Here is a 143788-nt window from a genome sequence, read left to right on the forward strand (position 1 = left end):
TATCCGGGTGCTGACTCAGTAGAGCATGCGACTGTTGATCTCAGGGTTGTGAGTTCAAGCCCCACATTGGGCCTAGAGCTTACTTAAGGAAAAACAAAGTGAAATATGTGGGTATCTGGGAGAGAGCAGTACAGGCAGAAAGAAACAACTGATGCAAAGGTCCTGAGGCAGGAGAATCCTTGGCAGGTTAGAGGATTACCAAAAAGGCAAGGATGGCTGGAGCAGAGTGGGGTGGGGAAGGATGATAAGGGATGAGGACCAAGAAGTAAGAGTGGGAGGACAGAGATCACATAGGGCCTGGTAGGCCATTGTAAGGACTCTAGCTTTTACTGAGTGGGATGGGGCGCCATTATTGAAGTGGGAAACTGCTTTGAGATGAGTCACATGAACATAGGACCTAAGTGGGTTTCTGGACAACTGAAAAGTTTAGCTAGTGTCAATCAAGCCTGTGTTTCCTACAGCTGTAAATTCTCTGGAGCGCTGTCCTGTAAATTCATGTCATGCCATAAAGACACTGCCATTAATGAAAGAGTGCAATTAATGAACATGTTTTTACATCATTTATTAAGTAATTAACACAAAAAGCTATGTTCTAAAAGTTTCTTATGGGGGATTTTTTTTTTTTCCTGTGGGATGAACTATGGCCCAAGAGACTTTAAGAATGATTCTGATAAATAACATGATATGATGTTTGGGATTTTGGTTCAGTATAATGGGAGCAGGGCAGATGAAATAAGAATTGTCAGGAATTGATCATCGCTGAAGCTGGGTGATGAGTACATAGGGGTTCACTATACTAGTCTTTTACTTTGCATACGTTTGAAATGTTTTATAATAAAAAGTCAAAAGACATCCAAGTTTGATGAAGTTTGGGCTGATGATGTTGCTTCCTTTTCCTGCCAAATATCCCTGGAGCTAACACACAACTGAGTAGTAAAACCAACCCCACACAGGAGCCCATAAATGTGAGTGACTCCAGGCAATGAGGTCTAGGCTGCTCAGCTGAAATTCTGAACCTAGGATTTTCTTTTTTCATTTTTAAAAATTTTTATTTCTTTTGCAGAGATACAGAGAGAAAACATGATTGGGGAGGAGCAGAGAGAAAGGGAAAGAGAAAATCCCAAGCAGAGTCTGCAATATCAGCACAGAACCGGATGTGGGGCTCGAACTCACGAACTGTGAGACCATGACCTGTGCCGAAATCAAAAGTCAGATGCTTAATTGACTGAGCCACGCAGGCGCCCCTGAACCTTGGATTTTTGAAACCTCAATGGCTAGCAACAAAAAAAGCAAATGAAAACACCATCAGCTGAAACCTGGTTTCTGTTTCTCAAGGGGTGGGATCGTCGATACTTCTCTAGAAAAAACAGTTCCTTTGTTGTGAGAAACCATCTAAATGAGTTTATTTATGCAAGTGTAAAGCAAAAACCCATTTTATTTTTTAATGTTTTTAAAATATTATTTATCTTGCCCCTGAGGTTTTTTTTTTTAAGTTTTTTTATTTTGAGAGAGAGAGAGAGAGAGAGAGAGAGAGAACATTAGTGCGTGTGTGAGTGGGGGAGGGGCAGAGGGAGAGGGAGAGAGAGAGAATCCCAAGCAGGCTCCGTGCTGTCAGTGCAGAGCCCGACTCAGGGCTTGAAGTGGGGCTTGATTTACCCAAATTATGAAATTTGAAGTGGGGTTCATGGGCAAATGGCTAAGAAAGAATTCTTGAGACGTTTTTGGTGCAAAGACGTGATTTTATTCAAGCACAGGGACAGGACCCGTGGGCAGAAAGAGCTGTACGTGCAAGTGGGAGGGGTGGCTGATGATGTAGTTTAATTTGTGGAGGGACGGGGGTAGAGGTAACGCAGGTTACTAAGGAATTTTTGTATGCTGAAGCCAGGGTCTTACAGGACCTTGAATATTTGGCTTTTGTCAAGATACCATTATTTTCAGTTTTTAGTGAAGTATAAACATTAAGGCATTAAGGCAGCCGTGAACTTCTCAAAGAATGTCACACGCTGCGCGTCTCAGGTATCAGTGGGCTGCAAGCTGTTAGGAGATTTACCTAAAATACATTTTTCTTGCCTTTGTTCTCCTCATCATTTCCCCCCCCCTGAACAATTTTGACCCTTAAATCTTTAAGGTTGCTGGGGGTGGAAGGCCTTATCTTCTGTAACTTCTTCCTGCTGAATAGGGGCGTAGAGATGTTCCTACCTATGGGTCAACATTGGTCAGTTAAGGATGTGGGAGTTAAGAAAGGGAGAGGCAGCCAAATCCAAGGTGGATTGGATACATGAATCTCCTTGAGTAGAAAGGATCATCTGTTGACTTGCAGTTTTTGTAGTGATGGAGTCTTGGGACCAAGCAAAAAACAAAACAAAACAAAACAAAAAAACATTGAAGAAAACAGCATGTTAGAATTAAAGCAGTTGAGGCCCCTGGGTCTCAGTTGGTTAAGCGTCTGACTTTGGCTCAGGTCCTGATCGTTGTTTGTGAGTTCAAGCCCTGCATCGAGCTCTGTGCTGACAGCTCAGAGCCTGGAACCTGCTTCAGATACTGTGTTTCCCTCTCTCTCTGCCCTTCCCTGGCTCGCACTCTGTCTCTCTCTCTCTCTCTCTCTCTCTCTCTCTCTCTCAAAAATAAACAAATATCAGAAAAAATAATAAAGTGGCTATAAGAATGAGAAGTCCAACAAAGAGACCCTTAATAGTTTACCTTAGTCCTCCCTCCAAACCAGAAACTTAACCAGTCATTAAGAGAAAGGGAAGGATTTTGTAGAGCCTCAATTTGAGTATTCATATCTTTTAGTAGTCCTGTGACATTTTTATGATAATCTGGGATGTATACACAACATTCTGTTTTAATAATGGCACATGTACCTCCCTGTGCCATTTGTTTTGCAGAACTGCTTTGCACATTTGTGCAACTTCAGTATTGAGTAAGGAGATGCTGGTTTGTGAATCATTGGGTGCCTTTATGGTATATTTGTTAAGGGCTTCCACATGCCAAAATTATACTTTCTAACCCTGCAGATGGTGCAAATGTGGATGCGAGTGATCATGCCAATGAAAAACAGACCACATCCATCTTTGTTTTAAATTGGGAAGATTAGCCAGGGTAGTGATGGTTTTATTAACATGCCCATGAATCCAGGCAAAAACCAAGGTACGATGACCTATACACCCCGGAGAAAGCCAAGGCCATTGTTTAGTTCCACATAACCAGTGGGTTCTGTTTGGAGCTAGCCATCTGACTCCAGGTGGCTGTATTCAAACAGAAGCAAACCAGTCAGCCTGGAGTATAATGGTCCAAGAGCATGTTTCTAGAGATAGCCACGCTAGATGTCATGTGCCGTTTGCCCAGGTGTCATGGGTATGATTTCTTTGTCCCCAGCATAAAAGTGCCTTTTGACTGAGCTGCCCAGTAGTGGGTGTGAGCCATAAATATGTATCCCAAATTTGATATATACCCTCCTCAGTTATAGCAATAAGTAGGATTTCATAACTTAAGACACTCACTGGCAGGCATCAATTTGTGGGCTTGCAAAGTCAGTTAATATTTTAACAGTTTGAGGGTCTGAGAAAATCTGGGAACGTCCTGGTAAATTCCATGTCTTACTGATCATGAGCCAAGGAGAAACATTCCCATTAGTGATAGATTTATCACAAAACAGGGTATCATTCTATATAATTTCTGAAGTATAAGTACGTAGAGAGTGCCGATCAGTGCCCTGTAATGGGGAAACCCACCAGGGTAACCTGGATGTACTTGACACGGCCAAGGCTCCACACAGCCAGTAAGTGGTTTGATTTTGTAGCTCAGCGTAATGCTGTGTCCATTGTAGAAAGGAATTGTCAGTTCAAATAGGTGAACAGAGAACAAAGAGAAAATATACAGCCTTCCTTGTCATTTGAAGAGGAGTTTGAGGTCTCCTACAAGTTCACGGGAGTAAGAAGGCATGTTAGTTTGCTCATTGGTTTCCTGCGAAGGAGGTACAGCTTTTCTTCTAGTATAGGACTCTGGGAAGGGTGCCCTTCTAATTTTACTGCAGCTCAAATACATATGACCCAATATGGACCTTTCCATTTTGGATTTAAGTCCCCTGCTGTCCTCGATTTCCAGTTTTTTAAATAAACCATGTATGTCTCTGGAGCTTACACGGGTGGACTTTCAGTTACAGTTGAGTCAGGTTTTGGAGGCATGTGTTAGGTATATTCATTAAGTAACTTATGAATTAGAACAGCCTCGAGTGAAGAGTTTAATAGAGCATGGTAATCCTCATCTAACAAGTCCACTGTGACAAGTGGCTTTCTGTATAACTCAGAAGGGCTAAGTCCTTGGAGCAGCTCTCATTCTGAGAAGTCCTACTGTGGCAAGAGAATAACCCAATTTTCCTCATTCTGTAAACTAAGTTTAGTTATGGTGTCATTTACATTTTTTTTCAATGTTTATTTATTTTTGAGAGAGAGCTTGAGAGGGGGAGGGGCAGAGAGAGAGAGAGAGAGAGAGGGAGACGCAGAATCTGAAGCAGGCTCCAGGCTCTGAGCTGTCACCACAGAGCCCAATGCAGGGCCTGAACCCACAAACTAGGAGATCATGACCTGAGCCAAAGTTGGATGCTTAACTGACTGAGCCACCCAGGCGCCCTGTTTTTTTTTTTTTTTAATTTTTTTTAATGTTTATTTATTTTTGAGAGGGAGAGAGGGAGACACAGAATCCAAAGGAGGCTCCAGACTCTCGAGCTGTCAGCACGGAGCCCGACGCAGGGCTTGAACTCACGGACCGCGAGATCATGACCTGGGCCAAAGTCAGACGCTCAGCTGACTGAGCCACCCAGGCGTCCCCAGGCGCCCCGTTTTAAAGCATGATCAGCTTATTCTGCCTTCCCATTGGATTGTGGATGCCGGGCTGAATATAGAAAATACTTAATTTTTAAAGCCTGTGCTTTCTGTTGAGTTATTTGTGCAGTAAAAGTAGGACCATTGCCACTTTGCAAGGATTGTGGAAAGCCAAATCTAGGAATAACTTCTCGCAACAGAACTTTGATTACTTCCATGGCCTTTTCTTTTACAAGGAAAGGCCTCGATCCATCCAGTGAAAGTATCAACAAACACTAGTGGAAACTTAGAGCCTTTGCAAGGAGGAATTTGTATAAAATCAGGCTGCCGGTCCTCTCCTGGATATGTTCCACGCCTTTGGACCAGTTTCAAAAGTGGAGGAGGGTGAGCTGCGCTTTCTGGATTTACTTGTGCACAAACAATACAGGATCGGCAGACCTGTTTAATTGTGGTTGTTAAATTTACCCCATCAAATATATTTTTAATTAGGGGTGCCTGGGTAGCTCAGTTGGTTAAGCATCCGACTTCAGCTCAGGCGATGATCTCACAGTCTGTGAGTTCAAGCCCCACATCGGGCTCTGGGCTGACAGTTCAGAGCCTGGAGCCTGCTTGGGATTCTGTGTCTCCCTCTCTCTCTGCCCCACCCCTGCTCATGCTCTGTCTCATTCTCTCTCTGTCTCTCTCTGTCTCTCTCTCTCTCTCAAAATTAAATAAACATTAAAAAAATTTTAAATATATATATTTAAAATTATATGTCCTAAGGCATTTTTGCCCAAATGAGTAGCCTGGTGTAAACCCTCTATTACCTTCCATTGGTTATTTTTGAATATAAAGATTTTTCCTGGGGCACCTGGGTGGCTCGGTCGGTTAAGTGTCCGACTTCGGCTCAGGTCATGATCTCACGGTCCGTGAGTTCGAGCCCCACATCAGGCTCTGTGCTGACAGCTCAGAGCCTGGAGCCTGTCTCAGATTCTGTGTCTCCCTCTCTCTCTGCCCCTCCCCTGTTCATGCTCTGTCTCTCTCTGTCTCAAAAATAAATAAACATTAAAAAAAATTAAAAAAAAAAAGATTTTTCCTTTTAACAAGCCGGTCCTGTGCATTTTTGGATATCCCCATTCCTGTACTATGTGAGCCTCTTGGTCTGAGTAGGCTGGAGTTATGGACTTTACTGGAGTCAAAACTGATATAAGACTTAATATTTATTTTGTGCTGCCTGCTTGCTGCATGGTCTGCCAAATTATTTCCTTTAGATTCTAAAGTAGGTGTACTGCCTCACGGAGAGTAATGATTTCAGGCCCATATTTGATTGGGTAGTTATGGCTTGATAATAATCCCCTTTCTTTCCAGATTGCCCCATGGGCATGTAGTATTGGGAAAGCATATTCAGAGCCTTTTGCTCCTTGAAGAGCACAGGTAAGTGTTATTAATTCAGCCTTTTGAGCAGAAGTATTTATTGGAAGGGCTTCTGCCTTAATGGTCTTGATTAAACTAACTATAGCATATCCAGCTTTTCCTTCTCCATTATCCAGGATGCTACTGCCATCAGTCAACTAATTGTCATCTGCATTTTCAATAGGGGAATCTTTTTTTTTTAATTTTTTTTTCAACGTTTATTTATTTTTGGGACAGAGAGAGAGACAGAGCATGAACAGGGGAGGAGCAGAGAGAGAGGGAGACACAGAATCGGAAACAGGCTCCAGGCTCTGAGCCATCAGCCCAGAGCCTGATTCGGGGCTCGAACTCACGGACCGTGAGATCGTGACCTGGCTGAAGTCGGACGCTTAACCGACTGTGCCACCCAGGCGCCCCTCAATAGGGGAATCTTTTAATTCAGGTCTGCCAGAGTAAAAAAGAGCAGTAATTTCTGAGCAATTATGTTCTAACAGAGAAGTATGATGGTCAGGTCCAGGCTTAAGGGTAGCTGGATTTAAAGTCTGAGAGGTTTTAAGTACTATTTCCAGTGTGTCTAAACGTGTAGCCTCCTGCTTAGTAAGTTGGCCTCCCATCATCCATTGGTGGCCTTTGGTCTCTGAACACTTTGAACCTGATGTGGAGTCATCACTGTCAAGGACTGTCTCATAGTAAGTTTTGAAGCTCCTTCTACCAGGAGGACTGTGGCAGATATTGCTCGAAATCAGCCACTCTTGAGCTCCATTATCAAGTGACTTTGCAAAATATCCCACTGGCCTTGTTTCATTTCCTAACTTTTTAAATGTTTATTTATTTATTTTTGAGAGAGAGAGAGAGAGAGAGAGAGAGAGAGAGAGAGAGAGAACACAAGCAGGGGAGGGGCAGAAAGACAGGGAAACACAGAATCTGAAGCAGGCTCCAGGCTCTGAGCTGTCAGCACAGAGCCCGATACGAGGCTTGAACCCACAAACTGTGAGATCATGACCTGAGCCGAAGTCGGACGCTTAACCGACTGAGCCACCCAGGCGCCCTCTCATTTCCTAATTTTTGAGTGGGAATTCGCAAAGCTTGTCTCTGTTTTTCTGCTACTTATAAAGTGAAAGGTTCTTCTAAATTTGGTAGAGCCAAAGCCAGGGCTGTTGAAAGTTTAGTTTTTAGTGTTTGAAAGGCCGTCTGCTGGGCTTTTGTCCAGAGTAAAGGTTCTTCCTCGGGGCCTTTAATTGAATCATATGATCGTTTGGCTAAGACCCCAAATCCAGGAGTCCACAGGTGATAAAAGCCTACCATACCCAGGGAAGTGCAGAACTGTTTCTTTGTAGCTGGGGGGGTCCAAGATCTAATATAGCCTTTTTTCTGTCAGTAGACAAGGTACGATGTCCTGGTGTTAGTTCATATCCCAAATATTGCAATTTTTTGTCTAGATATTTGTGTCTTTTTAGGGGCGACCCAATACCTTCTGTCTGTGAAGAAGTTAGGTAAAGTTGTAGAATTACTATCAGACGTTTCTTTACTGGGACTACAGATTAAATTGTCATCCACATATTGAATTGTAGTCCCTTGTGGTGAGGAGGTTCCACGGAGGTCTCTGCCAAGTGTGGCCCTGAACAAAGGAGAATTTTTTCTAAACCCCTGGGGCAAAACTGTCCAAGTCAATGGAGCAGCCTGTGGGTTTGAAGGTGAAGCCCGTTCCAAAGCAAATGGTGGCTATGTTTGCTCACTTAGAGGGATGCACAAGAAGGCGTCTTTTAAACCAAGTACTGTAAACCAGTTGGGATCACCAGGGACCTGGGTGAGAGTGGTATATGGATTTGGCACTTTGGGATGAATGGCGCTTAAATCTTGTACCATTTGGCTTCTTTTACTGGTAAAACTGGAGTGTGATAAGGAAACGGACAAGGTGTTTGAGAATACCTTGTTTGAGAAATTTGTCAGTAAGTGGTTGTAGCCCAGCTTTTGCCTCAGGTTTTAATGGGTATTGCTTTTTTAAGAGGTGTAATGCCTGGGTCCTTTAAGGTCACTTTAACTGGCTGGGCTTTAAGAGCCCATCCTGGGACATCGCAATCCCAGACCTGTGAATTTACTTCCTTCCAGATATTAGAAGGGATACCAGAATAAGGTTTTAATTCCCCAGATGTAAAAGAGAACAAGCTGTCCTCTTCTTTAGTAAGAGCAAACCTGCTTCCTAGTTTATACAGTAAGTCTCATCCAAGTAATGGAGTGGGACAAGATGGAAGGGCTGAAAAACATGAGCTACCAAGTGACAGTCTCATACTTACGAGTTAAAGGCATTGTTTGGCGGCGTGTTTTAGTTTCCCCCCTCTATGCCAACAATTTTATGGCTAGAAAAACAGGTAGAGCCAGAGTGCTGAATAAGAACACAGTAAAGTGGCTCCTATATCAATAAGAAAATTGACAAACTTACCTTCCACATCCAGGGTAACCCGGGGCACAGTCATCTTGATGTCAAAGGGAGCCAGACCAGCCCCGGGGCCCCATCATGCCTCATCCTCTGGTTCCTGCTCTCAGGCAGGGAAGCGAGTTCCTGCCTTCCTCTCTTCCAATGTCACTGGTTTTTTTGTTTTTTTTTTTTTTTAATTTTATTTTTGTTTTGTTTTTTTACAGACAAGACATGGCCCCGGGGGAGAGCCTTTGTTTGGACATTCTTTTTGTTTGTTTGTTTTTTGTTTTTCTTTAAGTTTATTTACTTATTTTGAGAGAGACGGCTACAGTGCAGGAGCAGGGGAGAGGCAAAGAGAGAGAATCCCATACAGGCTCCGTGCTGTCAGCGCAGAGCCTGATGCCGGGCTTGAACTCACAAACTATGACAGGGCTCAGACTCACAAACCGAGATCATGCGTGACCTGAGCCAAAATCAAGTTAGATGCTTCCCTGACTGAGCTACCCAGGTGCCCCTGTTGGAACATTCTTTACTCCAATGTCCAGTCTGGCCACACCCATAGCATGGGAACTTACCTGATTCTTTGTCTGATACCGGTTTTTTCTTTGACCCCTGGTTAGTCTGATGTTGTAGGGAATACGCGATAGTGGCAACCAATATTTGAGCCTGTACTTACCCTGCAATTTAGCTCTCTGGTCCTTTCTTGCTTTAAGACCACATCTCTATTACTAAAGACTCCGGTGGCCACCCCTAGTAGGCACTGGGTGGGGGTTTGAGGGCTGAGAGCCGTTTTAGTCCGTGTTCAGCAGATGTCAGGTGCCAACTGACATAAAATGTGTGTTTAGTATAGCTGTTCCTTCAGGTGAGGTTGGATCCAGATTTGTGGATGGCTTCTATTAAATGGCCCTGAAATAGAGCTGGATCCTCATCAGTTCCTTGAGTAACTTCTTGAATTTTATCATGGTTTACAGGTTTAAAGAATCCTTCTTTCATTCCTTCTATTAAACAAGTGATCATATGATCTCATCTCTCCCTTCCCAGTCTACTCTCTTGGTATTTCCAGTGTGGCTCGGTGTTTTGGACAGCAGCGCCACCTATTGGATAACGTTCCCTGTCTCTCATTTGCCAGTTCATCAGTGAACTTTTTTTTTTCTTTTAACTTGTTTTATTATTATTATTTTTTTAATTTACATCCCAATCAGTTAGCATCTAGTGCAACAATTATTTCAGGAGTAGATTCCTTAGTGCCCCTTACCCCTTTAGCCCATCCCCCCTCCCACAACCCCTCCAGCAACCCTCAGTTTGTTCTCCATATTTATGAGTCTCTTCTGTTTTGTCCCCCTCCCTGTTTTTATATTATTTTTGTTTCCCTTCCCTTGTTTTCATCTGTTTGGTCCCTTAAAGTCCTCATATGAGTGAATTCATATGATTTTTGTCTTTCTCTGACTAATTTCACTTAGCATGATACCCTCCAGTTCCATCCACATAGTTGCAAATGGCAAGATTTCATTCTTTTTGATTGCTGAGTAATCCTCCATTATATATGTATACCACATCTTCTTTATCCATTCATCCATTGATGGACATATGGGCTCTTTCCATACTTTGGCTATTGTTGATAGTGCTGCTATAAACATGGGGGTGCCTGTGTCCCTTCGAAACGGCACACCTGTATCCCGTGAATAAATGCCTAGTAGTCCAATTGGTGGGTCATAGGTAGGTATTTTTAGTTTTTTGAGGAACCTCCATAGTGGTTTCCAGAGTGGCTGCACCAGCTTGCATTTGAGCCCCTGCCCAGATATGGGTTTTTTTTTTTTTTTTTTTTACTCCCAGGTCCAGCAACAAGTTAATATGATATATATATATCTTGTCAAGTCAGATCAAATATAATAAATGCTTAACCCTCAATAAATTGAGAAGGGCTTTCGGAATATTGTCCTAATTGTTGTTTTATCTGAGCCAGATTGGCCATCGAGAATGAGACCTGGACTCTAATTGTGCCCATTTCTCTATTAGCAACCTCCCTAAGAAGATACGATCCAAATTTAGTGAAGCTCCTGGGAGACAGGGAGTTCCACTCCTAGTGTGTCCAGCTGGGCTGGGAGCAGAGGGGTCTTGGGGCTTATAAAGAAGGGGGCTAGTGACAGGGCCAGTGTCCTGTTTGTCTGGACTGGCCAGTAATTCCTCCAGATTTGTTAGGTGGCATGGGTCTATTTAGATATTCATCATCCAGTATGTCCAGACGGGGGTTTGTTAACCTGGCTAGTGGATAGACACATTCTGCAGGAGGCCCTCAGGTCTGGATCCTGATGTAGGGCCGTGAAAGCCTGGACATAGGGTACCTCAGTCCATTTGCCCTGTTTCTTGCAGAAGAGATGTAACTGATAGATTGTACTAAGGTTTAATGTTCCATTAATGGGCCATTTTCCTCATCTTCTAAGGAGTACTGAGGCCAGGCAATATTACTAAAGAAGATCAGGGTTTGTTTGTTTGTTTTTCCTTGGATCATGCAATCCGAATTGGTTCCAGTGGGTTAAAAGGCATCCCAAGGGAGAGTCCTTGGGGACTGAAGAAGATCCCACATTCCTAGAAAAGCAGAAAATGTCCATGACCAAAAAATCCCCCCTGATTCCCAGGTGGCATCCCACACAGTATATTTAGAGGTTCCAGCTGTCAAAGGCAATCAGAGGCGTCCTTTGAATATAATCGCTACTGATCACCATTCCAACATAAAGACCCCACGGGAGGGATGCCGGCGTCCCCCCTACCCTGCCCCATTGCATCCTGGGCTACAAATGGGTGCCTGGTGAATGGAGCGAAATACCATGCCTTGCCTTGCCTTGCCCTGAAGACTATGCCATGCCTTGCCGTGAAGACCGTGCTGTTTTTAACCCATAAAAAACACTCAAAAAGTTTTACAAGAGGAAATTATCCAATTTGGTAACCTCAGTAGTGAGTAGGGGACACTGATGAAAAATAGTAAAGATAGAAGTCCATCATGTGGACTTCTAAGTGACATTCCAACACATGGAGTCTGTACAGCCAACTTCCCTACGAAATGGTCCCCGATTGGGTTTTAATTCAGTCCGGTACTGGTTTCAGCAGACTCCCGGTGGAGGCCCCTCGGCCAGAAGCCGCTAGACCAGAGGTGGAGGGGATCACGTTAGGCCAATGAGGAGGAAACCTCACAAGGGAGTCTTTAAGATTAGCAGCCGTCCTAGTGACTTAGGTGGCTGTCCCGTGCCCAAAAGACAGCTTTGTATAAGGACAGGGAGAAAGAGGGGGCATCAAGTTTCTGGGTCTTACTACCATTCTGGCCAGGGTACTAACTTCCAGCCAAAAAGCAGGCTTTCTCCTCCCCATACAGTAAGTAGCCACAGGTTGGAGGATTGCAGCCTGAGCACTCGACTTGAAAGTGTTCCAATGAGACCACACTCCTTGAAAAGCCCCTGAAGTGAGAGTAAAGGAAGAGGAGAGAAAATACTCACCAAGTTCGCACCGAGACTCAGAGTCCAGATAAAAAGACTCGAAGCCCCATGTAAAGGCACCAAAATGATGAAGTTATAAACTGAGGTTCATGGGCAAATGGCTAAGAAAGAATTCTTGAGACGTTTTTGGTGCAAAGACGTGATTTTATTCAAGCACAGGGACAGGACCCGTGGGCAGAAAGAGCTGTACGTGCAAGTGGGAGGGGTGGCTGATGATGTAGTTTAATTTGTGGAGGGAGGGGGGTAGAGGTAACGCAGGTTACTAAGGAATTTTTGTATGCTGAAGCCAGGGTCTTACAGGACCTTTTAGTTTTTAGTGAAGTGTAAACATTAAGACATTAAGGCAGCCGTGAACTTCTTTTTTTTTTTTTTTTTTTTAATTTTTTTTTTCAACGTTTATTTATTTTGGGGACAGAGAGAGACAGAGCATGAACGGGGGAGGGGCAGAGAGAGAGGGAGACACAGAATCGGAAACAGGCTCCAGGCTCTGAGCCATCAGCCCAGAGCCCGACGCGGGGCTCGAACTCACGGACCGCGAGATCGTGACCTGGCTGAAGTCAGACGCTTAACCGACTGCGCCACCCAGGCGCCCCAAGGCAGCCGTGAACTTCTTGAGGAATGCCACGCACTGAGTGTCTCAGGTATCAGGGGGCCGCAAGCTGTAAGGAGATTTACTTTAAAATACACTTTTCTTGTCTTTGTACTCCTCATCAAGACCATGACCTGAGCTGAAATCAAGGTCGGACGCATCACCGACTGCACCATGCAGGCACCCCACAAAAACACATTTTAAAGCAGACTTTTAAGTATCAGTCTGATCTTTCCCTCTGAATTTCTAAATAAATGATGCTTAAAATTGCCACTTTCTCATTAATTTTAGACATTGTCTACTGACTTTCTATTATGGAAAGTAAGAGATTTAGTACTTTTGTACTAGCCTCTACCTCTGATTTCCTTTGAGCTCCCAGGACAGTGATATGGTAATTATCGGTAAATTGGTAATTGATGTTTACCTTATGTAACCACATCAGCATTGTTCATCACTGAGCCAAGTGGTTGTATTAAGATTACATTTCTTTAAAAAAAAAAAAAAAAAAAAAGAAACAAAAGAAAGATGGGGCACCTACCTGGGTGGCTCTGTCGGTTAAGCGTCCAACTTCGGCTCAGGTCACGATCTTACAATTCGTGACTTCAAGCCCCGCATCAGGCTCTGTGCTGATAGCTCAGAGCCTAGAGCGGGCTTCGGATTCTGTGTGTGTGTCTCTCTCTCTGCCCTTCCCTGCTCACAGTCGGTCTCTGTCTCTCTCAAAAATAAATAAAAATAAATAAAATTTTTAAAAGATTACATTTAAAAAATTTTTTCAACTCTCTATTTTTCTGAGGTTAACAGGTTCCATATTTTTAAAAATGTTTATTTATTTATTTTGAGAGGGAGAAAGAACAAGCATGAGCAGGGGAGTGTCAGAGAGAGAGAGGGAGAGGATCCCAAGCAGGTTCCACGCTGTCAGCACAGAGCCTGAGGTGGGGCTCCACCTCATGAACGCTGAGATCATGACCTGAGCCGAAATCAAGACCCAGCCACTCAACTGACCAAGCCACCCAGGGGCCCCTCCATATTTTTTAAAGTTTATTTATTTATTTATTTTAGTCATCTCTACCCTCAGCATGGGGCTTGAACTCATGACCCCAAGATCAAGAGTTGCATAATTTTCTGACTGAGCCAGCCAGGTGCCCTTCCCCATCAGGTTCCTTATTTTTAATTTGCACACTTTTCTGTTACTACAGAATTGCAAGTCCTTCTAGAACGCATCAGGAGCATTGTAAAACATGCTCCTAATTCTGTGTGCAAGAAAGCATCAAGAATTCTATTTGCTTAGACTCAATCTCTCTACCTAGAGCTCTGTGCTTTCCTGCTCTGTTTTTCTCTGATGATTCTCTGTGCCTTGTTTTTTACCTCTGATGCTCTGAAATTAATGAGTTTGTTTGTAGTGTCGTTCATTATGTCGGGCATTCGGCAGATCCTTTCAAAAGCCGTGTCTTTAGTTCTGCCAGTTTTTAAAAGGTTTTTTGTTTTGTTTTGTTTTAATTGATGAATGCCTTCTTTTTGGGGTATCTATTTTCAGAGACCTTTAATTAATCCTCCTGATTTCAGTCCACATCCTACCCCCCACCTTTCAAGACAGTTGTTTCTTTAGTGTGTACTGTTGGGTGTACTTCTCTTTAACAATTCGTATTTAACTTCCTTATTTCCTTTCCTTGTCTGTGCTCATTCCTGTATCAACTTTCCATCTTCCCCCAAAATGCTACATCTTGCTTTTGCTGTTGCCTCACCTGGCAGTGACTGCTAATTGTTCCTCAAAGTCTGTTCTCCCCTTCGTGCGTGGTTATCAGACCCTAACTTTTTGCCTGGATAGATGCCATCGCAGAAGATGCCAGTGCCCCCTCCTGGTCCTTTCACCCCTTTACCACTTCTGTGCGTACTTCTTCCTGGGCTGCTTTTGCTCCCGACAACCAGCACCCATTTCTGTCTGTCAGAGAGGATTGCCTTCAAGCTGCCAGAGCCCCCCACCGCGTGTGTGCCCAGAGAGCTGAAACAACCTTGTTTAGTAGTATGTAAAATGACGCAGATCCCCTGCCCACGTTGTGACAGCTCTGAGGTGGTCAAGATTTCCTCTGCCTAACAGCCAATCGGAATGCAAGAGCCATGAGGGCACGGTGTCTTGTTCATGACTGTTTCCAGAACTCAGAACCATGCCTGGCACATGGGAAGTGCACAAATGTTTTGTTGAATGAGTGAATGAATGCCACAGCAATTATTTCTCTCTAGCAGCCAGAGACAAAGGGTAGCGGTGGTTCCTGACACAGAAAGAACTGGAACAATCTTGGGGGAGAGCATGGCACAGCAAAGGTGGGTAGTCCCAGTTGAAAGAGTCCTCATAGCAGGGGATGGCCAACACACTTCAGGGGCAGGAATATGAAAACAGCAAAGGGAAGGGGGCAAGGAGAATGTGATAGAGCCCCGGGGGCAGGGGAGGGTGGGGAGAGCACAGATTATTTGAAGACCCATAAGGAGGCCTGCTAGAACCACAGTGTGTAAAGGGGGAATGTCAAGAGGTCAGCCTGACCCAAATTACTTAAAAAATGAACTTGTGAGCATTTGGTGACATAGATACAAAATGGTTAAAGTGTCCTCAAACATGCAAATCTTCAGGATAAAGACAACCCTCACATTCCCTTTATAAAAGGTAAAGTTAAAAAAAATTTTTTTAATGTTTATTTATTTTGGGGGGAGAGAGACACAGAGTGTGAGCAGGGGAGGGGCAGAGAGAGAGGGAGACACAGAATCCGAAGCAGGCTCCAGAGGCTCTGAGTTGTCAGCACAGAGCCTGATGCGGGGCTCGAACCCATGTGCTGTGAGATCATGACCTGAGCCAAAGTCGGCCACTTAACTGACTGAACCACCCAGGCGCCCCTAAAAGATAAAGTTTTTAGCTGATATATAAAGTTTTAGCTTTGAATCAACGTATTTCTTAGAGCCCACAAGTAGGTGTTGGTGAGATCAGAGCCATTTGGTGGCATCCAAATTCAATGAAATGGTCCTTCTAAGCATTAAGCTATGAAGTTTTGCTAAGATGTAGGTGATCAATTGGAAACTTATTTCAACATTTGCACCCAACCGCAATTAAGGATAAAATGGATATACCGCCCTCATTATGATTTGAGGATTCTAGAATTCTTCATAGGTCCAAGTGGATTCCCACCACTACAGCTGGATTCTGGTGTCTAGAATTGGATAAAATGAAGAAAAAACAGTACTTTTAAAAACTGTTATTAATGTGCTTTGTTTGGCCCTCAAGGTTAAAAAACAATTGAGAAACCACTTAAAAATCAGATTTCAAGTAAAAATTTGGAATTCTTAGCGTCCCTTGGAAAAGACCAGAGGATCCCGTAATAACGTGCCCTTCGGCAGCAGTTAGCTGGAACCGAGTGTCAGTGCCAAGCAGCCCACAAAACAGCGCCTCTTGAAGTTGAATCTCTGTGAATTCCCTGGGGGATCTTGTGAAAAATGCAGGTTCTGACCCAGTAGCTGCGGCCTGAAGCTCTGCATTTCCGAGAAGCCCTCAGGCGTACAGAAGCTGCTGGTCCCTCGGCCACGCTTTGCATAGCGAGACTGGGAATTAACAATCAGCACAAACGGAAGCAGAAATAAAAAAGCAAACATTATCTTTATTTAATAATCTTTGATATTTAAAATACAACTCATTGAACATCCACATTAACAAGAGAACCGTCAGTGTTCAACAGTGCTTTGGAAGCCCGGCTTTTCCGAGGACCAGAGAGGAAGGCCTGTGTGTGTCTAGTAACCGCAAGAGAGCTCAAGAGGGAGGAACACACCCCGAGGGCCGCACAGTTGGGTCCTGAGCAAACGGCAGTGCCTCAGTGCACTTGTGTCACGGCCAAAAGACAATGCTTTTTCGGGTGTGTTTTGTACTTGAATTTCAAATAATTTATACACAACAGTAATTTTTAAAAAGTTATTTCTAGTAGTCCAGTGTTGTAGAAATTCTATTTTTCACATTCAAATGTACGTTTTTCTCTTTAAAAAAAAACTTTAAAAAATTCCTGGAAACATTCACCTTTGAACTATGCAAGAAACAAGTGAAGCGCTTCCTAAATGAATCAGAAATTTCCACATATATTTCACTATTGCTTCCCATTCCTTGTCTATGAATCCGGTCTTAAGATATTTACTGATACACTATTATTAATTAAACATGCGAGCCAAATAACTGTAAATTTAGAAGTGATGTTACTAGCATTAATTCTTAAAATACCAGAACATTTGGGGGGAACAAAAATAGCACAGATTTTCTTCAAAAAAAAAAAAAATAAATAAAAATTCAAGAATTAACCAGCCATATCAATGTTTTCATTCATGAAAGCAAAATGAACAAAATATTTTTGTTAACGTAAGACTTTAAAATATAAGTCAGTTCCTTTCTTTAGCAAAAAACACTGGTTTATGAAGAGACCAGGAATAAAGTTTTCTTTTTGAAAATATGAAAAAATGATCGACACTGGTGAAATGATTAGTTGATCCAATCTGGTTTTTCTTAATTAAGATCACATATACAATATCTCCATACTTGTTAGGGCTCAGATACAACAATTTAGAATAGTAGCCGCTGGGCTTCCCAGTTGCAAATAAAGTTAATAGGAAATCATCATAATATTGATTATTGAGTCCTCTCGAGAATTTAAAAACATAGATTTATTTCAACTGGAGACATTTTAATTTCTATCACTATACTTTGCTTATGCACTGACTCAATCTTTTTTGAATCTGCATGGATCTAATGGGCCAATTTTAAGACATTTAATAAATCTTGGCACTCGCATGATACTATTTAAGGAGTATCAAACATGCAGACATTAAAAATGTAATTGAGGCTCTGACAGGAATAAAAATTACTTTATTCAACTTAAGTGAAATAACACAGACTATTGGTAGTTTTACCTATAATGATCTTCAACCAGTTTTGAGCTTTTTTCCGTATTAACTTTGGCATGAATAAAGTCTTAATTAAGAAAAATCAAGTTTTAAAGAAAAAAAAAAGCACCTCCTTACATATTCTGTGAATTGTAAATTATTTGACCAAGATCTTAAAAGTTAAAATAGAGTTTACCTGCAGAAATCTTTTCAAACAATCTACATTATTGACATATTTGTTATGTTAATTACTGTAAAAAGTGTTTATTGATGGTTTTAGATCAGAGGTTAACTGCTGTGAATTTTTTTTAACTACTGTGATTTTAAAAACATAAATAACTACTTATTAAATCCATAACCTCTCAAAATATGAAAGTGGTGTTTCCAAAACTTGTTTAAACTTTAAACACTAGCATAGCCACTGTAGGTATTTTATCCTGGTAATGCAACTTATACATTAGAAAAATGATACCAATAGTTTAAATATTAAACATTAAGGTGTTCCCAATTGGCAAAACAGAATGGAAAGCTTTATATAGAGTTCTTAGCAGGACAGTTTTTGTGAATTTCATTGTTTCTGACTTTCTTGCAGGATGATTCCGGTAAATAGCAGTTCCTGATGTGTGAACTATACTTTTGTATAACTAAGTTTTCTGATACTGTAGTTACAGGCATTGGCATCTTTTTCATACTGGCCAATCGATTAAGAAACGGAATCTAAATTAAGTTTAAGCCAATTCAAACAAATTGGCAGTTCCCTAGTCATTCTGGATCTGCCTGCCGAGTATAACATTCATAAGAAACTAACTAAATAAACACATTCACAAATGTATCCAGTGTGTGCTCAGCTCTGCTTAAAAAAAAAAAAGAAAAAAAATCCCTAAATGAAGATCAACATGCTATATCTCCTTAAGTGCTTTAATAAAGGTGTGTAATATAAGAACTTTATAAACTCTAAGGTTAAAACTTTCTGCATATTTCTTTACTCATTTTTATATTAGGTAGCTCATCCATTTAAGTGTATGAAAAGTCGAATGTAATTTTTCAATGGGAAAACGTAAAAGCCAAATATCCATGGAAAACAGGACAAGCATACTGGGGATAATGGCAGAAATGGTCACTCTTAACATATTTTGGTTTGTCAATCTTGAGAGAGCAGTACTAAACTCCAATGTCTCTTACAGTTCTAAAGTTTCATAACTCTTCTGAAAACGTTTCGATTCTCAAAAGAAAACTTTAGATTTTAAAGCAAAAGTGTCTAATTTTGCAAGGGAAACTTCAGAAAACTTTATTTGGCACAAAATAATGACTAAAAAGAAAACCTGTCTCTATCCAAAAAAAAAAAAAAAAAAAGCTACTTCATAATCATAAAAAGTCATTTTCCCATCTCTTTTCAACTCAGCCATAAATCCTAGATCAAAAAAATTTCCCTGATAAAATGTGTACAGCCATACACTAGTCATGGCAACATATCATCGTTTAATTTTCTAAGCCGTCGGCTGAAATTTCCTAACTTTTAGCTTATGAACAACTCAACATTCAAAAGAGCTTCAACAGGGGGATGGAGAATGAGGGATGGGGCATAAGTGACGGAATCCGAAATGTCCACTTCAGACAGACAATTAATTTCCACCAAAATCATACCACTATATTGACCCAGAAACAAACTCCGTGCATCCCAATCAAAATGTTTATCAAAACTAAAGACTTTCGTATTTACAGACCCAGTAAGTACTGTGTGACTTCTGTAATTCTTTAGCTACTTAAACAAGATGCAAGTGTCAAATCACAGTATAAATTTAAATGTATTTTTGTTAGTAGATTATTTTCATGTTCCAGACCATCATCTCTGGCAAGCTATCTATCCTGCTACAAGATGTACATCAGAAGCAGACATCTATGCTCCGTGACTCCACTGTAAACAGAACGGAGAGCTCCAGGCACAAAAGAGAAGAAAATGAAACTGCAAGTAAATCAAAAGCCAGACTTTGTCTCTCATACATTCATGGTGGGCATTATTTGTTAAATCATACACGGAATGAAACTTGCTCGCATACCGTGCTTCTCCTATTTTTCTCAATTGGAGAAGACAAGGAAATATCAAGGTGCCAGAGAAAGGGTTACAGCAAAGCTGTAAAGGTCTGACATAATTGAGAAGACATTCATAAAGCATCTGGAAAAGGATGTGGTCACATATTTAAAAAATTCTCATTTCTTCTCAAATATTTGTGCAGAGTTGATTTCAGAGTGGAGGAATGCATCAGAATCACGAAACAATGATCCCATCTTAGAGGGCTTAGGAAGCAAAACCTCAAGAAAGATTACCAGCTTTCAAAAGAGTTGTAGAAAAGTAAGGAAAACCACGTCCCAAAGAAATTGTGATCAGAGAAAGTAACAGGAGAAAACATCCAAGGGCACGCCACGTGACTGGAGGGAAAGCAGCTAATCCTTCTGGAACCGTTACTCCTATCAACATAGAAAAGACACTCCTAAAAGGTTAACTTGGTTAATGAGAAATAAAAGCAACTGAGAGATGATGAAAAGCGAGCCAACCGACCAGACCAGAAAGGATGAAAAGAAAACGAACGGAAAATGTTCTGTGGCAAGAGCTAATTAGCTGGTCTGCAAAAAGATCCAAGAAAAACGCCCTAACTTTAGACACGTTGGATATTGCACACTCAAAAAGAAAAGGAACCTCTAGAAAACCATTTTCAATGTCTTTAATTGCTAAATGCCTCTTTGGCTAGTGTTTGGAGGATCGTCATTTAGTCCTACAACTGACACATTTTGCCATTTTCTCATCTTTTTGTTGCAAACCGCCTAAAGCCTTATTTCCTCTGTTGAACGTTGTTCCTTGGACACATTACGAAAATGGACCGTCTATGCTGTAATCACCCAGGACAATGCTGGAAAGTACGAAGGTCTAAATGATTTGTAAAAGCTATTATTTTTTCCCTTCCGTTTTGAAGTTATTTCTAACAACTTCTAAAGACATGGTCACAGCTGCCTGAAGCATGTCTTCTTCGCTCATAGCATCTCCTGCTGGGAAAGAAAACAAGTGTTATCTCTTAGACATTTCGGGAAAATTCTCAAAGTCATCAAAAGGTAAGCTCCTAGGGGCGCCTGGGTGGCTCAGTCGGTTAAGTGTCCGACTTTGGCTCAGGTCATGATCTCGAGGCCCGTGAGTTCGAGCCCCGCGTCAGGCTCTGTGCTGACAGCTCAGAGCCTGGAACCTGTTTCAGATTCTGTGTCTCCCTCTCTCTCTGACCCTCCCCTGTTCATGCTCTGTCTCTGTCTCAAAAATAAATAAACGTTAAAAAAAAAAAAAAAAAGGTAAGCTCCTAGAAAATGTATTTCGGTCTGACCACTACAACTGCCTATTTTGATTTGTAATAGTTGCATAAAGTCACATGCATTCATTTACTGTTTTACGAGTTCTGACAAGTACACAAAGCTGTATAACCGCCATCACCACCCAGGCGCAGAACTGTTCCACTGCCCTCCAAAATTTGCTTATGCTGCCCCTGTGTGGTCAATCCCCAAAATACATTTATTCTATATTTCAAAACAAGGGCATTATGCTGTGAAAGAAAATTGAACTTAGTTGTATATATACGTAATCTGTTCCTTAAACTTTGTTTTGAAATAATTGTTTATTTACAGGAAGTTGCAAAGATAGTTCAGAGCGGTCCCGTGTACCCTTCAGCTCAATTTTTAACTCAACAATTAAACTCAATAATTAAATCCTATGTAACTACAGCTCAAACCCAAACTTGGATATGCCATCGGTACAAAGTTGTGTGTCGTGCCGTGCTATTTCATCATACGTGTAAGATTTTGTGTCACCACCAGCACCACTATCAGGATGGAGAACTGTTCAAGTGTCACAAAGATCTCTTTCCTGCTCTCCACTTCTCTGCCCCGACCTTCCCTAACTGCAGGCAGCCAACTAATTTGTTCTCTACCTCTACACATTTGTCGTTTTTAGAATGTTACACAAATTGAATCACACTGTAATGAGATCTTTTGAGATTTTCTTCTGCACTCAGCATAATGCCCTTGAGACTCATCCAAGTTGGTGCATGTATCAACGGCAGGTTTGTTTTTAGTCCTGAGTGGTATTCCACGGTGTACTACTGTTTGTTAGACCATTCATCTTCCTGTAGCACAGTGTGATTGTTTCCGGTTTTTGACTGTAAGAAATAAAGCTGCTTCTATGAACATTTGTGTACAGGTTTTTACATGGACGGTTAAGTTGTCATATCTCTGGGATAAACGCCCAGGAGTCTAACTGCCAGGTTGTATGGTTAGTACTTGTTCAGTTTTTAAAGAAATCGACAAATTATTTTCCAGACTGGCTGGAATAGTTGAAATGTAGAAACTTCACCTCCTTTTACATCCTTTACTCTCCCAATATTTTCTACATATACACCAAACACCAAATCAATGTTCTAATCCTTGCTTCGATCATTAAACATAATTTAGAAAACTCAAAAGGAGAGGAACATCTATTGTTTACCCATATTTTTACTATGTCTACTGTTCTTTTTTTCCTTTCTGAGGTTCCCAGATGAATTCTCTTATCATACCTGTTTAGAAAGCTTCCTTTAGCCATTATTGTAGGGTGGGTCTGCTGGTGAGAAATTCTCTTAATTTTTCTCTTCATTCCTGAAGGAAATTTTCAGTGGGAATTCTTGGTTGAGAGTGTCTTTTCAGCACTCGAAAAATGTTATGCCACTTCCTACTGATCTCCATGATTTCAGATGAGAAATCTGCTGTCATGCAAACTGCTGCAGGCAAGATGTCTCTAGCTGGTTTCAAGATTTTCTTCTTTTGTTTCAGTTTGCAAAAGCTAGATTATCATGTCTTGGCATAAATTTCTTTGGGCTTAACTGTTAGAGGTTTTCTCAGTTAAATCTGGAGTTTTAGATCTTTTGCCCAAGCTGGGGTTTTTAGCCATCATTTCTTCAAATACTTTTTCATTTTTCAGCCCACCCTCCTTATCTCCCGAGATTCCCATGATGCACACCTTAGATCTTTCCACTATGGTCCCACGGGTGTCCAAGGCTTTGTTTGTTTTGTCCAGTCTAATTCTCTCTGTTGCTCAGAATGGGTACTTTCTATTGTTCCGTCTTCAAGTTCATGGATTCTCTGTCCTTCCATTTACCTTTGGACCCACCCATTACATTTTTATTTTTATTTATTTATTTTTTTTATAATAAAGCCTTTTATTTTTTTTATTTTTTTTTCCTAAATTTTTTTTTAACGTTTATTTATTTTTGAGACAGGGAGAGACAGAGCATGAACAGGGAAGGGGCAGAGAGAGAGGGAGACACAGAATCGGAAGCAGGCTCCAGGCTCTGAACCATCAGCCCAGAGCCGGATGCGGGGCTCGAACTCACGGACCGCGAGATCACGACCTGAGCCGAAGTCGGACGCTTAACCGACTGGGCCACCCAGGCGCCCCACCCATTACAGTTTTAAATTTTAGGTACTGTTATTTTTCAGTTCTAAACTTTCCATTTAGTTCATCTTTGTATCTTCCTTCTTGAAGCTATTTTTTCATTTAAGCATGTTCACAATTGCTCAGTATAATATTTTTATGATAGCCGCTTTAAAAATCCTTGTGAGGGGCGCCTGGGTGGCTCAGTCGGTTAGGTGTCCAGCTCTTGGTTTCAGCTCAGGTCATGATCTCCTGGTTTGTGAGATCTAGCCCCATGTCAGGCTGTGCACTGACAGTACATAGCCTGCTTGGGATTCTCTCCCTCCCAGTCTGTCTGCCCCTCTCTCGCTCATGCTCTCTCCTTTCTCAGAATAAGTAAAATTAAAAAATAAAATAAAATAAAACTTCTTGGGAGATTAATGAATTCTAACATCAGCGTCATCTGGGTGGTGGTGCCGATGAATGGTCTTTTCTCAAACTGAATCTTTCCTGGCTCTTGGTATGGTAAATACTTCCGATCAAATCCTAGACATCTGCCATGTTGCATGTTACAAGACTGGGTCTTCTCTTCCGGCAGGCCTCTTCTGACACAGTACCAGTGGGGGAGAGGGTGCTGCCTTACTATGGCCAGAGAGGGGGAGCGTGTGTGCGATCATGACTGCTGTGCACACGTGGGACTTCTGGCTCCCCACTGTCCTCCATTAAGATCTCCCTGACTGGAAGGGTAGGAATGCCTCCGGACTGCCTCTCGGTGACACTGTGGGTGTGGCCTCGTTACTGCCTCAAATCACTGCCTCCGGATTCTCCACTAGGTCCCTCTGAAACTACCCTGCGGGAAACCAGAGGGACGCCTCATATGGCTGGGTGGAAGTCTAGGCTCCCTGTGACCACAGACCCCATGGGAAAGGGCCCCTCATTCTCTCCTGGAGGAAATGAAAATCCCAGTTCCTCACTTGGCCACACCATCCTGGCCAGGCAAGTTCAGCTCGTGCCTGCCAGCTGGGGATGCCAGTCTATGCTCCCACCTGGCCCATGCTGATGCGGTGGGGTGACGATAAGGCCAGTTTATGACCCTCTTTGGCTGGACTAGAGTATTTGTTATATAAAAGATTATATAAAAGATTCTACTTGCTCCGCAGTCCCTTTTGACTACACAGAGCAGGCTTACTGGGTCTGGGCCATAGCTTCTTCACCAAATCCAGGGTGTGTGAAGCAGAGAGAACCCAGGCCACATGCCACTCTGTGATCCCTCTGGTCCTGAGCCCCCTAAGCAGTCTGTCTCTCCCCTAGCTTTCAGAATTTTCTTATGTTCTTTTGATGTAAGTGTCCGTGGTTGTTAGCTGTAAATAGCAGGAGGAATCGGGAAAAGCACCAGTTCGTCCCTTTTTATTGTTAAATAGTAGTCCGTGGTTCCCAAGTACCACAGACATGCATCCATTCACCAGCCGAAGGACAACTTTTGGGTAGCTCCCAGTTTTTGACAAGTAGGAAGCTGCTCTAAGCATTCACGTACAAGTTTTCCTGTGAACCTAAGTTTACTTTTTTTTTTGCTTACATACCTCGAGCGGGACCTTTGAATCACATGGTTAAGTGCACATTTAAGTTTATAAGAAAATACTAAACTATTTTTCAAACTTTTACATTCCTACTAACAGTATAGGAGTGTCATGGCAACCCTGATCCTAGTCAGCACCTGGTATTGTCAATTTTATGATTTTATGAAGCCATTCTTATAATAAGGTGTGTAGCTTTAATTTGCATTTCCCTAGGGAAACCTGGGGGGCTCAGTCGGTCAGATGTCTGACTTCAGCTCAGGTCATGATCTCATGGCTTGTGAGTTCAAGCCCTACTTTGGGCTGTGTTGCTGACAGCTCAGACCCTGGAGCCTGCTTCGGATTCTGTGTCTCTCTCTGTCTCTGCCCCTCCCCTGCTCATGCCCGCTCACTCGCTCTCTCTCAAAAGTAAATAAACATTAAAAATTTTTTAATTTGCATCTCCCTAACGATTATTAATATTGATCGTATTTTCACATGCTTATTTGTCACCCATGGTGAAGTATCTGTTCAAATCCTTTGCCCCTTGAGTTTTCTTATTTCAGTTTTGAGAGTTCTTCACATGTTCTGCTTACAAGGCCTTTGTCACATAGTTGCTTTTTCACTCACCTGGTACTACCAGGAACTGACCAAAGTTTAAGACCTATTAAACCAAGGCCTGATCACTAACTCTCGATTTCCTATTATTTAGACTACATTTGGGTGTTTTCAGTTTTCCAGGTGGTAAAGCGTATCTTCCCCCTACCAATATTCTTTATCTCCGAGGAACTTTTGGAGGGTGTATTAATTACTGTGAAGTCGCAAGTATTGTTTAGAATTTTAAAGCAACATATCCACTGAATGCTCTAGTCTGCCTGCTTCTTAATCTGAGGAAATTTAGTAGATTCCAAATTCATACGTGAATTTCAGTGTAATTCAAGAGGGGAGAAAAAAGCCTGTCAAGCCAAAAACCACACGGAGCCCGTGTCAAACACAGCACAGTCAGGGAGGCATACCTGGATCGCTGCCCAGTGCACCTGTACTTGTGGTTGGCCTCTCGCGTGGGTGGGAAAGCTGTGCTGGTGGATGCTGCTGCTGCTGCTGCCTGAAACATGTGAAGGCGAGTGTATGTTAAAACCCAAACCCGAAGAATAAATATGCCACCAGAAAAACTGCGCATGGAAACTAAATGGTTCCACAAAACAAAAGAGTCACTGTCATGACCTCCACAAAAGAAGGCCAGAGCAATCACTCTGATATATATTACTTAAAAGTAGCACAGTGCTGATCCTAGGAGACCCAGGTATAAAATCTGAATTATCAAATTAATAGGTAAAGATTTTCACCGCGAAATAACACATAAGCAAAAGCATTCGCTGGCAGGTAGGTGTTTTGACTTACAGATCCTTAGTATTGTTGGAAGTCGCTGGAAATGAGCACCTTTGAGAACATTAAGCATCTCAAATTACCAAGCTAGTTAACATGACCTTCCCACGGCTGCCTTCTTCTTGCCGTCCAGCTCCAAGCTTCAGCATGTCCTCAGAGACACCGTTGCTGCCCAGCCCACATACAGCAGCCAGCAGCCATTCTCACTGTCTCCTCACTTCCTTTCAATTTTGGCGTCATCTTAGCACCATCTGATACTCTTCTGTTTGTCTCCCTCTTCAAGCTAACAAGAGCACAAACCTTATCTCACTTCCCAAGTGCCTAAAACACTGCCCGTCACATAGTGCGCATCCACCAAATACTTGATAAAGGGAAAGAAGTTAAAATAACTTTTTAAGATGCGTTATCAGGTTGCAGTACCATCTATTATATTAAAATAAATTTTCCCTGGATTTTTTGCAGAAGGGAGAACGACGTCAGAAAAATCCACGTTTGAAAACATTTAAACACGATGGTTATGATGTAAGTATGTAGGGCAGTGCCCTTGTACTTAAAGAATATACGCTAAAGTACTGAAATGTAATGGCAAGTCATGTCTGCAAGTTATTCTCAAATTCCTCAGAAATGTCCACAATTAGGGAATTTGGGTGAGTATAAGGAGTTCTGGGAACTAGTTCTGCTTTTAAGTAAATTCAAAATTATTTCACATAATACATACATAATATGTTTAAAATTAAAAAAAAAAAACATAAACAGCTGACACTCTGCAGTGAGAAGCCATAGCTTTCAAAAAATGCATAGAAGGATTTTTAAAGGAACCAGAATTTTAAATTTGCCAGCAACTCTACAAATAGAATAGCACACGATGTCTTCCAGAGTCTCAGTCTTCTGTTTTAAATATGAGCAACAAAGAAAACCCAAGCATATTGCCGTCTGCCTCAGTTTACTCTCAGGCGTGCGTGGCTAACAGTGCACGAGAGGGCAGGTTCCCAGCAGCCCATCCCGACAACAGGGTGTGCACGAGAAAGCAGTCCGTCCCGGTAACGGGGTCCGCCTCTGCAAGGCAGGAGGAATCAATCCTGGCACATCGGATCTCTCCGCCCGCCCTTTTCCCCCTCCGGCCAAGCCAACATGTCAGAACACAAGAGAGTGGTAGGTGAGACAGCAGCTTTAGAGGGACAGTCTTCATCTACTTTAAATTTATGAAAAGTGAGAAGTAAAGGAATTGCCAGCCTTGAAACAGTCCTGACCCCTCTCATATTTGCTGACACAATAAGATGCAACATGTGCAAACAGCAAATCAGTACCCACTCCCACTGTCTTCGAATGTGCCCTCAGAATCAGAGGCTAGAAAGCTAAAAACACCACCGGAGGTCACTGTACAGCTAGGATGCTGGTAATCAACCGAGCGCTTGCAGAAATGAGGCACAACCATCTTCCTGCTGCTTTGGTGGTTCTCTGCGGGCAAGTTAAGTCATGGAGCCGGTCCCAGGATGCGGCTTCCCGGCAGCCGCAGTGGGGGCTGACTTCCTGTTTCCATGTCTAGGCAACCGTGGTGGCAAGCTTCCAGACCCTAGGATCACAGCTATGGCAACGTGTTCTTGAACTCCGTGTCCTGATTTCCCATCCTCCCAACCGGGGCGGTTGGTTGCACTCTTCCAACAGGCTGGTCTGTGGAATTCTGGAAGCCTGGCTACAGCCCGCACCACCCGCCTGCTCTTCCTAAGACTGCGTAAGCCCTGAGTCTCTGTATTAAAACCTTTTCTGCTCAAAATATCTCTAGCATCTTGTTTCTTAGAGTGAATCACATTATGCCGTGCCACCGAAGCAGTGGCTCAGGTGTTAGACAATTAAAAAAATCATAGCAATCCGCGACCATGGAAACAATGCCCAGTAACTGCCTCTTTGTTGGGTAACACTTTTTTAGTAACAGGAGGAGAGAATCTGCATCATTTCAGAGCTACACTTAGAGAAGACGATGATGCTAACACATTTGTGGAATACTTTACGGTTTACACAACAGTTGTACACGCACTAATTCAATTTGTGAATGTGGTAGGTTTTATACTGACACTGCTGGTGTAGTAAGAGATTCACTTGGGCTTTTATAATAGGTAAAATGGATTGAGAGATTACTACTGGAAAAAAAATACGGCTGTGAAAACATTGCCTGACACTCATTCATAAACTATGACTTTGTAACAGGTAGATTTTTAAACAGTATTTTTATGTTTGATCAAGCATGAATATGGCGGTTACTACATTAGGCATGAAGCTTCAAATAGTCTATAAGAAAAAAAAACTATTAGAATGTGTAACAAAATAAACTATTTGAATAAAAAAAACCAAACAAACCCTGAATTTGAATTCAAAATTTGTTTGAATAACAGCACCAGGGTCAGTTTGGAGAGGGTCAGAGGGAAGAGCATGATAACCTTAGAGCCAAGTTCCCAGAGACAGAAGCTAGAGAGAACCTGTAGGCCTAAAAATCAGGAATTCTGGTGAAAGGCCTAATATTTGAAACTACAGCTGTTCCTCAGCTCCTTTACTACTGAGTCTAACAAGACTCTGGATGCTACGCAATGGTGGACAGAAACACCAAGAAGTTTGTTCTGAGCTTTTCTCAGCAACTTGTGACTCTATAAGATATTCTCTAGTTCTCAAATTCCCACCGATATTTTGAAGGTCAGGCCAGGCTCAGAGGATGCCGCTGGAGCTGGAAACCATCACTGCCCACGTTCCTTCCCAATCCACTGTCCTCCAACCAGGAAGGAGCCCCACTGATGCTCAAACATTTAAAGAAATAATTTTTTTTTTTTTAAATTTTGAGACACAGAGAGAGAGCATGCGCACATGATGGGGGAGAGGGGCAGACAGAGAGAAAATCTTAAGTAAGCTCCACACTCAGCATAGAGCCCCACACGCACGGCTCGATCCCATGACCCTGGAATCACGACCTGAGCCTAAATTAAGAATTGGATGCTCAACTGACTGAGTGACCCAGGCTTCTCCAACCTAAAATAATTTTTTAAGTAAAGAAGGGATTTGTTTTTCTACTTTAAATTTTTTTTTTTCCAATGTTTATTTATTTTGGGGACAGAGAGAGACAGAGCATGAACGGGGGAGGGGCAGAGAGAGGGAGACACAGAATCTGAAACAGGCTCCAGGCTCTGAGCCATCAGCCCAGAGCCCGACGCGGGGCTCGAACTCACGGACCGCGAGATCGCGACCTGGCTGAAGTCGGACGCTTAACCGACTGCGCCACCCAGGCGCCCCTGTTTTTCTACTTTAAAGATGTTTTCCTTTTCTTAGATCTACTTGTGAATCTTGCAGTTTGTCTATAAGGTAGGTCTGTTTGGACCAATTTGTTCTGGCAAAAAATAGAATGTGAAATAAGCATGATAGAAGTATCATTTGAGAACCGTTCTGGAAAGCAGTTTAGAAATCCATACCAAGACCTTAAAAAATATTTCTGTCCTTTAACCCAAAAACCTCAGAATAACTGGAAGAAATGGTGAGAAATTTGAGGCATGGCATCAGTACAGGATTGTTCACTGCACTATTAATTATATAACTTTTTTTTAACATTTATTTATTGTTGAGAGAGAGACAGAGACAGAACACGAGCAGGGGAGGGAGGGGCAGAGAGAGAGGAAGACACAGAAGCTGAAACAGGCTCCAGGCTCTAAGCTGTCAGCACAGAGCCCGATGTGCGGCCTGAACTCACAAACCGTGAGATCATGACCTGAGCCGAAGTCGGGCTCTTAACTGACTGAGCCACCCAGGCGCCCCTGCACTATTAATTATAATAGCAAAAATCAGAATATTACAAAGACTATTTACTATTATGGGAAATGGGTGTAACTAATAACACCATATACGTGTGTCTGTGTGAGTAGAAGAGAATGTGTCAAAATACTAACATTAGTTATTAAAATAAAGGATTTTTAAAGTTTATTTTGAGAAGAGAGGGGAGGAAAGAGAGAGAGAAAGAGAGAGCGAGAGAGAGAGAATGTAAACGGGGGAGGGGCAGAGAGAGAAGGAGAGAGAGAATTTAAAGCAAGCTCCTTTCTGTTTCAGCACAGAGCCCAACAAGGGGCTTGAACCCACAAACTGTGAGATCATGACCTGAGCTGAAACCAAGAGCCAGATGCTCAACTGACTGAGCCACCCAGGCACACCAAAAGTTAGGATTGTTTGATTTTGATATATCTTAAAATAAATTTTCTCAAATTAAGTTTTTATCTAATTAGTTTCACTTTTTTTTTTTAAGATTTTATTTTTAAGTAATCTGTACACCCAACATGGGACTCGAACATGGGAGTCGCATACTCCACTGACTGAACCAGCCAGGCACCCCTTAAGTTATTTTTTAACACTAACTAGACATTTGATGACATTACAGAATGATTAATAATTATCATATAATAATTATTAACAGTGTGACGACAGCATTTGGCAATATTAAAAAAAAAATGGATGAAATGATACAATAATTTAGATCTGTTACCAAATAATCCCAGCTTGGGGGTGGGAGAGTAGAATGCATGAGAGATGGGGTCACAGAAAACCAAGCCTGGCCACGTGCTGGCATTTGTTAAACACGAGCAATGGGTAAACGGGTTCATTATGCTGGTTTCTCTACGTTTATAGATATTTGAAGTTTATCATAATTAAAGAATTTAAAAGTTCACTTTAAAATTTGAAAGGAAGTGAAAAGCACTAATAAGCACAATTTTGAGATTTTATATATAATTAAATCCATTAACCTATCGCTGAATAAAGACTAGAAATATCTCACATTAAGAGGATGTCAGTTGATCAGAACTTTCCTTCATATACTTCTGAGTTGTAACTTAAACAAACAAAACAAAACAGAAAACAAGGTAAATATTATCTTCATTACACCATCATAATGCTCCACTATTTCAGCTCCCACTAATACTGCCAATTATGATTGTGAGACGCTTCTCGATTATAGAGATGTTGAACTGGGAAAATACATACATCTCAGAATTGATGAAATACAGTGAACAGGCCAGATTCAGCTGCTGGACTTTTGGTTTCTGACCTGGGATCCGAGGATCTGTACAGTCTCTCTAAATACTACCTTGTAACCTCTTTTTTTTTTCCCCATTAAAAAAAGAAAAAGGGAAGACGAGTTGTGAATGGTAGTTACTGGAAAGGATGATAATTTTTATTTTCTAGTTTGAGAGCACTGACAGATTTAGGTTTTAGGATTTATGGTTTGCCCCATGTCCCTGATGCGGACAGGCCCGCAGTAACCCCTGAAGTGGCAGTAAGAAGAACAATTAACCACCGTCTGTATCTGGGCGTGTGCTCCCCGACCACAGTGCTGTTTTCCCTGTTAACTGACAGCAGAACTTTGCGAGGTTGCTCAGGTCACCAAGAAGCACATCCAAAGGCATTGTTCTTGCTTTGGTCCATTTCCATTTTCGTTTGATGACTTACATTTGACTGGGTTTCCTTCACCCTATTTCATATAAACCCTATAATTAGTATTGAGGCAAAGACTTTCCCTAAAACTACATATCATTTCAGTTTATTTGCTCTAAATTAAAAACAAAACAAAACTCAGATGTTCACAGGGTTCAGGTAGTAACCAATCTTTTAAGGAGAGAATCTTAAGTAAAATAGTTTAAGCCAAAGCTCTATATGTAGAGATTGCAGACAAAACAGACAAAGTACACGTTAAATATGCAATTTTAATATTGTACCAACTACTTTACTTTTCAAAGTAGGCTTCTCTTCTCTTCCGTAGCTCTTCTGAAGTAAGATGTGTACCTGATGTCTGTGGAATATCTTGGGACACATTTCTGGAACTACCTGAAAAGAAAACAGAACAAAAAAAGCAATCATTTTATTTACCAATTCAAGCGATGCTATGTTTATGCTTTTTGAGCAAGCTTTCACAAAAGTTTTTTTCTTAAAAATATCGTGCTATGTTGTAACTAGAAGAAAGTCTCATGGACAAATCCGAATAAGGCAGTTCAAATATAACCTGTGTCCACACCCATCTGTGACACAGTGGACGTAAGGATGTGAGTCCAACAGCCAACCCATTAGGGAGAGCCATCAACACCACACTTGTGTTGCCCTCTTTAACTTACTAGAAATGCCCCAGCACTTTCCACGAGAACCAACGAGAAGTGGGTGACTGTAAACCCATTCTCTATATTCCGATCTCCTACGATATTTGCATGCTGTAACAGCTCAAGTGTGTGTCCCAGAGATCCTGCCAAGATTGTGAAATAAGGTGGGAAGAAAAGCAAATGACCCAAAAATATCTAAAATTATAAAGAGCTGTTGTCTGTCCATTACTGGGCTAATCCAGCAGGACTCTACTAATCAAAAATGGGACCACACAGATGAAGCACTCCGAGCTGTGCCAGGAGGTGTGAGAAGTTCAGGACAACACACAGGATAAAAAGGATAATCTTCATAGTAATGGAACCTCAATTTTATTTAGGTATTTAAGAAATCCCATTGAATCATCTCATGAGGAAAATAGAAGGCTTGGGGCGCCTGGGTGGCTCAGTCGGTTAAGTGTCCGACTTTGGCTCAGGTCATGATCTCACAGTTCGTGGGTTCAAGCCCCGCACTGGGCTCTGTGCTGACAGCTCAGAGCCCGGAACCTATTTCAGATTCTGTGTCTCCCTCTCTCTGTTCCTCCCTGCACTCGCTCTGTCCCTCTCTCACTCTCTCAAAAATAAATAAAGGTTAAAAAAAAAAAGAAAGAAAATAGAAGGCAAATTTCCACATTAATTAGATGAAAACAAAACTGCCAAAAACCCACACATACTTTTCAGTAAGCTCTTTGAGCTACCTGCCAGACAACTCCCGCTGCCTGGATTCCCGAGGGGAGACATCTTCACTCTCCTCTGCTAGTGAGTTTATGTCACTATCACGGTGGGTCCATGAAGTGGGCTTATGCTGTAAGGTACATGGCCACTAAGTGTTACACTTTTGAAATATTTTCTGCCCAGGCCTTTTGTATCCAACAGCATACATTTACAAAATAGCAAGTCTGGGTAAGAGCCCCCCCCCAGCCCCCCCCAATCCCCCCCCCACTTTTGCCCACAAAGATTAACCTCAGGTTATTATTGTTCTGTTACTACAGTTTTTTGACCAAACGGAAAAACCAGACTAAAAATATATCCAATCCTAATATAACTTAGTTTGTTAAAAGGTATTTACATTACAAGAAAACTAAACAAACAGCTGACTGTCGTATGTCCATAGTCACTGCTTCTAGAGTAATTGTCAAAGAACTTCTACCAACAATACATTGACTTCCGGGGGAACTAAAGATGATCTGACTCAATCCTTCAACAACAAATGAAGGTGGGGCCGAATGTCTGTACCTTGCATACTGAGCTGAATAGCCCTGCGGAGATCTGCTTCTTCATCTTCCATGTCGATTTCCTGGCGACTCAGTGCCAGAGCCCTCTGCAAATCTTCCTCATCTTCGTCTAACATGCCTGACCCATCATTTGCTTCTAAGACTCGTTCCAGATCTGTTTTCTGAACTCTAAAGAACAATAACACTGATGGTAACTGCAGACCAGTCTTCTATTTTAGATAAAACAGAAATATTTATAAACCAAAACATTTTTTAAATAAATTTTTAAAAAAGATTTTATTTTTAAGTAACCTCTATATCCAACATGGGGCTTGAACTTACAACCCCAAAATCAAGAATCGCATGCCGCACCAACTGAGCCAAAGGGGTCCCCAAAGATTTTATAGAAGTCAAAAATTACACATTTTCTGGCAGATAATCTAACAACCTAAAGACTGTGCTGTGCTGTGCATCTAAGTAAATAAAGTAATTCAAATAGTCAATTCAAGTTTGGACCAATAAACTTCACTAAAAATATAAAAGGTCTAAAAAAATCACCAACAATAAAAGGACCACACATTCAATGTAAGCAGGAGAACGTTATTCTTGGGGCACTTGGCTGGCTCAGTCAGTAGAGCATGATCTTGATCTTGGGGTTGTGAGTTCGAGCCCCATGCTGGGTATAGAGATTGCTTAAAAAAATAAAGTCTTGAAGAAAAGGAAGGAAGGAAGGAAGGAAGGAAGGAAGGAAGGAAGGAAGGAAGGAAGGAAGAAAATGTAATTCTTATAATGAAATATGAACTACTATCATATACTCCCTACTGCAGGGTTCATCTCACCTCTGTTCTTTCAGCTGTGCTAACTCTTCTCCAATGAGTTTTGGTCTGTGCATCTGTTGGACCCTGATCATCTGTAGAAGTTGGTCAGCTTCACAATCTGGCAGATCACCCTTCACAACAAATATAGAATAACCTAAAAAGAAAAAAAAAAAGGCAAAAATAAACGAAAACAGACAGTAAGAGATTAAAAATAGATTTAAAATGATAGCAGATAGAAAGGCAGCACAGTCTAGTGGGAAGAACACAAGTTCAAGAGTGAGGAAGACCTGGGTTCAAATCCCGACTCTCGCTGATCTCAGACAAACTACTGAAAGCCTCTGGGCCACTTCCTTCGTCTGTAAGATGGGAACAGCCATCTCACAGAGTGACTGTGAGAAATAAATGGCATAATGTCCACAAAGGGCCCCTATCAAAACAGTGTGTGACCACATACTCTGCTCACTAAACGGTATCGGAGAGGCGGGTGAAGGAGTGGGGAAGAGCAAGGAATTCGGAATCAGATTGTCAGGGTTTTGGTCCTAGCTCTTCCAATTCCAAGACCAAGCATGGTCTCCGGTAAAACGAACAATCTATAGAAATTGCTGCCCCCCCCCAGACACATTCTCTCTCTCTCTCTCTCTCTCTCTCTCACACACACACACACACACACACACACACACACACCCCTCCTTGCTGAATATATGAGCTGGGAAACCAATGCTCAAAATCTAGCCAAAGTGTTGATGATGTGGTTCATATTTTCAAAGAATTATACTGATTCAGTGAATTTTTTATAAATGTCATCCTAGAAAGCCAGATTTTTCCCAGCTAAATCTTCTACACAAAAAATGAACATGGGTAGACTATACCTAAGTCATTCTGATCAATTTAAGCTTTTCTACCATAAGTTTTTCTTAAGCTTTGGTACTTATTACTGGATATCTTTTGTGAGTATTAAAAGATAATGAAACAAACAACAAAAGAACTATTAATGGAAAAAATACAAAACAGCACATTAATATTTATTTTTTCAACAAGACATAATACGATTAATATACTTTAAACAAGAACAAATGTGCTCAGAGTTCAGATGGTCTAGAACGTTGTACGCCAGTAAAATTGTTTCTAGACCCTAAAGTAAATGTGTCAGCACCATGGCAGTCCGTGAGGAGCATCATGAAGAACAGACACTCAGTCTTGGTTAGGTGGCACAGTAAATACCTCTGGTTTTATTTGAGACATATGCCGGTGAAGACACCAAAGCGTGGTAAGAGGGTGTGCTGTAATATGCGTTACACTTTTTAAAAAGCACTCTGGGCTGCTTTATCAATATAACGTATAAGAACCAGAGTGCAAGAAGACAGAACCTTACCTAAACAGAAAACCTGAGGGACAACATATATAGGGAAAAGAGACATAAATTTTTTCCAGACATGTTCAGTTTGAAATGCTTCCCAAGTGGAGACATCAAAGCCAGGAGTCTGGCGTTCAGGGTAGATGTGTAGGCAGAGGATAAAAGTTTAGGAATTATGGGCACGTAGGTTTTATTTAGAAATGATATTTAAATTTTTTTTAATGTTTATTTATTTTTGAGACAGAGAGAGACAGAGCATGAACGGGGGAGGATCAGAGAGAGAGGGAGACACAGAATCGGAAGCAGGCTCCAGGCTCTGAGCTGTCAGCATAGAGCCTAACACGGGGCTCGAACCCACGGACCGTGAGATCATGACCTGAGCCAAAGTCGGACGCTTAACCGACTGAGCCACCCAGACGCCCCTAGAGATGATATTTAAAATAACAGGACAGCAAAATAAAAATAATAATAGGACAGCCCATAATCAAGAAATTGTCCAAGGATTGTTTCTAGGTCACTTCCAACCATAAGAAATTGGCAACAGTAAGATCCACAAAAGGAAATCTGAAAGAAGAAGCCAATGAGATAGGAGGAAAACCAGAGCATAGTGGTCTGGAAGCCAAGTGTGGATAGTGTTTCGAAAAGGAAGGATATACTTAGGAACAGAAGTTTAGGCATGAAAGAAAAAACATACTAGAATATGATATCAAAGAAGTAAAACTACTATAACCCTGAATGTGAATTGGAAAGAACAACATGACAGACAACCAACCCAGCAGCAATAAGCACGCTAGTACCCAGACTGAGCTTTACACATCATTATTAAAAGTTAAGGCAAGAAACATACAAGGTAAGCCTGAAACATCTTGTCTTATGAGAAAAAAAGCCTTCAAAAAGCTACAGTGGTCATTTCAGAAACTGAGGAGTCAATTTCAAAAGGTACCCCCTCATGCAAGTGGCACAATTTGAGTACCGATATGAATAATCACAATGGACTGAAACACACGAACTACGTTTTGATGGATTAGTTTACCATCACAAATCAAAACCTCCAAACTAACAGGTTATCTCTGAATGTTTTTTAACTTTTTTTTGAGAGAGCGCGAGCGCACGTGCATGGGCGAGGGGTAAAGAGATGGGCACAGAGGATCCAAAGCGGGCTCTGTGCAGACAGCAGTGAGCCTGATGTGGGGCTCGGACCCACTGACTGCATCCCACCAACTGCGAGACCATGACCTGAACGGAAGTCGGACACTCAACTGACTGGGCCACGCATGCGCCTCCCCCTTTTTTATTTTGTTAACTGGTTACCTTTGGAGGAAGTGCACTATGAAACCAACTCATCTTAAAAACCTATAAAACGGAAGAATATTTATTCTGCTTTTCCTATATGAACTATACTTCAGGAGAACCAAATAACTGATGAAAGTTTATTTGTATAAAAGTATGCAGCGAATATGTGAAGACATCATGGGAATCTAACACCACCATTTTGCAACCCTGAATGAAATAATCGATCCAGGCACCGATCATCAGTGGTTGCTCAAAACACAAAAAGAGAGCCAACCAGATGTCAAGTGTCACCCCATCTGTGAAGTTTTCCAAGGTCTCCCCACCCTGCCCCCAAATCAACCTGAATCTGATTAAGCCTCAGTTCTCAAGACCAGATTGTTGGGTATTCAGGGCTCAGAGCAAAATACAGATGTAATCAGCAAAATTCAGAGTGTGGGGAAGAACAAATGACCCAGTTTTTTTTTTGTTTTTTTTTTTATAAGTTTATTTATTTTGAGAGCGAGAGAGAGAGAGAGAGGGAGAGAGAAGATCCCAGATAGGCTTCATACCATCAGTGCAGAGCCCAAGGCAGGGCTCGAACCCACTAACCATGGTATCATGACCTGAGCCAAAATCAAGGGTTGGACACTCAACTGACCAAGCCACTCAGGCACCCCAACCCATTTTCTTCAAAATAAATAAATAAATAAATAAATAAATAAATAAATAAATAAAATCAAGGGGAAAAAAGATGTAAGGAAACCTACAGTTAGACTTGGAAAACATATCAATCAATGAATGCAATTAGTGAAACTCATTTCAACCTAGTTAAACTGTAAAAATCCTAAGACACAACCAAGGAGACTGGAGATTTGAACAGACTGGGTATTTGATGTTATTAAAGCACTGTGGCTCAATTTTTTGCGTGCTTATAGTACTGTGGATATACATATATTTATATACATACACACATATATATATATGCACACACACATATATATTTAAGAGTGTTTGCTTTTAAAAATTTAATTTTAAAAAATTTGCAGAGAAAATTAGATGCTCAAAATTAGCAGGGGAAGAAAATGTGTATAATAAGATTGACCATGAGATAACTGTTCAAGCTGGGTAAAGGGTACATGAAAATTCATCACCTTATTTTCTCTACTTTTTATTTGTTTGAAATTTTCAATGAAAAAGTTTTGTTCTATTCTACATGAGGGTATACTCAACTCCACCCTCAAGATGAGGTCAAATAAAAAGAAGACTGAGAACCGAATACAAATGTGGAGGTCACTGATGAATTGAGAAGGCAACTTTTTGGTGAAATGTTGGCTATGACAATGTAACTGGAATGAGTTCAAAAACAGGAGACAACACACTAGAGGGGACTCTAAGGAGAACATAAAACTGGGAGGCAGCTGGCCTTTCCTGGAGTAAAGAGAAGCTTTTTCTTATTTCTCTGCTGATAGGAGTAATACAGAAAGAGGGGGACAGTGACCATACAGGCAAGTAGAAAAGACAAAAGCAAGAGCAAAGATCCTGAATAGGTGAGAGGAATTGGGATATAGCCCCAAAGTGGACAGGCTGGTCTTGGTCAGGAGCAGGGGACAATTCACCTATTTTAATAGGCTCAATGCACAGGCTGGGATACAGGCATGTTGATAGATTGGCATAAAGATGGAGTTCTCTTTTCGTTGTCTATTTAAAAAAAAATTTTTTTAATGTTTATTTATTTTTGAGAGAGACAGAGACAGAATGCGAGTGGGTTGGGGCAGAGAGAGGGGAAGGCACAGAATCCAAAGCAGGCTCCAGGCTCCGAGCTGTCAGCACAGAGCCCGACGCTGGGCTTGAACTCACAGACCTTGAGATCATGACCTGAGCTGAAGTCAGATGCTCAACCAACTGAGCCACACAGGTGCCCCTCTTTTCATTGTTTCTGTTTTGTCAGAATACAAAGGAAGGTCATAGCTAGGGGTCAGGAAGAGGTGAGTGGTTAGAGATTTGAAGAGAGGAACTGGAAAATAACCATCTTGGAGAGTGGCAAGTGACCTTACTATGAAAACACAGTAGCAAGGTCAAGTAGCCCTAAAGGATCATTTGAAATTTGTCATCATAAATTTAAAGCAAAATCAGTCACCCCATTTTACGTAGCCACGTTCAGCTGCTCTGATGCAGGAATGGACAAGCCCAAGATCTAGTTTTAACCAGGGCTGGCATTTTGTCATGAAAGTATAATAGAGGGAAGGAAAGAGGAGTGGAGAAACGCATCAGATTGATTATAATGATGGGTTACAGAAATAAGCAGGGTCAGACAGGAAGTAAGGATATAAGGGGAATGTTTGGGTAGGGTTTAAAGAATTGTTGGATGCAGAAAACAGAGAAAATATGGTATAAAGATAGGCAATTGTCAAAGACTAAAATGCTTGTAATTGGGATTTGAAGGTGATACCGTTGTTGGTAATGGCAAAGGCAAGATGAAAAAACTGGTCTTTGAAAATAAAAATGCACGGAATCGGATGGATTTTTGTGTAGAAATCACTAACAATGATGAAGAGTTCAAGTTGAGAGAAAACAGTGAGTCAGACCCTAAAATATTCCATGGAAAAAGAGGATCACAGGTGAATGGAAAAGAGCAGGAGGTAGAGTTTACTCTCGTGCCAGGTATTTTAGAGAAGCTGGAGTCTTTAGGCAAGAACAGTGGCCTGAAGAAGCAAGAAGCAAGAAGCAAGAAGAATACCCCCACCCACCACGCCTGGCCATGGAGTCCGTGGGGTCTGGAAGGAACAAGAGCCATTACTTAGTGGGGTTGCTAAGGCAGGAGCAACCTCAGGGGAGGGCCAAGTGTCAGTACTCTAACTGGATGGATAGTATCATCCAAATCACAGATTACAGTTCACCAAGAAAAACATAAAGATGGTTTCACTGCCCCTGCCATAAAAACAGTATTGTTATACTTACATCTAATAGAGCTGGTTTTATTAAGCTACTTTCAAAGACAATATTATAAAAATTTCAGTCTTTATTTACCTTCCTGTTGTAATTGAGCCAAGAAAAGTGCAAGGTATGTGTCTGATATCAATTCTGGACCCGTCAAGAGAGAATTCAAGTTGAACCACTGGAAAAAAATTTTAAGTATTTAAGTTAATGTACATTATAAGTAATAGGGAAGTTCCATATGTTAAGAATAAATACAACCCATCTAAACTTACTAAGGCTATCTAAACACTGAAAACATGTCAAACCAAGATTTTTAAAAAGTAATTTAATAATATGATTTTTAAAAACTGAAATAAATGTTGCAGATTTACCAGTATTAAATGTTTTAAAAATAAAATTTTGCAGGGTGCCTGGGTGGCTCAGTCAGTTAAGCATCCGACTTCGGCTCAGGTCCTGATCTCATGGTTGGCGGGTTTGAGCCCTGCATTGGGCTCTGCGCTGACAGCTTAGAGCCTGGAGCCTGCTTCGGATACTGTGTGTCTCTCTCTCAAAAAATAAATAAACATAAAAAAAATTTTTTTTTAATTAAAAATAAAATTTTGCTTGGGGTGCCTGAGTGGCTCAGTTGGTTGGGTGGCCGACTTCGGCTCAGGTCCTGATCTCACGGTTTGTGAGTTCGAGTCCCGCGTCGGGCTCTGTGCTGATAGCTCAGAGCCTGGAGCCTGCTTCAGATTCTGTGTCTCCCTCTCCCTCTGCCCCTCCCCTGCTCATGCTCTGTTTCTCTGTCTCAAAAATAAATAAAACATTAAAAAATTAAAAAAACAAAATAAAATAAAATAAAATTTGGCTTTAAGTCATAAACTTTGTATCTCCCACCCCAAAAAAGAGTACAGAAATTGATACTACTTTAAAGTATCTTTATTGATAGGTATAATCAAATCTTTTTTCAAAGTATCAGCCCAACAAAACCCTAATCACATTATACTGAAGAAAAATGAAACCAACACAAAGTCTTCCCACTACTGGTAATTTTGGCCAAAAGATTCCAATTGTGAGAAAAGTAGACATTCCAGGAAGGGAATTCAAAACCGCCAAATGATTTTACAAGGATCACTGAGCCACTGTCACATGTAATTAAAATCACTTAGTCACTATTTTATAGGATTCCTAATGTAACCCACAAGATACAAAAGTTTCCAAAGGGGAGACCAAACATCATGACCAACTACTTTTCCTGGATTTTGACAGAGATTATAGTACTTTTCCAGTCACCCATTTCTCCAAAGAAGACATCCCAGATGGCCAATAGACACATGAAAAGACGCTCAACATCACTCACCATCAGGGAAATGCAAATCAAAACTACAATGAGATATCACCTCACAGCTGTCAGAATGGCTGACATCAAAAACATAAGACTCAGGTGTTGACAAGGATGTGGAGAAAGAGAAACCTTCCTGCACCGTGGGTGGGAATGCAAACAGTATGGAGTATGGAAACAGTATGGGGTTTCCTCAAAAAACTTAAAAAATAAAACTACATTTCGATCCGGTAACTCCACTACTTGGGTATTCTCCCAAAGAATAAAAGCACTAATTCGAAAAGACATATGCACCTCTGTGTTTCTTGCAGCATTATTTACAACAGCCAAGTTATGGAAGCAGCCCAAGTGCCCACCAATAGATGAATGGGTAAAGAAGATAGGAGATACACACACACACTCTCACTCTCTCTTTCTCAACGGAATATTACTCAACCATAAAAAAGAATTAAATTTTGCCATTTGCAACAACACGGATGGATCTAGAGAGTATAAGGCTAAGTGAAGTAACTCAGAGAAAGACAGATACCATAGGATTTCACTCATATGTGGAATTTAAGGAACAAAGGGAAAAGAGACAAACCAAAAAACAGATTCTTTAAAAAAAAAATTTTTTTTTAATGTTTATTTATTTTTGAGGGAGAGAGAGACAGAGTGTGAGCAGGCAAGGGATAGAGAGGCAGACACAGAATCCAAAGCAGGCACCAGGCTCTGAGCTGTCAGCGTAGAGCCTGACACGGATCTCGAACTCACAAACTGTGAGCTCAGGACCTGAGCCGAAGTTGGATGCTTAACCGACTGAGCCACCCAGGCGCCCCCAAAAACAGACTCTTAACTACAGAAAACAAACTGGTGGTTATCAGAGGAAGGTGGGTAGAGGACAGGTTATATGGGTGAAGGGGACCAAGAGTGCACTCACTGTAATGAGCACTGAGTCATGTACAGAGCTGCTGAATCACTTACATGTACATCTGAAACTAATATAGCATTGTATGTTAACTACACTGGAATCTTAAAAAATATAAATAGGAAAAAAAAACGTTTCCAGTCATCTTTTTCATAATACAAGGACCTCTAACAAAAGAGTGTACAGTGAAAAATATAACTGTAAACAAAAATATAAATTAGAGCCAAATATAATAAGTTAAAATTAGACATTTCTTGTATTTATAAAAGATTAAGTAATTTAAAATGTGAAAATTCAATTTTAAACTAAAATTTGTAAAATCTCTCAAAATAATGATGCAAGTTTACATGCAAATCACCAAAGGAACTTCTGGAACCTAAGTCTTCAGATCTTAAAAAAAAAAAAAATCCAATGATTATACAGGAAAGGTAAAGAATACTTGATCATAATTTTTTAAAGATATAAATAAAAGCCGAAGGTTAAATAATCTCGGCAGTGTCCTCTCTGCTTTCTCCTTGGAGCTGACCCCCACTCAGGTCAGCCTCTACTGCAACGCACCTCCTTACTTGCTCTTTGTACAACTCAGGAGGGACCTTTAGAAATAATCGGGTCACAGGACTTAAAAGGACTTAAAACATAATAGCAGGGTTTCTATTTTTGAATTATCTTTTATTGATTTAATCAGTGCACTCATTCTTGATTTCATTTTCCTTTTTGCTTCGTATTATTTTATTTTCCAAAAGTTTTGTGGAGCTATAACTGACATGCGAGAAACTGCACACACTTAAAAGTGTTCAATTTGAAGCTTTAACATATGTGTACACCCAAGAAACCATCACCACCACCGAGAGTTTCCAGGGCCCTTGTGATCCTCCTCTCTCACTGCTCCTCACCTTCCTCATCCCCAGGCAACAGCTGGTTAATCTGCTGTCATTACAGATTAGTCTGCAATTTCTAGACTTGTATACAAATGGAACCTTACAGTACACAGTATTTTGTATCTGGCTTCTTTCACTCAGCATAATTATTTTTAGGTTCACCCACGTTGCTGAACGTATCAATAAGTTCATTTCTTTTTATATTGGACCATTTCTAATATTCCTCTTTCCAAGATTCAAAACATTTTTTTTAAGTTTATTTATTTTGAGAGAGACACAGACGGTGTGAGTGGGGGAGGGGCAGAGAGAGAGGGAGAGGGAGAGAGCGAGAATCCCAAGCAGGCTCCGCACTGTCAGTACAGAGCCTGACGAGGGGCTCCAACTCATGAAACCGAGAGATCATGACCTGAGCTGAAACCAAGAGTAGGCCCTTTAACTGACTGAGCCTCCCAGGCGCCCCAAGATTCAAAATTCTAATAAAAAGGGCTTTTTTCTTAAGTTTATTTATTTTTGAGAGACAGAAAGGGTATATGGGGGGGGGGGAGGCGCAGAGAGAGAGAATCCCAAACAGACTCCACACTATCGGTGGAGAGCCCGATGTGGGGTTCAGACCCACACGAGAGAGACCATGACCTGAGCCAAAACAGAGTCAGATGTTTAACCAACTGAGCCACCCAGCCGCCCCTAAAAAGGACTTTACATAATTGTTTCAAAATAGTGTCATGTATCCAAAGATCTTTGGTAATTATCTTAAAAAATAACACCTTAGGTACGTTTCTTGATCTTAAGAAAGGCTTGTTCAAGACACATTCCGTGTTCTTTTAAAAAAATAGAGTTTTATGTAGATGTACGTATTATATCCACATAGATTTTATGAAGCCTTATGTATTACATGACATTTTGGAATGTGGATAATCTTGATATGCTAAAGCAAACATGACTGAAAACTTTTTATTCATGCTGGATGCTATTTCAGGCTTCATGATGCTACTGTATGCCGAGAACAAATCTATAAAGTCATAGTTAACTGGAAGAACATTTTTATCCCATAAAAACTCACTAAAAGTGACCCTTTCTGTACTGTATTAAATAGAAAGCTTTTCTTATGTAGTTAAATTGTACAGTTGACCCTTAAACAACGTGGGGGGGTTAAGGGTGCTGGCTCCTGGCACAGCTGAAAATCCATGTATAGCTTGACTCTTCAAAAAACTCAGTACTAATAGCCTACCATTGACTGGAAGCTTTACTGCTAATGTAAGCAGTTAACACACATTTCGCATATGTACTGTATACTTTTTTTTTTTTAAGTAGGCTCCATGCCCAACGTGGGGCTTGAACTCACAACCCTGAAATTAAGAGTTGCATGTTCTATCGACCAATCAGGCACCTATGATATACTTAATTTCACAATAAAGCTAGAGGAAAGAAAATGTTACTAAGAAAACCATAAAAATAAAAGGAAGATCAGAAGGAAAATACATTTATAGTACTGTACTGTAAAAAACAATCCACGGATAAGTGGACCCATGTAGTTCAAACCCATGTCGTTCAAGCATCAACTGTGCATGGTTGTTACAAATAAACCTATAAGGGAAACTGCTACTGTCTTTGAAAAGAGAAAATTTCCATTAAGATTAAAACCGTACTGGGGCGCCTGGGTGGCGCAGTCGGTTAAGCGTCCGACTTCAGCCAGGTCACGATACCGCGGTCCGTGAGTTCGAGCCCCGCGTCGGGCTCTGGGCTGATGGCTCGGAGCCTGGAGCCTGTTTCCAATTCTGTGTCTCCCTCTCTCTCTGCCCCTCCCCCGTTCATGCTCTGTCTCTCTCTGTCCCAAAAATAAACGTTGAAAAAAAAAAAAATTAAAAAAAAAAAAAAAACCGTACCATACACACACGTTACTGGTAAATTTATTCATCCGTGAGGTATCGATCCTTTACATTTTAGTTGCAAATGGAGGGCAAAATGAGAAAAAAGACAAAAGGAGAAACATTACCTGTTTTCCTAATTTTCGAACTGTAAACCAGTGTTCTTTGTAATTGCATATGAATGACCTTTCATTTCTAGAAAAAGAAAAAAATGCATACACAATATTAAGTTGAAATAACAGAGTTCACATTCATTTAGTTTATCTACTAGCAAGTATTATATAAAACATGATAGTTTAGGATTGTGCTTACAATGAAGCATCACAGATTTTGAGAAATTACAAAATAGCATTAAAAACAAAACCAAAACCAAAACCCAAACAGTAGAAATCTCTCTGCAGGTTAGTGATGCCACATGCAAGAATGATGGCACCACACACCCTTTAAGGATCAGCCCTGTGCTGCCTGACACCGAAGGGAGGAGGGGAGTTAATAGGCAGATGTGCACGGACATCCCCAAAAGGTGTCACAGCGAACTCTGAGGGAATGAAACAGGGAACATCAAGCAAGACAAAAGCATTCAAAATATGCTTTGCTTCTTTAAGAAATTATAACTTTAAAAATCAAGTTTAGAAAAAGCAATGTGGAAGAGCAAAATAAAATCTTACATGGGATCGATCCTGAGCCTCTGATACTCTGGACTGTTGAAGAGAATTAGTTCTAAACCCCAAACCTTCAAGGCATTGCTTATAACCTGTTTTAAAAAAAAAAAGCAACTTTTCATGAGCTAAACCATTCAATTCCAAATTAAGTAGCACAGCCATGTTAGTTGCATAAACAACTGTACTTCATAATTTTCCCTAGAAGGCTATGCTTTTTAAAAAGTATGTGTATAAATACATCACTGAATCCATAAAAGAAAAAACGTACCTATAAAAGAGTCCTTTTTACACTAGGTTTCTGGAACATTCCAGAGAACCACATAATTCTGAGATAAAACTGTCTCAAAAATCCAGATGTATATTCTACTCAGTATTCTTCTTTTTTTTTTCAATGTTTATTTATTTTTGACAGAAAGAGAGAGACAAAGCATGAGCAGGGGAGGAGCAGAGAGAGAGAGAGGGAGACACAGAATCCGAAGCAGGCTCCAGGCTCTGAGCTGTCAGCACAGAGCCCGACGTGGAGCTCGAACCCATGAGCCGTGAGATCATGACCTGAGCCAAAGTCGGACGCCTAAGTGACTGAGCCACCCAGGCGCCCCTAAGTTTTATTCTTAAAAGTAGTCCACTACATACACACAATAATCTGGCTGCTCCGGGTCCTGCTTTAGAAAAGTTATATTCAACTCACTACCTGGTATGTCAGTAGTGATGAAAATTTTGTCTATTAAAAATGGATTCTTCCTGGGAATTTAAACTGAAGCTTTCAGACTTTGAACTACCATCATGGGTTTGTAATTCGTAGGAAAAAATAAATAAATAAGCCTGATTACTTCCAACTGTCTGGGGGAAAAAAAAGGACATTTCTGAAAATTCACTCTCCGCCCTCCGAGGCAGCCAACAGAGCAGCAAGTGAACCAGGTGCCAGCTAGCACAGATAAACAGTGAACACAACGCAGGGGGCAGACGTGAACAGGCACCAAGACCAGCGTCCCAGTGTCGCACAAACAGGCAACAGCAAGCGCAGGGCCCGCTCGAGCCTCCTCTAGCGCTGCGGCAGCTCTCACCAGGTACCGCCCATGTGGAGCAGCGCTGGACGGAGAGGCTACTGAATGAGGGGTCCAGGAGGACAATACAGGGGGACGGAACAGGCTCCTCGAGAGAGCTTCTGGAAGAACTCTGGATATACCTCCCGGCTGTTAGAATGAAAGACCCATGGATAAGGCAAAAGAATCTCACAAGTACATACACATTCACCCACAGAATTCAAGCGGAGCCGAAAGTTTAAAAAAAGAAAGAAAGCAAAAGCCACAGACCATAATAAAGGAATCCAGTCCTGGTACACGGATTTAAATGGAAGGCAGTGAGGTGCTGCATTTTCTCAAATTTATCCAAGATGTAGCAAGTTTGAAATACTCTTATTGGAACTATGGTTAACAGCATCCAAATGTAAATTACATAGTCTTCTTTCAAAACGCCCTACTCTAAAATGAAGGTTCTACAATCTTAATTTTCATGTTTATCTCTACAGAAATCTAGTGCTCTAGAGTATGATCTTACACTTTTTCCCCCCAGTTTTTTCCTTGTGTTCTATGGCTTTATTTTTATTTTTTAATAATCTCACACTCTTAGACACAATCTACTAGAAGGACCGCTGAAGGTCACATCATTACAGTGACCGTGAAAAGAGATGCTGTGAGAAGAGATGCGTATCGACCACATCCTCAGCGCGATCAGTGCCCGGACATCAACAGCCCTTAGTACATGCTTCTAACCACTTACTTGAATAGAGAAAAAACCACTGTCGTCCATATTTCCCGAGGGCTGCTGTTTATTTCGGATGGGTCGTTGAGGCGGGGGTGGAGGGTGGGGAGAGAAGGATAGAAACCGTCATTGGTGTGCATATTTAAAATAACATCTTGCGCGGTCCCGTTTATGAAGTCAAGAGCATAGTTATAACCGACAAGTCAGATCCCCATAGGAAGAATGCTTCATCCTTTTCTAAAGGGTACCCACATTTTTTCAGAACCTGATTCGGTGAGTTGAAAGTCAGTACCTGTAAAAAAGTGCGATAGTCCTCACTGGTGACTCCTCCTTCTGCCATTCTCATTCTCTCCTCTTCGTCCAGCTGATGGGCAATGGAAGACAGCTCCACAGGGCTAAAATATTCTCCTTGCAGTAGGTTATTCAAGCAATGTTGAGCACAAAGTGAGCCTTCTTGCTAATATTTTCAAAAGAAAAAATTCAAATGTGATTTGCTGAACAGACTTGTACGGTATCTTCCTCTCAAGAGGAATTTAATCACTAACGCAGCCAAACCGAGGCTTTTTGGCTTTCAACAGCAATGATTTACGAAAGTACCTGAAGTTTCATTTAACACTTGTTTTATAATTTTACCATTAAGGAAACTACAATTATTTAGCTCTATGATCAAAAACTTGAGAATGACTTCTATAAACAAACAGCATTCTCTACAAATATGCCAAATTTCACATTTCACTAGAAACTACTCTATAAAAACATTAGCACCTCTCATTTTCAGTACCTAAAATATATCTCTTTGGAGGTTCCATGGAAAATTACTAACACTGAAAGCGAAATTTTAATCCCTAGAACATGTGTGTTCTTTTAATGAGATAATCTACTCGATCAAGAGGCCTGAGTGGCTGAGTCGATTAAGCCTCTGACTTCGGCTCAGGTCATGATCTCACGGCTTGAGTCTGAGCCCCATGTCAGGCTCTGCGCTGACAGCTCAGGGCCTGGAGCCTGCTTCGAATTCTGTGTCTCCCTGTCTCTCTGCCGGTGCCCCGCTCATGCTCTGTCTCTCTCTCTCCTTCAAAAATAAATAAACATTAAAAAAAATTTTTTTGGAGATAATCTATCGATCTAAATGCTTATTCAAGGAGTTTCAAATCAATGAACAAAAGTATCTCAAGAATTGATACAGGTAGGAAAGATCCCGCTCGACGTTAATGAAGACCTGTAGCCAACCGAACCAAGGTTCTCTTCGGGGAGCTCTGCACAAAATGTCTATGCAGTATGTACAACAAGCAAAACTTCCCCAAACCACACCTGGAGCTCGTTTCTGAACAAGCCAGCAAGGAGGGCTGCATCCAAGGAGGCATCACTGGCTTTGTATCGTTGGGGGGGTGGAGGGAGTACAACTTCCCATGGGTCCCAGGGTCTTCAGCTGCTGGGCAGCTGGCCCTCACACAGTTGGCACCCCAAACGTAAATCCGAGCTGCCTTGGGCGCCTGGGCGGCTCAGTCGGTTAAGCGTCCAACTTTGGCTCAGGTCATGATCTCACAGTTTGTGAGTTCGAGCCCCACGTCGGGCTCTGTGCGGACAGCTCAGCACCTGGAGCCTGCTTTGGATTCCGTGTCTCCCTCTGTCTCTGCCCCTCTCCACTCGTGCTCTGTCTCTCTGTCTCTCAATAATAAATAAACATTAAAAAAATTAAAAAAAACAAATAAATCCCAGCTGCCTGGCCCTGAACAGTCTGCTTATCACCCTGCTCCCCACAACAATGTCACTTTCCCATGCTTGCCCTGGAAGAAGGGAAACTCACTGGTGAAGGAGATCCCTTCCTGTGAACACAGACCCCTCTGTGGAATGATGGCAGAAGATGAGAATACTTTCTTCTCCCACTAACCCTGACCCTCTAAGTTCTCCTTTCCTCCACTAAAGTCTATGCCTTAAACCAGCCTGTCTTACCTTGTACAATTTGCTCTGTCACTCAAGAGTGACACAGAACTCTTTGGTGACTCCAAAGAGCAACACCTGGTGAGACACATATTTCTCCTGGTTCTAGGAACAAAATTCAGCTTCAGAAAATGACACAGGGTATATGTATGCAATGGAATAGGAAGGCAGCATTGAGAGAGTCTGAGCGCAAGATAGGGAGGGGGCCAAGATAAGCTTATCTTCATATTTTGGTATAGAAGTATCTTGAAGCTGAAGACAGTATCCCTGAAGTCACAGCCACATAGTGCAAGAGAAAGTGTCTCCACCTCTTTTTCCTTCTACTGTATTCCTACCTCTAGAAAGAAACTTCCTCTGAACACTACAACGTGAACTGAAGGAATACACAGCCATCCTACTTATATTCTACTGAAAAACGGGCAAGACAAACAAGTATTCACAAACAGACAAAAAGATGCTCAACGTCATCAACCATCAGGGAACGATATATTAAAACTGCAGTATGTTACTACTATACGCTCTCCAAAATGGCTAAAATGTTGGAGATTAGAGACATCACAATACCACTTGTGGACATGCAAATTAGTACAACCCCTCTGGAAAACTATTTGGAGTATCTACTAAAGCTTAACATATACGAACCCTGTGGTCTAGCAATTCCACTCTTAGGTACATAATGCCAACAACAGAAATGTAAACGTACATTCATCAAAACACATATAAAAATGTTCCTAGCACTACTACTGGTAATGCCCCACCCTGAACCATCCAGATGCCCATCACAGAATGGGTAAACTGTGCTCTTTTCACAAGGGAAAACTATATGACGATGAGAATGAATTCACTACAACGACCTGCAACAACACAGACGAATCAACGTTAAAGAAGATAGATTCAAAGAGCAGCGGCTGTATGATGCCATTTATAAAAGCTCAAAAACAGGCCAAACTCATCTATGACGTTAGAATTCAGGACAGTGATCACCCTCACAAGGGTGAAGGTGGGGTGGAGGGACAGTATCTGGAGGAAGGCCTAAGCGGAGCAAATAAATATTCTGTTACCTGATCTAAGAATTATTTACACATGTGTTCACTTTGTGAGACCTCACTGAGCTGTACTCTTATGGTGTATGTACCCTTAACGAGTGTTTGTTACAGTTAAAAAAGTTCAAATAACAACCACAACAACTCTGCTAAGATACAGGTATTTCACATATCAAGAGCTTCCTTTTTTTACGTTTATTTATGTACTTAACTTTTTAAAAGTTTATTTATTTTGAGAGAGAGAGAGAGAGAGAAAGAAAGGCCACACACACATGAGTCGGGGAGGGGCAGAGAGAGAGAGAGAGAGAGAGAGAGAGAGAGAGAGAGAGAGAGAGAATGAATCCCAAGTAGGCTCTGCACTGTCAGTACAGAGCCTGATGTGGGGCTCAAACTCATGAACTGTGAGATCATGACCTGAGCTGAAACCAAGAGTTGGTCCCTTAAATGACTGAGCCACCCGAGCACCCCATGTTTATTTATTTTTGAGAGAGAGAGAGAGAGAGAGAGCTCATGCAAGCAGGAGAGGGGCAGAGAGAAGGAGACAGAGGTTCCAAAGGGGGCTCCATGCTACCAGCACAGAGAGAGTCTGATGTGGGGCTAGAACTTACCAACTGTCAGATCATGACCTGAGCTGAAGTCAGACGCTTAACCGACTGAGCCACCCGGGAGCCCCAAGAACTTCCTACTATGGTCACCAGACACCAGATTTTCTGGGAACAGTCCTAATGCAAATTTTCTGTCTGGCTGTCAGGTTACATGCCTCAGTTTGGTTCTCTCAAACTATGGTCGTCACATTTAATACATATATTGAAATAGTGAAGCCAACTATTTAATAAAAAATTCTCTCTCTAAAAAACTCGCTTTGGGGTGCCTGGGTAGCTCAGTCACTTGGACAGCTGACTCTTGGTTTTGGCTTGGGTTGTGGGATTGAGTCCCACGCTTGGAAAACTCTCTCTCCCTCTGCCTCGATTCTCCACTCGATCTCCGTAAAATAATTTAAAAACCTAGCTTTGAAGTACAAAAAAATAAGCACTTGATCTCAAACTTTGTCTAAGTAAACTGTCACAGGAAATAGCAAGTTCTGTACTTCTAATATGATTTAATAGAAGAAAACAAATTGTTCAGTCCAAATTTAAAATCACTTTTTAAACAAGGTGAATCAAATTCTACATGAACCAAAAAAAAAAATTGTACAAGTGCCCCACCTAATATTATCCATTCCCAGCCCACCAATTTATCCCCACCCACCTCTTCCTCGTGGAGCTTTAAACCAAAGTTGGATAGAAGTTTATATGTGCTATGGTCAAAGTTCAGTAGCATTGAAATGCCATGATTTTAGGCCCAGACTTCTTGTATTGGGATCAGAGAATGAACGATCTGTATGTTCAGCTTTACCGAGGTATTTTACAAAACCACAGAGGGTTTTATAAAATACACTTACACAGAGGGTAAGTGTAACCAAATCATTCTCTCACCGTCCTTAAAGTCTTCAGGACCAACCTGCAACGAGTTCAAATTCCCACAGACACTACTGATTACAACGGAAACCAGGCATAAACCTTCAGGTGCACTCAGGATCGGCCTAAAGTGCCCACACAATCAACCTATGACTACTTCTTCATCTCATCTCAGTGACGCTAAGCTCTCATCCCCTATGGCGAGGTCCAGCAAACACAAGTATCTGAGTAACAACAACGGTCGGCACTTCCCTAGTACATGTGCCAGGAAGCATTCCAAGTGTTTATAACTGAGGTAGACACTTCATTATCCTCACACCACAGAGGAGGAAACTGGAGCACAGAGAGATAATGAGTAACTTGCTCAGGATCGTATGGATTGTAAATAGCAGAGCCGGGATTCAAACTCAGGCAGAAGTGAAGTCTGTGCTATTATTACTTCCTCGAGCCACTCATTTGGAATTGGGTTGTCCCTAGACCTCCACTATCCTCAAGACAGCTAGAAACCAACAATCACAAAAAGGCCAAATGAATAGCAGCAAGTCAAAGCTCAGCATCTTCTGGCATTTTCATTAATTTTAAACACAATCCCAACAAGTGTGGCTACACTCTCAATTTACATTAAAAGTACCAATTTGGATGGCACTGTGCCCACACCAAGAGCAGTTAGCAATAGAAATGGTAACAGAAATGACAGAAAGCAGACATCAGAACTAAAACAAACACCAAAACACCGGGCAGTTAGTGGCCATTTAGTACGAGGGTTTGTTAGGGCTTGGCAAACTCTAGCCAATAGGCCAAATACAACCTGCTCCGGTGGCTAAGAGTGGTTTTTATGATTTGAGATGGTTGGGTAACACACCCACACACAAACAAGAACATGTGAGAGGCAGTATGTGACCTGCAAAGCCTAAAATACTTACAGAAAAATGGTTTCTTTTAGACAACTACCACCATACACATCTTAGAAGCCCAAGAAACTCTCTTAATTCACTTAAATATTTATTGAGCAACTATGTGCTAGGCACCATCTTAGGCACTGGGGATATACCACAGAACAACTGTTAAATTTACATCCTAACTTAACAAAGGGCACTCAAGGTGGCGCCACTGTGAAAATGGGGAAACCAACATTCCCAGAGGAAGTAGTTGCAAGGCAGGCATCTCTATATACACAGCTTCCTTACGGCCTACGCTGGTGCTCTGACAAAGGTCATATGTATGCGGCAGACGGGGAAAGGAGGGTGCTGAAAAACGGCATATTAAGTTCAAACATTCCCAGAATGGACTGTGTATGAGATTCACGACGGGCCCTGTGGTTATAGGTATTTTCCATACTCTTTTTTTTTTTTTTTTAATTTTTTTTTCAACGTTTATTTATTTTTGGGACAGAGAGAGACAGAGCATGAATGGGGGAGGGGCAGAGAGAGAGGGAGACACAGAATCGGAAACAGGCTCCGGGCTCTGAGCCGTCAGCCCAGAGCCCGACACGGGGCTCGAACTCACAGACCGCGAGATCGTGACCTGGCTGAAGTCGGACGCTTAACCGACTGCGCCACCCAGGCGCCCCTACCATACTCTTGAAATATGCCTAAAAAACTTCAAAAGCCCTCATCTGTTAAGTACATATACGTTGATAAGGATAAATGTATTCTGTAAGTACCTTTAAGCCTACACAGATGTTGATAATCGAGAGTGACTTCTTTCAGGAAAAGTAGACCTTTATGAGGCTAGCACCCAGCTACTAAACCACCCAGGTTTAGTAGTTACCTTCACTGAAATCTATCCCAACAGTGCCAATGGCTGTCAATCAATATCTGTAAAAATATGTAACTCTCAAGAGGTGGTGTGGAAAAAGTTTAAAGTCTTCCATTTGAAACATCTGGTCCTATACCAAAGCTTTTGAAAATTAGGAATAAAAATATGTATATGGAGGGTTCTCTTCATTCAATCTCCTTAGCCCGGCAACTAAATTTCTCTTGTCCAAGATTCATCAATCACGTCAATCAAGTCAAAAGATTAGTGGTAACTATAGGAGTCCTTCCTCCCCCCCCCAACATAAAAACTGGTCTACTCCAGTGCCAAAACGTTCTAAAGTGTTTTCTATAAAGAAAAGCATTCCATTGAACAACTTGTTTAGATCCATCCTGTGTCTCTTTTGTCTTTGGTGGCTTTGTGTGAATGGATAAATGATCGTTTACAAGTATTTAACAAAACCAAACCCTGCTGCTCCTACTAAACAAAAGCCTCCCCGACAATCCTTTCCAAACACGAAACTATTATGAAACAATGTATCTAACATGTGCCAAAGTTGTCCTGGGGAAGGTTTCACTCACACCCAAATAGCTTGTTTCTCCACATGCCACCAATCGTATCTTCAAGTGCGTGGTCGTTAAAGAATAAAAGCAAAACAGGCTAGGTGAACGACAACAAAATTATTCCAGTCTAGTCCTGGTAACTAATAAGGAAGCTGGCCTCCTGATCCGGAAAGATGCAACTACCAAAAGAAACGAAACCTAGACATCCCGTAACAAAAACTCCTGTGACGACTTCCCTGTTCAGGGGCGCTCAGGATTTCCTACCTCACTTCCCCAAGTGTCAGGCCCTACGTGGGACGAGCCAAGGTCCCCGCCCTAGGGAGGCTCAGGGACCCGGTGCAGGAGGACAAGAACACAACCCCGGAGATCAAAGTGTATGGGAGGTTCCAATATAGAACAGAGGAGCCCAGAGGAGGAAAAGTTAATTCTGCCAGAAGTGGGACTGAGGGAGTGGGGTGGAGTTGGGGAGGGTCGAGGGAAGGGTCCAAGAGGTGACTAACTAGAACCTAGAGAGATTGGGGGAGAAGGGAATGGAGAGTGAAGCCCCCGGAAAGTGGAAGGGAAGCGCGGAAGCTAACCCATTCGGTGCCACCGCACTCCCGTGCCCCCATGGTGTCCCCGGCCCTGCCCTCACTCCCTCCCAGCTGCCCGGGCGTCCCGAGCCCCGGACACCTCGGGCACCGGCCTCTTTGGCAGAGGGTGCGGTGGGGGCGTCGGTGAAGCTGCCCTCCCTACGAAGTTCCCCCGCCCGGCGAGGCTGGGATGGGGGCGATCGGGCCCCCGCCAGCTCTGCGGGAGGAGGCTGTACCGCGCCCTACCGCAGCCACGGCACAACAGACAGCTCCCCACCGAACGCGGACACTCACTTTCTCGTGGAAGATGGACTCCATGTTTATTTGTCTGGAGCCAACGGCCCCCGCGCCGAACCACCCCCCTCCAGCCCCGCCCCTCGGCCCCACCCCTCCGCCCACCCTGCCCCGCCCCGCCTCGAGCCGCCCCTGCCCACGTGCCTCGCACAGACCAATCATCTCCGAGGAAGTGAGTCACGTGGAGCGAAGAGCTAGTGAACGCCGGGGCGGTAAATGCGAGGGCACGTGACCTGTGTAGCGCGTCCTGCGATCTCCCTTTATCTGGCCAGCTTGGGGGGGTGGGGGTGTTGCAGCGCCACCTAGGGTCTGGAGGATCTCCGCTTCCCACCCATTGCTATGGATTTTTAGGCTGTTAGGGGTCTGGACAAGGAACACCTGGGTTCTATGTTCTTTTATGTTTTCCACTTTGTGGAAATATGCTTATCATATTTGCATTTAATTATTTAATATCTTTCTCGTCCTCCCCCACTGAAAGCCGGATTAAGAAAAAGACATCATTGCATCCCCCAACACCTAGCACTTGTGTAAAAATGTAGTTAATACTTATACAGAGCTTACTGTAGGGTAGGCATTATTCTTCTTAAACTACTTTTGCATATATTAACGAATTTAATACAACCTTTGATGTAGGTGTTGTTATGATCCCTATTTTACCTATGAGGACACTGATGCACAGGGAGATTAAGAAAAGAAGGGTGAACAAAGTCAAATGGTAAGTTGCTGCGCTGGGGTCCAAATCCATACACCTTGTTATTATTGTCTGTGTTCTGGCCCTGAAGAGGAAGCATGAGTTGGAGGAACTGAAAAATCCAGTAAAATGGGGGGAAGGTATTTGAGGAAACTGAAGGAGTAGGGAAGAAGCAGATTTTGCACCTTGAAATTAAGAAAGGTATGCTTAAAAAAAAATTTTTTTTTAATGTTTATTTATTTTTGAGAGAGAGAGTGGGCGAGGGGCAGAGAGAGGGGGACAGAGGATCTGAAGCCGACTCCGTACTGACAACAGAGAACCCAATGTGGGCCACCCAGGTGCTCCCAGGAAGGTATGCCTTTTAAAGGCAGTTAGGGAGTTATATACAGTTTTTAAAGGAGAAGAGACATGCTCAGATTTGCATTTTATAAAGATCACTAGCTACAGAAAAGAGCTGACGCTGTCAAGGGAGTCTTAGGAGAGCTGATGGTATTTGGACTAGAGTATTGACCTGCAGTCGAGCGGAGACTGTTTTGAGAGATAATGAGGAATCGTGGAGACTCAACAGAACTTGGTGACCGTGGGAAGTGAGGGACATAGAAACATTAGGGATGATGTCTGGGTTTCTGCCCTAGGCAGCCACTGTGGCAGGAGCAGGAGGAAGGGCAAGGTTTGGGAAAGAGAAGATAGAGGTTACCTCTTAGAGATGTTGAATTTGACAAACCTATGATCCATGAGAAAAGTAATGGGTGGGCACATAGATAGATGATAGATAGATAGATAGATAGATAGATAGATAGATAGATAGATAGATAGAGGCACCTGGGTGGCTCCGTTGGTTGAGCTCAGGTCATGATGTTGTTGGAGCCCCACTTTGGGCTTGCTGATGTCAGCCTGTAAGTGCAGAACCTGCTTTGGATCCTCTGTCCCCTCTCTCTGCTCCTCCCCCGCTTGCACTCTTCCAATAAATAAGTATTTTTTAAAAGATAGATAGTCTGGAGTTCAGGGGTTTGGTTTTGCTATAGAGCAGGGAGTTATTCACAGGAGTGAATAAAATCATCTAGGAGAAAAGGAAGAGCTTGAGACGAGGATCTAAAGCAGAATCTTGAGGGTAGAGAAGGAGTAGTGGAAGAGAAGGGAGGAAAAAGCAGGGGAGTGTAAAGTTATCAAAGCCCTGAGAAGGGAACGTTTCAAGGAGCAGTCAGTATCAGTTGCTGCCAAGAGGTCCAGCAACATCAGGACTTAGCAAGATTCCACTAAATTGTGTTGCTATGGAGACTATTGTTGACTTTGGTGAGTGCAGGTTCAGAGGAACACAAGGGGCAGCAGGAGGTCAGGAAATGGAGAGTCCAGTGAGGACCGGGTGCTCTGGGATAGGATTTAGTTACCATTTATCAGATGATGCTGTGTGCACAGTCCACCATCCCATTTTGGGGAAACGGTCCATGCATGTTCTTAAGGAACTGTGGACTGACTGGGGAAACAAATCATGATCTCACGAAGTGAAAAAATATGCAAACCACTTTTTTTCCTGATTTTTTTTAAAAGAAAGTTTGTGTCTATGTACAGAAACATGTGTTTACTTTTTTGCTTATATACATTACAAATCTCTGGAAGACTATATAGGAGACACAGAGGTTACCTACATGTTTGAGATGGGAAGGGAACTAGGCAAATAGGCAGGGGTGGGAGGGAGACTTTTCACAGTATACAATTTTATTCTTGATTTTTGAACTATATTGTATTACTTATTCAGAAAAAAAATGTGATTATATTCATTTTATATGGCTACCGCAGCAAATCATCACAAACTTGGTGGCTAAAAACAGAAATGTATTCTCTCGTTGTTCTTGAGGTCAGATGTCTGAAACAAAGGTGTCAGCAGGCCCATGCTCCAAAGCCACAGGGAGAAATCCTTCCTTCTTCCAGCTTCTAAAGGCTCCTAGCATTATTAATTAGTTGGCTTGTGGTTGCAGAATTCCAACCTTGGCTTTGGTCTTTACGTGGCCATCTTCCTTCTGTGTGTCTCTGTCCTCTCATAAGATACCAATGATTGGATTTAGGTCTTACCTTAATTCACGCTGCAATCTTTAACTAATTTCATTGGCAAAGAACCTACTTCCAAACAAGGTCTTTGGTTCTGGGTGGACTTGAGTTTTGGAAGGACATGCTTTAACTCTCTCTAGTGAGTAACTGCTTACTAGGATGAACAATATGCTGAAGGACTCATTGTTTCGTTCCCTCTTAAATCCTCCCGGCAATATTCAGTGATGTTGAATTAATACTAATCATTTCATTAGGGCTTCCCCACCTGTTGAGCATGTGATTAATAGGGAACATTGTAAAGTGAAAAGACTGATGCCTGGGAGTCAGAATGAAAGTTCTGGTTTTGGCTTTGCCATTGAAACAGTGTATGATCTGCATATTAAATGTGTTGCATTTCCTATTCTTATAATTCCACTTGTTATTCAGCACATCCTAAACTTTTAACTTTGTAAGATAACTCATATCATCCTTCAAAACTCAATGACTATACCCTATAGAAAATGTTCCCTGCTTTCCACTGAATTTAGAAGTCCCTCTCCCCCTTCTGAGCTCCTGTATGTGCCTCTATCATACATAGTCACTTTTACACAGTATCATAATAGTTGGTTTAACCATACATCTTCCCCAACATCCTATAAATGTCATCATGGCAGGGCCCATGTCTTATGACCATTTGGTAGTTGATGTCTTTCAAATGAATTAATGAAGCCAAGTGTCTGGGAAAGATTCGTGATTCCCTAACTCTTCCCCCTCACTCCTTGCATTGGTCAGTCCTCAAATGTTGTGTATTCACCGTCTCCCCTCTTTTCTTCATTGCTCCTGGTAGTTCAAGCCCTCTTGGTCTGTTGTGTAGCCAGCCTGGTTTGAGGATTTCTGAATTGGTCTTCTAATTCCAGTCTCAATAGGTAAGATTCATAGTACTGTCAATGATCTCTCAAACATGCAAATCTCATCAGTTTTTCTTCCTTTTAACAAATGGAATACTACTATGTGTCAGGCACTAGGACCGTAACCGTGAAACAAACAGTCCCATCTTCATGGAGCTTATATTGGGAGGGATCTTTAAATACTAATTACACAAATCTTACTCTAAAATCCTTCAGTGGCTTCCCATTGCTGGCTTAAAAAGCACTTAGTGACCTGGACCAACTACCTGTCCAGCTGTATCTCCCAGAATTCCCCCTGCTCATCACACTAGCTGCTTCCCTTGATTTCCAGAGTCTTCTAACGAAGTCCTTTATGCCACTATACCTTGCACATGCCTATAGGAATGCACTCATTACGCCATACTGGACCTATTACTTTATGTGCTACTGAACTATTAGCTTTTGAGGGGCAGAGGAGTCTTAGTCTTTGTATCAAGGGTTGGTACAGAGCAGTGAATAAATGCATGAATTCTTTTTGACTGATTGGCACAGGAAAGTATTACGATAATTCAGTGGGAGAGAGAAGTTACTGAGCTAATCAGGAGGGTTGCTGGTGTGACAGCAGACCAGACTCACTACTAGTAGACTTCTTATGCCACCTTGGGCCACTCAGATTTTCTCTAATCTACTTTATTGGAGTTTTATGTCAACAAGTGAAGATTGCACAGATATTTCTATCTTCTTGAACACCGTATATTCTAAATTTAATCTGGTGTTCATTTTGTTGTTACTGAAGTCCAAATAGCTTAACGGAATTTTAACCATTTCACATTTTAAAATTGAAGGTGTGTCAGATTCACTGTCCAGAGTCCTGACAAGAATCATTGATAATTAGGGAGTATCATTTCATTGTAATATAACTTCTCCTAAATCCAGTATTATCTAAAACAAAATGTTTTCTGAGAAGAGGTAGTTGAATACAACAGATGACATGTATACATCCATGGAACCATCCGAAGCAAAGTTTCCTCAAAGTTTCCTTGTGCCCCTTGTAATTCATATTATTTTTTTTTAATGTTTATTTTTTGAGAGAGATGGAGAGAGCAGGGCAAGGGCAGAGAGAGGAGACAGAGAATCCCAAGCAGGCTTCATATCATCAGCACAGGGCCCGACACACAGGGCTTGAACTCACGAATTGTGAGATCATGACCTGAGCCAAAACCAAGAGTCAGACACTCAATGGACCAAGCCACTCAGGTGCTGCCCCTCCCTGGTCATTCTTACCTCTAACCCTTTTCTGGACTTTGTGCCTCCAGGCAATCAGTGATCTGCTTTGTTACTATAGTTTACAGTTTCTAACATTTCATATAAGTGGAACCGTAAAGCGTATGCTTTTTGTCTGGCTTCTTTCATCCTGGATAATTAATTTGAAATTCATTAATGTTGAAGCATTAGATCATTCCTTTTTAAAAATTATTTATTTATTAATGTTTATTTACCTTAGAGCATGAGTGGGGTAGGGTCGGGGGTGGGGAGGGAGTGGGGCAGAGGCAGAGAGGGAGACACAGAATCCGAGGCAGGCTCCAGGGTCTGAGCTGTCAGTACAGAGCCCAACATGGGGCTTGAACTCATGAGCCGTGAGTTCAGGACCTGAGCCGAAGTCAGTGGCCCAACCAACTTAAGCCACCGAGGCACTCTAGATCATTCCTTTTTTTAATGCCAAGTAGTATTCCATTGTATGGGTTTAACACAGCGTATTGACTTGATTGACATTTGGGTTATCTTTAATATTGGACTATGCATATTCATGAAGTCTTTGTGTGAAAGTAGGCTCTCCTTTATGGAGGAGTATCTCAGAGCAGAATGGCTGGGGCATATGGTAGGTGTTTTTCTCATTTGAAACCACACAACTGGATTTCCAAAGTGCTACAACTGGCAACTCCAGGTTACGCTCCTGCCAGCAGTGTGTGAGGTCCAGTTCCTTGCCAACACTGGTAAATACATCAATCTTTTAACTTGAACCATTCAAATAGGTGTGTCACGGTACCATTGTGGCTTAAATTTGCATTTCCCTAATGACTGCTGATGTTGGGAGTCTTTTCATGGACTTTGCCATCCTCTTATCTTTTTTGGTAAAGCGTCTATTAAAAATCTTTTGCTCATTTAAAAAAATTGGGCTGGGAGTGTCTGGCTGGCTCAGTTAGTGGGGCGTGCAACTCTTGATCTGGGGGTCGTTGGGTTTGAGCTTCACACTGGGTGTAGAGATTACTTAAAAAAAAATAAGTGAATTGTTTTAAAAAACTGGGTTGTCTTATTATTAAGGTAGAAGGGTTCTTTACATATTCTAGATAATAAGTTGTTGTACATTACGTTTCTCCCAATTTATGGCTGCATTTTCATTTTTGGAACAGTATTTTTTTTTTTTTTCAACGTTTATTTATTTTTGGGACAGAGAGAGACAGAGCATGAACGGGGGAGGGGCAGAGAGAGAGGGAGACACAGAATCGGAAACAGGCTCCAGGCTCTGAGCCATCAGCCCAGAGCCCGACGCGGGGCTCGAACCCACGGACCGCGAGATCGTGACCTGGCTGAAGTCGGACGCTTAACCGACTGCGCCACCCAGGCGCCCCTGGAACAGTATTTTTTGAAGAGCAAAAGTTTTTAAAACTAGTTCATGCTTTATGTGTTGTATTTAAGAAGTCTTTGCCAAACTCAAGGTCACCAAAATTTTCAGCTAGTGTCATCCTTCTAAAGCACATAATTTGAAAACATTTTTCTGAAAAATACCTGAGGAAAAAATTGCTATACGTTTTAATAGTGCTATGGTCTAAAATGGGGAAAAGAAAATGAGATGCTGATTGTAAATTTAACATCAATGTGCATAATCAAGTGCTCAATAATTATTTTTAAGCTATGTGTGCCTATTACTTGAAATGTGGAAGATTACTCCAACATAAAAAGAATCACACTTTAAATTAAATAATGAATGTGTTTTTATTTCTCTCCCAATTTTTAAAATGTGAACATTTTGTATTTCAGTCACAGCCTTTACTTCCAGGTGACTTCTTCATTGGGTCTCAATTCCCTGTGTGGAAATTAGGAAGGAAAGGAAAAGGTATAAATTAAACTTTCATGGGGGAGAAAAAGAAGAGTGTGAGTTGAATATTTTATATTCTATTAAATTGACCCATTAAAGTTTTTATGTAGACTCAACAGAGCCATTCTGTTCTCTCATGATTTTAAACTTTTACCAGCCCTTCAATTTCATTTTTCTAGATTTAGGAACCGTAATTTCTTAGTCTGTATGAAAGCTTTTATCCTCTGTTCACTTGAGGTTTTCTAAACCCTTTCTAATTCATGTATGTGATCGTTCTTGAAATCCCTAACCACAGACCCCCTCTACATAGGGACTGTGAATGCTGCTCAAGCCTCTGGTCCCCGGAGCTTCTTCCCACCTAGGTGACACCCAGTGGCAGGCACCCTGCCTTGCTAACTACCTCTCTGCTGCCAAAAAAGCCATCTCCAGAGACACAACGGGACCAGGCAGCAGTCAGTTGCCTTCTGATCACTTGGCCACCGTGTCTAGAGCTCTCCAGCAGTGTTGCTGCAAACACAGCACCGAGCCACTATTGGTATCATATATTTCAGCTACATTCTGGTTTATGTAAAATGCTGTCTGATAATGTATGTGAAAGCCACATTAAAGTAGGCTTTGGTGAGCTAGTTTAAAACTTCGTTTCTATATTACAAATGTACCCTGAATGCCAAAAAAAAAAAAAAAAATTCAAACATTGGAAATACCCTGTTCATAAACTGAAGATCTGTTATTCGAAAGGTAATCACTCAGTTTTATCCAAAGATTAAACGACAAATAATACTACAAAATGATAGCATTTGAATATAAGTTCTTGGGGGAAAATTTACCCTTTCTGCTTATTTTTGGCACACACGGTATTAAAAAGAGTATTACCAAAAGCTGGCCAATTGTTGGTTTAAAACAAACGTACAAACTAACCTTTTAAACAACAAACTCTTGTTCCGGAAGGCAGTTAGCTTTTCATCGTTCTTTTTGTCTAGATAACATCCAAGGACAAATCCCACAGGCACAAGTATATGTACCCAGTGGTCACGAACAATCTGAATTACGTTCATCATGAATGCTAAAAAAAACCAAACAACAACAAAAAAGAAGAATGAGCAGAAATATAACTGCCTTTGAAATATCTTGAAAAATTGCATTTTGGGGCACATGGGTGGCTCAGCCGGTTAAGCTTCTGACTCCATTTCAGCTCAGGTCATGATCTCACTGTTGGTGTGGTCGAGCCCCACTTTGGGCTCTGTGCGGACAGCTCAGGGCCTGCTTGCATCCTCTCCCTCTCTCTCTGCCCCTCTCCCACTCGTGCACACAACCTCTGTCTCTCTCCCAAAATAAATACATTAAAAAAAATTTTTTTTAATTGCATCTGAAACAGAGAGCTAATCCTGAATTTAGTAAATGTTAAAAGCATAATAAGCCTCTTCAAATTTGCTCAGCATCAGAATGCAGTATACAACTTAAAATCTACTCGACGATTATATAGGTGACAATGGTTAATATAAAAATTGCATTGCACTATGCGGTGCCTGGGTGGTTCAGTCGGTTAAAGGTCCGACTTCGGCTCAGGTCATAATCTCACAGTTCATGAATTCAAATCCTGAGTCGGGGTCTGTGGGGACAGCTCAGAGCCTGGAACCTGCTTTGGATTCTCTGTCTCCCTCTCTCTTTCTACCCCTTGCTCGCTCACACTCTGTCTCTCTCTCTCTCTCAAAAATAAACTTAAAAAAAAAAAAGTTTAAAAATTGCATTGCACTAAAATCAACTTACTTTTTTTCTAGTTCCACTAGTGATCTGATATGGTACCGTGCAGAGAAATGGAGAGTATAAACAATTCCACCTGTAAAAGCTGAGTATTTGCATCCTCCTACTGTTAACTTAAAACTTTTACACATGTGTAAAATCTTTTTAAGACCAAAAAAAATCTTTTAGGACCTCTTACAATACTAAAATATAATTAATACTATTATGCCAAAAACCAAATTCTTTAGATAAAGCTATAAATATTGAAGACGAATTTTTGACTTAGCAGTAATTGTGACTCGGATAAACCCCATTAGCTGCGATACTGCTACAGCACAGAGCTGAAACTAATTTTTGAAGGTAAATGAAGATATGAGAGAAATTAAAAAAAATAACCACATTCAACAATGCCATGCTAGGGGCGCCTGGGTGGCTCAGCTGGTTGTGCGTCCAACTGCGGCTTGGATCATGATCTTGCCGTTCCTAAATTTGAGCCCTGCATCGGGCTCTATGCTGACAGCTCAGAGCCTGGAGCCTGCTTTGGATTCTGTCTCCCTCTGTCTCTGCCGCTCCCCCACTCTCTCTAAAATGAATAAACATTTAAAAAGATGTCATGGTAGATCTCAATATCAATCAGTGATTTTATAAAAGATATGGGCAGGAGGGAATTTACTTTCAGAGAACGACTACTAGGTACCAGAGCCATCATATAGTCTTATATATAACATGAAATAACTATTATTATCCTAATTTTACAGATTAGAAAACACCTTAACCTAAAATTGAGTACAGAGCTGGAATTCAAACTCAGGTTTGCTCCAAAGCTCTGTATTCTATTAGATCACAATGCCTCTCTTCCTGAATTGATATTCCTGATCTCTTCCTGAACTGACATTCATGGCACTTAAGGGATTTTAAGTTCTAAGAGTTCCTAAAAGGTAGAAGAGGAAGAATAGAACTAGAAGCTACTAAATGGAAAATAAATTTGCATTAATTCCATAAAAACATAGTTGCATTGTCAGTTTTCTGTAAAAATGTGTACCTAAAGATGAACTCAAAATACATCTGCCTATATATGAATCTAAAATGAATAAATAGGGGCGCCTGGGTGGCGCAGTCGGTTAAGCGTCCGACTTCAGCCAGGTCACGATCTCGCGGTCCGTGAGTTCGAGCCCCGCGTCGGGCTCTGGGCTGATGGCTCAGAGCCTGGAGCCTGTTTCTGATTCTGTGTCTCCCTCTCTCTCTGCCCCTCCCCCATTCATGCTCTGTCTCTCTCTGTCCCAAAAATAAATAAACGTTGAAAAAAAAATTAAAAAAAAAAATAAAATGAATAAATAATATACAATGGCTGAGAAGGCATAGGACAATACCCTAGTAAGAGAACACGTTACTGCCAACAAAAGTACTTAGCACGAAACTGCTAGGATTAGGTAGACTGGATCCTGCTTCTCCTCCTAGGACACCGTTTCTCATACTTACACATTCTATTACTATGTTTCTCAAACTTAATCACTATCTAAAGGCACTGGGCTAGAAAATGGCCATGAAGTAAAAAGCTGCACAATTACTATATACTCTATTTAATAAGGTGTAATATTACATATAGCAGGTTCCAGTCTGAATATCACCAATCTGGAAAATTATGTAAAGTAAATGAGGTATTTAAAATATATATAGTTTAGGCATTAAAGTTTTAGTCTATTGTCTACAGCTGTTATTCTCAAACTTGCCTGCACATCAAAAGCACCTGGGGAGCCCTGGGGCTCCTGGGTGGTTCAGTCGGTTAAGTGTCCGACTTTGGTTCCAATCATGATCTCATGGTGTTTGGGTTCGAGCCCTGCGTCGGGGTCTGTGCTGACAGCTCGGAGCCTGGAGCCTGCTTCGGATTCTGTGTCTCCCTCTCTCTCTCTCTGCCTCTCCCCAGCTCATGCTCTCTCAAAAATAAACAAATATTAAAAAAAAAATTAAAAACCACCTGGAAGTCTTTATCAAAAATAGAGACTCCTTGGTCCTCCTTCTGGGTGGGGTTGGAAAAACCTGTAAAGAATTGATTTAGTTAGCTAATTTGATGCAAATAGTTCTTGGGTAACCTCATCTTATTTTCTAGAAGATGGTGGCTCTCTTAGCATTGTGCCTTAAGTAACATTATTTGCATTTAGATACAAAGCACTTTTTGTGAATCTGACCAAGTGTCCACCAAATTATAGCCCCTTGTTTTATAAACTTGAGCCAATCAAATATGGGAATACATGCCTTAATCAAACAATGTAACTTTGAAAGCAGGAAAATGCAGAATACCAGACAAGATAGGCCTCTGTAGAAATCAAGCTCTCATGTATTGTCACCTGTTGCTACAGATTCCTCAAATTTCTTAATAGGGGTCAAGCCTAACAGCACAGCAGAGTCAGATAGTGTTTGCATTTAATTTTTTTTTTATTTTTGGGACAGAGAGAGACAGAGCATGAACGGGAGAGGGGCAGAGAGAGAGGGAGACACAGAATCGGAAACAGGCTCCAGGCTCCAGGCTCCGAGCCATCAGCCCAGAGCCCGACGCGGGGCTCGAACTCATGGACCGCGAGATCGTGACCTGGCTGAAGTCGGACGCTTAACCGACTGCGCCACCCAGGCGCCCCTTTAATTTTTTTTTTAATGTTCATTTTATTTTTGAGACGGAGACAGAGCATGAGTGGGGGAGGGGCATAGAGAGGGAGACACAGCATCTGAAGCAGGCTCCAGGCTCTGAGCTGTCAGCACAGAGCCCAACTGGGGCTCAAACTCGTCAACCGAGAGATCATGACCTGCGTTGAAGTCAGACACTCAACCCACTGAGCCACCCAGGCACCCTGAGATAGTGTTTGCATTTTAAAAAATGCCTGATGACTCAGTCTGAGCCTGTTTTAAATAAGCCCATGGCCACCCGTGGGCTATAAGCCATTATTGTTGGCATTCTTCCAACAGGGCAGGTAGGTATTTTGTCTGGCTCTACTCTGAGAATCTGAGAAGATTCTGAGACAAGCCTCTGAGGCCCTGGCTCCATATAGGCTCTCACATATATTCCACAGGTGAAGACTGGTCGATGGAAGGATTCTGTATGTTCAAAATACAGAACTGGGTCCAGCCACCATGATTCTATTGCTAGGAGGTAAATGACAAATCTTAGTCCCACAAGCATTTCATATTACACTTGTATCATCTAATGGACTTTGGGAGCAGTGGCACTGAACATAATTTGTCCTCTGTATTTCACTGTGAGTGGATGACCAGGGAGGACAAAGATTTATGGACCTAAGAGTGAGCTAGAATGATTCCTGGAAGAATGGCTAGAAGGTGGAGTATAGACGGGCTCTGGTCATGGCCCCAAGACCACAGAGGGCTTTCAGTGATGGACAAACAGCAGTGAGGTCCTGGGACAGACTCCAATGAAACAAGCCTAGGTTTGGATGAAGAGTGACATCCACATGGGTGACCAAGAGAACACTGCACTTAGTACTGTCTTCTTTCCACAGAAGACTCATGAAAAATTCTGCTTTTACTTTAGAACTGGGATTTGCTATGGTATTCCTAAGAAAAACGAATTGTTTTTTCTCTTACAGACTCAAGGAACCATTAACTTATCACCTGTTCTCTGTTACCAATGTTCCAAATTTTTTGCCCTACCTCTAGAAAGAGCAGACTCATATAGCACTGTCAGATACGGTTCTTACTGCTTTTCACCATCACTAACCTCATGTAATCTTCACAACACTATGCGTGTCTGCACTAATGTCCCCGATGTAGGAGGCACATTTTTTTCATGAGGAAATCCAGGGACAATCAACTTGCATAATGTGACAAATGCAGTTAAGTGGTAGAGCTGGGATTAATACTCAGGCAGCGTGGCTCCTTGGTTCAAGCTACTTGTGCTTTATTGTCCGTTAAGGTAACTCTAGAGGTAAACATTTAGACCGACCTCACTCAGGATTATCTTATTTTTCTTAACATTACTTTTTCTTCAACCCAATTTTTCTCGCGTAACTTCCAAAAAGAAAACTGAATCTGGTATGCATTTTTGTAAGCCAATTTACGTTGTAAAAACATAAATGAATAGATATTTCAAAAATGAAATCCTAATCTCTAATAGGTCCCCACAGCACTTTAGATCGACATTTTTTTGAACCATATATATGATCGATGAAAAGCAGTGCGGGATGCGTGGAGAAACTGAACTGCTTGAGATCTGGAAACGTCTTAATGACATATCCACCCTGGAAACCAAGCACAAATGCAGTATTACATTTTTTAAGTGATGTGTGTGTGTGTGCGTGTGTGTGTGTGTGTGTGTGTGTGTGTGTGTGTACGCGCGCGCAATGGCCGGCTCAAGAAGGTTTGCGATTTGGAAGAGAACGAGGTTTCCAATCTAGAGCAACGAGGAGACAGAACGCTGAAACCTGGACGAATATGTGATGCTGGCAGAGAAGCAGCGGCTTCCCTCCTTGAGCCTGGAGTGCGACCCCGGCCTGTAACCTCTGCGGCCCGGCCAAGGGCGGTCACCGGGTTATCCCTTAAAGACGTTTTCCAATAATGACAGCCTCCCACTACCCTTTCCAAAAGCCGCCAGGCGCAAAACGGAAGCCCAGCGGTCCCCGGGAAGAAACCCCCACTTCCCTTCCCCGTCTCCACCGCTCGCAAGCCCCGAGCCACTCCCCCCCCCCCCCCCCCCCCCCCGCCTACACGTACCGCCGCCGAGGGCTTTCCTAGAGGTGGACCTTCCCTGCCTACACAACGGGGCGCCTCGGCTCTCCTGGACCCGGGACCCACCTGCGGCCTTGGTGCCAAAAAGAACCCCACGACCCAGGGCAGAGGCCAGCCCAGCCACCGGCGCCGGCGGAAGCTGCGGCCTTGGGACCTGCCATTCGCCACGCCCGCTCGAAGAGAGGGGTGGCGGTGGGAAACCAAACCGCTTCTTCCTTTTCATGTTTGACTCTTCTTGTATTTATTTTAGCTTTTCACACATTATCAATTTTCTAAAACTACAACTTCGGTGCAAGATGGCGGGACTTGTTGGGGTAAAGCGCCATCTCCTTCCCACAGCTTCGTCTCTACCCCTCGAAGATGGTATCGCCCTGGGCCTTCCCCGCCTCAGCGGCTCGCCTCCAGTTTCAAAATGGCGGCCGCCATCGGGGGGCCTTCTGCTGGCTGATCGTCACGGGTGCTGCTGAGCGAGCATCAGCTTTTCTCGCTCTTGAACCTGGATTCGACTAGGGGTTGGGAAGGGCAGTGGACGGCGTTGGGGGAGGACTGACGAGGCAAGTGAGGGCGGAGGAAAGGAGTGAGCCCTTTGGTGGGGGAGGGGGCGCCCTCGGCCCTCAGGGGAGACCCTGGCTCCAACTCCGGCCGGGTCTCTGCTGGGGACGTGCTCCTGGGGTTTCGGTTGCGACTGTCCTGGCCGGACCTGGCAGAAGTGCTCAGCGAGGGAAAGAGAAGTGATTTCTCCGGGGGTCTAGAGCTCCCGGTCTTTGTGGCAGTCCGTACGATTCACTCCTATTTGCCCCCCCCCCCCCTTTTTTTTTTTTTTTGCTGTTTTCCTCTGCCCTGTTTCTCGGCGTTGGAGGAGTTAATCTGACGCCAGCTTTGGCCTCGTGGTTACCGTGTTCTTGGACTCCTCGCTAGGGGTCTTCCCGTGGCCTCGGGTTCAAAGGCCACGAGACTGCTAAGCACTGGGCACGAAGTAGGCGTCCTTTTTAGTTAATCGACTCCGGGGACCTTTTAAGATGTTAACCATGCTTTATTAAAATTGTCTTGGCCTTCCGCGCCTCGCGCCCCCCAGCCTCCCCACCCTCCCAGCCCTCGCTTTGCCCTCGAGCGCTTCCACCGTCACTGTTTTACTAGCTCTTAAGTAACTGGAGGTCACACCGGCCTTAACACTGGCAAGTGTGGCCTCCTGCCACCTGCCGAACCCGAGTTATCAATTACCCATCCCCAATTTTTTTATTTTGCAACCCTTGTGATTTTTTTTTTTTTTTTAAGAAGGCGCTTCTCTTTCTGAACTAACCAGGAAGAGGCTTTTTTGTACCACGTGAGTTCAAAGGCCAACCCAGATTCCTTCGTTTTCCCTTGGATTTTGTGTAGTTCCTTTTGGTTGTCGTCAACATGCAAGGTCGTTATTGAGAGAGCAAGTAACTGTAATTGGTAATTGGGATGAATGAGTCCGTCAGACTCAAGGAAGCAATTTATGACCTGGTTAGGGTACTGTGGTTAGGTTAAGATTTGAGTGCTGTGCTTGATACTGGCGATACAAAGATGATCAGTTTTGCTCTTCGCCTATACATTCAACGTCCATTCAACAAACATTCTTAGTGCTGTTTGTGCTAAATGAAAATAAACCGCCCGAGGCCACCAAACAGGCTTCACAAAGGAATAACTATTTGAGCTGGGTCGTGAAGGGTCACAAGGAATTTACTAGGCTCCGGAGGAGATCATTCCTGGATGCAGAGATTTGAGAAGTTTTGGCGCGCTGAGGGAGAGTGGGAAGATAAGTGTGCCGGAACATGCAGTGCAAGGGTGGTTGGCGAAGGAAGAGCGAGATGGAGAGCCACTTGTGAAGGACCTTGATTTCCAGCTAAGGAGTTCTGGCGTAGTTAGAGGGGAGCCAGTGCACATACTTTGCACAAGGAAAGGGCGTGAGTGTGTGTGTGTGTGTGTGTGTATACACACACACACACACACACACAGGGTGGTCTCTGACAGCTGTATAGAGAATCAACTTGGAATAGGAAAACTAGGTAAGAGGAAATTGCAGTCATTCAGGTAAGGTAATGTGTGCCTCAATTGAAGTAGGATAGTAATGCGTGTGAAAGAAACAATTTTTTTTAATTTTTTTTTCAACGTTTATTTATTTTTGGGACAGAGAGAGACAGAGCATGAACGGGGGAGGGGCAGAGAGAGAGGGAGACACAGAATCGGAAACAGGCTCCAGGCTCCGAGCCATCAGCCCAGAGCCCGACGCGGGGCTCGAACTCCCGGACCGCGAGATCGTGACCTGGCTGAAGTCGGACGCTTAACCGACTGCGCCACCCAGGCGCCCCATAATTTTTTTTTAACTTTATTTATTTTGAGAGAGGGAGAGAGCTTGTGGGGGGGCGGGGGCAGAGGGAGATAGAGTCCCAAGTAGGCTCCATGCTGTTTACTCAGAGCCCAATATGGGGCTTGATCTCACGAATTGTGAGATGGTGACCTGAGCCGAAATCAAGAGTTGGACGCTTCACCGACTGAGCCACCTAGGTGCCTGGAGAGACCTTTCTGAATAGGATTCAACTGGTGGCAGCAATTTGGTGGAGGGAGGGTGACTCCAGAGGTTTTGGGCCAAGGGACTAAATGGTTGGTGATACCATTAAAGTCAAGCCTAAGATGGGGCGCCTGGGTGGCTAGGTCGGTTAAGCTCCAACTTCAGCCTAGGTCATGATCTCGCAGTTGGTGAGTTTGAGTCCTGCATCAGGCTCTGTGCTGACGGCTCAGAGCCTGGAGTCTGCTTCAGATTCTCTGTCTCCCTCTTTCTGCCCCTCCCCTGCTTGTGTGCTTTCTGTCTCTCTCTCAAAGATAAATAAACATTAAAAAAAAAAAAAAAGCCTAAGACATGTACATCAGAATAGAATGGTGCCAGCCTGCACCTTAAGGAGTGGCAGAGCACGGTGCTCTACAGACGAAAGCATGGGTTTTAGAGTCTAGACCTAGTGCTGTTACTGCAGCCGCGAGCTACATGTGGCTGTTGAGCACTTGAAATTGTGGTTAGATTGATTTGAAATATGCTGTAAATATAAAATACATACTGAATTTCAAAGACTTGGTAAGAAAAACGATGTAGAATATCTCAATAACTTATTAATAATTACCTGATGAAATGATAATATTTTGAATATATTGGGTTAAATAAAATACATTAAAAGTAATTTCACCCAAAACTTTTCAACGTGGCTGTGAATAAAATTTTTAATTACATTTATGGCTTGCATTATATTTTTGTTGGGCAGAGCCGATGCAGTCTAGACTAATGATAGAGGAATTTGTGAGGAGGTGGGATTTGAACTGGGTCTTGACACAGTGGTGAGCTGGCGCCCTCCACTGCCGGTTAAGGCATTCAGGTTTTTGTTTTTTCAAGCAGTAAGAAGCCTTCCAAGGTTTCTGAGCAAAGGGTAATTAACCTGGCAGTAATGTTTAGGTTGAGATGAAAGGGAGGAAAGGCTGGAGGCAGAGAAACCGAGAAACCCAAATGTGAGGTAATGAGGCCCTGCTTTAAGGTACTGGTGGTAGGGATGGAAAGGGATTTGAAATACATTTGAAACCATTTTGAGGCTAAGAAAAATAATCAGGAGTTGGTAACAGACTGTTCAAAAAAAGTAAAGGAAGGAATCAAACATGTAGGATTTCAAGCCTTGGTTACTTAGATAAGAACTAATGAATTCATGTCATATAGTCACAAAGTACATTTGAGACCAAAGGCATTTAGTCTCAAAATAGAACCAGCAAAGTCGAAAGGAGGAAGTAGTTTGCTAAATACTCTTCCTTTTCATCTCCTTGCTCTCTGTATCTTACCTAATCAATCATCCATACCAACTGATTTTCCTAAAATACAGAATTTCCTGTATTGTGTCCTCTTACTCGATAATGGATCTTAAAATGTTTCTCTGTTGCCTGAAGAACTAGATCCAGAGTCCAAGGCCTTTATCTGGCCCTTTTCTGTTCATTAGAATTTTTCTTTCATTTTTTTGCTTATATGAAAGTGTGCCCAGCTGCTTTTTCCACTAACACTCTGTACATTTTTTGTGCCTTTGGTCATGTTATTCCCCTGTTTGAAATACCTTTTGTTTTTGTCTCTCGGGGCCTGCCCATCCTTAACGAGGAATTTAAGATCTCACCTCTTTTATGATTCTCATTAACATAAGCTAATGTCAGTTTTTAAAATCTTATTTCCTAAACTGCATATTTTAGCCCCTGATTGTGACCGATTTGGTACAATATTTTTGACTTTGATTATCTCTGTTTGTTTTATGTAAGCTTCAGCTTCCAAAAATTAGGACAGGTTTTCTTTTTTTGTTTTTTTTTTATTAAATTTTTTTTTTCAACGTTTTTATTTATTTTTGGGACAGAGAGAGAGCATGAACGGGGGAGGGGCAGAGAGAGAGGGAGACACAGAATCGGAAACAGGCTCCAGGCTCCGAGCCATCAGCCCAGAGCCCGACGCGGGGCTCGAACTCCTGGACCGCGAGATCGTGACCTGGCTGAAGTCGGACGCTTAACCGACTGCACCACCCAGGCGCCCCGACAGGTTTTCTTTTTAAAAACAGGATCATTTCTTATGCTACTTGCTGCTGCTCATGTGTTCACCTTAGGGCATGACATAGAAGGTAAACACCATAATTAAAAACAGAAGTAAATCTGTTATACCACATTTAGCAGACTCTCTTTATTTTTTAGATTTATGAAGAACTCTTCCCGTGAATTCATGGTGTTTCATCCTATATACGACTGAGATATCAGTAAGTGATGAATGTCTCTAGTAAAGATCTAGCCACAGTATAAGCAATTGTATTAAAAATACCTTTTCACCTGTTGAAACCTGGGTCTATCTGCAAAAAGCTTTCACATGAACTCATTCACTTCTGTCTGCAAGCTACTTTATTTCCACTTTGTAATCTAAATAAAGTGGAAGTGAAGGTGGATTTGAGTAGAAAAAGAGTTTCTCTTAGGCCACTAATATACTTGTGGTACAGGAAGCTTTTTGGCAGGGAGAACTTTTTTATTTCCTTCCCAAAATTGTATTTATAAATGTTTTTCATCAAATGGAGAATAAATGTCTTTGTACTTCTCATGCCTTACAAATAGGAATATGCTAAGTCCACATATTTTTAATTTTAACTTGTTTGTTTCATCAGTTCTTTATGGAACAACCACTATGTGTTTAAGACATGTGCTAATAATATATAGTAAGGACACAAAAAAGGATCGAGCCTCAAAGAGCTCTCCCAAGCAAGGGGAAATGCATAAGAATAGATAACTGGTGATGGTGTAGCCAGTTCACTAAGCTCATTTAACACTAGCCATACTTCATTCATTTAAGCTTTTGTTGACCCCCCACCCCCCATGTGTTAGGCACCGTGGACACATTGGAGGATAACTGTGACCAGAACTGACAAGGTCTGTTTTTTCATGGAATTCACAGTCTAGTGCGGGGATGAAGAGGAAAGACAGGGATGGGCAAAGCAAGTAAATAAGTAACTAGCAGGCATAGAGAGCAGTAAGCATTTTGAGGGAAGTAGAGTGATGTCACAGGGTATAACTGAGTTGGGGAAGGACTTTAGGGGTGTTAAAAGACCATCTCAGAATAAATTTGAGACTGGGAAAACGTACAAACTAGTTAGAGGTCTTAGTGACAGTGGAGACAGAAGGGAAGTTTGAGAAATAGAATGGAGGTAAAAATGCAGCACTTAGTGATAGATCGGATGTGGGATACGAAGTAAAGGAAGGACTCAAGGGTGAGGCCATCAGAGATCAGGTGATATTTATGGCTGTGGAACTGGTGAGATTACCTGGAAAAAAAAAAGTCCTGCTGAAGCACACTGCCACGTTTGAGGTGGAAGAAAATAAATAGCAAAGGAGATTGGGGAGTGGCCAGTTACATACAAGGAAAACTAGGGTGGAGGTGACACAGAAGCAGAGGGAGGAGAGCATTTCAGGGAGGCTGGAGCACTTATTTTTATCGAATGCTGCTACAGTTTCTGTCAGCGGAAGCCCGAGAAATGCCATTGGCTTAAATTGCGTAGAGGTTTGCCAGTGACCTTGATGAACACACTAGTAGTGGGCTGGTAGACAAAGATGCCAGGTTTGGTAGTCTGAATGGGAGGCAAGAAAGTGGAGACACATGTGGACGAATCCTCTGAGAACTTTTGCGATGAAAGGGGAACCTAGAAATGATGGACTACTTGCGGGGATAGGATTAAGAGAGGGCTCTTTTAAATCGGGAAATTCTAGAGGATCTGTGTGTGCTAATAGGAGTGGCACATCGGTGATACATGGTTTGATGTGGGGAAAAGAGGGAATGGCTGAAGAAGTTCGGTCCTCTAGAAGGTAAACGAGAATGGCAGCCAGACTACTCATAGGGAGCAGGGCTATTGAGTTCATGTAATGGGAGACACAACAGTGTACGTGCAGATACATTAATAGATTTGGTATTGGAAAACGAATTCTTGTCTGATGACTTCTATTTTCTAATTGAAGAATGAAGTGGGATCATGAACTGATAGTAGGGCGGAGGGGGCAGTGCATGATGCTTGAGCAGAGAAGGGGCGATGTCAAATGGCAGTCTCAGAGGTGGTCAGCCAGCTAAGAAAACTCAGGTTGGTGGGTAGTGCTTAGTGCCTCCTTGGGACCTTTGACCATGAATTGAAAGAGCAGGTAGCACAGTTGTGGGATTGACCCCCAACCCCTCCCCTCCCCCCCGGCAACATATAGTTCCTGGAATAGGCAGAGCAATTGATTGGAGTCGGTCGGGGTTGGGGTTTTGCCAGGTTGGTACCAAGAAGGACTAGAGCAGTGAGATACGTGATGGTATTTGCAAGATACTCATGATGGGTCGTGGATTGATGGTAGGTAGGGATGTGAATGGAGACTGGAGGGGGTGAAACCATGGTTGGTGGATGATGAGGGATTCGGTGAGGCCGAAGGATTTCTGCAGTGGGATTGCTGAGTGAGCGAAGCAGTAGTGAGAGAGGGAGATGCTGGAAGGTCAGATTTTGGAAATGGTGCAGCTCACGGGTGAAGAGGTCTAGGGCATACCTGTAGTGGTGGGTGGCTGACGTGAAACAGGGTCATGGGAGTGGAGAAAGGCAGGCACCAGATTCAGTAGTGAAGTTACTAAGAAGACCAAGTCAGGAATGAAAGTCGTCCGTGAATGAGGTCAGGTTAACGGATGTCAGCAGCGAGGAGGAGAGAGGGAAGGCTCATAGCCCGCTGGGAGGCGTGAGGCTCCGTGGGACTGGAGTATTTGAAGGAGGAAGGAGGAGACCTGGTTTGAGCTGCAGCGAGGAGCAAGGAACGCATACTTCCTGCTTTCGAGGCACAGCGGGTGCAAGAAGAAGAAGAAAACCCTGTGAGGAGGTGGCAGGAGAACCAGTTTCTGTGAAGATTACCAGGTGAAGAGGACCTTCAGAGAAGAGGTGCGGTTACAGATGAGCGTGAGCGGCATCGTCCCAGAGAACGTACTGGAAGGACCTGGGAGGGATAGAAAGTAGGGGATTGGATCTGACAGGCAGGTGTGCACGTCAGTGATCATGGATAGCCCAGGAGTCTTGGATCTTTGGCTGAGACTGACGAGAGGAAAGATGACATGAGGTGGGATTAGCCTCCTGACAGCCTGTCAAGGTGACAGTCAGTTTACCTTAGTGTGTTGATAGGACCTTGGGCAGCTGGTAAGAGGCCATCAGGTATGCGTGACCTCTCCTAACTTGCACAGTTGGCCAGGGAAGACTAATGTAGTGTGAGGAGCTAAGATCTGAAATGTTGCCGTGGAGCTGTACTCTGCTAATCAGTGTTTCTGTCACATGTGTTTAATAGCACGCAGTTCTAGGTCTGAAATCCCAATAGATGTGTTCATGTTACACCTTGAAATTCATACGGTAGGCATCTCGACGTAAATTCCATCGAATATATGTTGAGCACTTACTGTGTGTCAGGTTCTCTCAGGAATTGCCTCAGGAGGCTTGCCATCCTCAAGCATGCCTGTTTATTTAAGGACCACTGGTCTAATAGGAGAGAAAGACATGGAAACTAATTGTAATGCAGTGAAATCATTGCCATCACATAGCAAAATAAAGGAAGCACAAAGTCACCTTGGAGGATGAGTTCGTTAATTCATTATACATTCATTTACTGGGGAACTTGGTGTTCTCTAGTCTGTGTAATTTACACATTATTTGAAATCTTTCAACATCGTTTTTATGTGAATGATTAATACTCATGTTTATAGACTGGCATACATAAGTGAGGAGAGGTTAATTAATTGCTTAGACCCACATAGTAGTAGCTTCAGATCTGAAACTGGTTCTAAAGTTCACTGCTTTTCATTAAGCCACACTGAGGAGCCGCTGAAGGACTCGTTGTCAACAAGAGTGTGTAACGTCATGTTTGTGCTTTCAAATTTAGCAGTGATGGAAGTAGGTCTTTAATGTGTTTGCTTTCTCTCTTTATGGAATTTTTAATCACTTAGAAACTTGATACAATGTTAATTTGTCTATTACGTGTGTTAGACTATGATGTGTGTTTAATTATATTTTTATTTCTTTTAAAAGAACTTTTTGGATTGTTGTTTTTGGACCAAAAATGACATCTATTATCAAATTAACTACCCTCTCGGGGGTTCAGGAAGAGTCTGCTCTTTGCTATCTTCTGCAAGTTGACGAGTTTAGGTTTCTCCTGGACTGTGGCTGGGATGAGCACTTTTCTATGGATATTATAGACTCCCTGAGGAAGTAAGTTACTTCTCCTATTTTTAGACTTCAGTTAAATCAGCTTCTCTTTTCTACACCATGATACCATTTTGATGTGACCCAGTGTATGTTCTCTTTGCTCTGATTTAGAGTAAAAGACCTGATTTTGCATGCCAAAGAGCCAAAAAGCGACTGTTTTCATTTTTAAAGTTTTGATTGTATTATGAGCTATGTTTATTGAGATTCAGTAAAATGTTAATTGTTACTTGGCTAATGGGTCCCCGTAGAGATCTTTGCACCCTAATTTTAGAGAAGATTAGGTTTAGAAGAATTTGAAGAGGAAAAAACCTTCCATGTGGAAGGTCTGCCGTCAGATCACATTTGCTTACTTTCTATGTGTTTTGAGGCTCTACACTGAGAATTGGTGCCCAGAATACTGACCATGTGATATAAAACAATATTGATCCATCAAAGAAAAATTCAGTTATGTTTTCAGTTATATTAATTATGGAAGGAAAGGGGACTGAAATATTTGGAAACTAGAACTTGTAGCAAAACATTGTTTTTTCCTAATTTTCTCTGTCAGTGAGAGTGTGTGCTTTATTGATTAATTGAAGTTTCACTGTAGAGAATGTGCTATCAGGCACCATGCTAAAAAGCAGAGGCAAAAATCCATAATAAACGTGTGGCCATTTCTGAATGAACAATTTCTGAAATTTCAAGTTGAGTTCTTCAACCTAAATTAATGGCATATAAGATAACCAATCAAAATCAGCTTCTGTGTGGTGTGTCTACTGGTTCTCTTTTTCCTTTTTAAATTTTTTTTAATGTTTATTTATTATTTTTTGAGAGACAGAGAAACAGAGTGTGAACGGGGGAGGGAGAGAGGGAGACACAGAATCCCAAGCAGGCTCCAGGCTCTGAGCTGTCAGCACAGAGCCCGATGCGGGGCTCGAACTCAGGAACCGTGAGATCATGACCTGAGCTGAAGTCGGACACTTAACCGACTGAGCCACCCAGGTGCCCCTCTTTTTCCTTTTTTTGAAAAAGATGTGTATAGACATCACCTGTTTCTGTGCAACATATTCCATACTTGTGATATCTATGCAACATGGGGGTAGTAATAACTGAAATTGATTGGTGTCGTAACTTTAGCTCTTAGTTTTCCTCTTTGACCCCAGCATAGTCTTTACTCTTCAAAACAAGTCTGGAGAAATGGAGAGAGTGTTTTGATCCTGTTCTTGTAGGCATGTTCACCAGATTGATGCAGTGCTGTTGTCCCATCCTGATCCTCTCCATCTTGGTGCCCTCCCGTCTGCTGTTGGGAAGCTGGGGCTGAATTGTGCGATCTATGCGACCATTCCTGTTTATAAAATGGGACAGATGTTCATGTATGATCTTTACCAGGTAAGGGAAGCGGTCAAAAAAAGCTTTTTATACTCCTGCAGTGATCATTTTTAACCTTTTATTTGTGTTTTTCTTTTAGTCTCGACACAACACAGAGGACTTTACGCTCTTTACATTAGATGATGTGGATGCAGCCTTTGATAAAATACAGCAGTTAAAATTCTCTCAGATTGTGAATTTGAAAGGTAAAAGAATGTCTGCAGTAGTAATTGGACTAACAGGGTTTAAGCTGCTGACAAGTCCAGGGAGAATTTGTAGTAAATATCCTAGGGCCTGTGGTCTGAAAAAGCAAAGGTTAGCGTCTGATTAGTTCTGATATGGACGCTGAACTTCTCCCAAGTCGTTTGGATTTTAAAATAGTCCAGGCTAAATAGCAACAAAACGTTAATAGCTCAAGCCTTTTCACATGCAGCCGGGGAAAACTTAGTGTTTCCTGTGTATGGTGCACAAAGGTGATGTGGCCGCATCCTCCTCCTAGGACTTCACAGTGGGGTTGAGGGGCTAAAGCCGCTCTGGTGACTGGAGGTGGTGTTCAGGCCTTGAAGGAGATGCAGTCCCTTGGTGGCATAGTAGCAGATAACTGAATTCTAGAATCGGATATTAAGAAGTTTATTATGTAATTAGGTCAGGAAGTCCTCTCTTAAGTACACATTTCTCCTCTGTGGAGAGATAGGTATTAAAGATTGTCATAAATATGAAGCCTGGCAATGAAATTGAAAAAAATGGCATAACAGTGGACTCTGGTGATTTAGTCAAGAAATAACAATGGTCACAACAGTTTTGCTTGTGCTTAATTTTTCTGTAGGATAGATTTTTTACCATAATGAGATTTGAATGGTTACTCTGTGAGTTTAGAGGTTAGCAGAAGGAGAAACATTTGATGATTGTGTGTACAGTGTAAATATTCAAATGTATTTGGAGTGCCTGGGTGACTTACTTGGTTAAGTGTCTGAATCTTGATTTCGGCTCAGGTCATGATCTCACAGTTCGTGAGATCGAGTCCCTCATTGGGTTCTGCACTGACAGTGCAGAGCCTGTGTGGGAGTCTGTCTCTGTCTCTGTCTCTCTCTCCACCCTCCCTCTCCCCCCACCCCCCCCCCCGCCTCTTCCTCACTCTTAACTTGCTCTCTCTCAAAATAAATAAGTAAAAACAAAAAATATTCAAATGTATTCATTCATACTAAGTAATAGTGTATTGGCTTTTAAACTTGATTTCTATATACTACTTTTTATAAGCACCAATAGGTCTGCAAGAATTCATAACAATATGACAAGAGCGTTTGTCTATAGTGAAGGAGTGGAGTAGCTGGGGGACAGGAGAGCGAGACTTGCATTTTCATTGTATGCCTTGTTACTTTGGAATGTTGTATCACTGTATATATTAGCTATTAAAAATAGTTTACAAGTAAATAAGCTTTCTTTAGGATTGTAAAAGAAATCTGAGTATTGTCATTATCTTTTTGACACAGGTAAAGGACATGGCTTGTCTATCACACCTCTGCCAGCTGGTCATATGATAGGTGGAACAATATGGAAAATAGTCAAAGATGGAGAAGAAGAAATTGTCTATGCAGTTGACTTTAACCACAAGAGGGAGATGTAGGTATATCAAGACAAAAGCTAATGGAGATACAGTTGGTGGTGTTTCATTCTTTGGGGGGAAACTTAAAAAGTTATTTTTTTTAACCAGAAATCTAGAACTATTTAAAAGCCTCAAGTAGTGAACGTTTTCAAACTTAATTATTTTCACTGTAAGGAAAAACTTTGGTATAAGAGATAAAATATATTTTACAAATTTACACGTAAGTATCCACTCTATAAAACAGGTATCTCCCTGGAGATGTTGGAAAGGAGATTAATTTTTGTACATAAAATTATATCTTATATGCTACTTCACCTGCTATTTAAAGGAACTTTGTGGATGGGTGTTTTTTTTTTTTTTAATAAAGTTAGTAATTATCATATAACTACATTTGAAGTCAGACTCCCTTTAAAAGGGAACATAGTAGTTGTAAGTTTAAATATTTCATTTTGTATTCACAACATTACAATAAAATCGTTTTGTAGAGGCTTCTTTTGTAATTTCTGTACATTAAGTTTATAGTTATTTTGTATTAGATTACAAAAGCCTCAAGATCTTCTGGATCTTCTATTTAGACATATATAAGTAATGAATTTTAGGCTTTTGTAGTCATAGATTAATGAGTAAAGGATGGATTTTTGAGTAATGGTATTCAGACATTTTGGGGGAAAGTTTGTGTCTTTTTTTTTTTTTTTTTTTTTTTTTTTTTACTGCTTATCAAATATATTTTAGATGGATTAGAATTAAATAGAAAATGAAACAATATTCATGAGTCTAATCTCTGATTTGGAAAAGCGTTTGTAAGTGTAAATTTACCAGACCAGGTTACAACAGAAAACTTTGATAGATTTGGTTATATACAGATTCAAAATGTCTGAAATAATTAAGACCAATAAAATAGAGAAAATATTTGCAGCAAGTTGGCTAAAGACATTTATATGTAGAAGACCAGATATTAACCAATCAAAAAGATGCCGGTGACAAAATGGACAAAAGTTATAATGTAAAATTAAAATGATAATTCTTTTTAAAATTACATACCATTAAAATGACTCTTAAATGGTAATATTCTTCCAGGAAATATTGTGTGAGTTGCTCATTCTTTCTGGTTGAACTTTTCTGGAAAAGGGAGAGCTTTCTAGAAAAGGTTAAATCTTTCTGCAAGCCAGTTAGCAAAATTGTATATTGTAGAAAATACATCTCTAGGAATGTGTCCTAAAGAAACCATCAGAAATGCAATTGAAACTTTTTGCCAAAATGTTCTTTGAGATTATTTATAATGACAACAAAAGTAACCTAAATAATAAAGGGAAGTGATCAAATAAAACACACAGTAGGAAGTTCTTACAGTTGTTAGAAAAATAGATTTAGAAACCAACGTCATGGGAGAAAACCAGGGTATAGAACTGAATATATAGACACTTTTAAAAAATACGTTCACACGTATATGCATAGAAAACTGTGTTTATATGCTTAGAAGGATATATGCCAGAATAATGTATCGATTTCTCTGAGTGGTGGTATGCTGGAAGATCTTAATTTTCCTTTTTTAAGAATTTTTTTTAATATATTAGATTTCTTATCAATGAGCATGTGTACTTTTATAGTTAGAGGAAAATCTTATAAAAGAAAGTTGCTTTTTTTTAGGTGAGATAAGCTACTGTTTATTTGAGGTGATATAAAATATTTCTCTTCTTCAACTTTGTTATAGCCATTTAAATGGATGTTCCCTGGAAATGCTAAGCAGACCCTCCCTGCTTATCACAGATTCATTTAATGCTACGTATGTGCAGCCTCGGAGGAAACAGAGAGATGAACAGCTTCTGAGTATGTATTACCTAATGTCCTCTGTGGAAGTGCATGGTAGTGTGAAATACTGTTTTTTCTATTTTGTTTAACACTTTTCTTGTCATATGAGCTTGGTTAACTCTAGTATTTTTGGAAAAATATTATGTGATCTTATCATTATTTTGTACAAAAAGATGCTTTAGTTCCTTTGAATTTAGCTTTTGTGAGATAGGTATAAAGATTGACCTCTCCCTGCCCTTCAGTACATAGCTAGCTCTATTTGGCACTCACTGGTATGTGTCTGGGGGAATGCCAGAATGTATAAAGAGCTCACAGAAATCATTTAGAAAAACATTTACACTCTAAAAAAATGAACCAAGGAGATACACAAGGGTGGAAATAGTCCACTGATTTTGGTGTTGGGTGTCTTATATTCTAGTAGTCTTGGTTCTAAAGAGGAGCCTCCGGACCATCCCTGGTTGCTTCTGATTTGGCTCTAGCTGCTTTGCCTTTTATTCTTTTTTTATAAGCTGCATGAGATTTCAACAAGAAAAATGGATTCTGCTTTTACACATTTGAAACCACTGTTTTCATCTCTCTATTTAAAAAGCATAACTTGTGGGGGCACCTGGGTGGCTCAGTCGATTGGGCATCTGACTCTTGACCTCTGCTCAGGTCTTGATCTCAGGGTTGTGAGTTCAGGCCCCATGTTGGGCTCCATGCCCTACTTAAAAACATAATCTGTGTCCTATGTTTTAGTCACCTATTCAATTCTTATGTCTTTTTGTTTGTTTTTGCTAGAGTTTGTTTTTACCAAATATCTCAAAGTGGATTTCCATGCTCTAGATTAACGTCTAAACATAAAGTATAAATGTGTGCATGTGTGTGTATACATTTGGGAATCATTTATAACAAAGTTATAAATAATTTACCCTGGTATAGTGTACGAATGTCATTTTCTTTCTTTTTAAAAAAATTTTTTTAAGTTTATTTATTTTGAGAGAGAGAGAGAGAGAGCACACAAGCAGGGGAGAGGCAGAGAGAGAGAATCCCAAGCAGGATCTGTACCACCAGTGCAGAGCCTGACATGGGGCTCGAACTCACGAACCGTGAGATCATGACCTGAGGCAAAGTCTGACTCTTTTTCTTTTTAAATTTTTTTTTTTTAAACGTTTATTTAGTTTTGAGACAGAGACAGAGCATGAATGGGGGGAGGATCAGAGAGAGAGGGAGACACAGAATTTGAAACAGGTTCCAGTCTCTGAGCTGTCAGCACAGAGCCTGATGCAGGGCTCGAAGTCACGGACCGCAAGATCATGACCTAAGTCGTATGCTTAACCAACTGAGCCACCCATGCGCCCCCAAAGTCTGACTGTTAACTGACTGAGCCACTCAGGCACCCCTTGAATGTCATTGTTCATGTGTACTCTCGGTGGAGAGGGTTGGGGACCACTGATTTACAGTTTTTTCAGTGAAAAAAAGTAGAGTTAATGGCAATGTCCTTCACTCCTATGAGGATACATTCACAGGATGTACAAAAAAGTAGTTGTAATAACGTGAATGGAATTTTAATTTTGCACTTGGCCTGAGTGCTCATTTATAACTTATAGTCTTTATACTAAAAACGTGGAGATGAAGTCATCTTCAATTTTGTAGCAAGGTATTGTTATGCTTGATACAGAATGTATATTCTTGTTTTCTAGCAAATGTCCTGGAAACGCTTCGAGGTGATGGAAATGTGTTAATAGCAGTGGACACTGCAGGCAGAGTTTTGGAACTTGCTCAACTCCTTGATCAGATCTGGAGAACTAAAGATGCAGGGCTAGGTGTCTACTCACTGGCACTCCTGAATAATGTCAGCTACAATGTGGTGGAGTTTTCGAAGTCCCAGGTTTGTTTCCATCTTGTCCTTCGTAATAAAGAAGGTTGCTACAGAAATTGGGCTTATGGAAAGCAATGTTTTAGTTGTCCTTTGGATTTTATTTTTCTGTGAAAGAGGTTGATGATGATGGTGGTGATAATGGTACTAAAAGCTAAAAAAGAACCACTTGTACTGTGTGTTCATGTGGAATATTTCATGTAATCCTCATGTACCCTGTGAAGTAGCTTCTGTTTTTGTCCCCATCTTACAGATTGGGTAAGTTGTTTCTCCTCTAATGCATGGTATCACATTCTGCGAAATGGGGACACATACCTCCTAGGATATAAATGGTAGAATCCATTTTTCCCTTCTTTCTGAATGAACTCTTTCCCTTGAACTAGAAATTTTGGGTAAGAGATTTATTTAGAACTTGTACTCTGCTTTCTCAGTAAGATTTAAGGTGACGTGTAACTGAGATATAATGCAGAATTGGATTTTTAGGGATGAATTGTGGGGTGGGAGGATGTCGTCGTGGGGGACAGAGCAGAAAATAAGCTGCTCATCAAAATGGTTCAAGTTTAAGCAACCACTAGTGGGAAAGACTTAAAAAAAGGCAGAACGTGAACTCTTCGGCTTTGTAGAAGACACTGAAGTTACAGTCTAGTATTCTCTACTTCTTGTCATCCTTTCCCCCCATACCAGGTAGAATGGATGAGTGACAAATTGATGAGATGTTTTGAAGACAAAAGAAATAATCCATTTCAGTTCCGCCACCTGTCTCTGTGCCACGGTCTTTCTGACCTGGCCCGGGTACCGAGCCCTAAAGTGGTGCTTGCCAGCCAGCCCGACCTGGAATGTGGATTTTCAAGGGATCTCTTTATTCAGTGGTGTCAGGACCCTAAAAACTCAATCATTCTAACCTACAGAACTACTCCTGGGACTTTAGCACGTTTCCTAATTGATAATCCTTCTGAAAAAATTACAGAAATAGAGGTAAGCGTTTGTATGTGAACTTTTGTCGTAAAACCGTTTGGGGGACATGTTATGCACGATGCTTATAAAAATCAGTGACCAGAAATTAAGCTTGAAGTTGTTTCCAGATTTTTATGAGTTGAGAGCCTTTCCCAGCACAAACTTCAGAGCTCCTTAATTGGAAATTGTCATTCTTTAACCCTTCCGTGGTATCCTCTGGAACCATGCCCAGAAGGTAGCACATACGCTGTGTTTTTAAGCTCTCTGTGAAAAAAGTTCCGTCCGCATCCTTTCCCTAATTGAAATTGAACTCTGGCTGTTTCCTAACATGCTCCTTTGCCTGTGGGCCTCCCAAGTAGGTACTGTTTGTTTCTCTTTCACGCCTTATGCGCTTTGGGTGGGGTAGGTGTCCTTTTTCCTCGAAGCTTTCAAGCCATTTCTCTTCCCTCTGGGTTATGCCATCAGACTTGACAGTATACTGACCCCTTCTGATATTTCCTGATCTCTTGGTCATTCTCTGTTACTCATTGGTGGCTTTAACCTGGGCCACAGTCTTCCTGTCCACTCACTCAAGACTGCCTTCTTGATGACTCTAGCTTCCGTATGTGTGATCTGTCCAAGTCCTTGGCCCTCTCAGTTCCTTGATACCTCGTTTCTTTTTTTTTTTTTTTTTAATTTTTTTTTTTTTAACGTTTTTATTTATTTTTGGGACAGAGAGAGACAGAGCATGAACGGGGTAGGGGCACAGAGAGAGGGAGACACAGAATCGGAAACAGGCTCCAGGCTCCGAGCCATCAGCCCAGAGCCCGACGCGGGGCTCGAACTCACGGACCGCGAGATCGTGACCTGGCTGAAGTCGGACGCTCAACCGACTGCGCCACCCAGGCGCCCCGATACCTCGTTTCTTAATGATCTTTTCCTCCAATCCACCTTAGCCATCCCTTCCCACAACCATGCTGTCTACTCTTGTGGTCATACCCTTTACCTTGTTACGGGTTATCTTTAAAGATCTCTACCTCAAGCATCCCACTCTGATCTTACAGCTGACTTGCTCTAATACTCCATGCCAGCAATTTTTTGGTCCCATTGGGACTTTCAGTTTGTGAACCTTGCCACTTTGACTATCCATTGCTCCAGCTTCTAGTTAATGGTCCATTGTTACTTTATAAACACCTTTAACTCTGTTAGCCTCCTGTTTATTGTAACCACCTGGCAAAGCTGTGACTCTGGTTAAACCATTTGCTTGACCATGCCTCTACCCAGGCAACCTTATGTTTGTTACTAGTGTTAATGCACCACTGGGTGGATAGGTCTCCCTTCACATTCATGACCTCACATGTCAGACCAACACTTAACCACCAGACCAACATGTTGCAGGATATTCCTTGTCCTACTCCAGTAAGATAGCTACGCACCTTCTTTCTCCCCAAATATCCCACAGCCCATCTCAGCCCTCACTCATAGCACAGGAACTTGTTTCAAACTTAGCTAAGAAGTAGAAGCAGACAAGAGTCCCTTATCTTCTCCCCACTAAATAGCCTAACTTGTTTCTGTATCTGCACTTGCTGCTTTATCTCCTGTTATGGGAGCAAGACAATTGGCCGAATGACCAAAGGCTATTTTGCTTCATAACCAACTCATCAAATCTGTCAGTTTTCCAAAACTAGTATCATTAGCTATAAAGTTTATAGCAGCTGATACTGAATGGGTTGATAACTGCCAAAGCTGTGCCGTGTTTTAGATGACACTTTATTTTTCCTTCCTAGTAGCCATTTTAAGGAATGTTTAGTTTGATAAAAGCTGAGTGATAAGGGTACCTTAGTCTTTAACTCTACTTAAGAAAGTACAAAAATAGTAACGAAAATCTCATATACATTCTCAATATGGAATCGGTGAGGAAGGAGTCAGAACAAGCAAATCAAAGTACACACTGTCCTTTGGGTTATTTAATAGCTTAGAAACACAAAGGTTTTTAAAAAAAAAGTTTAAAAGGGCTCAGAAATACTTGAAATAGTTTCTTCAGATAAGAAATACTGACTCTGAAAATAATAATTACTAGAAATTCAATTAAGGCTGATATGCCATTTGAGGAATTAATAAAAATATTAAAAGCGGTTTGAGTTTGGAAAACGTAGAAGGGGACATTTGGAGCTGTAACGTGAAATGTTAGGTTTTTGACTTTTTAGTAAGTGGTACTACTGCTCAGGCTTCTTTCCTTTCTCCCCTTGTAGGACTATTTCTTCTCTCTCTGTTTCCTGTTAGTTTTCCCCTCTACTTGGTCATATCCGAAACACTTACTGTTCTTCCTGCCCCCAGTCCCACACTTAGTCTTTTCTGAGTCTTCCCCATCTCAGCATAATAGCGGCACTTTCCACATATTGACTCTTGCCAGAAAAGTACAGATTTTTTAAATGTCCATTGGTGTACAACATAATGTTAAGGGTGTACGTGTTCTTTCGCCTGTACCCAGACCAAGAAATACCACCAGTACCCTAGACGTTCCCTTCCCGATCCTTCCTGTCCCCTCCCCAGGGTGACCACTATCTTGGCTTCTGATGCATAGATGGGTATATTATAAACATTCAGATGTTTTTGAATAATTTAATTCATTTTAGTAACTTCATAATAATGCAGGCGTATATATGTACTGTGATTATTGAATCCAGCGGTTCTCAAAAGTATGGTGTGAGGACTCCTGGGAGGGGGGCCTGAGATCCTTTCAGGGAGTCCCCAAGGTCAAAGCCACTTCTCATAGTAATGGTAAGATGCTATTTGCTTTTTCACTGTACCTACATTTAATGTTGCCGAGTGAAAATGGTGGTGGGAAAGGTGCTGGTACCGTAGCATAAACTCAGGCAGTGGCGCCAGATGGCAGCAGTCACCGCATTTCACATTGCCACACGCCCAAAGTTCCAAAGACGAGTCCGTTTCACTTAAGAATGGCCTCGATGAGGGGCGCCTGGGTGGCTCAGTCGGTTAAGCGGCCAACTTCAGCTCAGGTCATGATCTCGAGGTCTGTGAGGTCGAGCCCCATGTCAGGCTCTGTGCTGACAGCCCAGAGCCTGGAACCTGTTTCAGATTCTGTGTCTCCCTCTCTCTGACCCTCCCCCATTCATGCTCTGTCTCTCTCTGTCTCAAAAATAAATAAATGTTAAAAAAAAAAAAAATTAAAAAAAAAAAAAGAATGGCCTCGATGAAGCAGTAAAAGTAATGAATTTTATTAAATCCTTTTCAGTAAAAGGTTTTTAAAACTCTGGGTGGCAGGCTGGGAAGTGTGCATAAAGCAGGTATGCCGCACGCTGATACGTGATGTTTGTCTCGAAGAAAGCCAGTTGGGGAACTGAGTTGTGAGTTACACTGGCCGCTTTCTTCTTGGAACGCCATTTTTTCCTTGAAATAATGACACAGCTCTTCAGACTTGGGTATCCAGCAGAGATGAGCGAGGTGAGCTTGTCACTCTGAGGAAAATAATTGGCAGCATTTGTTGCCTAAATCCAATAAAATTCAAACTTTCAAGTGAAAATTAGAATTTTGGAAAGCTGTGCTCATCACCAGGAGATGGACAATGTAAACTTAGAAGGCTTTGCTGATGGGGTTGGTAGTGATATTTGCAAACGTGATGTTTAAAATATTGTCAAGGTTTATAAGATTCGTGTAACTTGGTGAACCTGTATTTTGCAAATAACCAAAGCTTGTAGGTACAAAATAGCACACAAATAAAAGATCCATTCAAAGTGCAAGATGAATCAATCACTTTTAATATGTAACACTATAAAAAGTTATCGGTATCTTTCAGATTCCGCATTACGCCTAATTTTTAAGAAACAACCAGCGTTTTGGGGTGCCTGGGTGGCTCAGTTTGTTAAGCATCTTACTTCAGCTCAGGTCATGATCTCGTGGTTTGTGAGTTCCAGCCCCGATTCAGGCTTTGTGCTGACAGCTCAGAGCCTGGAGCCTGCTTCGGATTCTGTGTCTCCCTCTGTCTCTGCCCCTCCCCTATTAGTGCTCTGTCTTTTTCTCTCAAAAATAAACATTAAAAAAATTTTTTTTAAAACCTTTTTTTTAAAAAAATTTTTATTTATTTTTTGAGAGAGATAGAGGGTGCATGCACGAGTTGGGGAGGGGCAGAGAGAGAGGGAGAGAGAGAATCCCAGGCAGGCTCCATGCTGTCAGTGCAGAGCCCAACGGGGTTTGATCCCATGAACCAGGAGATTGTGACTTGAGCCAAAATCAAGAGGCGGATGCTAACCGACTGAGCCACCCAGATGCAGTGTTAGAGTTTTAACGTAACATCAAAGAATACTCATGGAAACACTATTTAAATATATTTCCCTTTTCCAACTATACATCTGTGTGAGGCTGCATTTTCTTCATATGCTTTAACCAAAACAACATATTGCAAGAGAATGAATTCAGCAGATGTGAGCATCCAGCTGTCTTATATTGGGCTACAAAATAGACTTGTAAAAATGTAAAATAATGCCATGCTTTTTACTAATTTTTTAGTGCGGCGGGGGTGGGTGCGGGGGTCTTTGGAAAGTGTAATTATCTCTTGTAAAAATATGCTGTTAATATGTAATGATTTTATTACTTTTTAGTGAAAAGATGAATTTTTAAAAATTTTCTCACTTTTAATTTCTGATTTGGTAGACATTAATAAATGTAATCTACCAAAAACCAAAAAACAACAGCAAAATATCTTTGGGGTTCTCAGTAATTTTAAGAGTCTGAGGCAAATCCTGAGATCAAAAAGTTTGAGAGACCTATGGATGTAATCATCCTATGCTGATGGATTTTAAAGTTGAGTCTGGTTTTTTACCATTCCAAACATTGCTGCAATGTGCTTTTTTTCTAACGCTTGTGATTGTTTCAGTAAGATAAATTCCTAGAAGTGTTATGTCAAATGACAAACACATTTTTATGTTTAGACATTGGCAGATTGCCTTCTAACGTAGTTTATCTAACTTTTCCTGTAATAGTGGGTGAAGGTGCCCTTTTCCCACATAGTAATTAACACTAATAGATTTAAGGTCTAATAGGTTTAAAAATGGTAGTGTACATTTCTTAAAATTTTGCATTTTTCAGAAATCATTAGTGAAATTAGACATCTTTTCATAGCTATTTTTCTTATTTTGTCAATTGCTTATATATGGATTTGTCCTTTTTTTGACATGTTGATCATCTTAACTGATTTGGAAGAGCTGTTAGGAAAAAGCTTCTGATAGTCATGTAGTGCTGCAAATAATTTTCTCAGTTCCTTATAATTTTATGAGATTTTAAAGTCAGTGAGGTTTTTTTTTTTTCCACGTTGCTGTATTTATTTTTTCCTTTATGGCTATTGGGTTTTATGTCTTGTGTAGGCCTATATCAAAATTATAAAAATATTATCTATATTTTTTTTCCTGATTGGTGATTTAAAAAAAATTTTTTTTTTTTTACATTTATTTTTGAGAGACAGAGATAGAGCACAACTAAGGGGGGGCAGAGAGAGAAGGAGACACAGAATCCGAAGCAGGCTCCAGGCTCTGAGCTGTCAGCACAGAGCCTGACGCGGGGCTTGAACCCACAAACCACGAGATCATGACCTGAGCTGAAGTCAGACACTCAACCGACTGAGCCACCCAGGCATCCCCCCGATTGGTGATTTTTAACTAGTTTAAATTAAACCCATCCTAGAAATGTAACAGCTCAATTTTAGTACTAATCTGAATAGGATCTGTCATCGCATGTAATGGAAACTTGAATGGTTTCAAATGTAAGATGATAAATTTACAGATATACTGTGTCTCACACCCCACTGCCTGAACCCCCTGATAACGGTATTTCCTTTTGTTTGCTATTTTTCTTTAGTTAAGGAAGCGTGTGAAGCTTGAAGGGAAAGAACTTGAGGAATACTTGGAAAAAGAGAAACTAAAGAAAGAAGCTGCGAAAAAACTTGAGCAGTCAAAAGAGTGAGTTGTTTTCAAACAGATTAAAAGCTTATGGTTAATTGTATATAACTTAAGAACTTATTTCTAAGATAAGTTTTAATTGAAAATATTTAAATTTTATGTCGACTTTGTTACTTTTGTTACATCTTTAAATGGTGCTAGAATGCTGGGTGCTTTCAGTGCTAATATTTTGTTTTGTTTTTAAAAAAATCGAGGTACCAGGGTGGCTCTTGATTTCACCTCAGGTCATGATCTCATGTTTGTGAGTTGGAGCCCCGTGTCAGGCTCCACGCTGACTCTGCCAAGCCTGCTTGGGAGTCTCTCTCTTTCCCTCCCTCACCTCACCCCCCCCCCCCCCACCCCATGCTCGCACCCTCTCTCTCAAAAAAACACAGTTAAAAAAGAAAAAATCAGTTTTAGTTTTTAAAGAGCTTTTTTTTTTAAAAATTTGAGAAAGAGAGCAAGCATGAGCAGGGGAGGGGCAGAGGAAGAGAGAGAATCTTAAGCAGTGCTCCACACTCAGCCTGGAGCCCAATTCAAGGCTCAGTCTCATGACCCTGGGATCATGACCTGCGCCAAACTCAAGAGTCGGATACTCAACCAACTGAGCTACCCAGGTGCCCCTAAAGAGATTTTTTAAATGACTTATGTTGCTCACATATTTCTTTTCTTTTTAATTTTTTTTTAATGTTTCTTTTATTTTTGAGAGAAAGAGAGCGTGAGGGGGAGAGGGACAGAGAGAGAGGGAGACACAGAATCAGAAGCAGGCTCCAGGCTCCGAGCCGTCAGCACAGAGCCCGACGCAGGGCCCGAACTCATGAACCGTGAGATCATGATCTGAGCTGAAGTCAGATGCTCAACTGACTGAGCCACACAGGCGCCCCGTATTGCTCACATATTTCTAATTTCTTGTTCCTCCCTTGTATAGACATATTACCCCATGGTACATCTTTCCTTCTCCCTGATTTTTGTTTCATGGACTGCTGCATATCTGCAGGCAATAAGTTCCATCAGATTTTTCTGGGTTTTGTTTTTTTTTTTTTTTTTTGGTCTGTCAAATTTCTTTTTATTTTATATTTATATTTGAATGATACTTTTACTGGGAATGTGAATTAGCAATTTACAGACTTCATTCCATTGTTTCTGGCAGGCAGTTTCAGACAATGCTGTCATTGGTCCCTTTGTTCCTCTGTATTGTGTGTGTGTGTTTTTCTCCGTTGATTATGATCTACCTTAGTGTGACTATGTTATTTAAAAAAATTTTTTTAATTGCATGTAGTTGATGCTTTCAGTGCTAGTATTAATGAGTATTTATTAACTGGCAGTTAATGTTTTACAAACTATCAATCCAATAATATTATCATTGAATTAATTGAATAATAATTTTCTAAACATTAATTCAAAATCTTTTGGGGACTTTATGACCTTTCTCTGTTCCACAATCCTCTTAGGGCAGACATAGATTCTAGTGATGAGAGTGACGTTGAGGAAGATATTGACCAGCCCTCAGCTCATAAAACCAAGCATGACCTGATGATGAAAGGTGAAGGTAGTCGTAAAGGAAGTTTCTTCAAACAGGCTAAAAAGTCTTATCCTATGTTTCCTGCCCCAGAAGAAAGAATTAAATGGGATGAATATGGAGAAATTATCAAGTACGTGAATAAGTTTTTTTTTCCTTCTAGATTAGACTGTTTGGTGTATAACTCTCTGTATCATTAGAACTCGATAAATTTGGCCTTTCTGGTCATATCATGTGCTTTGATAGTTTCTGAGTACTCCACAGAGGATTTGTATAGTTTGAAACATAAAAATAGAAAGGATGAGGAACATCTAGAGAATAAATATATATGTATTTTAAAGTTTGAGAGAGTGAAAGAGAGCATGCACACGTGAGCATGAGAGTGCATGCAAGTGGGGGAGGGACAGAGAGAGAGAATCCCGAGGGATCTCAGCACAGAGCCCGACAGGGCACTTGAACTCATGAACTGTGAGATCATGACCTGAGCTGAAATCAAGAGTCAGGTGCTTAACCAACTGAGCTACCCAGTTGCCCCTAGAGAATTAATATTAAAGGCAAACTGTCAGGTTTATTACTTAGGTATGTGAAAGGTTCAAAAAGATGACCAAAATCCCTCCCCCACCCCTTAAAAAGAAAGGGTAAGGGACATGCATTGGAGAAAGACATAGGATAGGGAGAATTTTTGATAGATTGTGATGTGTGAAGTTTGGGAAATGGGTTACATCTCAAGCAGTGTTGTACACATTTTAGTTCCAAGAGGGATGTGAGATAGCATGGGTGGAATCATGGGAAGTCTACCAAATTTACAGCCACTACTGGAAGACAACTGAAATTACGTGTTCAAATCCAAGTTTGAAAACACTGCTATCCTGTGTAAAGGTCCCTCATAGTTCCCATTGCTCTGCAGGCAAATGTCAAATGCCTTAGCATGACGCATGGTGTCTTTCATAATCTGGTTTCTCCCGACTTTTCTGTTATGTTTCTGTATATTTCTGTCATGCCATTGAGCATTCTCTGCTGTCGTGGTACCAGCCTTCTCCGTTTCCTTCTGCTCGGCTTCTCCACGTCGTGCTCCTGCACATGCTCCTCCCTCAGCTTTGTTCCATCTTCCCGTCCCAGGTCTCCAGGCGGTTGAATCTGGCCTTACAAATTTCTGGAAGCCTTTCCTGTTTCTTCCTTGCCACCCCAGTACAGTCTAGGTCCCTCCCTGGTGCCTTCTTTGTACTTCCCGTAATGCTCTCTTAAGCATATAGTGGATTCTAGGTCATTCTTGGACTTACTTAGGAAAATTCCCCTGTCTACTTGGCCCTCTAAAATAGTGGAGAGGAAAAATAACAATCTAAATAACACTGGTGAGTTTGTTTACCATTCTACTTATTCTACTTAATTAGTGTCCAATATTCAGTTTTCAATTTCCTTATCTGAAAAGTGGGGGTAAGAATGAAATGGGATTGTGTTTTTAAGGCATTTAGCATAGAATCTGACTTGTGACTCATGACTCCTAGTGAGCGTGCTCTAAGTGGTTGCTACTACTATTGTTATTATGTGGATTATAGGTGGAGAAGTTGGACTCCAGGGTCTGAGAAGCTCCTATAATAGTCTAGGTGTTGGGTAACAGGGGCCTGGATTCTCAGGAGTGGGAGCAGATTTGGGGGGTGGGGCGTAGACAATTTCAGGGGGTGAGAGAGAACATTTTTAAGTTTGTTTTTAAATTTTAACATACAACTCTCTCTGATACTGGAAGTAAACATGGGAAGATAGATGCATTCGTGCTTTGTTGAAATAAAGGCAAAGGCTTTTGAGGGAGCTCATGATTTTGTATCTCAGTCTTCTTGGTAATGTGCCAGTGGGGAGTCATCTTTGGGCAGGGATAGAATAACTGGGGCTCTTAAGGAAATCAAAAGAGGCCTGAGATTTAGAAGAAGTGGGACTTGGGAAGAGAAACCACAGAAACAGAAAAAGGATGATCGAAATAAATACAAGGCCAGGTTGTAATAGTACTTTTGATAACCATGAAGCTCTCCTAATGGTCTATCTAGGACTCTTTACTAGCCCAACAGCACGCTCTGAAGAGCATTCCTCAGTGGTCAGGAAAAACACAATAGATGCAGTCATTTGGTAATTGATACTACAAAGTTGCATTAGCTTTGGAATAATTGTGTATTTAAATCTTGAGATATGTGAGGAGCCTAAAACTTAATGCCATTTACTAAGTACATATATTATCTAATATTAGCTTGCTTGTTAGTGCTCTAATTAGAGACTTATATAATTTAGACCAGAGGATTTCTTAGTGCCAGAACTTCAAGCAACTGAAGAAGAGAAAAGCAAATTGGAATCTGGCTTGACAAATGGAGATGAACCCATGGATCAGGATCTATCTGATGTTCCCACTAAGTGTATTTCTACAACAGAGTCTATTGAAATAAAGTAAGTGCTTTTTGTCGCGTTTTGAAACTAGGTTACAAGATAAAATTTCAAGAACTTGAATTATATAATTTATGTTGTTTCAAATGTGAAATTTCTGAATATCCTCTAGTAAGTTGTTGCTTTTAAAATTTAATTTCTTTTTCCCTGCAAAGGTCTGTGAAGCATGGTGGCATTTTGTTTTCATTAATGGTATTTGAAAGCCAATGCAATTGAATTGGTATTGAGGTAGGGGTTTAACATTAAACTCTACATTTATATGAAGAAACATTCTGAACTTTTTAGTAAGTCTAGTAGCACATGTTTAATTTTTCTAAGTGTTTGTTTTGTAAAATATACTCCTTGACTTAAACATTTCTAGTGTCCTAATGTCTGAAAAATGTTATTATAATCTGAAGTGGTTAATATACCTTTTTCCTTTTCTATTTGGTACAGTTAGTAACACCAGTAATTCATCATTTTGGATTTTTCTTTAAGTCTTTAGATAGCAAAGCAGTTTATTTGTCCAGTGATATTTAGCATATATTATGGGCTATGGTTGTTATCTAAATAATGCATGTTAACAGTGTCACAAAATTCTCTGCAGAATGGCTGTATCAGTTTATACTTTCACTAGCAGAGCAGAAGGCTTCTTTCAACCCTGTTTCCTTACCAACATTGGGCATTGTTGAACTCTTTAACATTTTCTAGCCCAATAGGTATAGAGTAATAACATATCACTACTGTTTAAGTTTGTCTTACAGTGATTATTAGTTTGATTATCTTCTTCAAATGCTTGGGGCCTTTTTTGTTTTCTTGTCTATGAAGTCCCATGTTTATGGCCTTCATGTCTTTTTCTCTAGGGGTTGTTGCCCTTATGTTACTGATGTGCAGGGGTTCGTTGTACATTTTGGATGTTACCCCTGCTTGGTTTCAGACAATGCAGATAGCCTCTCCCATTCTGTTATCTGTTTATATGAGTGGTCCAGGGTCTACCTTGTTTAAAAAAAAATCTTTAATTTTGATGTAATGAAATAATAAAATAAAATATTTTCATTATGGTGTTTGGAATTGTATATAATGAAGTCCCTCCCTGTCCCTGGTCATAAACATTATTCTTACATTTTATTCTATTGAATTTAAATCTTCACATTTTTCTTTTATGGCTTCAACTCACCTGCTGTTTGTGGCATTAGGTCAGCAATCGGTTTTATTTTTCTTTATATAGTGAGCCACTTTTTCTAATAATACCTACTGAAAAATCCATAACCCTTCCCCCTCACATACATATTAACACTGTAACATGTGTATTCCTCAAATCCTCATTTTATGTATTGTGTACATTTCTTTCCTGATTATAAAAGCCATTAATAACTTGGGTTTAAAATTATCAGAAAAACAAGCTCGGATAATTCTGTCTAATTACAGAGCTAGGGTTACTTACATAGACTATGAAGGACGCTCTGATGGAGATTCCATTAAAAAGATCATTAATCAGATGAAACCACGACAGTTGATCATTGTCCACGGACCACCAGAGGCCAGTCAAGATCTTGCTGAGTGCTGCCGTGCATTTGGTGGGAAAGATATTAAGGTGTACATGCCAAAGCTACACGAAACAGTTGATGCCACTAGTGAAACTCACATCTACCAGGTAAGTGTGCTGGCACCCGAGCCATGTGAAATAAATACATTATTGTTGCAGATTAGGACAGGTACATTAGGAGTACAGGGGTGAGTGAGATAGACGTGGTCCCCTGTCTTAGGAGGTCTTCTAGTCTTTAAGGTGTTAGGGGCTTATAACAAGGAAAGAGCATTTATCACACTGTTATGCCTCTGATAGAGAAAGTACAGGATGTTGTGAATAAAGAGGGAGACACTGCCCCAGATTTGGAGGTTTAGAAAAGATTTTCCAGAGGAAGTGATAACTAAGCTGAATCCTAACATGTTTTGATGGGTTGTCAGGGTAATGTAGAGAAGGGAAAGAGAGAAAGGGTATTCCAGGCAGAGGGAGCATTTGCAAAAGTATAGAGGTGACGGGAATGGGGAGTATTCAAGAATTCAGAAGTTTTATAAAAATTCACTGATGTCAAGGTTCTATTCGTACTTGAAAAAAATGGAAGCAGATACAGAAAAACAGAAACAAAAACAAAAAACGAGAATAGCACAGAGGAGAGATTAGCTTTTTTCTGGTAGCAGCAGTTGGTGTCAGTTAAAGCAGGGATGATGTCTAGATTTAGTTGGAAAAAATGGATTGGAATTCACCAGGCAGAAAAGTTACTCTGGACAAAACAAGAGGAAGCAGCAGTCCAAGAATATGGATGTGTGAGATTCGTGGTAATGGAGGAAACAGAAGTAATTCAGTGTTCTTGAAGCAGCAGCAAGGGCTGATGGGTGAGACTTGTCAGTGGTTCTCAACCTTGGCCACACATGAGAACCATCTAGGGAGCTTTGGGGGTGTTAGGGGGACTCAGTGCTCTGGTTTTAGTCTCATCAGTTATGTTAGAATCACTGGAGGCGGGACCCTGGCATTAACACGTATTTTAAGAAATTGCCATGTGGTCCTAGTGTGCAGTCAAGGGCCTAGTGTGTCTACTTTGGAAAGTAGACAGGGGTCTTAATGATCTCATGGGTCACTAGGTCCTTACCAGTCACGGTGAAGATCAGGTGAGTGAAAGATTTTTGAATCTTTTTTTTTTTTTTTTTTTTTTTCTTTTCAACGTTTATTTATCCTTGGGACAGAGAGAGACAGAGCATGAACGGGGGAGGGGCAGAGAGAGAGGGAGACACAGAATCGGAAACAGGCTCCAGGCTCTGAGCCATCAGCCCAGAGCCCGACGCGGGGCTCGAACTCACGGACCGCGAGATTGCGACCTGGCTGAAGTCGGACGCTTAACCGACTGCGCCACCCAGGCGCCCCGAAGATTTTTGAATCTTAACACACATTACCAGAGTCAGGAAATAATTATAACAGGTTATATTTTGTTGTTAATTTATACTCTGAGAATTTTATGTGTCTCCCTCCCCTTTGCATGATGTGTAGGTGAGATTGAAAGACTCACTTGTCAGCTCCCTTCAGTTTTGTAAGGCAAAAGATGCTGAATTAGCTTGGATAGATGGAGTCTTAGACATGAGAGTTTCCAAAGTGGACACAGGAGTTATCTTAGAAGAAGGAGAACTGAAGGATGATGGAGAAGACTCGGAAATGCCGGTGGACGCTCCTTCGGACTCCAGCGTTCTGGCACAACAGAAGGCCATGAAGAGCCTGTTTGGGGATGATGAAAAAGAAACGGGTGAAGAAAGTGAGATCATTCCGACTTTGGAGCCCTTACCCCCCCATGAGGTAACAAGCATGTCCTGCTTCGGCCTCTTCCTTCATTTGTCTCCCTTTGGATTGCGCTTTTATGTTTTTAACTCTTTACAAGATGTGTCCAATGTAGGCTGATTTTGGAATTTTAAAAATAAGATGACTCAAGATATGGTTATGTGTTTGCACGCCTGAGCGTGTGTGTGTGTGTGTGTGTGTGTGTGTGTGTGTGTGTATGTGTGTGTCCTAGACGGCAAGGGCTTGATAACAATTTAAAGGAAATGTTTAACAAATACTGTAAGATCCATGATTGCGTTGTGACTGATTTTTTTCAGTATTTAAATTTTGTTTTGTTTTTTTTTTAAACGTTTATTTTTCATTTTGAGAGAGAGGGAGAGAGAGAATCCCAATCAGGCTCCACGCTCAGGGCAGAGCCAGACGTGGGGCTCGATCCCATGACCGTGAGACCTCAACCTGAACCTGATGCTTCACCAGCTGGGCCACACAGGCGCCCCTCAGTATTTAAATTTTGGTTGTGAGGATTACGTCACATACCTGCTTCCGGTCAGGAGAGCTGTAGTTTTCTAAGACGGTGGAACTCCTATACTCCTATTTTTGTGTGTTGTCAATTCCGCTGAAATCTCTTTTGGTTTCGATGTAGTTAGAAATCTTTTATTAAGTATGGCTATAATTTTAATCTAGTGTTTACGTGTTCTCAAGAGATAATCCAGTTAGCAGAGATCTCAGGTAATTAACTTACAGCGGTGTGAAAACTGTGTAGTAAGAGGCCCGTGTTCCTGCAGGGGCCTCTTTAGCCTTTCTGTGCAATAAGGAATAGAACACAGCCTCTGTTGTTGGACTCCCTTCTAGTAATGCTCTTGAGATTGGGGCAAGAACTCGAATCTTTTTACTGTGCTAACGCTAGTGCTCATCAGGGCAATTTCCAAGTAGCAGCGTTAGGTTGAACCGCTTGTTTTTCTGAGTCCAAAGCCCCTGGCATACACTGCATTCGCCTCAAGGGAGAAGGGAAGGTGAGACTGGGGTCAGGGGAGAACTCTCCTCCGCACTAAATGAAGGAGGAGGATCTGGCAAATGAATTTTTTGGTTCAGTTCTGCCTCCTGGCACTCTCCTTGACCCCCTCAGGCAAGCGGGTGAGTGACGAACATAACTTTACCAGATGTCTCTCTGTTACTGTGAGGCATGACTAATAAAATCGATTGGGAAACATTCAGAAAATGTGAAGGGCTTTGTGATGTTAAGTAAAATAATGAGGGAAAATTCAGAATAACAACTTGGAATGGGACTTACAGCCTTGATACGATCTGTCAAAGGTCTTCAGGGAAAAATAGAAAATATCTTAGAGATCATGTGTTAAATCTCACTTTATTCGGTACCACTGTGTGTCTGGTGGTTTTTTTGAGGTTATTCTTTTCCCTTTAACCTTATCTAAGGTTCCTGGACACCAGTCAGTTTTTATGAACGAACCAAGACTGTCAGACTTCAAACAAGTTCTTTTACGGGAGGGGATTCAAGCTGAATTTGTAGGGGGCGTACTTGTTTGCAACAATCAAGTAGCAGTCCGCAGGGTAAGTGTGTTTTTAATAAGGGATGAATTGAAGAAACACTGCCTTCTGATGTGTTGCCCTTTTGAATTCTGTAATTCTTGATTGGTAATTTCACAAACTGGAGATCCATAATTTATATTCATTATGAATGATGACCTTGAAGGCTTATAAAAGTGGCTCTCAAAGAAATGATATATAGTTTCATTGTAAATTTTTATTTGAATCCTCTGACATTTACATGTCTATGTAAAATTCATGACTTGAATGTTAGATCCATATTCTGTGAATCAGAGCAACCCATTTCCAGACCAAGCATCAAATAATCTAATTAATATATTTTGGTTATTATATCTGCATATTAATGAATAGGAAATGTACTAAAGGTGTTTTTTTTTTTTTAACTTTCTAGACGGAAACTGGCCGCATTGGATTAGAAGGCTGCCTTTGTCAAGATTTTTATAGGATAAGAGACCTTTTATATGAACAGTATGCCATTGTGTAAAGAACGTGATGTCAAGAAGTGTCTGTTTGACCTTTCTAAGAGAAAAGGGTTCTTATTCTAAGCTTTTGCTTTTTTGTTTTGTAACATACAAAAAAGAAATGCCAGAAAAATTTAACATGCATTAGATTTTTTAAAAATGTAAATAGAGTTCGTTTTGCTAATGGTCAAATGAGCATTCTACCTTTTGACTTTCAGAATGATAGAGATTCTAACAAGTGTGCAGGCCGGAGAGTTGAAGATGATTGGTTTCCTCTATAGACCCCTTATTCTAGAAGGGCTTTTTACTTGACTAAAACAATGCAACTTAGCAAACCAGCTCATGGCCTTAGAGAAACATGTTTGCATGAGCTGTTGCAAACAGTTTCTTACGTTTTCTGGAATGAAAAGTGAGAATTATTTAGAAAAGATGTGTGCTGTATAAAAAAACTGATGAAACGGTTTTTTGAGGCCTATGTGTTTAAAAAACAAAAAACAAAGAGTGTACGCTCAGACTTTTCTTTGGAATTCTGATATGCAGTTGGGGCATATCTCCTTATCCCTGCCTATATTTCCTGGGTATTCACTCTAGTCTGAGCTGGTACACATTTGGGTCAGGAATCAATTTTTATTTCTCCCATTTCCTGTTTCATCAAGATTTTGTTGTTCGGTATGAATTATAACAGCATCATTTGAATATATATAATGCAAAAGAAATCCTTGATGTATGCATTTAGATACATCTTAGCTCTCAGCTAGGTTACTTTATCGGAAACTGTTGAGTGCTCTGTTTTTAAGGAAACAAATGCTGAACCACCTATTTTTATAAGGTAATAGTATAATTTAATCAAAAGGTGTAAATGTTTTCATCTCTTAGGCTTGCTCTTTCCTAAGGTTGCTGAAGCAGTGGCTGGATTTTATAACCTTGCTATGAAAATAATACTGAAGTTGGATAAGGTCATCCTTTCTCGTGTTCCTGTCTTTCTTCGGGCTAGCAGCCCTCACGTAGTATAAACCACTTGTGTTTAAGAGTAAAAGCTGAATATATGCAATTCTCATTGAACTTAAAAATGAAAATCGTGTTGCCTGATTGTAACGTGTTGATGCTTTTTCAGTGCGTAACTTGATCATGGCAGTCCTTGATCTTTACTTCCTAAGTCTTTAAGCCCTCCTCTTCATACTTAGCGTTTTTAGAAGGATCATTCTTGTTTAACTTATATGGATCTATGTATAGTACCACCCAGTGATACCAGACTAGAATTAAAATTTCATTCAAAGCTTACAAAGAATTTACTGTGGATTATAGTGCTAACGCAAAGTTATAGTTTTCTGATCCTGAAAACCAGATATGCAGAACAACATTACAGAAGATGACGGTGAAGAGTATGTTTTCTTTGTAGAGCTTTGAAAAATGTTCACTTAAGTTCTTGTTACTGACGAGAGTAAGCCTAGAATCCTAGTTATATTCCAGGGGAAAAAAAGTCTGCATTCGTTACATGGCTTGAAGCATCTGGTTATACATATTACATTGCATTCCCGATATTGAAAAATTGTTTCTTGCTTTAGCCTTTTTATTGCCCTTTGAAAAGGAATTAAATTTTAAAGTACTGCTTGAAGATGGCTTTGCTAACTAATGTCATTGCAAGAGCAAGACTTTGACCTGTTTCTAGATGACAGTATTACTAAACTTTCTAAAGTGAAGACATTTGTTCAGCCTTGCTTACTTAAGAAAAGTATAAATTTTAAAAAGGACTATAGATAAATCATGAACGCAGAGAACTTTTTCAGATCTTTGTTTAAAGGCAAAATAAATACAAGTGGACCATCAGCTTATATGTATAGATAATTTGGTTAAAAGAAATTTTATTGTAGCATTTGTTACAGTGAGATTATAAATGTCAAGTTTCATTACAGTTTTTTTTTGTTTTGTTTTCATGAACCAGTAGGTGTTCTGAAACTGAAGTGCAGAGGTCAATTTTCTAATGAGGGCCTTTAAAAAAAAATTGAGCTCTAATTCACGTACCGTAAAATATACTCTTTTAAAGTATATAATTAATTGGCATTTAGTATATTTAGTGTTGTACAACCATTACCACTAGCTCATTCCAGAACATTCTCCTCTCCCTCAAAAGAAACTCTATATCCATTCCTTAGCAGTCACTTCCCGTTTTTTCCTTCACCCTAGTCCTAGGCAACCATCAATCTCTTTCCTGCCTCTATGGATTTGCCTATTCTGAATATTTCATAAAAATGGTATCATACAAAATGTGGCCTTTTGTGTCTGACTTCTTTCACTTAGCATATTTTCAAGATTCATTGATACTGTAGCATGTGTCAGCATTTTTTATATGGTTGAATAATATTCCATTGTGTGGGTACACCACATTTTGTTGATCCATTCACGAATTGGTGGACATTTGGGTGGTTTCTACTTTTTGGCTATTATAAATAATGCTGCTATAAGTGTTCCTATACAAGTTTTTTTGTGTGGAGATGTGTTTTCAGTTTTGGGGGGTAGATACCTAAAAGTAGAATCGCTAGATAAATGATAGGTAACTCTTTTGAGAAACTGTCAGTTTTCCAAACTGTATTTCCAAACGATTTTCCAAAGTGCCTATACTATTTAACATTCCTACCAGCAGGGTGTGAGGATTCCAATTCTTCTACATCCTCAGCAACACTTGTTACTCACCTTATTTTTTGTTTTAATCGTTCTAGGGTGTGTGAAGAGGTATCTCATTGTGGTTTCGATTTGCATTTCTTTAATGACTAATGATGTTGACTATCTTTTCTGTACTTATTGGCCATTTGTATGTCTTCTCTAGAGAAATGTCTGTTCAGATTCTTTGTCTAGTTTTTAGTTGAGTTATTTCTTTTTTATTGTTGAGTTATAAGTTTTTAAATATAGTTTGGATACGAAATCCTTATCGGATTTGTGATTTGCAAACATTTGCTCCTATTCTCTTTTTCACTTTCTTGATTGTGTCCTTTTGAAGCACAAAATTTTTTATTTAATTTTGATGAGTTGTGATTTATGTTTTTGTTTTTGTTTTTTTCCTTTTGGTTCCATGTACTGTTGGTGTCATATCTTAGAAACTGTCATTTCATCCAAGGTCACAAAGATTGATACTTATTATTTTCCTAAGCATTTCATAGTTTAAACTCTTAAATTGACATCTTTGATTCATTTTCAGCTAATTTTTATACGTTGTGTGAGGTAGGGGTTCAATTTCATTCTTTTGCACATGGCTATCCAGTTGTCCCAGCATCAATTGTTGAAAAGACCAATTCCTCATCAAGTTATCACCATTGTTGAAAATCAGTTGCTCGTAAATGTATGAGTTTGTTCTGGGACTCTGAATTCTATCTCACTGATCTGTATATATCCTTATACTGGTACCACATTGTCTGAATTTTTATAGCTTTGTATTAAGTTTTGAGATTGGCAAGTGTGAGTCCTCCAACTTTGTTCTCTTTCAAGGTTGTTTTGGCTTTTCTGGTGCTCTTGCGTGTCAGTGTGAATTTAGAATCAGCTTATCAATGTCTGCAGAAAAGCCATAGGGAGAGAAAAAGTAGTTGAAATTTATAACTTAAAATCTTAACTGTTATGGCTGAGAGAGACTGTGGAATTCATCTAGTTCAATTCACTTATTTTAGTATTGAATGAATGGGCCTCGGGAAGGGAAGGGAAGGGATTTGCTTGAGAGCCTCATAGCAGGCCAGAGAGGGAGTGGGACCCAGCCTTACAGAGTCTATTCATTCAGTACTAAATGAATGGATCTAGAACCCATTCAACACTAAAATAAGTGTGTTGAATTAGACGAATTCCACAGTCCCAACCATAACACTATGAGATGTCAAGCTGTAAATTTCAACTACTTTTTTTCTTCTGCATTGCTGTGTTTCAGTTCCTTTGTGTATGTTCACTTTGCTTTGGGTTAATATGTTCAGTTGATCTGCTCTGAGAACAGCGCCCAGCACCTGCTAACCTAGGACAGTAGCATGCTGAGGGAGAGCTTCATTTTCATTCTATATGATGGCCAGTAAAGGGGAGGGGGTGTTACCTTCTATACTGTTCTTTGGTTGTAAGTTTCTGGTGGCTTATCTCAGGGTTATCGTCCTTCAAATATTGATGAACCGATGACCACTTATGGCTAGCAATCCAGTGATTGAGAGGTTAATTGTCTTGGTGGTGGTTGTTCCTGGCCAACCCCAAGCCCCCTCTTTTAGCCATTCGGTAACTACAGAATGAATGTGTAAGTGCAGATAGGGTGGGAGCGAGAAGGAACGTTCAGATCTGCCTCCCTGAGCATGGATGGAAGAGGGTGTGTTTCTTCTTCTTTTGATTGTCTCTCACTTTTGACCACCTCAGTTGTGTCTATGAGAAAATACCAAAATGACCAAAATAAATAAACCTAGGACTTTGCTGGAAGCGAGGGTAGCTTTGCTTTTGTCCTTTTCCTCCTCCTCCCCCCACCCCCAACCCCTCTCTTTCTTGGTGCTTTTCGTTTGTTGCTCAAGACTATTTCATTTTAATTCTTGAAGTCAAAATATGATGTCAAGGAGCAAAATAGAAGTTTGGAGGGTTTTAACTTTCTCTTCATAGTAGTTGAATAGAACCAAAAGTATATATGCTTTTTTCATGAAATTGTTCATGGATTCCATGGGTCCTGCTCAAATTTTTGATTCTGCTTGATAATCTCCAGTGGAGAATATATGAAGGATTCATGAAGACCTAACATCATTTTCTGAGGTTTTGTTGATGGTAATGTCCAATATCCAATTCATCGTATTCCCTTTTCTCCCTGTAACAATTTTTTTAAGGCACTGCTAAATTGTGTTTGCCATTAGTGAAGCCCTTTGAACAGATCTCTGTGGAAAGCTGTTCGTATTCCAAGGGTGCTGCTGCTGGTCTTGTGTTTAATATTTTGGGAGCTCTCATTTCTCTTTGGATTCATTTACCAAGCTTATGAGAAATGTAAATTATTTTAGAAACAACTTGCAGTCTTGGCCCAAATGACATTACCACTTGACTCTAAATGATGGAAAAAAAAAAAAAATGCCTTGTATAGACAGACATTTGCTACCATAGATTTTTTTTTTATATTAAACAGTCATTTAACCCCAAACTCTAATTAAAACTAGTAGAATATATCAGAAATCATAAAGATACTCTAATTTCCAATGTAAGTCATGGTTCAGGTTAAATTTTATATTTAAATATCAAAGGACATAAGTCTTTAATGAGACTGTGTAAATCCTTTATCAGTTATGAGAAAAAATTACTTATCCTAAATGTACAGGATTCAAATTCTCAAGGTTTTTCAGTATCTCATATATGTGATTTTTTTTTTTCAAGGAGATAAACTATTACAGGAAGAAAGAAGCATGTTTCATGAGGAAAGGGGATTCAGAGTATTCTGAGTTTTTAACTATCGAGTAGAATTTCATATCTACATTATTGCCCATTAAAAAAAGCTTCTTTCACATTTATTTCAGCCATTTTTTAAAAGTAGTTTTTACCTGAGATAATGAAAGCATTAAACAGAGATATCTCTAGTAGTATAAAAACCAGTGTAATACATCTCTAATAGCTGAAAGATCACTTGTATATATTTTATTTCACTTATTTTGGAATAATTTTATTTTATTTATTTTTTTTTTTAATTTTTTTTTTTCAACGTTTATTTATTTTTGGGACAGAGAGAGACAGAGCATGAACGGGGAAGGGGCAGAGAGAGAGGGAGACACAGAATCGGAAACAGGCTCCAGGCTCTGAGCCGTCAGCCCAGAGCCCGACGCGGGGCTCGAACTCCCAGACCGCGAGATCGTGACCTGGCTGAAGTCAGACGCTTAACCGACTGCGCCACCCAGGCGCCCCTGGAATAATTTTAAACTGATGGAAAAGTTACAAGAATGATTTAAAAGATCCCACATATCCCTCTTCTAGATTCTCCCATTAACATTTTGCCGTATTTACCTTATTCTATTTATATATATACATATTAATTTTTTAATTGTTATTATACTAAGTTGCAGTTACGATGTCTCATTAGCCGTAACTACAGTACTTCTGTCAGCACCAGGACAGCAATATTGATAAAGTTCTACCATTTAATCCACAAACCCCATTCAAATGTTACCAGTTACGCTAAAAATGTCCTTCTCGTGATCCTTTCCTTTTCGCCCCAGGGTCCAGTCCATGATGATGCATGGGTTCAGTTAGGTTTTCCCTCCAGGTTTCCTCAGTTTGGAGTACTTCGTCAGTTTTTCCCTTTTTAACAAAATTATTTTAGGACCTTGAAATTTTTTGAAGAGTGATGGCCAGTTACTTTGTAGGATAAACCTCACATTGGGTTTGTCTGGTGTCTCGTGATTAGAATCGGATTCCAAATTTTTGGCAGGGATACCAGAGAGGCGATTCTGTGTTCTCTTTGTAATATCAGGAGGCGCTTCATGTCAATTTTTGCCGTTACCAGGGATGTTAGGTTTTTGGTTTTTTTTTTTTTTTCAGTATATGAAATTTATTGTCAGATTGGTTTCCATACAACACCCAGTGCTCATCCCAAAAGGTGCCCTCCTCAATACCCATCACCCACCCTCCCCTCCCTCCCACCCCCCATCAACCCTCAGTTTGTTCTCAGTTTTTAAGAGTCTCTTACACTTTGGCTCTCTCCCACTCTAACCTCTTTTTTTTTTTTTTTTTTTTCCTTCCCCTCCCCCATGGGTTTCTGTTAAGTTTCTCAGGATCCACATAAGAGTGAAAACATATGGTATCTGTCTTTCTCTGTATGGCTTATTTCACTTAGCATCACACTCTCCAGTTCCATCCACGTTGCTACAAAGGGCCATATTTTGTTCTTTCTCATTGCCATGTAGTACTCCATTGTGTATATAAACCACAATTTCTTTATCCATTCATCAGTTGATGGACATTTAGGCTCTTTCCATAATTTGGCTATTGTTGAGAGTGCTGCTATAAACATTGGGGTACAAGTGCCCCTATGCATCAGTACTCCTGTATCCCTTGGGTAAATTCCTAGCAGTGCTATTGCTGGGTCATAGAGTAGGTCTATTTTTAATTTTCTGAGGAACCTCCACACTGCTTTCCAGAGTGGCTGCACCAGTTTGCATTCCCACCAACAGTGCAAGAGGGTTCCCGTTTCTCCACATCCTCGCCAGCATCTATAGTCTCCTGATTTGTTCATTTTGGCCACTCTGACTGGCGTGAGGTGATATCTGAGTGTGGTTTTGATTTGTATTTCCCTGATAAGGAGCGACATTGAGCACCTTTTCATGTGCCTGTTGGCCATCCGGATGTCTTCTTTAGAGAAGTGTCTATTCATGTTTTCTGACCATTTCTTCACTGGGTCATTTGTTTTTCGGGTGTGGAGTTTGGTGAGCTCTTTATAGATTTTGGATACTAGCCCTTTGTCCGATATGTCATTTGCAAATATCTTTTCCCATTCCGTTGGTTGCCTTTTAGTTTTGTTGGTTGTTTCCTTTGCTGTGCAGAAGCTTTTGATCTTCATAAGGTCCCAGTAATTCACTTTTGCTTTTAATTCCCTTGCCTTTGGGGATGTGTCGAGTAAGAGATTGCTACGGCTGAGGTCAGAGAGGTCTTTTCCTGCTTTCTCCTCTAGGGTTTTGATGGTTTCCTGTCTCACATTCAGGTCCTTTATCCATTTTGAGTTTATTTTTGTGGATGGTGTGAGAAAGTGGTCTAGTTTCAACCTTCTGCATGTTGCTGTCCAGTTCTCCCAGCACCATTTGTTAAAGAGACTGTCTTTTTTCCATTGGATGTTCTTTCCTGCTTTGTCAAAGATTAGTTGGCCATACGTTTGTGGGTCTAGTTCTGGGGTTTCTATTCTATTCCATTGGTCTATGTGTCTGTTTTTGTGCCATGGGATGTTAGTTTTTAATAGTTGGTTATGTGTGCAAGGTTTTTTCACTGTGAAGTTAATAAGTATTTGTACTTAATTAGTTAATGAGGAATTAGTGTCTTGTGGGGAGACACTTTGAGACTATATCAATACCTGTTTTGTATAAATTTTTATCCTCTGGTTTTAGCATCCATTGATGCCTCTTGGCTGAATCAGGCCTTGCCAAATGGCGGCTTTCTAATCAGACTCCTGCATCTTCATGAAATTGGCATTCTGGTATAAGCACCTGATCTTCTCCCCTGTTTATGTATTAGCATCCATTCATTCGTCTCTTTATTTATTATATTAGTATGGAACATGGATTCTGTTTTGTAATTTACAAACTATCTTGATTTATTCTGATCCTCTAGTTGCCCTAAATTTGGCTGGTGGGAGCACGTTCAAGCTGGCTCTTGTGTTCTTTGACACAGTCTCAGGTTTTGTGTGTGTGTGTGTGTGTGTGTGTGTGTGTGAGAGAGAGAGAGAGAGAGAGTGAGAGAGAGAAAACATTAAATTTGCCATCGTAACCACTTTTCAGTGTGCCGTTCAGTAGTGTTAAGTATATTCACATTGTTGTGCAACAGATCTCTAGAACTTTTTCATCTTGCAGCACTGAATCTCCGTTCCCACTAAGCACTAACTCCACCCCTCCCCCAGCCCTTGATAACCACCTTTCTACTTTGTTTTTGTGATTTTGACTGCTTTAGAGTGTGAGTGGAATCATAAAATATTTGTCTTTTTTGGTACTAGCTAATTTCACTTAGCATAGTGAACATAGTGTCATCAGGGTTCATCCATGCTATAGCATGTGACAGGATTCCCTCCCTCCCTTGCTCCCTTCCTTCCTTTTACTTTTTAAGGCTGCACACTTCATTGTATGGATATACCACATTTTCTCCATCCCCTCATCCGTCAGCGGGCGTTTGGGTTGCTCCTGCCACTTTGCTGCTGTGACTCGTGGCTGTGATGAGCATGCGCGTGCAAATATCGCTTCGAGATCCTGCTTTCAGTTCTTTCTGATAATGTGTCCAGTGGGATTGCTGGGCCATATGGTGATTCTATTTTTAAGTTTTTGAGGAACTTCCAGTTGTTTTCCATAATGGCTCCATAATTGTTTTCCCTGTGGTTCTTTGAAGGACTTCCTATCTTGTATTATTCCTACCCCATCCTGTGATCGGCTGTTTCTCCAGAGTCCTGTTTTAGTTTAGTGGAGAATCGTATTTAGGAACAAGGCTGGGTGCTAACTTGTGCTCATTGCCACTCACTGTGCTGTCATTGCTACTAGGTCCCCTGAGCAGAGAGTAGGGAAAATGTACATCTATGTTTTTTTCCCCATCCGCCCACCTGTATGTATTCTACTCTTCCACAAGGTCTGTTCTGGTTTCCCCCTTTCCATATTCATACCTCCTTTACCCTGTAGTAAAAAATGGGGATCCCATAATCCTCACTAGATTCACTGCCCCTTGGGATTAGCCAATCTCCTGACCACAGGGCTGGCTGCCTTTCTCCGAGCCACCCCACCCCCTGCTCCTGTGCACAGGGCTGCTGCGCCTTGAGTTTCCTCCCTTCCAAGCCTGTGGTGGCTCCTGCTGATTGAACCCCATGGTAGGGATTTTAAAGAAGGCACCTTTGGCCCAGATGGCACTGCCACTGCAGATCTTGCCCTCCAGTTCCCACGGTGGTCTAGTGACAGGGAAAGAAACACAGATAAAGTTTTCTACTTTGAATAGCACTGTTTAGTTCGGCTGTTTTGTCTTTGTTGTTCTGCTACAATATTTTCTGCATTACTTTCTACGCTGGTTAAGTCAGAGTGATGACTGCTGTGGCGTGGGGTCAGTGGAGGAGAGTGAGGAAGAAGAAAGTCGGGCCGCAGTCTTGAGGGGGACAATGGATGTGGCGGGGAGGGTACCACACGGTAGCGAATCCAAATGCCCTCAGAGCTAAAACACGTTAGCAGTTAAAGATCTTCATTTCTGTGTTCATATTGTTTTATACCTGTCCTTGCAAAAAAAAACCTGCCTGTCAGTTCGTCATTTGGATCATCCGCCCCCTTAACTCTTAAGCTTTAGGAGTGTCAGGACCAAGTTCACTATACTGAGTGCTGAGGTGTTCTTTTATTAAAGTCAGTTATTTTTCAATCTTCACAATCCGTAGTAGGAGGAATAATATCGTGCCCCTGGACAAATGATTCCTTAGTAAGCTCAGGAGGAGTCCAGTTATGTAACAAACGTGGGAGCCTGTATAATAATTATTAGAACTTATTCCTACCTGTGGGAAGATGGAGTCTATGGCCATAATTATTTCCATTTTAGAGATCTAGTTCCCCTAATGGGAAAAATTGCTCAAGAGGTTTTTTTGTTTTGCTTTTGTTTACAAAAAAAACAAGCAATAGTAGCTAGCTGACACTATTTTCTATGTACCAGATACCTTGCCGAGTGAGTACCTTCCATGCATTGTCCCATTTAATCTTGATGATTACGGGTGCAGTGGCCCTGTTACGACCCCATTTTACAGATAAGGAAACTGAAGCCATAGTCCTCCAGTCTCGCACATAACAGGCATTATAGTATGTGCTGGTTTTGATCTATTATCGGAGTTCTTGGTTCTGAGCAAAAGAAACTCTCTGGCTACCTTAGGAAAACAGTCTGTTGGGACAAAAACCCCAGATAGCTCTAGGGTCCAGGCAACAGACCCAACAGTCTTTCAAGGCACCACTAAGGGAATGAGTCAGCTACAATTTGGGCCCCTCACCACACAAAGTCATGAGGGAAATCCATCGCTGGCCTGGCTTTGGTTACATTCAGACTCTATGGCTAGACAGGGGCACCCTGGTTGTCAGTCTTAACCGAGTGAGACACGGGGGGAGACTTCTCCACAAGAGTCTAAGGGCTGTTAACCACAAGGTAGAAGAATGGATCGTGGTAGGCAAAACACAAATCCCCACCCTGTGGAAGGGGTAGTTAAGTGCACAGGCTCCAAAGTCAAGGGCTTCAAATGCCTATGGCACAACTTCCTATGTGGATTGGGCCAGTCGGTTTATATTGTAACAAACTATACAGGCATACCCCGTTTTATCGTGCTTCACTTAATTGCACTTTGCCGTTAACTGTGTTTTTACAAATGAAAGGTTTGTGGCAACCCTACATCAAGCTAGTCTCTCGGGGCCATTTTCCCAATAGAATCTGCTCACTTTGTGTCTGTGTCACATGTCAGTAATCCTAGCAATATTTCTAACTTTTCTGTTCAGTTTGTTATGGTCATCTGTGATCAGTGATCTTGGATGTTACCATTGTGATTCTTTTGGGGCACCATGAATGGCATCCATATAAGAGTGCACACATAATATACGTTACACGTTTTGTGTGTTTTGACCGCCTCACCAGTTGGCCATTCCCCCATCTCTTTCTGTGTGCTTGGGCTTCCTTATTCCCTGAGAGACAACAATTTTGAAATTAGGCCAATTAATAACCCTACAGTGGCCTCTAGGTGTTCCAGGGAAAGGAAGAGTTCATTGATGTGCCAAACTTCATTGTTGTCTTTTTGTAAGAAATTGCCACAGCCACCTTTAGCATCCCCCAACCCCGATAAGTCAGCAGCCAGCAACACTGAGGCAAGACCTTGCACCAGCAAAAAGATGACAGCTTGCTGAAAGCTCAGATGATGGTTAGTATTTTTTTCAGCAATAACGTGTTTTTTAATTAAGGTATGTACGTTGTTTTTTTAGACATAATGCTCTTGCACACTTAATAGACTACAGTATGGTGTAAACGTAACTTTTATGTGCACTGGGAAACCAAAATATTCATCTGACTTCCTCTCTTGCAATATTTGCTTTATTGTAGTTGTCTACATGCAAACGTGCAGTGTCTCTGAGCCCAAATGGGAATGATCCTGTTTCTAAGGGTTGTAGGAGGATTAAGTGATATGAACCAGGCAAAGCACTCAGAGTGCCTGGCACATAGTAAGCACCTTAATATGTTTTAACAATTTTTAATGTCGCTTTCACATATATTGCCTTGTTTACTCTTTTATTACAACCCTAAATGTTCGCATCACCTCTGTTTTTACAAATACAGAAACCGGCTCTGGGGGAGGGGGTCCTAAATGGCTTATTCAAAGCCACCTACCTGATCAGTAGTGAATTGGGTTCTTTTACCATGTCACTTGAACTACAAAAAGGTTCTCTAATATTTATCCTTTCGGCTTCTAGATGAGAATCCTTTAAAGTAACTTCTAATGTTGGGGTGCCTGGGTGGCTCAGGTAACCTTCCAACTCTTAATTCCGGCTCAAGTCATGATCTCACGGTTTGTGAGACTGAGCCCCACATTGGGCTCTGCCCTCACAGTGTGAAGCCTGTTTGGGTTTCTCTTTCTCTCTCTCAATAAATCAACAGCAACAAAAATAACTTCTGATGTTTTACAGTTTCCTGTAAACAACAGTGTAGTTTATACCATAGGACCTAATGTAGAGCTAAGACATTTTTAGACATTTACTAAGGTTAATTTAAATACGGCAACCTTTCTGGTTTGGTCAAAGTGATAATGCATTAATCTAGAGATACTGAATCTTTTCTTGTCTTTATTGTCAACTTTATGCTATTCCCCATGGAATTACAGAAAACAGGCATCCCTTGGTCAAAAATGAGCATGAGAAACTTGGAACATATTTATCCAGGAATGCTTATATATTGATTCCGAAAAGTCACCTAATACTTATAAGAGGGAGATATGGGGGTTGGGTTGGGATTTCGTCAAGTGGGTTTCTAACCCTTCCAAAGCTATTTGCAAAGGGTCATTGATGGATATGTGCCAGTCCGAATTAGCAGACTCTGTCCTCACCTTACCTTGACGTTTTGTAAATTTCCTGGTTGAGGATATTGGCAGCAGGTTAAGAAACTTTGCAAATGACCTGCTGCCTGAAGTACTAGCTCTTGTATGAGAAAACAGAGAATAGGTACCAGCGGATCTTGACAATTTGGACCATGGGCAAAATCTAACAAAATGGACTTTCACTGTGTTTGTAAACCAGGTGCATAAATATATAAGGGAGAGAAAAAGCCTAGAATTCTAGGTTAAAAAAAAAAAAAGGCATTTTATTAGACTCTAAATTGGGTATAAAGATGGCTGCCAAAAAGGGTAATGGCTTAGGGCCATATTACTAATAGACTAATGGACTCTCCAATTGCTAATAGACTGTTCAAAATAAAGATGGTGATGTCCTGCTACATTCTACTGGTAAGAGCTTGCTTAGAGGCCTTCATTCAGCACCCCCCACTACACTTTTAACTCTCTTCTGTAATAAGGAATAAATGCATATTATAGAAAGCTTAGAGGGTATAGAAAAGCACAGAGGGAAAAAAATCTTTTACAAAATATAGTACTCTTATTAGTTTGGCCTCTTTCCATCTTTTTAAAGATGAAATGTTTATATAATTGATATCTATACAAGTTTTCACTGTGCCTTTAGAGAAAACTTCCCCTTTTATAAATATCTTTTTAATGGCTATAGATAGTCCGTCATATGGCTGTATCATTATTTGTTTAGCTCTTCCCAACTGTTGGATGGTTTCCAATTTTTCTCTGTAATCTGGAGTGCAGACAGATTAATTCATAAAACCGTGCATCATGGTGATATTAACACTAGCATATAGTGGCAAAGAGCTACGATTACAAAATACCACTTTTTAAGGACAGTAATCTCTTGAGTTAGGACCCTAGTAGAGTAATCAGCTTGTTGAATAGCCTGGGAACCATAGCAAATAGGAACTAAGGGTATAGGTTGGAACCTGCAATAGCGCTTATTACTGGGAAAATACAAAGCAACAAGCATCCAAGAAGCTGACCGTCAGGTAAGATGCCACTCTTCAGGTTCCCAAAAGTGACCCAGCTTTATGTACTAGTGCAGTAAAGCCTCTTTGGAAAAGAGGAGTTACGTCTTCAACATTCAACCACTAAATGAGAGCGTCAGTACCCACTACCAACCCCTAAACAGAACAGATCCAAGTTGTTTCCAGTGCTCACATCTTATATGAGAATTTTGGGTGAATTGTATGTATATTTTTGTCTGGCTGTTGTTTTTTTTTTTTAACATACAGTGCAATATTGGTTTCAGGAGTAGAATTTAGTGATTCATCACTTACATAAAACACCCAGTGCTCATCACAAGAGCCCTCCTTAATGCCCATCACCCGCTTAGCCCATCTCTCTGCCCACCTGCCCTCCATCAACCCTCAGTGTGTTCTCTACAGTTAAGAGTCTGTTTTCTGGTTTGCCTCTCTTCCCTCTCCCCACCCCATGTTCATCTGTTTTGTTTCTTAAATTCCACATATGAGTGAAATCATATAGTATTTGTCTTTCTCTGACTTATTTCACTTAGCACATTACTTTTTTTCTTTTTAAATTTTCTCTCTCCAATCTTGTGACATCACATTTGACCCTGACCAACCCAAGGGAGCCAGAACAAATTTTTTAAAAAGGTTTGTTAGAGCCATCATTCTCCTCATGACCTCATTACTAGTAATTATTAAAATACGTTTCACAGTGGGTAAAAACAACCATTGTGGCAACTGTACAGAACTCATCCACGGACATCATCCTCCAGCAGCCATCCCAAGGTGAGTTCTTCATTCCATGACCTCAGCTTCCTAAAAAGTGAGACCAATACCAGCATATTTAGCCCTCGTGTGCTCCGAAAGGATTAATTTCTAAATTTTTTTTTCCAACGTTTATTTATTTTTGGGACAGAGAGAGACAGAGCATGAACGGGGAGGGGCAGAGAGAGAGGGAGACACAGAATCGGAAACAGGCTCCAGGCTCCGAGCCATCAGCCCAGAGCCCGACGCGGGGCTCGAACTCACGGACTGTGAGATCGTGACCTGGCTGAAGTCGGACGCTTAACCGACTGCGCCACCCAGGCGCCCCTGAAAGGATTAATTTCTATTGGCAATCCTATGGAAGTTGATGAAGGGCAACAGAAACAAACTGTAGTGATAAGAGTATGCTATGCACTGCTTAGCACACTAGGGAGAGAGGATCTGTGTTTCTGTTTAGTTGCTGACCCAGACTAAAGAGGATTCGTAGCGAACACTTCCTGTGTATCACACACTTACGTGCCTTGAGTTACTTGTATTAAATCCTCACAGCCGACTATGCCGACCTAACAAGTAAGTCATCCCCGCTCTGTAGGTGAGAAAGTGAAGCCTCCCCTAAGTCTCTCCGGGTGTCAATTGCTAGTGAATAAGAACCGTATCCAGGATATGCATCCAGATTGGAGTATTCAAAGTATTCCCCTCTTGGACAGATTTGAGACTTCAACAAGAGTGACTACCATTGGAGACCTATCCTGATGCAGCCACAAATAGGTGTTCGGGAAAGAGGAAGGAACCAGCTGCATGGATTGAATAGAGAACATTCATGGATGTCAAGATGTTCACGAAACAAGTGTTATTTCCTATCTTTCAGAGAAGGAAATCTTCATGCTTCTCTGTCTGTTGTTGAAACTCCAGGATCTGTATATTCCCAGGGCTTCAACTTGCCCTCCTCCCCACCACTTCAAAATAGAAACAGTGGTCATCTTAGTGCGTAATCGGGACTCACGTGATGTTTTCCCTGTTGTAAATGCTTTCACAGCAACATGCTGCTTCACCTGTCCCACTTCGGGAGCACATTTCTGCTGTTGATAGAGCCTCTCCAGACAGATTCGACATTTTGAGATCTCCACCTTTGAGATAAAGTAGGGAAAGGACTAGTGTCAAATGCAAATTAAGAAACTAAGGAACACCTACAACCTCAGCAAGCTGAGATGCACAAAATGATAGGTCTTTGGAGTTGCTAACCCTAACTTCCATTCTAACACTCTGACTGTGAAGGCACCAATAGCAAAGGAAGATAGGGACCCCGACACACTCACTATACCACAGGCACTGGGCTAGGCACTTTATTAGGACATTTTTTGCATTGTAAACCTGGTTGGGAGGGAGTAGTAGCTGATCACAGTGTAGACACACTAGAATAGGTAACACCTATTTTCTTTTTAATGTTTGATTATTTTTGAGAGAGAGAGGGAGCGAGCGTGAGCAGGGGAGGGGCAGAGAGAGGGAGATACAGAATCCAAAGCAGGCTCCAGGCTCCGAGCTGTCAGCAGAGAGCCCAATGTGGGGCTAGAACCCACAAACTGTGAGATCATGACCCGAGCTGAAGTCGGACGCTTAGCCGACGGAGCCACCCAGGCACCCCTAGTTAAACACCTATTTAAAAAAATTTTTTTGATTGATAGGTTGATACATACTGACCTGGAAAGATGTTTGTGTTATACTAAAATGACAAAAAATAAATTTCAGAGTAATATAGAAGGTATGGTGCCATTTTGGTGAAGCTGTATATGCAAATGGCTAAGGGAAGATTCTAACTCAGGTTTGCATTAAAGATGAAATTTTTCCCAGTGTTCAGTTAATGAATTTTACTAAGGCTTTTATTTCTGCGTCAACGAGTAATTAGTCTGAAGCGGGGGGTGGGGGGGCACCTGGCTGGCTCTGTCAGTGGAGTGCATGACTCTCCATCTCAGGGTTATAAGTTCGAGCCCCACTTTGGGTGTCGAGATTAACTAAAAATAAAATCTTTAATTAAAAAAAATTAGGTGGGAAACCGTGATGGATGTTACCTGTAAAGTCTCACCTCCTCTCTTCTCAGCAACCCTTGGTGCAGTGTGCAACAGAGCTTCAGAGGGGTGAGACAGGTTGTGGCAGGAGGGAGAAGGAGCAGGGAGGCAGAGAAAGCTGCGTGGAAGCATCCACCGCAGAGCATCCACCTCCAGAGCATCAGCGCCCTTGGCTTTCATTGCTCCCCCACTGCCTACCCTCGCCACAACTGGACCCCTGTCTTTGAAGGCTTCACAGTGTAGTCACTGTCCATCTCATTTCCGACACAGGATCCATCACTCTTTAAAAAACTATAAAGTCTGGTGGCGCCTGGTTGGCTCAGTCTGTTGAGCATCCGACTTCGGCTCAGGTCACGATCATGGTTCTCAGCTGTCACCGCAGAGCTGGCTTCAGATCCTCTGTTTCCACCCCCCCCCCCCCCCCCCCCCCCCCGCCCGATTCTCCCTTGCTCGCACTCTCTCAAAAGTAAATAAACATTAAAAAAAATAATAAAGTCTGGACAAGTTCTGATGTTAAATATGGCTTTGACAGAGATGTTTAAGAACATGTACACCTGGTTCAGCACAACCATTTGGGTCTTATCCCCCCTTTGGCTGCCCCAAGACGAATGACAGGTATGATGAGTGAGAACAGAGGAGTGTCTCAGTGTAGAAGGAACACTGGAGATTTGGAAGGCTTGAAACTGCCACTTTCTATGGGACCTTGGCCAAGTCTCTAGTCCTCCCTGATCCTCATTTATCTGTGAAATGGTCCTGGGGTGGGGTTATGAGACCCTGTTCTACATTATGATTCTATCATCCATGTCCAATATTTTGTGGCACTTAGGGTATGACATTCCATTTGTTTTAGATCCCAAACACTGTGGGGGATAGGTAATAAAAGCAAGACCTGGCAAATGAATGCCTTTCTGGGTCCCTATAGCTCTCATCCTCCACACGGCCCTCCCCTTCCTCATTACCATTATAACCCAGTGGGTAGAAAACAAATATTACATCAATTCAGCTCACTGCTCTCAGCAAAAGGGAAAACTACTCACGTAATTTTAGCATTTGCAACCAACATCCCTTAGTTAGGTGGATTTACTATAGATCTCAAACCTGAACTGGGGAAAATCTTGCTTGTACAAATGGCTGTCCGCCCCCCCCCCCCCCCGCTTCGTATTGAAACCACATTTTGTTCATAATAAGTTGGTTTTATTAGTCATTTTCAATAGTGGTAAGCTTAAAGGCTTCAACCTCACCTCTAATCTTTAAATGGGTAATTAGTTGGAGTTATTAAAAACTCACCATCCTACAGAGTTTTGAAAATTCATGCAGGGCTTCAGAAAACCATAATTCCCTTTTCTTCTGCAAAATAACCTAAGCAAATGAGTTATTCCTTAGAAATAAGAAAAGTCCTATAAAGAGTGATGGAAGTGATAAATCTTTAATGCTCTGGGTAATCTAACTCCCTATTCTCAGCCTCAAGTAGGGGATAGAATCTAAAGAAGACACATTAAAATTTGAGGGAAATGAAATATATTAATTCATCTATAACTATCTATAGAAAAGTGAGTGTCCCAAAGAATGAAAAGAGAAATATAAAAGAGCAGATTTTTTTTTGTTGTTAATTGTGAGGAACAAGAAAGGACACCATTGGGAGAAATTACTTTCTAAAGCAAGTGAAAGACGCTTTGATTAGAAAAATAACCCTAATGGGGTGCCTGGGTGGCTCTGTCGGTTAAGCATCCGACTTAGACTCAGGTCACTATCTCCCTGTTTGTGAGTTTGAGCCCCGCATCGGGCTCTGTGCGGACAGCTCAGAGCCTGGAGCCTGCTTCGGATTCTGGGTCTCCCTCTCTCTCTGCCGCTCCCTCAATCATGCTCTGTCTCTCTCTCAAAAATAAACAAACATTACAAAATTTAAAAAAGAAAAGAAAGAAAAATAACCCTAAGACCAATTCATACCTTACATAATGTTATGGAATTGCTCCTATCCACTCTGGAACAATCTGTGGCTTCTGGAATAATCTGTGATCAGAAAACTTAGAAATGCAAATGAGTAAAGCCTATAACATACACTGTGTCTTCTCTTAGTCTACTAAATATTAACCCTCCAGTCCCCCCAAAAATGGGTCTAGTGTAAATCACTAGCAAATCATTCTTTTACTGAAGGGTGACTATATGCAGTGCTGGACTGGTCACTCTGGGGGAGAAAAGAAATAATTCATTTAAGAATTCATTTAAGAATAATTCATTGTTCATTTAAGAACGTCCTATACGTCTGGGGCAGCTGGGTGGCTGAGTCGGTTGAGCCTCCGACTTTGGCTCAGGTCATGATCTCACGGAGAGTGATTTCGAGCCCCCCAGCTTCAGATTCTCTGTCTCCTTCTCTCTGTGTCCCTCCCCTACTCGCACTCTCTCTCTCAAAAATAAACATACAAAGAACATCATATATGTTTAAGAACATAGACACAGCAGTCTCTTAAATAGATCAGAACAGCGTTGATTAGACAGATGCCCAGGAGCAGGGGGGTGGATGGAAAGAGGGACATGAGGGAGCATCACTGAGCGCCTCCTACCGGCCAGGTGACCAGGGTAGGGCCAACCCTGGAAGGAGAAACGGAGCCTAGGGCCCAGACGGCTTTCCTTCGCCCCCCAGGAGACCTGAAGGAAAGACACGAGGAGGCCGACCGTTGACTGACGGTGTCCCCAAGAACACATTCTTCTAAATGAAAGGTGCTGCTTTGCAGGGAGGGAGGGAGAGGAGCTAGCGGTGTGAGGCACAGTGAGGTGAGGACAAGCTGGCATTCGCGACAGACAGCATGATTTAGAGCCAAACGGGAGGCGGACCGGTATCAGTGCCACCACTCAAAGGCCTGCCAATGGATCCACAGGCCTACCTGGCCGTGCTGTTGGGTGGGATCGAATAGGACAGACGGACAAGCCCCTTGAAAATCAAAAGGCCACGCACCTGTGCCAACCAAAGGATTTTTTTTTTTTTAACCAAATGATTCTTAGTCAACTGTGCTGGCAAATCTAGACTGGGTAATTCTTTAAAGACTTTTTTTTAATGCTTATTTATTTTTGAGAGAAACAGAGAGAGAGAGAGAGAGAGAGAGAGAGAGAGAGAACACAGTGGGGGGAGGGCAGGGAGAGAGAGAGGGAGACAGAGGATCCGAAGCAGGCTCCATGCTGACAGCAGAGAGCCCGATATGGGGCTCAAAGTCACCAACAGTGAGTTCATGACCTGAGCCAAAGTTGGTCACAACTGACTGAGCTACCCAGGGGCCCCTCTCTGGGGAATTGTTGCCAGAAGTGTTGCCAAATCAGAGGCTTTCCTTTTTCCTTTTTTAGTTTTTCAAAATACAACACGAAATTCCTTTAAAATTTTTTTCTTTTCCTATAAGAGAAACGCTAAGCTGGCCCCGTGGGGAGCACAGCAAATGGAGTTTGGGTTCCTAAAGGTTTCCGACTGTTAGAGAAAATGAATCATTGGATGGAGGTAGGCTTTAAGTTAGATTAGGATTTGCTGATGCTTGATCTGGAAAATTCTTCGGACACTGAATCCCAAGAGAGAGAACGTCATTGGTTACTCCTGTGAAGGCAGGGGCCATGCAGGACATGGGGAGCTGGGTTGGGCCTGTCTTCCCTGGTCCCTCCGCCCCACCCTGCTCTTCTGGTTTCATCTCTGAAGGACATTGGGGGAAGCCAGGCTTTTATGTCAAGCTAGGACATTTTCTCTCTAGGTTCAATCTCCAAAGGAAAAGGACAATGCTAGTTGAACTGTTCCCTCTCACCCCTCCCACCTCTTAAAATCAACACAATCTTCTAAAGATCTAGAGAAGGAATTCACAACTTCATGCTTCTCATGACACTGTTAAGGGGCTTACCTCGCCCTGGTCCATCTCGAATGTTCCAACTACTGCCTTCCAAGTCACGAAAAGAACAAACATGCAGAGAGGCTGGCCTGGGTATGGGGAAGGCCTCTAACACTAGAAGCCTGATGGATTCATCGTCCTGAAACGGCAGACGGGTACAGGTTTGAGTCCCCTTTACACTAACGCATAAACTCTAGGCTTTCAATTCTGCTCCTGCTATGCCCGTAGGTACCCCAGTTCGTATATGCAACGCTACATGGAAAACAATTTCCCCTTTTTCCAGTGAAAGGAGTGAAAATACTCCCTCAAACAAAACCAAGCAACTAACCAGCCAAAAGCCAATGTTTTTGGCCAACTTGAATATATAAATTTGTAGAGAAATAGTCAAAGGTTTGTAGTATTTTTTATTTTTATTTTTTTAATGTTTGTTTTTGAGAGAGAGAGAGAGAGAGAGAGAGAGAGAGAGCGCAACCTGGGGAAGGGCAGAGAGAGAGGGAGTCACAGAATCCGAAGCAGGTCCCAGGCTCTGAGCTGTCAACACAGAGCCCGACATGAGGCTCGAACTCACGAACTGTGAGATCAAGATCTGAGCTGAAGTCGGACGCTTAACTGACTGAGCCACCCAGGATCCCCGGTTTGTAATATTTTTTAAATGTTCACACCTATATCTAAAGTAGCATATTATGAAAAAGGTGATACTAATTTAGAAATTTGCTCTTTTTCCACTCGGGTTTCATGGAACCATTTTATTCAGGTTCTGCTGGGAGTCCCTGGACATCGGTGTCTCTGTTCTCTCTCCTCTGAATCTTCTGGGAGCTCACTGCCTCAGCCGGCACCAGTAAGAGACCCAGGCTCTTTTGAGACCGTGCATGACACGGTCATCGGAGACTCGGGGAGCAATTCCTCTTGTGGATACATATTCATGACGTCCACATGGTAAGTACTGGCTGCATTGCTCTTTTTGGGCTTAAAATAACACACGCTGGTTAGAGTTCTGGAGGTCAGAGGCTCCACAAGCTGTCACTGGCTTAAAATCAAAGTGTCGGCAAGTCTGCTTTCCTTCCAGAGGCTGCTGCCTTCCCGGGCCCGCGGTCCCCGGCTACGCTGCGTCACTGCAGTCTCTGCTTCCGTTGTCACCTCTCCCCTGACCTCCGACCTCCCTCTTACGAGGACCCTTGTGATGACCTGGGTCCACCTGGACGATCCAGGATCATCTCCCCTACTCGGAATCCTCCATCACCCCTGTGACATCCCTTTTGCCACGTAAGGTCCCATGTTCACCGGCTCCGGGGACCAGGACAGGGACATCTTGGGGGACCGTTGTTCTCATGACAGAGACGGAGTGTAGGGGCTGCGGTACCTCAGCAGAGGCTCTCTGGTTGAGCTCATTCCCCAGCGTGATGTTGAATTGGATCTGAAGGCCCAAGGTGGGTGGAGACAAGTGTTCCAATTGCCACAGCTTCGTGGAGACTGGGCAGGTGCCCAGCCCTGTTAAGTGACAAGCGTTACTTCTTAGTGGCCTTTAAAGTTGTGTGTTTTGTTTTCTTTTTAAAGCAACATCACACACAATTATAAGACCCTTCCCCTTAAAGGCTATTAAATCTGTGTTAAATGTCTTTGGCTCCAGGACACCTGGGTGGCTCAGTCGGTTAAGCGTCTGATTTTGGCTCAGGTCACGATCTCACGGTTCATGGGTTCGAGCCCACCTCGGGCTCTGTGCTCACCGCTCAGAGCCTAGAGCCTGCTTCAGATGCTGTGTCTCCTTCTCTCTCTGCCCGTCCCCTGTGCACACTGTGTCTCTTTCTTTCAAAAATAAACATTAAAAAAATTTGAATCTCTTTCACTCTTTTGTTTCTGTCAGGTGATCTTTATAAGCATCCCAAATTAGCATCAACTGATTATTTTTTCAGGCTGATGTATCTTCTCAAAACGGTATTTTAGCGTTCGGAATAACAACAGCTAGAATAGATTTTCCTATAACGCGCTACATTTTGTAAAGGCCTGGTTACAAGGCAACTTTTTTTAGTGAGGGAGAATTTGGAGGGAATCCCGTCATATATGATTGTATGTATATAATATACCTCAGTCACCAGAGGAACTTATACTTTCCATCATATTTACTCTACAAACACAAGTCCCACAGTTATTATGTGATAGGTCAAGAGATCATGGATGATGATTTATATGTCCACAATGAAAAGTATTAACATGCTCCCCACTCCCCCACAAGAAAGGATCCTTTGGCTTCCAGGCCTAGGAGTTGTGTGCCAATTTTGATGGGGATAGAACTGCAGATTTTTTTTACTGTTTATTTTTGAGAGAGAGAGAGAGAGTGAGCAGGGGAGGGGCAGAGAGAGGGGGAGACACAGAAACTGAAGCAGGCTCCAGGCTCTGAGCGGTCAGCACAGAGACTGACATGGGGCTCAAACCCATGGACACAGCTGCGAGATCATGACCTGAGCCGAAGTTGGATGCTCAACCGACTGAGCCACCCAGGAGCCCCATAGAACTGCATACTTTTTTAAGGGTAAAGAAAACAAAGACTCAGTTATTTGCAAAGGCAGAGAATGCATGCATTCTGCATGCAAGAAAAAAAGGTAAGATCCTGAAATGGGAGGAATTGAGACAAAGGAGAAAAGCCATTGGGCTGGGTAGGTTTTCTTTCCCTTTCTTCTTTTTCATTCATTCATTCATTCACTCATTCATTCATTCATTCATTTGAGAGACAGAGCGAGAGGGAGATATTGAATCCAAAGCAGGCTCCAGGCTCTGAGCTGTCAGCACAGAGCCTGACCCGGGGCTCAAACCCAGGAACGGGAGATCATGACTGGAGCTGAAGTCAGACACTCAACCGACTGAGCCATCCATGCGCCCCACCCTTTCCTTTCTTTCAAGTTTTGGGAATTCATGGAAACAAAAGGAAAAGAGTGATAGATACAACTTGCATCATTCAGGACAAGTAAGGGAGACAGGGAATCCCTTTTTGGGATTTTTCAAGAGAATAAAGATTTAAACAGCTCTCCAGTTGGTTCTGGGGTTTCTTTTGAACGTGATTGCGTGCCTAGATGGCCCCTACACAGAAGCCCAGGTTTGTGTGTTTGTACCTGTAATATTAAGAAACCTGAATTCGTAAAGTGCCTCACGATATTTCAAGTGCATTGTTTTTCAGCATCTCCTTGACGATCTGCCCCAGAGGTGGCTTCCTCAGTCATTAATGGGGCTCAGGGCAGGGACCGCTCAGCCAGTAAGTGCGAAGGTTAAGATGAAGGGGTTGTCCACCCTCCTCGTCCTGCCCTCCAGCCCTGCCTTTCGAGCATTCCTTCCTTACCATGCCTGCCGCACAGTGACCAGCCCTCCTGTCGGCCATCTGAGGTCACTGTGGTGGGAGGTTCCTAAGGGGTGCCAGCAAATGTCTGCTGCACCGTTAACTGCCACTGGTCTTGATCTCTGTGCAGCTCCGTCTGCAAGGCTGGCCCTTCCACTTCCTCTCCTTACACCCCTCCAGGGAGGCGGGGCACAGAGTAGAAGACACGCAGGGTTTGCTGTCAGGACAGGTGTCTGAAATCCCTTGTCCTCATTTTCCATGTGACCTTGAGTGCATAACCTACAACAAGGTCATGATTTCCTATTCTGTAAAATGGGGTTATATATTTCATCCATTCCAAGAAGCCCACATGCAAATCAGGATGAGTCTTTTTTATTAATATAATTTATTGTCTAATTGGCTTCCATACAACACCCAGGGCTCATCCCAACAAGTGCCTTCCGCGATGCCCGTCACCCATTTTCCCCTCTCCCCGACCCCCCCATCCACCCTCAATTTGTTCTCTATATTTAAGAGTCTCTTATGGTTTGCCTCCCTCCCTCTCTCTTTGTAACTATTTTTTCCCCCTTTCTCTCCCCCATGGTCTTCTGTTAAGTTTCTCAGGATCCACGTAAGAGTGAAAACATATGGTATCTCTTTCTCTGACTTATTTCACTCAGCATAATACCTTCCAGTTCCATCCACATTGTTGCAAATGGCATGATCTCATTCTTTCTCGTTGCCAAGTAGTATTCCATTGTATATATAAATCACATCTTCTTTATCCATTCACCAGTTGATGGACATTTAGGCTCTTTCCATAATTTGGCTGTTGTCAAAAGCTCTGCTATAAACATTGGGATACACGTGCCTAAATCAGGATGAGTCTTAAAATGGTTCGCATGTCAAAGTTCCACCAGTACTATTACCCGCCCCCCCCCCCGCCACTTTCTTAGCAGAATAGAGAGCCTTAGAGTTGATGCAAATGGTAGTGTGTTTAGGTTCTAGACTACTGTGTGGACTGGCAATCACATGTGTGAGGCAGAGAAACGATTCATCTGTTGTTCAGTCCTCTCTGTCTTGGTAATCAGGTAAACGCCATGACCTCCTTGAAGTCAGTTTTTTAAAAGTTTCTTATGTATTTATTTTGAGAGAGAGGGTGCGCAAGCAGGGGAGGGGCAGAGAGAGAGAGAGGGAGTGAGAGAGAATCTCGAGCACTGTCAGTGCAGAGCCCGATGCGGGGCTCGTTCCCTCGAACTGCGAGATCGTGACCTGAACCGAGATCGAGAGTTGGACGCCCAGCCCACCGAGCCACCCGGGCACCCCTGAAGTCAGTTTTGAGTCGTGGAACCAACCTAAGTACCTGCGCCCACCACAATCTCTCCCCCAAACCTCGAGGCCCCTGCATCGTGCAGGAGTTGACGTCTTGCCAATGGGATCATCCTGCGGCCGGCCCGGTACTGGCCCCTGGTTACTGGGTCTTGAGGAAACGTGCTGTTGGAGGTGGGGTGAGGATCCTGGAGTCAGACCAGGTCTGCGTGTGACACGGGGACAGAGGGCTTGGGGGAGCCCCCACAGCCCGACCCCACGGGTACCGGGGTACTGGAGCCTGGGTTCCAGGCTCCAGCAGCCAACAGCTGAGTTGTCAGTCAGGCAGGGGCTGGCACGGGACACCGGAGAACCTCCGTTTCTAACTAGACAAACTAGGCAGTCCGAAGCTCGGACTTCCTGCCCTCCTCGGTGTGGACGACTCTTCCCCCTGAAGGGGTGACAGAGGCGGGCGCCAGCTCAGCAGTTCCAGCCTCAGTGACGCCGTGGCCAAGGCTTGCTCTGGCCTAAGAGCCACTCTGGCTACTCCGAGGCGGAAGTGGGGCACATTAGCCCGTGGGCCCCGAAGCCCGACTACGAGGTCAGCCTAGGACCTTTTCCGCCCCTCAGTTTCTCCATCTGTAAATTGGGGCTTATGACATTACCGCCTTTGTATCATTGTGAGGATTCAGTGAATTTATAATTGTAAAACACAAAGAACAATGTCTGGTGAATAAGTGTTCAGTAAATGCTAGCTATACGTATCATTCAAAGCATCTAATTCTGATTTTATCTGTTTTATGGGATTATATAATTTACGCTTAGAAGTCAGTTTAGTTACACGTGTTCTGCGTCTCTGGGAGGAAACTCTTGTCCTGTAACAGTCACGTAGGTCATCCACGTCTACGTTTCGTTCGTGCCTTCCTTCCACATTGAATCCTGGTGACAGTTTGGTCTCTTTCCGTGCTGTTGCCTTCCAACCCAGCAGGAATCCCAAACGGGTCTTTGCTCCCACACCCACCCCCTGCCATTTGAATGGTGGCGTCCCAAGGAGGAGAGGTAGGCGGGTCCAGCACGCTCTTCTCACGGGTGAGGAAAGGAGGCCCAGAAAGGGGAGGTGGCTCCCCCAGGCCACACGGGGAGCGATGACAGGAGTACTCAGATCTCCTCACTCCCAGAACTGGTCAGCCGTCCTGGGGGAGGCACAGGGGGAGGCTGTGACGGTGGCTGCCCTCACAGCCTCTTCCCACAGTCAGTGCTCGCTCTCAGCTAAAGGTGGCCCCCGTCCTTTGCAGATGGCCATTACAGATGAGCCACCGGTTGGAAGGCCGCCGGAAGCCTGCTCCCTCCTGCTCTAATTCCCTGCAAATAATCTTCCCGGGCTGGCCTTGGCCTACTTCCCCGGGGCTGGACGGCACAGGAGGGAAGCCACTTGGCTTAACAGCAGAGTGGCCAGGGGCTGTCACCAGCACAAACCGCCTGGAAGGGTGGGGGCTGGTGGTCCTGTTTCACGGGCCAGCAAGGCCCAGGCTGCGCGGCCCTGGGGGGTGGGTGCTGACACGTCACCATGAAGCTCTGACTGTGGGAAGCTCAGGCCCAGGCTGTGAGACGTTATATATTTCTGAGCCTGCCTTCCTGGGGCCGAGCTCCTGAACGAGCAGGCATCGCTGTGGCCCCCGAGGGGAAGGTCCGTTTAGTTTTCCCCAGACGACAGGCGGCACGAGCCTGCTTTTCACCACCTCGAAGCCTGGCTTGCGAACCAGCCCGTGGAACCTGCTTCAGCTTGGCTCCCATGCAAACTGGTTCAGGCCAGCCTGGGGCGGTGGGGGTGCCCCAGGGCTGCACTTGGTGGCTGGACCGCCTGCAACAGAAGAGCCGACTCCTTGCGGCAGGGGCTCGAGGAGACGTCCATTCGTTCAACAAACACGGATAGAGCACCTACTGTGTGCCGGGCACTGTAGCAAGAGGCTCACGAGGGCTAGTTCTCACGGCACTAGGAAGTAGGTTCTATTATTGGCCTCAGTTCCTCAGTTTACAGATGGGAAAACTGAGGCACAGAGAAATGAAGTTACTGGCCAAGGTCACACAGGGAGCAGGTTGGCAGGCCAGGGACTTGAACCCATATCACGTCTTCAACACCCTCATGTTCTTTTTTTTCATGTTATTTTTGAGAGACAGAGAGAGACAGAGCATGACTGGGGGAAGGGCAGAGAGAGAGAGAGAGAGAGATAGAGAGAGAGAGAGAGAGAGAGAGAGAGAGAATCCAAAGCAGGCTCCAGGCTCTGTGCTGTCAGCACAACACTCCCCCTCCCCTGCTCATGTGCATGTGTTCTCTCTCAAAATAAAGCAAATAAACTTAAAATAATTTCCATATGAGCAGGAACTTTGTCTTGTCACCACTGTATCCCCAGCACCTATTTAAATTTTTTTAAGTTTATTTATTTATTTAGAGAGTGTGAGGGAGGGAGGGAGGGAGGGAGGGAGGGAGGGAGGGGAGAGAGAGAGAGAGAGAGAGAGAGAGAGAGAGAGAGAGAGAATGAATGAATGAATCCCAAGCAGGCTCTTCACTGTCAGCCTGGAGCCCGACAGCAGGCTTGATCTCATGACCCTGGGATCATGACCTGAGCTGCAATCAAGAGTCAGAAGCTTAACCGACCGAGCCCCCAGGTGCCCCTGTGTCCCCGGCATTTACAATAGCACCTAGAATGTAGCAGGTGCTCAACACGTATTTATCGTACAATGATTGTGGGAAGTTAAAGATGGCCGCGAATCCTTTGCTAATTATCCCACTGAAAGGGGAGTGTAATGGCCCACACTCCAAATCCAGGTTTGCCTTATGGACTTGCTGGACCCACCAACAGAATGTGGCAGGGTGGCTCCTGAGACCTCTGAAGCTCAGTCATTCGGAGCTCCTACTCCTAGCTGGCTCCTTCTCAGAACCTTGGTTTCTTGCTTTGAGGAGCCCAAGGTGTTCCAACCAACACCCCCAGCTAAGCAACCTCTAGCCAGGACAGAGAGCCAATTCGGACTTCCGGCCCAGATGAGCATTCTGATGACCACAGATCCAGGCAATATATGGTTGCAAATGCAGGAGAGACCCCATGTGAGAACCACCCAGCTGAGCCCAGTCAATCCTGTGAACCAGGAGAATGTGGGAGGTGGTTCTGATGTGACATGGGAGGGGAATTGTTAACGGCAGTTGTCTCAGGACAGTGACATCTGGGTGACCTTTACTCTGTTTACATTTTAATGAATTGTTCCAATTCTGTACAATTAATATCTATTATTTATATAATTACATATAATAAGCAAGGTATTGAGGGTGGGATGGGAGAAAAATAATAAACTCAAGGTTCATCTACAACACAGTGGGTGGCTTTGAAGGCTATTGTGGCAATTCTCTTAAGGTGGGGGGATTAAAAGGGCTTACAAATTTTCATCACCATGGCACAAGAACAGACACTCAGATCAATGGAACAGAATAGAGAACCCAGAAATGGACCCACAAACATATGGCCAACTAATCTTTGACAAAGCAGGAAGGAATATCCAATGGAAAAAGGCAGTCTCTTCAGCAAATGGTGCTGGGAATATGGACAGCGACATGCAGAAGAATGAACCTGGACCACTTTCTTACCCCATACACAAAAATAAACTCAAAATGGACGAAAAACCTAAATGTAAGACAGGAAGCCATCAAAATCCTTGAGGAGAAGGCAGGCAAAAACCTCTTTGACCTTGGTCTCAGCAACTTCTTACTCAACACATTTCTGGAGGCAAGGGAAACAAAAGCAAAAATGAACTACTGGGACCTCATCAAAATAAAAAGCTTCTGCACAGCGAAGGAAACAATCAGAAAAACTAAAAGGCAACTGACAGAATGGGAGAAGATATCTGCAAATGACATATCAGATAAAGGGTTAGTATCCAACATCTATAAAGAACTTATCAAACTCAACACCCAAAAAACAAATAATCCAGTGAAGAAATGGGCAAAGGACATGAATAGACACTTCTCCAAAGAAGACATCCAGATGGCCAACTGACACATGAAAAAAAGGCTAAAAATCACTTATCCTCAGGGAAATACAAATCAAAACCATAATGAGATACCACCTCACCCCTGTCAGAATGGCTAACATTAACAACTCAGGCAACAACAGATGTTGGCGAGGATGCAGAGAAAGACAATCTCTTTTGCATTGTTGGTGGGAATGCAAGCTGGTGCAGCCACTCTGGAAAACAGTATGGAGGTTCCTCACAAAATGAAAAATAGAACTACCCTATGACCCAGCAATTGCACTACGAGGTATTTATCCAAGGGATACAGGTATGCTGTTTCGAAGGGACACCTGTACCTCCATGTTTATAGCAGCACTATCAACAATAGCAAAGCATGGAAAGAGCCCAAATGTCCATCGATGGATGAATGGATAAAGAAAATGTGGTATATATACAATGGAGTATTGCTTGGCAATCAAAAAGAATGAAATCTTGCCATTTGCATCTACGTGGATGGAACTGGAGGGTATTATGCTGAGCGAAATTAGTCAGAGAAAGACAAATATCATATGACTTCACTCATATGAGGACTTTAAGAGACAAAACAGATGAACATAAGGGAAGGGAAACAAAAATAATATAAAAACAGGGAGGGGGACAAAACAGAAGAGACTCATAAATATGGAGAACAAATTGAGGGTTACTGGAGGGGTTGTGGGAGGGGGGATGAGCTAAATGGGTAAAGGGCTCTAAGGAATCTACTCCTGAAATCATTGTTGCACTATATGCTAACTAATTTGGATGTAAATTAAAAAAAAAAAAAAAAACAAGTTAATAAAAAAAAAACAGGCAAGGGAGCTTTGGTCAAATGAGATATATTTTGTTATGTAACTCTACCTGTAAAACACAGAACATTTTTAATAAATTCCTATTTTGACACAAAAAAAATTTTTCATCACCAGGCTACTATTTAGATCCTGGCTCAGGTGACGTTAAGGAACTTGCTTAACGTTGCAAGGCTAGCATATCAGTCAGGGCTCCTATTTGCAACAGAAACTAACTCTAGGTGACTTAAACAGAAAATAAATTTATTAAAAGGTCGTTGGACATCGGGATGCCTGGGTGGCTCAGTCAGTTAAGTGTCCAACTTCAGCTTGGGTCATGATCTCGTGGTTTGTGAGTGCGAGCCCCATTTTGGGCTCTCTGCTGTTAGCACAGAGCCTGCTTCAGATCTTTTGTCCCTCTCTCTCTCTGCCCCTCCCCTGCTTGTGTGCTCTCTCTCTTTCTCTCTCTTCCAAAAATAAATAAACAACCACAAAACCAAAAAATAAAAATAAAAAAATAAAAGGTCACTGAGCATCTATTCATGATTAAAAAAAAACAAAAACAAAAACACCACTCCGTGAACTAGAGATAAATGGGAACTTCCTCACCAAAACAAAAAAGCAGCCACAAAAGCTTATAGCTACCATCATATTTAATGGTGAGACATTCCACACCTTTCCCCAAAGACTGGGAGAAAGGCAGGGATGTCTGCTCTCACCACTCCTACTCAATGTTCTAGTCAGTGCAATAAAGCCAGAAAAAGCATTAAGAGTCATAATGATAAGGAAGAAATAAAATTGTAGACAACATGCTTGTCTACAGAGAAAAGTTCAAAGAATTTACAAAGATGCCATTATCTAGCAAGTGACGTTAGCAGGAATGGAGGTTACAAGGTCAATGAACTAAATAAAATTCATTCGTTCATTTAATTGTGTCTTTATATGCTGGCTATATACAAATGGAAATGGAAACTTTTAAAAAGGTACTAATCACAGAAGCACCACAATCATGAAGTTCTTTGGGATGATTAACGTGCAAGATGTGTAAGCTAAAAACTACAAAAATATTTTTGAGAGAAATCGAAGAAGAGTTAAAGAAATGGCATACTGGGTTCACGAAACAAAACACTCAATATTGTCATGATGCCAATTCTCCCTTAATTGATCCCCAGATTCAACATAATCCTAATCAAAATCCCAGCAGGCTTCTTTTAAAAGCTGGTTTTAATATTTACATAGGAACCCCCCCCTCAAAAATAAATGCACTTAAAAATTTTTTTTAAATATAAAAAAAGGGGGGGGGGTCACCTGGGTGGCTCAGTCAGTTGAGAATCCAACTTTGGCTCAGGTCATTATCTCACAGTTCATGAGTTTGAACCCCGCCCACGTTGGGCTCTGTGCTGACAGCTCAGAGCCTGGAGTCTGCTTCAGATTCTGTGTCTCCTTCTCTGTCTGCCCCTCCCTCCCTCTTTCTCAGAAATAAATAAATATTAAAAAAACAAAAAAATGTTTATATAGAAAAGCAAAGGACCTCAATTAGCCAAAATAATTTTGATAAAGAAGAACAATATTGTAGGATTCATACTACTGGTTTTCAAGATTTACTTTGTAGCTAGAGCAATCAAATACAGTGTGGTATTGGCGAAAGAATGAGCACATAGATCAATAGAACAGAAACCAGAACCCAGATCTAGACCTATACAGAAACTGATTTTTCGCATGGGTGTCACAGCAATCCAATGGAGAAAGGATAGTCTTTCCAATGAATGGCGCTATTAGATATCTACATGCAAAAAACAAAGAACCAAAAAAAAAAAAAAAAAGAAAGCAAAAACACACCCAAACCTCAAACTTCTCACTCACACTATATACAAAAATTAATTTGAAATGGGATATAGGCCTAAATGGTAAAGCTAAAATTATAATACTTCTAGAAGAAAACAGGAGAAACTTTGATACTTTGGGTTTGGCCATAAAAAACATGAATCATAAAAAAACAAAACTATAAAATGAACTTCATCAAAATTAAAAACTTCTGCTCTTTGAAAGACACTTATGAAAATAAAAAGGTAAGCAACAGACTGGGAGAAATATTGGCAAAACAGAAGCCTGATAAAGGACTGGTAGCCATAACATATTCTCAAAGTTCAATAATAACCCAATAAAAAATTAGCAAAATATTTGAGGAGACACTTCACTGAACAAGGTGTATGAATGGTCAAGAATCACACAAAAAAGATGCTCAAAAGCATTTATAATTAGGCAGATGGAAATTAACACCATGATGAGATACTACCATACACGTATTAAAATGGCTTCTGTTTTAAAAACCTGACAATATCAAATGCTGATGAAGATACGGAGCAACTGGAACTCTCATATGTTGTTGGTGGAAAAGCCAACTGGTACAGCTGCTTTGGAAAATGGTTTGATGATCTCTGATAAATGTATACATGTATTTACCGTATGACTCAGTGATTCAACTCCTTGGTATTTATCCATAACAAATGAAGACATATGTCCACACCAAAACCCAAATGTTGGTGTTTATAGGAACTTCATTCATAATCATCTCAAAGAGAAAACAACCCACATGTCCATCAACTGGTGAGTTAAATTCTGATGCATTCAAAAGGTAGAATACGACTCCACAGTAATAAGGAACAAACTATTTATACATGCAGCAGTGTGGATACCTCTCAAAAGCATTATGTTGAGTAAAAGAAGCCAGCATACTGCTCTGGAGCGCCTGGGTGGCTTATGGGTTAAGCGGCCAACTCTTCATATCAGCTCAGGTTGTGATCTCATGGGATTCAGCCCCGTTCAGTCTCCATGCTGAGTGTGGAGCCTGCTTGGGATTCTCTGTCCCCCTTTCCCTCTGCGTCTTCCTTGCTCATGCATGCACGCTCTCAAAATAAATAAATAAACTTAAAAAAGAAGGCAGCACACTGCATGATTCCATTTATATGGCATTCTAGAAAAGGCCAAAGAGAAGGAAATTCTTGCCAGGGTGTGGGGGTAGGAGGAGGAAATTAACTGATCACAAAGGGGCACAGGGGAACTTTTGGGTGTGAAAGAAATGTTCCATATCTTGATTGTAGGAATCGTTATTCAACTGTATAATTTTGCCAAAATTTACAGAACTGTACTCTTAAAAAGGGCAAGTACCACTGCATGTAATATATACCCTGATACAAATGGCCAAGGGGTACATGAATATGTCTTCCACATCACTCTTCATCGGTGGGGAAATGCAGATCAAAGCCACGATCTGTGAAGATATCACTTCACACATGTCAGGATGGTTAGCATCAAAAAGACAAGAAATAAAAAGTGCTGGCCAAGGTGTGGAGGAAAGGGAACCCTTGTGTGCAGTTAGTTGGTGGGAATGTAAATTGGTGTGGCCACAACAAAAACTATGGAGTTTCCTTAAAAATTTAAAAATAGGGACACCTGGGTGGCTCAGTCAGGTCAGCATCTGACTCTTGATTTTGGCTCAGGTCATGATCTCTCAGTTTCACGAGTTCAAGCCCCTCATTGGGCTCTGTGTGGGCAGCGTGGAGCCTGCTTCGGATTCCGTCTCCCTCTCTCTCTCTCTGCCCTTCCCCCGCTTGCACTCTCTCAAAATAAATAAATTAAAAAATAAAACTACCATACACTCCAGCAATTCCACTTCTAGGTATATATCTGAAGAAGACGACATTATCTCAAAGGGATGTCTGCACTCCCGGGTTCTCTGCGGCATTATTCACAATAGCCAAGACATGGAAACAATCCAAGTGCCCATTCACAGATGAATGGATAAAGAAGACATGACGTATATATCACGCACATACACACGATGGCATATTACACACACATAGAAAGAAGGAAGTCCTGCCATTTATGACAACGTGGGTAGAGCTTCAAAGCATCACGCTAAGTGAAATAAGTCAGAAAAAGACAAATATCATACGGCCTCATGTATATGTGGAATCTAAAAACATCCAACTCGCAGAAACTGTGAATGGTGGTTAACTGGCCTCACTGTGGTAAACATTTCACAATTAGGCAAGTTTCAGGTCATCACATTGTACACCTTACCCTTACGTAATGTTCTACGTTCATGATCTCAATAAAGCTGAAAAGGAAATAGCTCAATAAATCTAGAGGGGAAAAATGTCACTGGGAGGACCAGAGAACCTGGTTTTTGAAACAAGGTGGCCGTGAAAAGTGTTCAGAGTCGTACTGGACACCGGACTTAGCCAGTGTCCGCTGAGTGTCCAGTCAGGGAAACAGAAAGCACCCAGGTTTCCATTTTCTAAGAGGGACTTAATCTGTGGACTGAATTGATGGAATATGTGGGGTCCTGTGCCTTAGCAGCAAGGCTTTCAGGGAATGGGAGCATCTGGCATTTTCCACTTCTACCGTGGGAGGCAGGTTCCTCACTTCCAGGTGGAGGATTCACCATAAAATAAAGGAATTTGGATTCTCGGGGCCATACGGAATGACAAATGTCCACTTGAGCTAGTAAATATGAAAGTGGGGTTTCCAACCCTCGTTAACCAGGGCCCATCTCTTAATAATTTCACGGCAGGTCTTGAGGTGGTGCCTAAACACTGCTCCCAGAATCCAGAACCACTCAGTCTGGAATGGGTTCGAATGGTGACCCACAGCCACGTGCTGTGCACACACCTTCTCCCATCATGAGGGTGGAGATCTCTGGGCTTCCCCGCAGCTCAGCTGTTCCTCTCAGCCCTGCCCGCCCTGAGATCCTGTCTGAGCCCTTTGGCACCGTGTGTGTCTGTGGTCAGGAATGTCTTTTCCGGGCTTGGGAGCAGACAGGCTCCCAGAGGAGGAGGAGCAGGAGGGGCGTCCCCTCCCTGGGCCCCTGAGGCTGGAGCGCCAGGAGCCTGGACCTTTGAGAGGCATCGGTGTCCTGAAGGAACAGGACAGAGGAGAGCAGAGTCAGGGCGGCTTGAGGAAGAAAAGCAGAGGTCGGTTTGAGGTTTGGAAACAAAAGCCCTCTCTTTGCCTCTGTTCCACTTACCCTGTTCCCGGAAAAGGTTTTGCTGACAGCCTCCCAGGCTCTCACTTGCCTCCGGGCTCAGCCTCTGTTGACTCCTCCAGGCTGCTCAGCCCTGTCTTCTTCCCCCGGCGGCGGTATCTGGATCTCTTTCTCCCCACTTCTTACTGACCCTCAGCACATCCTCGGTCTCAGCCTCGAGACACCCACGCACCCACCAAGCAACACCTGCAGGCCTTTCTTTTCAAACAGGGAACCACACAGCTGAGAGCTGTGTGGACTCGCTAATTCAAAACCAGCCAAGCCTGAGAGGGCACGTCAGGAAAAGGAAACGCAAGAAAAGCAGGGAGGAAAGGGAAGAAAGATTCAGGGAACCTCCTGGATGCACCCCCCAGCTGTTCTCCACCTCTGCCTCCCGTCCTGCCACAAAGAGGCTGGGATGGCCAGACAGGAGACTCCCATCCTCCTTTGTTCCAATCCTGGCCAATGGGACCGAAGAGAAGAGGAGTTTGCTGGTGTCTTCTGGGAAACCTCTTCCTCCCCCGTAAAAGGAGACACTTGGGTGGAAATGCTCTTCTTCTCCAGCCTGATGTTGTCATGGGTTGTCACATGTGACGTGGGGACTGTGGTGGCCGTCTTGTGACCACAGGATGGTCTAGCCTGGGACCAAGCTATTATGCCAAGGAAGGCTGCACAGAAAGATGAAGAGTCTGGGTCCCTGATGGCACCACTGAGGCCATCCCTCGTGCAGGTGTTCTAATTATGTCAGATAATGAAGCCCTTATGGTTGTTGTTGTTTAATTTTTTTTAACCTTTATTTTTGAGACACAGAGCATGAGGGGGGAGGGGCAGAGAGAGAGGGAGACACAGAATCGGAAGCAGGCTCCAGGCTCCGAGCTGTCAGCACGGAGCCCGACACGGGGCTTGAACCCACGAACCATGAGATCATGACCTGAGCCGAAGTTGGACGCTTAAACCGACTGAGCCACCCAGGTGCCCCTAGGCCCGTTGTTGTTTCATCCTCTTGTTGAAGTCAGGTGTGTGTCTTCGTACAGCTGAAAGTATTGTGATGGGCATGGAAACAAACCAGCATTTGCCAGATGTCCCCTGTGTGTGAGACCGTGTTAGGAGTTTTATAAGGTAATTACTACATCACCCCTATTTTACATTTGAGGAAGCTGAGGCTTATGCACACAGGGTCACCTATTAAGTGCCAGAGGCAGGACTCTAAGCCACTGTGACTTAAAAAAATGTACTGAGCACGACCTATATGTTAGGCACTCTCCAAGGGCTGGGGATGTGGTGCAAAGGAGACAGAAATTGGGGGTTTCACGGAGGTTCCATTCCAGGAGAGGAGGCCGGCAGGAACGAAACGAACAAGCAAGCAAGGTGAGTTTAGATTAGTAATAATTGCTAAAAAGGTAATAAATAGGGTGATGTGGTGGTGAGCAATTGGGTTTCTGGTGCATGTTCTGGGGGGGAGGGAACACTTTAGTTATGGTGACTGGGGAAGGCCTTGTTGAGTGACATTTGAACTGAGCCTGACAGACGCAAAGGACAGACCAAGGAAGGGGCTTCCAGGCAGACAGAGCAAAAAGTGTACAGTCCCTGGGGCAGCAAAGAGCTGGGGAAACCGGAGGAGCTGATTGGAGGCCGTGGGTTGGAGCTCAGTGAGGAAGGGAGGAAACCCGGTTGGAGGAAGGCAGGACCTGCCTCCCGCAGGGCCTTGCAGGCCATGCTAAGTGGGTCTGGGTATTTTTCCAATTGAGATGATGAGTCACTGAAAGGTTTTAAGCGAGGCATGATCTGATTTACAGCGTTCTCAGGTCTCTCTGGGTGTTTTGTGGAAATCAGATCATAAGGAGTAGGTTGGAGGGAGAAGGGCCTGTAGGGAAGCTGTTGGTGTGGCCCCAGAGAGAGGTGGTGGTGGCTTGGAATGAAGGGGTGGCCTGGAGAGGGCCGAATGACCAGGCTCCCAAGGCATACGCGGTAGGACTTACCCATGGATTGTATGTGCAGGGTACCGAGAAAGGAAGATTCAGGGTCGACTCAGGGTTAGGGCTTGGGCAGCTGGGCGGACGGGGATGCTTCATGTGAGATAAAGAGGTTTGGGGCAAAAATCAAGAGTTCTGTTCTGGAGTCCGGGGTCAGAGTTCATCCTACTGCCTTGCTTCCCTCAAGTGAATACAATACAAACCTTACACTGGGAGTCATTACCGCCCCGTGGGCCAATCTGAGCAGCAAGGTGGTAACCCGAAGCACGAAAAGATTCCCGAATGTAGCCACAGCTCTAAGAAGGCATTTTATGATCACCCCCAAAGTGCTTATCCAGCACGAGTTCCACTATTTGATTCCTGGGGTCATTAGATAGCAGTGTCTTAGATAGGGCCTCCCCAGAAGCAGGTCCGGAGACAAGAATGTGAGTCCACATGGTTTTATTGGGAGGTGATCTCAGAAAGCAGAGGAAGGAGGGGAAGGGGCCAAGATAGGGTTTCCTAGAGAGCAGGTCACCATCGTGGGTGACGGGGGGGTGTAGTTTTGCCAGGGACCTCTGAGAGAGAGCAGAGAACATACATTCCGAATTGTCCCACCCGAGGGACAAAAGTTGGGCGATTTATCCTCCACATCCTTCTCATGGACTGAGGGGGAGCTCCCAGGGCCATCTGCTCTCCACACTTCTGCTTTGCGCTCACGCTGGTGCTCAAAGGCAGCCCTCAGGTGCAACATCGCAGGTGCTGGCTGGAGGAAACTGTCCGTGTGCCCTGGACTGGTGAGTGCTAACGGGACGCAGAGAAGGGACACCCATGGCTTCTGCCATTGCTCTGCCACCAAAATATTTCACTTCTTCTAAGCCCTTTAGAGTAAGTCTCAAAAATACTAGACAATACTCTTTGACGATATTCATTAAATCAATGGCACACCGGTGGTCAATAGATATGCGGCCCAAACTTGCGATTCACAACAAAGAATTTGTAAATCAACTCGTCACTTTCTTCATTGAGAAAGTCTTGCTATGCGACAAGTCAGTTGATCTAGATGGGTCCCTAGTGATGGGAATTGGTTTTCATTCTGGTGCAAGCTTCTTGTTTTCCTCAGACCAGTAACAAACAATTTACAGCCCAGTGCGTTGAGTAGCCCTGTGCTGGACCGTGCGATCCTTGAGGACAGACCCTGGGACATGTTCATCTCTGTATCCCCAGGGCCTGGCATAGTGTCCAGTGCAGAGGGGCACTTGGTGGATCAGGATTGTGCCATTTTACAGATGAGGAAACAGAGTCACTTGGACGTGGCCTCTCAGTCTGCTGCTCGATCCTTGTAAACCTCAGTGCTCCCTCCTAGCCTGACAGATCCATTGGGATGAGCTGTCTCCTGGGAGAATGACACCAGTTAGAATCAAGCCCAGTGTCATTTTCCCCTTTAAGGGCTTGTGTACTGGGCTGTGTTTATCCCTGTGGAGCAGTCACACAGCCAGTGCTCTTTATCACCCCTGCTTCTGCCTGGACCAGGCTGATTTCTGCTTCTGGGGCCATGAGTAATGAGGTGGCCACCGCTGACTGCCCTCTTGATGAGGTTGGTGATGATTGTATGATTTCTCAACAAAATGAGAAAACTCAGGGGGTGTTGCCTTTTGGTGGTTTTCTTTTCTTTGTAAAAAGTTTTTTTTAACATTTATTTATCTTTGAGAGGTGGGGGGAGGGGCACAGTGAGAGAGACAGAGGATCCAAAGTGGGCTCTGTGGTCACATCGCTAACCAACGAAGGACTCAAACTCACGAGCCGTGAGATCATGACCTGAGCTGAAATCGAGAGTCAGCCACTCTAGCCAACTGAATCACCCAAGTCCCCCTGGTGGTTTTCTTTGAACCCCATAATACTGACAAAGGACTCAGAAACTCTGGAGAGTTCTTGATGAGGGAAAACTCTTTGATTATGGTCACAGAGACTCATGCACAGAGTGAGGGTCCAATGGCTAAGCTGCGGTAGTAACAACCCCCCCAGACTTAGTGGCTTACCACAATTAGACTTTATTTGTTGTCCATGCTACATGCCCGAGGATGTGTCAGCAGAGGGTTCTGCTTGTGTGTCCACCCAGGGGCTCAGGCAGGTGAAGCACCATCTTGACAGGTGCTTACAAGACCCCTGTAGGAATGAAGAAGGTGAACAGCTCACTGGTTCTTTTTTTTTTTTTTTTTTTTTTAATTTTTTTTTCAACGTTTATTTATTTTTGGGACAGAGAGAGACAGAGCATGAACGGGGGAGGGGCAGAGAGAGAGGGAGACACAGAATCGGAAACAGGTTCCAGGCTCTGAGCCATCAGCCCAGAGCCTGACGCGGGGCTCGAACTCACGGACCGCGAGATCGTGACCTGGCTGAAGTTGGACGCTTAACCGACTGCGCCACCCAGGCGCCCCATCAGCTCACTGGTGCTTAAAGCTTCCTCCCAGAAGGACACATGCCCTTTTGGGTTTCACTGGCCAGAGCAACTCCTTTAACTTTCCTAATTTCAGAGGAGGTAGGGAGGGAGAGCCTACCAAGTGCCTGGAAAGCAGGATCAGCACTGATGGGGAATAGCACAAATGACATCCACAGATATGCCCTCTGCAGCTGGCATGGGTCACACCTCTCCCTATTACATTTCTGCCAGCAGCCTGTTCCAAAAACATTGACGTTGGCTGACCATTGAGCAGGAGAACTTGAAGCATTCTGTCCCAACTCTATGAAACTCACCATTTAAAGACTCAATCTCAATCCTTAGGTATAATCTCTAGATTTTGTTCCTTGTGATGTGACCTGGATTCTTTTTTTTTTCAATGTTTATTTTTGAGAGAGAGAGTCGGAGTGTGAGCGGCAGAGGGGCAGAGAGAGAGGGAGACAGAATCCGAAGCAGACTCCAGGCTCTGAGCTATCAGCACAGAGCCTGATGTGGGGCTCGAACTCATGAACCATGAGATCATGACCTGAGCCGAAGTTGGACGTTCAACCGACTGAGCCACCCAGGTGCCCCACGACCTGGATTCTTTACTACTACCACAATGATCCCTATTCCCTTTCTTAGCCTGGACTATTGGTTGCACCTGTACCCTTCAGGTGCTGTGGGTTTTGCTGAGTCTCAGAGGGCTTTTTTCCGGTACCCCACTGTTGATTCCTTCCCCTGACCTAACCACCGTAGGCAGGTCTAGAATCAGCCCCACCCCCTCCTTCCTCCATTCATCCAATTAAACTGGGCCACGAACATCTCTCTTGAAATGTTGGCATTTTAGATCACATTAAAACGACATCCAGAGACACCACACATCCATTCATATTCCCCCCATACTCTTCAACCCCAGGAGGTATGGCTAAGATTTAGATAACACCTGCCTCAGTTTCCCCTTCTGTTAGAGCCCAAGTTGCTAAGTTTAAGACCACTTTCTGTTCCTACTTGCAGTCCCCAGCCTGAGCATCATCCATAGCAGGGTGTAGGGCGGAGATGAGGGACATTTCTGGAATAAGAGGCTGTCAGGACCATGTTGAGCTTGGAGGAGCATCTGCTAAAGACAGCATATCCAGGGGGTGCGGGGTGTAAGCCAGAAAATTGTTGAATGGAAGCCAAGGTCAAGGCCAGAAGACAGTGCCAAGTACAAGAGGCAGAGAGGATAGGAACCCTGCGCCCAAACCACAGGGCCTTAGCCAGGAAGCCAAGAGTAGGACACAGAGGGGTTCCAGGGTGGGTGGACAGGGCCAGGGCCAAGGCAATAAACAGCCTGAGAGCTTGGGGCCACCTTGCTTGCCTCCCTGCTCCCCACACCTTGCAGGCACTTCTAATCCAGTGTCAAAACATCAGCTTAAGAAACCAAGAGACCAACAGCAGCTGAAAATCTGTGCCTGGGGCTGCGATTTAGCTACCCCTAGCAAGTGTGATGAACCAATGGGCAGGACCCAGTGTGACTAATGGGAGGCTTTGGGGCTGGAGGAGTTCTGCACGGGCCCCTGAGGGGATAAGGATACAGGGTTGGAGTCTCTCTTGGCTGCCCCTCCACCTGGCCCCGCACAGCTGAGAACTGTTGGAGGAACCGGCAGAGCAGAAGGGAATAGGCCACCCTACTTGGATGCCAGTGTGAGGCAGGGTGAGGGGCAGCACGCAGCCCCCTGCTGGCGGATCTCAGGGGGACTTTGCTCAGTGAAGATGTCCCAGGGGGCAGCACACCGCACTTCCTGTGACTCACAGCCAGGGGGCACTGTGGGGCCTCATGCCTGGCAGGCCCATCCCTACCCTGTGAGTGTGTGGGCATGAATGGCTTCGCAGGCAGCAGGCCCCACAAGGGACCACTCCTGAGTGTGCAGGAGCCACCTCTGGGGCTCCCCGAGCTGCTGTGGGGGTCATGCCGGGGGGTGGTATAGGGTGGTGGCTGGGAGCCTCACACGGTGCTGATTGGCTGAGGAAATCTCCGGCACGGATGATGTCAAACCTGGAGTCTGCATCTTTCCTAAGGAAATGAGCACCCCTACGAGGCAAACCTCAGTCGGTCAAGGGTCCTTCTGCAAAGTTGCCGTGGTCTTTAGAGTTGGGGAGGCATTGGGGGAGAATTCTATCTAAAAGATCAAAATAGTTGCCTTGCATCCAACATTGGGGGCTGCGTTCCAGAAGTGCCCCTGGGCTCTCTTTTGTGCTCTCCAAGGTCCTAAGGGGTACATCAGCAGCACTGGGGTGTCCCATGCTCTCTGTACCATGAGGACAGTGGGCAGCGCACCATATCCCCCTGGTTTTAGGGACAGGGCGGGTGAGGGCTCTCCGCTTCCACCCTGGGGGCCCTCATGTTTTCCTTCTTTCAGTTCCTTCCCGTCACTCCTTTCCTCTTGTCTTCTTACCTCAACCAAAGAGAACACAAAATCTCCACGTGCCAACTGAAGCAATGTCTTTTGGCAGTAGACCCAATGGAACCCCTCGGAATACGCTGTTATCCTTCTTCCCTCTGTTTCTTGGAACCATGGAAGAGTGAGGAAGTCATGATTTGGGTCCTCCATCCCACCTGCGGAAGGCACCAAAAATACCCACCACCTGCCATATTTGACACCTAAGCTGTACTGACCCACCGAATTTCCAACTCACTTCAGTGAAGTTTCAGGTAAGTCCCTGAACCCATCACTTCAACCCCCTTTGGGAACATTCGCTGCCTTCAGGGCTTCGGCAAATACAGACCCGGATCTCCATCGACAGCCCTCTGATGTTTACAAAATGGCAGAAACGACACGTCTGCTAAGACAAGGTTATTTTGCAGGCAGAGATTTTTTTTTTTTTGGCAGGTGTTTAGCTACGTTTCCAGAACCCCAAGAAAAAGTTGCAAGAGAATCTCTGGTCAACTCCATACACATGATGCCTGAGAGATAAATGCAGAGAAACTCCCTTGCACCTCCGCAGACATGGTCTTGTCACATTCTGATTAAGCGAGTTTTGAAGGTGAGATTCTGCTAAGCTCGTCCTGAAGTGAAAGAGGTTGACTCAGAAGCTGATTTATCAGAGAGCTGGAAGCAAGCCAGCCTGAGCGGTTGCCAAGGGCTCTGTGCAGAAGTGCTGAATGTGTAAACCGTATCATTGTTTAAAAATGAGCCAACCCAGAAACTTTGGCTTCCGACAGCTCAGCCTCAAACAGCAGCGGGAAGCAGTCAGGAGAGGCTCGCCTGTGATCATGCCCCGCAGAAGGGGTTCGCTCGCTTTCTCTGTCAGTCCAGCCCTGGGAAGCAGCACATTACAGGCAGAGCTCCCGCTGGGGTCTGGAGGGCTGGCACTCTGGGATGGCAGCACAGGGTGAAGGGAGGCCAGAGGGTTTGGGCAGCAGGGGCAGGTAAGGAGAGAAAATAAAGGCAGGGACTGAGGACAGACTGTGCTGCAGGTCTAGGCAGTGCCTGACCCACTGTATACATGTGGTAGGTATTTGATGAAGGAAGGAAGGAAGGAAGGAAGGAAGGAAGGAAGGAAGGAAGGAGAGTAGGATGGGAGGAAGGAAGGAAGGAAAGGAAGGAGGGAAGGAAGGAAGGAAGAAGGGAAAGAGGAAAGGAAGGAAGGAAGAAGGGAAGGAGGGAAGAAAGGAAGGAAGGAGGGTAGGATGGAGGAAAGGAAAAAAGGAAGGAGGAAAGGAAGGAAGGAGGGCCACCACCAGAGACCGGGAAGAGGCGGGAAGGAGTCTACCCAGAGCCTCAGAGAGAACATGGCCTACAGACCCCCTGATTTCAGACTGACTCTAGCTCCCCAGAACTGTGAGAGAGTGCACCTTCCTTGTTTGAAGTCATCCGTCTGTGGTTGTTATGGCAGCCCCAGCAAACGAATGCCCTCACCCTCTCAGTTCAGATTCCTGAGTGGGTGTTTCTGGCCTACTCTGCTGGGCAGGCTGCATTGCGCTGGCTTTCTGCTTGGGGGTCTTTGCCTGGCAAGCCCTGGCCCTCCCTGGCTTGCTGGGGACAAGAACTGCAAATTGGCCAGGTGTTGTACTGGAGTACTTCCCTGAACCTCCACTAGGCCTCAGGTGGGGGTTGTTGCGAAGCAGACCCAGCCCTCACGAGCCTGGCGTAGGGTCGGCATTCAACACATGCTTCACAAACAAGATTTCTGGGACGTTTATTTTATTTTGTATTTTATATTTTCATGTTTATTTGTTTTTGAGAGAAAGAGAGACAGAGTGTGAGTGAGGGAGGGGTAGAGAAAGAGGGAGACACGGAATCTGAAGCAGGTTCCAGGCTCTGAGCTGTCAGCACACAGCCTGATGCAGGACTTGAACCCGTGAACACTGAGATCATGACCTCAGCTGCAGTTGAGTGCTTAATCGACTGAGCCATCCAGGCACCCCGATTTCCGGGACTTTTAAATTAGGTGGTGTGGTGGGCTGAATGTTGGCCTCCAAAAAGACATGTGTTTATACAGATCCTGGGAGCCTGTGAACGTGACATTACTTGGGAAAAAGGCCTTTATAGATTCAGTTAAGGGTCCTGAGATGACATTATGCTGCACTAAGAAGTCGAGCTCTAAATCTGATGGCAAGTGTCCTCAGAAGAGATGAGAGAAGACCATGTGACAATGGAGGCAGCGATCAGAGGGGCATGACCATGGCCAGTGAGGCCAGGGAAGGCCAACATCAGCAGTCCCAGGAAATGAATAGAACTGGTAACCTTAACCAAAGGAAAAGCCAACTCCGTTGATGACGGAAGCCAGTAATGACCAAAGAAAGCCTCTGAGTGGCATTGAGTCATTGGCGGGACTCAGTTCTAAGAAGGGCCGGGGCGGATTGGATCTACTGAACCCAGAGACAGAACTCATGTCAGAGAAAGTTCACTAGCCAAGGCTGGGTGTGTGTTCCTTTTGGCCTGGTTCTCATTTGTTTTTCCTATCTGGTTATTTGCCCAATACTAGTTAGTGTCCTTCAGGAAGACTTTCTCTCTCTGATGAAGAGGTCCCTGTTGAGAGGAATGGCCTAGTTATGGGCCTATCTCGG

At 42.5% G+C, this 143788-nt stretch overlaps 3 protein-coding genes and 1 long non-coding RNA gene across 15 annotated transcripts; 2 read left to right on the top strand and 2 right to left on the bottom strand.

The window, feature by feature from the left end:
* Positions 1 to 16326: 16326 nt before the first annotated feature.
* ATXN3 (ataxin 3) lies at positions 16327 to 54835 on the bottom strand. Of its 11 annotated transcripts, none has more exons than XM_043556864.1 (12): positions 54732 to 54822; positions 47402 to 47566; positions 47128 to 47172; positions 45355 to 45440; positions 44815 to 44881; positions 39806 to 39893; positions 34174 to 34306; positions 33357 to 33523; positions 31722 to 31818; positions 27870 to 27872; positions 25602 to 25690; positions 16327 to 20652 (listed from the first exon to the last, which is right to left on the bottom strand). In XM_043556864.1, exons 1-12 carry the CDS (start codon positions 54753 to 54755, stop codon positions 20555 to 20557), a joined length of 1062 nt encoding a protein of 353 aa, XP_043412799.1. In that variant the 5' UTR covers positions 54756 to 54822; the 3' UTR covers positions 16327 to 20554. The 11 variants fall into 11 exon arrangements, 9 of the variants coding, with proteins under 9 accessions (XP_043412799.1, XP_043412801.1, XP_043412807.1 ...); XM_043556866.1 differs by having other exon boundaries at positions 16327 to 20649; positions 54732 to 54811; XM_043556872.1 differs by lacking the exon at positions 54732 to 54822 and adding an exon at positions 53884 to 54479.
* Positions 54836 to 61309: 6474 nt separating this feature from the next.
* NDUFB1 (NADH:ubiquinone oxidoreductase subunit B1) lies at positions 61310 to 67995 on the bottom strand. Its single transcript, XM_043556875.1, has 3 exons — positions 67888 to 67995; positions 62350 to 62494; positions 61310 to 61419 (listed from the first exon to the last, which is right to left on the bottom strand). Exons 2-3 carry the CDS (start codon positions 62487 to 62489, stop codon positions 61383 to 61385), a joined length of 177 nt encoding a protein of 58 aa, XP_043412810.1. The 5' UTR covers positions 62490 to 62494; positions 67888 to 67995; the 3' UTR covers positions 61310 to 61382.
* A 292-nt stretch (positions 67996 to 68287) lies between these two features.
* On the top strand, positions 68288 to 101710 carry CPSF2 (cleavage and polyadenylation specific factor 2). Of its 2 annotated transcripts, none has more exons than XM_043556873.1 (16): positions 68288 to 68456; positions 72622 to 72683; positions 76491 to 76670; positions 77876 to 78035; positions 78115 to 78220; positions 79505 to 79634; positions 81329 to 81444; positions 83109 to 83296; positions 83969 to 84259; positions 90089 to 90189; positions 91620 to 91820; positions 93965 to 94117; positions 95522 to 95747; positions 97137 to 97436; positions 98853 to 98987; positions 99376 to 101710. In XM_043556873.1, exons 3-16 carry the CDS (start codon positions 76522 to 76524, stop codon positions 99466 to 99468), a joined length of 2349 nt encoding a protein of 782 aa, XP_043412808.1. In that variant the 5' UTR covers positions 68288 to 68456; positions 72622 to 72683; positions 76491 to 76521; the 3' UTR covers positions 99469 to 101710. The 2 variants fall into 2 exon arrangements, with proteins under 2 accessions (XP_043412808.1, XP_043412809.1); XM_043556874.1 differs by having other exon boundaries at positions 68302 to 68456; positions 72622 to 72687.
* A 3621-nt stretch (positions 101711 to 105331) lies between these two features.
* LOC122469460 lies at positions 105332 to 112485 on the top strand. The gene is made up of 2 exons (XR_006293478.1): positions 105332 to 105932; positions 107360 to 112485. It is a non-coding gene; the product is annotated as an uncharacterized LOC122469460 (long non-coding RNA).
* The last annotated feature ends 31303 nt before the right edge of the window (positions 112486 to 143788 follow it).

This window comes from Prionailurus bengalensis, chromosome B3 (genome assembly GCF_016509475.1).
Source record: "Prionailurus bengalensis isolate Pbe53 chromosome B3, Fcat_Pben_1.1_paternal_pri, whole genome shotgun sequence".
In the NCBI taxonomy this organism is placed as follows: Eukaryota; Metazoa; Chordata; class Mammalia; order Carnivora; family Felidae; genus Prionailurus; species Prionailurus bengalensis.

Excerpts from the sequence above, each read along its gene's own strand:
- CPSF2 (XM_043556873.1), top strand. The coding sequence starts at position 76,522 with ATGACATCTATTATCAAATTAACTACCCTCTCGGGGGTTCAGGAAGAG. Across the intron at positions 84,260-90,088 it reads AAAAAATTACAGAAATAGAG|TTAAGGAAGCGTGTGAAGCT; the intron begins GTAAGCGTTTGT and ends ATTTTTCTTTAG. Across the intron at positions 95,748-97,136 it reads GTGAAACTCACATCTACCAG|GTGAGATTGAAAGACTCACT; the intron begins GTAAGTGTGCTG and ends CATGATGTGTAG.
- NDUFB1 (XM_043556875.1), bottom strand. The coding sequence starts at position 62,489 with ATGATGAACGTAATTCAGATTGTTCGTGACCACTGGGTACATATACTT. Across the intron at positions 61,420-62,349 it reads AAGAGTTTGTTGTTTAAAAG|GGAATTGAGACCCAATGAAG; the intron begins GTTAGTTTGTAC and ends ATTTCCACACAG.
- ATXN3 (XM_043556864.1), bottom strand. The coding sequence starts at position 54,755 with ATGGAGTCCATCTTCCACGAGAAA. Across the intron at positions 47,173-47,401 it reads ACTATCGCACTTTTTTACAG|CAGCCCTCGGGAAATATGGA; the intron begins GTACTGACTTTC and ends CGAAATAAACAG. Across the intron at positions 20,653-25,601 it reads TGCACTGGGCAGCGATCCAG|CAGGAGATGCTATGAGCGAA; the intron begins GTATGCCTCCCT and ends TTTCTTTCCCAG.